Below are 144,179 nucleotides of genomic sequence, written 5' to 3' on the forward strand. Positions count from 1 at the left end.
GCACAAAAAATGCAACAGGATGCATTTTGTGCGCCCGAGCGCACACTACAAAAAAACGCATGCTCATACAAACGCGTACAAACGCATGTGTATGAGTACCCATGTAAAGTATAGGAAAAAAAATGCATGCGTCTTTTTGCGCAAAATAACAGCGCAAAAAACGCAAGTGTGAAACCAGCCTTAGACATGAGTCAATAAGTTTTCCCAGTTTTTTTGTGGCAAAACTAGGGGGGTTGGCTTATACGTGGGTCAGCTTATACACAAGTATATACGGTATATTTGTTTCAATACAATATTGTAATCTACTACTTTGGACTTGCCTGAATCTCATTTTTAAGCGCTTCAGATGGAGGCCTGTTGGCAGTGGATTACTCACAATACTCTCCAAGCCTGTGACAACAGAGCTTCTTTATTCAGGAATAATTAGGAACAATATATGATAAGCATAATAGATCAGGAATAAATCATTTGTGTGTCTCTATCTGTGCAGCATCTACAGCAGGCTGCTTCTCTCATACACAGACATAGGAGAAACAGGAAATACAGTCACATGCTCTCCCTGTGTGAGCCTATGGGAGTTTTTTTTGTTGTTCTAATTTTATAAACAGTATACAAATCTAGCAACTAAACACTCATAGACAGGAATGGAGCTATAGAATGCTCGAAAAAGTCCTACCTGTGTGACTGCATTTTATCACTTTATATAAATGACCTCTTCCTGGCTCTGGGGAGGACGCAGCCTGGAAGATAACTCTGCCTCCAGAGCATATTTTACACAAAGGAAGAGTTACCAGTGTGAAGTGTAATGGCCATTCTCTACTCTCCTGACCTAATTGCAGAGCTGTGTATCATTATAACTGAGAGGTTCCTCTCAGCTTCAGCTTCCAGCTCACAGGCAGACAGAGTTGCAATATTGTTGTTTAACTGTAATGGTAAAATTTACCTGTAATGTTAAAATGTTAAAATGTACCTGTAATGTTAAATTTTTCCTGTAATGTTTGCTAACTTTAATAATAAAAAACATATAGTGAAACACCTGCTCCAATTTCCCTCAACAATACAATACATATAAGTGTGTGTTTGCGGCGACAGCGCATAAGTGTGGCGACGGCGCATACAGAGATAAAGAATACTGAATGCGCAAACAAAAACAATTTTTTTTAACAATAAATCATTTTCTTTGAGGAATAAAAAATTAGCTTAGGGGCATGTGGGAGGGTGAAATATTATGTACATAAGGGGTGTAGAGCTGGGATGATAGGCTAACGTGTGGATCACAAAGGGGTTCCAGGGGAAGGGCCTACAAAATGCGTGGGGTCTGGGAGGTCAAGGATGAAAATAGACAGATTAGAAGTTGAAGCGTGGGAAGGGAGAGACAAATTAGAAAACAGAGACACATTGGAAGGTGAGGGTGGAGGTGGTAGGAGAGTTTTGGGGGTACGTTTGCTGGTCCTAGTCTTCTCCTTGGTTTGCGGTGCTGAACTGGTACTGACCTTCTGTTTGCTGCTTTTTTTCTTAGGGAGTGTGGAAGTGGTGGCTTGAGACTGGTGTGCATCAGGACTCGGAATGCTGGTGGGGGTAGACTGGTATGCAGCAGGACTCAGCATGGTGTTGAAGGTAGACTGGTGTGCAGCAGGGCTCAGCATGGTGGTGGAGGTAGACAGCCATGCAGCAGGACTCAGCATGGTGATGGAGGTAGACTGGTGTGCGGCAGGACTCGGCATGGTGGTGGAGGTAGACTGGTGTTCAGTAGGACTCGTAATGGTGGTGGAGGTAGACTGGTGTTCAGTAGGAATCGTAATGGTGGTGGCTTGAGGCAGGTGTGCAGCAGGACTCGGCAAGGTAGTGAACCTGGATAGTGGTGGAACAGCCAGAAATGCCATGTGTGGCTGCTGGAAGTACTGAGTTTGCATAGAGAGGCTGCAAGCAGCATGGCAGGCCTGCATCACATTCAGCTGGAGATCAGGCGTAAGGTTGTCCAACATGTCCTACTCTATAGCATTATAAAAATGTTGTGCTGGTCTCTGAAGGTCAGCTTCCAGGTAGTCAAAGCGTAGATTGACTTCCTTGATATGTGAGTTCACATGCACGAACCCACTTTCCAGTCTGTCTCCAACGGCCTTTAGGCTATTCTGGACCAGCTTCCTGTTCTCCAGTCTGTGAAGCCTGCCCACTTTCTGCATCGCTGGTGGATGACTGGGACTGTTTGGTGGCTGTTCGATGAGTGGCCGCTCCAAAAGAGGACGATCCAGATTCAGCGGTGCTGCTCCAGGTTCTGCTTGAAAAAGAAATGAAAAACATTACTACGAAAAAAATTTTTTTAAAAGAAAAAGTCATATGTTATACCATTTATTAATTAATACAACACAAAAATACTTACGTTCGATGACCAACCGCAGGCCTAAGGAAGGAGAGACTACAATGGTACTTGTATTTTGAAATAGTTTGAGCAGCACCACTTCGAACCTGACTCTCCTCTCTCATGGTCTTATTGAAGTGATCCTTCATCGAACGCCACTGGACTTTGACTCTCTTCACTGTGAAGGGGTAAAAAAAAGAAAATTGTAAAACAATGCAGCACAGGTTCACTGCCGTGTCATACCACATTTCAATATTTGCACAAATCCTTTCTGACTTGTGGCATGGCATGGTCCCAATCATCCAACTGCAATCTAGCCACTTCATCCCATAGCCGTCGAATGACCACAGCGTCCAAGTGCAGCCGATCCCGGGTGTCCCACAACGGAACTCTCTCCTGCACCTATGCTATTAGGAGGTCATTGTCAACGGTGGCTTCACGTTGTGGAACCTAGAAATCAAAGAAACACATTAATATAGTTTTAAAGATAAAACAAAACAAAAACAGGCAAGAATACTTACACGACGTCTTTCCACCTGGACTTGGGCCTGAGTCTGCTCCTGTGTTATGATAGGGTCACCTAGGAGGATAGCAAGCCCAAGCTAAGCCACAGAAAACCAGAGAGGTTGGTAACTAAGTGGATTGCAGACCCCTGATCCTATCCACACAACTAGCAGTAGCCGTGGAAAATCATGGGAAAACCACAATGTTTAGCAAAGTCTAAATCCATCAGATTGAAAGCTGCTCCTGAATCTACAAATGCCTTAGCGGAAAATGTAGACAAGGAGCAGATCAGAGTAATTGCCAAAAGGAACTTAGGCTGTACACTCCCCATGGCAAATGTGTGAGCAAAACGTTTTTCTCGTTTAGGGCAGACAGAAATAGTATGAGAGGCGTCTCCACAGAAAAACACAGCTTATTACACCTTCTAAACTCCTGACGTTGGGCTCTAGACAAAGCCCTATCACATTACATGGGTTCAGATGTTCGATCAAAAGGCGGCAACGCCTCTCGTGTAGTTTTACGTTCACGTAAACGCCGATCAACTTGAATGGCCAATGACTTAGTATCGTCAAGACCAGAGGGAACAGGAAATCCCACCATAACATCTTTTACAGTTTCTGCCAAACCCATCGGAAAGAGAGCTGCTAGGGCATCGTCATTCCATTTAGTAAGGACCGCCCACTTTTGGAATTTTTGACAATATAACTCTGCAGAATCCTGACCCTGGTTCAATGCCAATAAGGTTTTCTCAGCTTGATCAATAGCATTAGGTTCATCATACAACAACCCCAAGGCTTGAAAAAATGCGTCATTAGTCAGAATAGGATCTTCAGGTGTCAGAGAAAAACCGTCAGAGAAAAACCTCTGCCGCACAGAGCTCCCGGATGAGTTAGGTTTCACGGCAAGAAATAGTTTACAATTATTCTTAAAATTCAAAAATTTAGACCGATCCTCAGAAAACACATCAAGAGTAGGGATTTTTGGTTCAACAGCAGATGATTGAGCGAGATAGGCAGAAATTCCCGCACTTCAGCAGCGAGCTGCTCAACACGATCAGACAATTGCTTAATCTCCATTAAAGAAAATAAATCCTCCTATGGCCCCAGAGAAAAAAGAGGAAAAAATATATTAAAAAACTCTGACACTTTTTTTTTTTTTTTTTTACAATTCTTTCCTTCTTTTGAGTACCCTAGAGTCTGTGGTTTGGCTGGTGATTCTGTTATAATTGGGTAACCGAGGAGGAGAGCAAGCCCAAGCTAAGCCACAGAAAACCAGAGAGGTTGGTAACTAAGTGGATTGCAGACCCCTGATCCTATCCACACAACTAGCAGTAGCCGTGGAGCGTGCCTACAATGATCCTAGACACCTCGGCACAGCCGGAGAGCTAACTAAGCCTAAAGCAAGAAAGGGGAAATATAAACTGCCCCAGAGCAAAACCCAAAGGAATAGATAGCCCCCAAACATATATTGTCGGTGAGACAAGATGAAAACACAAACGCAGGTAGGAAAATAGACTGAGCAAATGATGGGGCCCACACTGACTAGAGAGGACAGAAAAGGAAAGACACTGATTGCAATTACACAAAAAACCCTGCAAAAAGGTCCAACACGTCTGATGCAAAAATACTGAAGTCGCACGACTTTGCCTACTATATTAGCACTCTAGTATATTCTGAAAACAGAGCAAAAAGAGGCCAATCTAATAAGGGACAAAAACAAACTGGCACAAGCAGTGACATATGGGCGGTGATTCAGCACAGACCCAGCCGGAGCTGGCTGACCCACACAAAACTGAAATAGACAAAACCAGATCAAATGTGAACAGAACAGCAAAACAACACTTAGCTGAGCATGCAGGGACTGAGCTGGAAACTAAGACCTCAGGAGGCAGGAAAAAATCACTAGCAGGGATAGAGGGAGTCGACTGTCTTAAATCCAGTCAGAAACTCCAGATCTCCAATCGTCGTCCTCATTATCAGGTGGCAAGCCTCTGTTAATCAGATCAGCTCCATTACCTCCAGTAACCACCAGAGGGAGCCCAGAAAGAGAACTCGCAACCCCTCCGTCAACCTGACCAGCTCCACCACCTTCAGCAGTAACCAGAGGTTGGCAAGAAAGCTAATTCACAACACTCCTGTTCTGCTGCACTGGAACTGTTCTGTAAAACAATACATGATTTTACCACATGTGTCATATTGACAGTCAATACTTACCAATCAGTAGCAAATGTACTCACTTCATCAGTCTCCTGTCCTCTCTGGGAGGTATGCTCTTTACTGGAGGACATATTCGATGAGGAATGCTTCAATAGAGACAGAAGTGAGTACACACTGCAGTGAGAGAAGCAGACAGACATTTTCATAGCTTCTATACTCACATCCTGAGTGAAATCCAGAGTCTTCAGATCAGCAAAGGAGTCTTCAGAGCAGCAAAGCAGTAACAATCGCTTCCAGAGGCTTGAGAGCACTGTACTTCCAGTGCCCACACTCTCTTTTTATACAGCTTTGTTTTGGGGTAGATTAAACCAGTTCCTGGACTTGCTCATTCTGAATAACGCATGTGTATCAAACGCAAGCATACAAAAGTCCTTGCGTAAAAATGTGTGCGTTCTCATAGACAGTAATGTGGTTTATTGGCGCAGTCATCCGCATGCGCATGCCTGCGCATATTTGAAGGATTTTTGAAGTCTAAAAAAATGTAACATGCTGCATTCACAGGACCCCGTGCAGACCACGAAACGACACATGCGTACACATCCTCAAGCGAACACATGCAAACACATGTCCCTGAGTACACCATGTTAAATATATGTAAGCATGATGCATACAAATCTATGCAGATAAAAAGCTGAGCACACAGACGCAAATATGAAAACAGCCTGATACAGAAGGGAGATGACCCTGCCCTTGCGGGCTTACATTCTACAGGATGGTGGGGAAGGAGACAGTAGGTTGGGGGGTTGCAGCAGCTCCAGTGTTGGTGAGGCGGTAGCTCCGGTAGTGACTTGCATTGGCAAGTCTCGCTCAACATACGGTGCCACTCGCAGCATGCTGTGATTTTTTTTTCTCAGTCTGATTACAGCTGAGGAAAAACTCACATATCAGCCAGCATTACACTCGTCTGATTAATACGCTAATGTGAGTGAACTCTTAAAGGGAATCTTTCACCAGGTTTTTGCTACAATATTTGAGCATGATGTGGAGCCTGGGACTCTGATTCCATGTGTCATTTACTTTACTGTTTGCTGTAGCTTTGATAAATTCAGTTTTCTCTGCTGTAGATCTACTGGTTCTCTGAAGATTGAACACTGTATAACCCACTCACTCCACTGATTGGCAGCTGTCTGTGTATCCTGTGCATAGGTAGAAAGCTGCTAATCAGTGGAGTAGGAGTGGTTGGACAGAAGGTTACTAATCCTCTAATGATAATCTCCTGCTGATAAAACTGTTATTTTTTCCAAATGTAAAGTAAGCAGAACAGAAAGTGATACATCATTGAAATCAGAGCTTCTGCCCCTACATCATGCTGCTCTCAGGTTAGATGGAAAATACCTCGTGACAGATTCCCTTTAAAAGATTCCAATGTGTGAGCAGCATATACTAAAGAGTAATCCTATAGTATATTTCTTAAATAACACATTTGAAAAAAGGTATTTTTTAGGAAAACATTCATGTATTAAAAATTAATGTAACTTACTTACTTAAAATACAGTAATTGATAGAATTGCTATGCATCATTAACTCAAAACATATGAACATATTATTTTTTTTAGCATTGAAGATTTTTAATTCCCTCATATTTGCAGAACTGCTCTTTGTCATTCAGCTTAATTAAAAGTATTCTCCAAAAAGTAGTCCATTATGCCATCATCACTTATTTCAAGCTGCAACCTGTCCTTGGCACACATTAGGATAGATTGCAGCCTAAAGAAATGCTGCTTGAAAAGTGTCTTGACTGACAGGCTGAGGAGCAGCATTGTAAACTAGCATAACTTATCTGCTCAATCAGCATGACAGGTTTGCAATGGATCAAAAAGGAAAAAAAAGCAACATTTTCTTTCATTGTTTTTGCTATGAGATTTTCATCCTCAGAAAGCAATGAGAAGGTGCACAAGTGCTGCAAAAAAGGCATCATAACATTTGCGCTGAATTTTTGCAGCATTTGTTTTGCAGCATACTTGTTGAATAAAACTAAATTTATTAAAGTGTACTTTAAACAGGTCAAACACATACCGTATATACTCGTATATAAGCCAAGTTTTTCAGTACATTTTCTTGTGCTGAAAACACCCCCGTCGGCTTGTACACGAGTCATTGTCCCAGAAGACGGTGGGGGAGAGGGAGCGGCGGAGCAGTGGGTCACAGGAAGCAGGAGCCTGTGGCTGCGGCTAAAGCCCGTGCCTGCTGCTAAAGTGAAATTAATATTCACTGCACTTGCAATAAATATTCATTTCTCTTGTAGCACGCACAGTTACAGCCGCAGCCGCCGGCTTCCAGCAGCTGCCCGGCTATCACGGGTGCCTGCACATTAAAATAATGAATATTCACCTCTCTCCACTCCCATAGGCGCTGCTGACACTGGAACAAGAATAGGGATAAGGAGCCACGCATGCAAGGATAGGGATAAGGCGCCACATATACAAGGATGGGGATAAGGAGCCTTGCAGACAAAGATGGGAATAAGGATCCATGCAAACAAGGATGGGGATGAGGAACCATACATACCAGGATGGTGATGAGGGGGCAATGCATACGCGGCTTATAATCGAGTCATTAAGTTTTTCCAGATTTTTGTGGCAAAATTAGGTGCCTCGGCTTATACTCGGGTCGGCTTATACATGAATATATACTGTGATCAACTTGAAAACAAAGCAAAAAATGCAGCAAAAATGCAGCTATTTTATATATAGTGTTTTTACTGCTGTGGAAATAATGCTGCAAAAATTTTTTATGTGAACATAGGCTAAGTCCAATTTTAGGGATTATAGACAGTGTGAAAGTTGCTAATTTCTTTTTTTATCTAGATAATGAATTATAAACTTAAAAATACATTGTCCATTTTTTTAAACACATTTGACACCTGATTTAAACAATAGCCACTTTCTGATGACTCATTCTCTTTCATAGGTATGTTCTGATTATCCCAGTACCAGGTTGCATTTTTATTTTGAGCTGCCCATGAAACAGAAACAGTACAGTGCCTGTTGTATTCCTTAAGTTAAATCCTCAATATTAGACCCGTGTGGGTCTATCGGCAGTGTAAATAAAACCTAATGACGGATGATTAATGAATAGAGATGAGCGAACCTGAACTTAAAAGTTTGGGGTTCGTACTGGACAGTTAGAGCATGGTGCTAAACACTGGACATGGACTTCTCTTGGGAGTCCTCTGCAATGTTTGGAGTTCTGAGGGAAGTCTGCTGCATAGAGAGAGAGTGATTTTTTTTCCAGCTCTACAGTTTGGGTCCCCATTGTTTTCAATTAGGTAGGGTTGTGGTTCAAGGTCAGGTACTGTTCTGGTACCCAAATCGAACTATGAAATAAAGTTCTGATTGAGTTCCAGAAGCCGAACTTTCATGGGTACGCTCATCCCTACTGATTAATAGAGATGAGCGAACCTGAACTTAAAAGTTCGGAATTCCTACCAGGCAGTTAGTGTCTGGTGCTAAATGCTGAACACGGACTTCCCCTGAAAGCCCTTTGCAATGTTTAGAGATCCGGGGGAAGTCTGTTGCAGAGAAAGATTTTTTTTTCCAGATCGGGGTCTCCATTGTTATCAATGGGGTTTGAGTTCAGATCTGGTACCCGAATCCAACTTTGGACTTAAGTCTAGGGCAGGTACCACAACCTGTACTTCCACTGGTCTGCTCATCCCTTCTGATGAACCCTAAGGGAGATCAAGATCATTGATTTGAAGTCCCTTTTTGAAACCATTGACTAAAGAATTGTATCAAAGAGAGGATGACTCCCACTAGGAATATATCATTTCTAGGGCCACTCCATTGAATTTATATAGCGGAAGCCTATTGAGCTATTAAGGTAAAGAAAGAAGGACATGACCCATTACTTAATTTTGTAGCTATACTGCATGGTGGCTTGGTATCACTGGGGTCCACACAACATCTGCAAGGAGCTTGTAAGTTCTTCCTGTATTTGTGTGGGTTTCCTTCCAAACTTCAAAGACACACTGATATGGAATTTAGATTGCGAGCCCCAATGGGGACAGTGATGATAATGACCATATATTGTAACCTGAGCTTCACTGAATCAACTAAAATATGAGTTTACTGGCCACAAAGAATTATCCATACACTACCTAAAGCACATTCAATATATTCATTTCTGGACAAATAATAAGTGATTGTTGAAATGAGGAAAATGAAATCAGCAAATCATCAGATATTCTTTAGAGTTACGCATTTCAATGACATGGATGAAAACTGGAACAACAGCAGAAATAATCTAAATGTGCAGGTATTAGTTAGATCAATTGCATTATATTTGTATAACCATTGAAAGTAATGCTTTGTATTGCATTTTAAAACATCTGGCCTATCACATTTTGGTCATCTCCGAGATGGATCTGAAGGTTACACTTTATGTTTATTAGCATCATCCAGATGGCTTTTTATGTCCTTAATAACTTTGTCCCTGACTAAGCCATGAACCTCTTGTTTGACAAACAGTAGGAAATATCCATTAGATACTAAGCTATTCTGTAATCTTGAAATGAATTAACCCTTGTGATTCTATAGGGGGCAGTTATGAAGAATACAGGCACTTTATGCCCATCAGACTAGATACAGAAAGGTTAAGTCCTTTTTAATCATTAGTCTATCTTGTATCTGCCATTGAAGTTTCCAGGCACTTTTAGGGTAACCTTCCATATTCTGCCTGTCTTTCTATGACCAGCTTTCCTCCTATCAAGTCCATCCTAATGCTTTTAACTTGCCAGGTGTATGCTCCCTGTAGAGTGATTCACACTTAATCACAATATCAGCGCACTTCAGAAAAGAAAGCATTCAGCTACACGCAATTCCTTTCAGGCTTAGGAACATTTCCCTTAGGCAGCGTAAAGTTGGCATGTTGAGAATTTCCTTCTGCTAGTAATGGGGTCAATGACTGAACCTTGATACCTTGTAAACTGAATCAAACATTTAATTCATTTGAAAAATAAATATTGTCAATGTTAGTAATTTAATATAGTTGCAAGTATTTTTTACTCAAATAATAAAAGTCATGACATCCTTCTAACTAAAGAACATATCTACACATTTGCAACGACTGTCTAAAGTTATTGGGAAAAGTTAAGATGAAATTAAGTCAAATTAGTCATTCCAACAAGCAGTCATGAAGACATTCATTCAAAATATTTAAAAAATGTATATATTTTGTGTCTTTCCAAAAACGTACTAAATCAAAAATATTTAAGGAGAAATTAATTTGAAAATTTCAAGATTTGATTTGCGGTTTGCCAAAAAAATTTGCCCTGTACCACTTCCCACACTTTCTCTTGTACAGTCTAAGCTCTTATGGTCAATGGTATCTACTCTCTCTCTCTCTCTCTCTCTCTCTCTCACCTGTAAAATGTAAGCTCTTACGGATAGCGAGGATCTTTATCTCTCCACCTGTATTTTCTGAGCAATTACAAGCTTTCTAGTAGTTTGATTTTTGTGAATTTATTCACTGCACATCAAATTTTGTGGGAAAAGTTGGCAAAGTTAGAGAATTTGAATTTCAAAAGATTCACTCATCTCTATATTTAAGTGTATATTTTTCTACATATAGCCCCTGACCATACAGCATACTGAACTCATAGAGGTGCAGATTTCAACTCAGAAACATGCTTTATGAACCAAAGTGGAGAGCCACACTGGAAATGTCTGTGTAGCTGCAGCTTTTCCATCAAAGTCAACACTTTGTCAGGAGCTGAATCTGCCGTGCTGAGCTATTTTCCACAGGAACCCCAATATAAAAGTTTATTATTATAAGTGCTTTGTTAGTATTAGAAGCATTATCTACACATTTATAAGATAAAAATGATCAATGTATTGTCAGTAAGAATAAGAGTCAGTGATAAGCGGTCATAGAGGAGCGCTTAGGAAGCAACCCAGGGGCCGACAAAAATGTCAGGTCTCCACCGCAGCTCCAGCCGAAAACCTCCAATGGAGGATAGGAGCAATGAGTAAATGGAAACGGCCTTAGGAGCGCAGGAAAGAGACTCAGACAAGAGATGGGGTTAAACCACAATGCGTTTCGACGGAGGATCCGTCTTCATCCATCTTCATCCACCTGATGAAGACGGATCCTCCGTCGAAACGCGTTGTGGTTTAACCCAATCTCTTGTCTGAGTCTCTTTCCTGCGCTCCTAAGACCGTTTCCATTTTCTCAATGTATTGTCAGGGCTCATTCACATAAGTATATTGCAAAAACACAGTATACTGTACATCTATTTTATGTATGGTAACTGCTTGTAGTAAGACCATGGTGCTCAATACATCTGCATCCACTCCATGATGGAAATATTGGTCATGGAGGTGAAGGGGTTAAAAAATGGCAAACAGACTACTAAGCATATTAAAAGCATATTGCAAATATAGTATATAGCACTAAATAGATGTATGGTAACCCACCAGAGCATAACATTAGCACTAGAGCTGATCAAAAAGATTTGCAGGACCCTGATTCAGAGCCCAAGTTGATATTCTGATGCTGCTGGATTAGAGCCATGTATACCTCCTACTACCTGCTTGCAGTCAAGGTACAGTAGGGAAAATAAGTATTTGATACACTGCCAATTTTGCAAGTTTTCCCACCTACAAAGAATGGAGAGGTCTATAAGTTTTATCGTAGGTATACTTCAATTGTGAGAGACAGAATCTTAAAAAAAATTCCAAAAAATCACTGTATGATTTTTACATAATTAATTAGCATTTTATTGCATTAAATAAGTGTGACTGGCATCGTAGCCAATCAGCAAGATTTTAGACCATGGGTATTTCCGGAGCCATCACAACCATAAAAAGTATTTGCATGGCTGTGATTGGCTGGCGCACCACATGACCCAGCCTGTATAAAGGCCGGATCATGAGTGCCACCGCCATTCTGCTCTTATTAGTTTAGGGACATGACACAGCTGGTCTGAGGGACAGAATCTGACAGCGCACATTTGCTGTGTGTACTCTGCAACCTTGTCTGTGTAAGTACTGTGCCCAAAGCTGCTGGATGTACTTTGTTTCTTATGTGTAATATGCTATTCAGGAGTGTCCATTCAAGATTCCCTTTGGTAACCTCCTGTTAGGCGTCGGGTTCCTGCAGCTGCACTGCAGGAATCCAGAGCCATGCAACCAGCAGTCTCCAATTCTGATCCGACCTCTCAGGGACCTGCACAGCCATCTTGGCGATCCAGACGCCCTGCTCAAACCAGTTCTCTGGGTCTGGTTGTTGCTGCCACCTCTGGAACAGCAATAGTAGTGCAGCCTGCTCTGCAGCAAGCCACTCCAGAGGCTAAGTCCTCTTGCCGTGCTACTGGGCATGCTCACTAGACGATCTCCCAGTGGAGATCGGGAGTCACGTGCTCAGGTCCTTCTCCTGATCTGATTGGTCCATCTCAGAGATCTGGAAGGTCCCGGAAGCGCACGGCTATAAAAGGCCCACATGGCCGCTCGGCCATGCGCTAGTATAGATTCTAATTGCTATCTGTGTGAATGATGATGAATGCATGTGCCTGCGAATGACTCATTAAGATCCCCTCCCTCTGATATTACATGTGTGGATAGGGACTTAGTCATAGAGTCAGCACCAGTCAATGGAGTGCTACAGGCCACAGTTCACATCTTACAGCACTAGCGTCTGACAGTGCGCCCCCTCTTGGGCATTGTTGTGTGGTGGCTGAGTCAGTCGCCACGCTGCAGTCAGCAGCACTTATTGGCGTCCGCGGTAGCGATGCCGTACGCATGGAAGGTCTAGACGGACATTAACCCTGAGTCTTGGGCCTAGTCCTGTGACCGTATACCGTGTGTGCGCACCGCTGAGACCTGTAAGGTCATCAGGTTCGGCATTTATGTTTATAACTTAGGCTTCTCTGTGAGGTTAACAGAGCTCGCCAGCGCACATCGAGTGACGTATAACCCGCGTGTGCTATACCGCCATATAGTGCATTTGCCATTATATAGCAGCAGTTTTAACACCTCTGCACTGTGGACCCCTGTCAGCAAATGCACTTTCTGTTATTTAATATTTAGCGTGGTCCGCCATCCCTAACACCTCCCTTGTGGGAGTACTGTGCTAAAAGCCACTGAGTGTACTCTGCAACCCATATCTGTGTCAGTACTGTGCCAAAAGCCACTGACTCTACTCTGCAACTTGCCTATGAGATTACTGAGCTTTTATGCCACTTTGTGTACTCTGCAACCCAGCCTGTGAGAGCACTGTTCATTTAAGCCGCTGTGTGTACTCTGCAACCTCGCCTGTGAGAGTACTGTGCCTTTAAGCCACTGTGTGTACTCCGCAACCCCACCTATAGTGGTACTGTGACCCATTGTCTGGGGTAAAATTTGTAATCAGCCTCTGTGGGGGTACTGTGCCCCATGCTCATGGTAATGTTGTGGACAAAATGATGTGTGCACTGTGCAACACTTACGGTCTGTGTCATTTTGTAGGCCCAAGAACCACTGTACTAATGGTGAGGGGAAGAACAAGTAAGGCAGTGTGAGAATGGATGGATGAAAACTTTTTTCTTCTTGATTTTATCTCTTTTTGAATCCTCTTACATGTCCCATTACTCTCTGGTTCATGTCTTTTATACATTTTATCCTCAACCCCTTTCTGACATCTGACGTACTATCCCGTCTACGGTACCCGGGCCCCTATGACTGGGGACGGGATAGTACGTCATCGCGATCAGCGGTGCTCCGGGGGCACCGCTGATCGCGGCCTGGTGTCAGCTGATTATCACAGCTGACACCCGGCACTATGTGTCAGGGGCGGTCACAGACCAAACCTGGCATGTTAACCCCTGGCACACTGTGATCGCAGTGTACCGGGGGATTAGAGAAGCATTGGCAGGGAGGGGGCTCCCTCCGTGCTTCCCTGAGACCCCCAGCGCAGCGCGATGTGCTACAGTGCTCTGGGGGCCTCCTTCCCTGCAGGTCCCCGGATCCAATATGGCTGCAGGGGCCTTCAAGGGCCTGCAGGGAGGCAGCTTCCCTAGTGCCTGCAGAGAGCAGGCACGAGGAAGCCTCTGCAGCGCCTGTCAGATCGCTGATCTGACACAGCGCTGTGTAAAGTGTCAAGATCAGCGATCTGACATATTACAGTGATGCCCCCCCCCCCGGGACAATGTACTAAAGTAAAAAAAAAGGGTAAAAATAATTTATAAAAAATTGCTAAATAAATAAAATAAAATAAAAATTCCCTAATAAATTCATTTTTTGGAAATAAAGAAAAAACAATAAAAGTACACATATTTAGTATTGCCATGTCCATAACGACCCACCCTATAAAACTGTCCCATTAGTTAACCCCTTTAGCGAACCCCTTAAAAATAAAAATAAAAAACAAAGCAAAAAACAATGCTTTATCATCATACCGCCGAACAAAAAGTGCAATAACGCGCGATCAAAAAGACAGATATAAATAATCATGGTACCGCTGAAAACATCATCTTGTCCCGCAAAAAACGAGCTGCCCTACAGCATCATCAGTGAAAAAATGAAAAAGTTATAGCTCGCAGAATAAAGCGATAATAATTATTTTTTATATGAAATTGTTTTTATTGCATAAAAGCGCCAAAACATAAAAAAAGACATAAATGAGGTATTGCTGTAATCATACTGACCCGAAGAATAAAACCGCTTTAATAATTTTACCACACGCGGAACGGTGTAAACGCACCCCCAAAAGAAATTCATGAAATGCTGTTTTTTGTTCAATCTGCGTCCCAAAAATCAGAATAAAAAGCGTCCAAAAATGTCACGTGCCTGAAAATGGTACCAATAAAAACGTGAACTCATCCCACAAAAAATAAGACCTCACATGACTCGGTGGTTCAAAATATGTAAAAATTATAGCTCTCAAAATGTGGTGATGCAAAAACTATTTTTACAATAAAAAGCATTCTTTATTGTGTGACAGCTGCCAAACATAACCCACCATAAATAGTAAATCAAACCCCCCTTTATCACCCCCTTAGTTAGGGAAAAATAATACAATTAAAAAAATGCATTTATTTCCATTTTCCCATTAGGGTTAGGGCTAGAATTAGAGTTAGGGCTAGGGTTAGGGCTAGGGTTAGGGCTGAGATTAGGGTTAGGGATGTGTTGGGGTTAGGGTTGGAGTTAGAATTGGGGTGTTTCCACTGTTTAGGCACATAAGGTGCTCTCCAAATGCAACATGGCGTCTGATCTCATTTCCAGCCAATTCTGCGTAGAAAAAGTCAAACGGTGCTCCTTCAATTCCAAGCTCTGCCATGCGCCCAGTGTTTTATTCCCACATATGGGGTATCAGCCTCCTCAGAACAAATTGCAAAGCAACTTTTGGGGTCCAATTTCTCCTGTTACACTTAGGAAAATAAAAAATTGGAGGCAAAAATATATTTTTTGTGGAAAAAAATATGATTTTTTTTATTTTCACACCCAGGCGTTAAAAACTTCTGTGAAGCACTGGGGGGGGGGTTCAAAGTGCTCACCACACATCTAGATAAGTTCCTGGGGGGGTCTAGTTTCCAAAATGGGGTCACTTGTGGGAGTTTCCACAGTTTAGGTACATCAGGGGCTCTCCAAAGGCAATATGACACCCGTAGACCATTCCATCAGTCTGCATTCCAAAACGTCACTACTTCTCTTCTGATCCCCGACGTGTGCCCATACAGTAGTTTTCTCCCACATATGGGATATCAGCGTACTCAAGATAAATTGGATAACAACTATTGGGGTCCAATTTCTCCTGTTACCCTTGGCAAAATAAAAAAATTGGGGACTAAAAGATCATGTTTGTGGAAAAAATATGATTTTTTTATTTTCACGCCCGGGCGTTATAAACTTCTGTGAAGACCTTGAGGGTTCAAGGTGCTCACCACACATCTAGATAAGTTCCTTGGGGGGTCTAGTTTCCAAAATGGTGTCATTTGTGGGGGGTTTCCACTTTTTAGGCACATCAGAGGCTTTCCAAATGAGGCATGGTGTCCGATCCCAATTCCCACCAAAAAAGTCAAATGGCGCTGCTTCCCTTCCGAGCTCTGCCATGCGCCCAAATAGTGGTTTACCCCCACATATGGGTTATCAGCATACTCAGGACAAATTGTACAATAAGATTTGGGTTCATGTTACTCTTGGAAAAATAAAAATTGAGGGTGAAAAGATCATTTTTGTGGGAAAAATATGATTATTTAATTGTACGGCTGTACGTTATAAACTTCTGTGAAGCCCTTGGGGGTTCAAAGTTCTCACCACACTTCTAGATAAGTTCCTTGGGAGGTCTAGTTTCTAAAATGTTGTCATTTGTGGGGGGTTTCCACTGTTTTGGCACATCAGGGGCTTTCCAAACGCGACATGGCGTCCGATCTCAATTCCAGCCAAAAAGTCAAATGGCGCTGCTTCCCTTTTGAGCTCTAGAATGCGCCGAAGTAGTCATTTACACCCACGTATGGGGTATCAGCATACTCAGGACAAATTGCGCAATAACTTTTGGGGTCCTGTTACCCTTGGGAAAATAAAAATTGGGGGTGAAAAGATCATTTTTGTGGAAAAAATATGATTTTTTTAATTGTATGGCTGTATGTTATAAACTTCTGTGAAGGCTTTGGGGGTTGAAAGTTCTCACCACATATATAGATAAGTTCCTTGGGGGGTCTAGTTTACAAAATGGGGTCACTTGTTGGAGGTTTCCACTGTTTAGGCACATCATGGGCTCTCCAAACGTGACATGGCGTCCGATCTGAATTTCAGCCAATTTTGCACTGAAAAAGTCAAACGGCACTCCTTCCATTCTGAGCTCTGCCATGTGCCGAAACAGTGGTTCCCCCCACATATCAGGTATCAGCGTACTCAGGACAAATTGCACAATAACTTCTGCAGTCCAATTTCTCCTGTTACCCTGGGTAAAATAAAAAAATTTGGACCTGAATTTATTTTTTTTGTGAAAAAAAGTTAAATTTTCATTTTTTTTTAAACATTCAAAGAATTCCTGTAAAGCACCTGAAGGGTTAATAAATTTCTTGAATGTGGTTTTGAGCACCTTGAGGGATGCAGTTTTTAGAATGGTATCACTTTTGCATATTTTCTATCATATAGACCCCTCAAAGTGACTTCAAATGTGATGTGGTCCGTAAAAATAAAATGGTGTTGCAAAAATGAGAAATCGCTGGTCAACTTTTAACCCTTATAACTTCTTAACAAAAAAAAAAATTGGTTCCAAAGTTGTGCTGATGTAAAGTAAACATGTGGGAAATATTATTTATTAAGTTTTTTGTTTGCTATATCTCTGTTATTTAAGGACATAAAAGTTCAAAGTTGGAAAATTGCAAAATTTTCAAAATTTTCCCCAAATTTCTGTTTTTTCACAAATAAACGCAAGTTATATCAATGAAATTTTACCACTAACATGAAGTACAATATGTCACAAGAAAACTTTGTCAGAATTACGGGGCTCCATGGAAGCGTTCCAGAGTTATTTCCTCATAAAGGGACAGTGGTTAGAATTGTAAAAATTGGCCCGGTCATGAACGTGCAAACCACCCTTGGGGGTAAAGGGGTTAATAATATGTTTACATTTTATACTCTTTTGAGTGGGGTGTTTCTGGATACTTTGTACCCTGACTTTGCTTATATATATTAGTAGAACCCACCAGTTATTGATCTTTATATGATGTGAAAATCCCTATAACCATGTTTATTTGTCTTTTGGATATTTGTATGAGCTTTTTATCTGTGGCTACTCTACTGTACGCTGCTGTATGTAAAAGTTTGGCTCTGTGAGGGAAATGTAAATACATGCTCTATTGATGAAATTTGTTATCAGTTTCTTTGGGAGAAATGAGGAAACATGCTCTGTGGGTAAAAATTTTTATTAGCTTCTATAGGGGTACTGTGCCAAATGCTCTGTGAGTGATATTTGTAAGCTGCTTCTGTAAGGGTAACTCTGCCCATGGTAATGTTGTGGATAGAATCATGTGCACACTGTGCAATGTTTATGTTTTGGGTAATTTTGTAGGCCCAAGTACCGCTGTACTAATGGTGAGGATCAGGACAAGTATAGGCAGTTTGAGATTGAATGGCTGAAAGTTAGTGTTGAGCGATACCACCCAATACTGAAAAATATTGAATCGGAATGGATCGGCCGATCTAAAAATAGTATCGGGTATCACCAATTCCGATCCCGGAAGTCCCATTCAAGTCAATGGAACAGAAATATCGGAATTAAAAAAAAAACCTTTCTTTCCCTGTTGGTTAATTCTACATGGAGAAAAACAACTAATAATAATGTAGAATGTATTGTGGGAGGTGTAGGAGACAATAAAGCCCTAGAGCTTTAGCCCAATCAAATGGAATAGCAGGATTTTGTTTTTTTTAAAGACGTTCGTAGTTACAAAGATATTGACTATGTTAAAGTCTTTAATTTTTTGTCAGATATGTATGTTTCACTACTTCCATGCTCTTCACCTTCTTTTTTACTTCTCCCACACTTTCTCCTTCATCATCTTCAGCAGCAGCAGCAGCAGCATCTTCTTCTTCTTCTTTTATTCTTCTTCATATTCTACTTCTTCATCTTCTTCCTATTCTTCTTCATCATATTCTTATTTGTGTCAGGCATTCCTGTAGTTGTTATCTATAAAAGTTTGAAGAGTACACCTTCCGTTAAGCCTGTCACAAAAGATTTACAACAGGATTTGTCCACGTTCAGTTTGGCCTGCAGCCGCAGGCCTTTTCCAGGGGCACCACGAGGAGGAACGGACTCACCCCCATACACTGCTTAGTCTTCTTCTGCTTATAAATTAGATAATATCATTTGCTCTGATTTTTAGTCTTATGCTTCATGTTCTTCAGCTTTTGGTTTTTATGCTTCTTGGTCTTCTGTCTCTTGTTGTTCTGCATCTTGGTGGTTGTCTTCCTGTTCTTTGTACTCTTGGTCATCTTCTTCAGGGTCATCTTTTAGGTATTCTTCTGTGTGGTCTTCAGGGTCGTCGTCTTCAGGGTCATTGTCAGGGAGATCCAGATTGAGAATCAAAAACCATTTCCACAAGCTTGAACTTGGAAAAGTAGCAGAAGGTACAAGAAGGCTGAGGAACTGCCGAGAACCAGCTGACGGTACTGGAACCCGGAGGGGCAGCAGAATGAACAAGAGCCAATGGCACAACCGTGGACCAGCTGACGTTGCTGGAACACAGTTACTAAGCAGGAGGTACCTGTGCTCCAAAGCACTACCAAGGACCAGCAGACGTTGCTGGAACTCGAATACCAAGAAGGAGGCACCTAGGCCAAAGGCACTGCCGAGAACCAGCTGACGGTGCTGGAACCTGGATGGGTAGCAGAAGCTGCAAGAGCAAATTACACTAGCGAGGACCAACTGACGGTGCTGGAACCCGGTGGGGCAGCAGAAGGAACAAGAGCCAATGAGAGAACCGTGGACCAGCTGACGGTGCTGTAACACGCTTTCTAAGCAGGAGGTACCTGTGCTCCAAAGCACTACCAAGGACCAGGAGACGTTGCTGGAACTCGGATACCAAGAAGGAGGCACCTAGGCCAAAGGCTCTGTCGAGAAACAGCTGACGGTGCTGGAACCCGGATGGGTAGCAGAAGGTACCCAGGAAAAAAATAAAGTTGCAAGGCCGTGAGCCGGCCGCAGTTACCGAAACCCACAGTCCTACAGGGGGTGCTTGTTGCTTGTCCTATTGGCACTACGGAACCAGCCTTTATTACCAGAACCCGCAGCCCACATAGGAAGCACCGAAAGTGCAGGCACCATAGACTCGGCTAACCCGACCGCAACATGACAGGACAACGTATTGGTGGCAAAGTGACGTTGACACTACCCGGAAACAGCAGGCGTGCTGAAACCAGGCTGGGCAGGAGGGAGTGCCCGTGCCAAAGACACTTCCGAGAACCAGCTGACGGTGCTGGAACCCGGATGGGTAGCATTAGCTACAAGAGTCAATGGAACTATCGAGAACCAGCTGACGGTGCTGTAACCCGGAGGGGCAGCAGAAGGAACAAGAGCCAATTGCACAACCGTGGACCAGCTGACGGTGCTGGAACACGGTTACTAAGCAGGAGGTACCTGTGCTCCAAAGCACTACCAAGGACCAGCAGACGTTGGTGGAACTCGGATACCGACAAGGAGGCACCTAGGCCAAAGGCTCTGCCGGGAACCAGCTGACGTTGCTGGAACCCGGATGGGTAGCAGAAGGTACCCATGATTAACAAAGTGTCGCGTCCGCGAGCAGGCCGCAGTTACCGAAACCCACAGTCCTACAGGGGGTGCTTTTCCTATTGGCACTATGGAACCAGCCTTTGTTACCAGAACCCGCAGTCCACATAGGAAGCACTGAAACTGCAGGCACCATAGACTCGGCTAACCCGACCGCAACACGACAGGACAACGTATCAGTGGCAAAGTGACGTTGACACTACCCGGAAAGAGCAGGCGTGCTGCAACCTGGCTGGGCAGGAGGGAATAACCATGCCAAAGACACTGCCGAGAACCAGCTGACGGTGCTGGAACCCGGAGGGGCAGCAAAAGGAACAAGAGCCAATTGCACAACCGTGGACCAGCTGACGGTGCTGGAACACGGTTTCTAAGCAGGAGGTACCCGTGCTAAAAAGCACTACCAAGGACCAGCAGACGTTGCTTGAACTCGGATTCCGACAAGGAGGCCCCTAGGCCAAAGGCACTGCCGAGAACCAGCTGACGGTGCTGGAACCCAGATGGGTAGCAGAAGGTAACCATGAAAAACAAAGTTGCAAGGCCGTGAGCCGGCCGCAGTTACCGAAACCCACAGTCCTACAGTGAGTGCTTGTCCTATTGGCACTATGGAACCAGCCTTTGTTACCAGAACCCGTAGCCCACATAGGAAGCACTGAAACTGCAGGCACCATAGACTCGGCTAACCCGACCGCAACACGACAGGACAACGTATCAGTGGCAAAGTGACGTTGACACTACCCGGAAACAGCAGGCGTGCTGTAACCAGGCTGGGCAGGAGGGAGTACCCGTGCCAAAGACACTGCCGAGAACCAGCTGACGGTCCTGGAACCCGGAGGGGCAGCAAAAGGAACAAGAGCCAATGACACAACCGTGGACCAGCTGACGGTGCTGGAACACGGCTTCTAAGCAGGAGGTACCTGTGCTAAAAAGCACTACCAAGGACCAGAAGACGTTGCTGGAACTCGGATACCAAGGAGGAGGCCCCTAGGCCAAAGGCTCTGCCGAGAAGCAGCTGACGGTGCGGGAACCCGGCTGGGCAGGAGGGAGTACCCGTGGCAAACACACTTCTGAGCAGCAACATGCGATGTTGAAGCCCAGGGGTCAATCATGCAGCAGGCTGAGGCCAACTTGGAGCGAGTTTTATATTGGTTGTACACAACTACTGATTGTAACCGTGCTCCACTTTGGCCTCTGGCTCTACTGTCTCTAGTATTTCCCCTGGCCTCCAACCACGGCAGTTGCTGCTCTGCAGAGTTGTCTGCACAATCCACACTTGTTCCAGAGTTACTGGGGCTCAGTCACGTCAGTTGATCCCCTGATGTGTGTCCGGCAAGGTGTCCTGCTCTGTCCACATTCCCACAACTATTAATGGGAATGGGGACAGAGCAGGAGACATTGCCAGACACACATCAGGGGATCAACTGACGTGACTGAGCCCCAGTAACACAGGAACAAGTGTGGATTGTGCAGACGGCACATCAGAGCAGCGACTGGCGGGGTTGGAGGCCGGGGGAAATACTAGAGACAGTACAGCCAGAGGCCTAAGTGGACCACGGTTAAAAGTCAGTAGTAGTGTGATGTTGGAGGCAGCAGGAGACTTTGCCATTCGCACATCAGGGGAACAGCTGGCGTTACTGAACCCCACAGACACAGGAGCGAGTGTTTCTATCTGTGCGGACGGCACTTCCAAGCTACAACTGGCTGTGTTTAAGCCCAGGATCAATGCTCCGAGCAGGCTGAGGCCTACTTGGAGCAAGTGGAAAATAACATGTAGTGTGATGTTGGAAGCAGCAGGAGACTTTGCCATCCGCACAGCAGGGGAACAGCTGGCGTTACTGAACCCCACAGACACAGGAGCTAGTGTGTGTTTCTCTGTTAAGACGGCACTTCTGAACACCAACTGGCATTGTTGGAGCCCAGGATGAGGCATGGAGTTGGCTGAGGCCAACTTGAAGCACGTTTTATAGAGGTTGTAGACTACTACTGATTGTAACCGTGCTCCACTTAGGCCTCTGGCTCCACTGTCTCTAGTATTTCCCCTGGCCTCCAACCCCGCCAGTGACAGCTCTGAAGTGGCGTCAGCACAATCCACACTTGTTCCTGAGTTACTTGGCCTCAGTCCCTTCAGTTGATCCCCCGATGTGTGTCCGGCAAGGTCTCCTGCTCTGTCCTCATTCACACTACTAGTAATGGGAATGTGGACAGAGCAGGAGACCTTTTACGGACACACATCAGGGGATCAACTGACGTGACTGAGGCCAAGTAACACAGGAACAAGTGTGGAATGTGCAGACGCCACTTCAGAGCTGTCACTGGCGGGGTTGGACGGCAGGGGAAATACTAGAGACAGTGGAGCCAGAGGCCTAAGTGGAGCAGGGTTAAAAAGTAGTAGTTTGAATGTGGATGGAGCAGGAGACTTTGCCGTCCACACAGCAGGGGAGCAGCTGGCATTACTCAACCCCACTAACACAGGAGCGAGTGTTTCTATCTGTGCGGACGGCACTTCCAGGCTACAACTGGCTGTGTTGTAGCCCAGGATGAAGCATGCAGCACGCGGAGGACAACTTGCAGCTGGTTTTATAGAGGTTGTAGACTACTACTGATTGTCACCGTGCTCCACTATGGCCTCCGGCTCCACTGTCTCTAGTATTTCCCCTGGCCAACAACCCCGCCAGTTACAGCTGTGAAGTGGCGTCTGCACAATCCACACTTGTTCCTGTGTAACTGTGGCACAGTCCCGTCTGTTGATCCCCTGATGTGTGTCTGGCAAGCTCTCCTGCTCAGTCCTCGTTCACACTACTAATAATGTGAATGTGGACAGAGCAGGAGACCTTGCCGAACACACATCAGGGGATCAACTGACGGGACTGAGCCACAGTAACTCAGGAGCAAGTGTGGATTGTGCAGATGCCACTTCACAGCTGTAACTGGCGTGGTTGTTGACCAGGGGAAATACTAGAGACAGTGGAGCCAGAGGCCTAAGTTGACCAAAGTTACAAATCTGTAGTAGTTTGCATGTGGATGGAGCAGGAGACATTGCCGTCTACACAGCAGGGGAACAGCTGGCATTACTGAACCCCACTGACACAGTAGCGAGTGTGTTTTTCTCTGTGAAGACGGCACTTCTGAACACCAACTGGCGTTGTTGGAGCCCAGGATGAGGCATGGAGCAGGCTGAGGCCTGATGGTGTTGGCATGTGGAGGCTGCAGGAGACTTTGCCGTTTACACAGCAGGGGAACAGCTGGCATTACTGAACCCCACTGACACAGGAGCTAGTGTGTTTTTCTCTGTGAAGACAGCACTTCTGAACACCAACTGGCGTTGTTGGAGCCCAGGATGAGGCATGGAGCAGGCTGAGGCCTGATGGTGTTGGCATGTGAAGGCAGCAGGAGACTTTGCCGTCTACACAGCAGGGGAACAGCTGGCATTACTGAACCCCACTGACACAGGATCTAGTGTGTTTTTCTCTGTGAAGACGGCACTTCTGAACACCAACTGGCATTGTTGGAGCCCAGGATGAGGTATGGAGCTGGCTGAGGCCAACTTACAGTACGTTTTATAGAGGTAGTAGACTACAACTGATTGTAACCGTGCTCCACTATGGCCTCCGGCTCCACTGTCTCTAGTATTTCCCCTGGCTTCCAACCCCGCCAGTGACAGCTCAGAAGTGGCGTCAGCACAATCCACACTTATTCCTGTGTTACTTGGGCGCAGTCCCGTCTGTTGATCCCTTGATGTGTGTCCAGCAAGGTCTCCTGCTCTGTCCTCATTCACACTACTAATAATGGGAATGTGGACAGAGCAGGAGACCTTGCCGGACACACATCAGGGGATCAACTGACGTGACTGAGGCCAAGTAACACAGGAACAAGTGTGGATTATGCAGATGCCACTTAAGAGCTGTCACTGGTGGGGTTGGAGGCCAGGGGAAATACTAGAGACAGTGGAGCCAGAGGCCTAAGTGGAGCAGGGTTAAAAATCAGTAGGAGCTTGAATGTGGATGGAGCAGGAGACTTTGCCGTCCACACAGCAGGGGAGCAGCTGGCGTTACTGAACCCCACTAACACAGGAGCTAGTGTTTTTCTCTGAGCAGACGACACATCTGAGCGACAACTGGCTGTGTTGAAGCCCAGGGATTATAGTTCAGGTGGTAGAAACATGAACACAACAGGAGACCTGGATACAGTTGCCAACCAATTATTTAGTCGGGAAGAGGACTGGCAAATTCTGGGGAGATCCAGGCGTTGTTCATTTTCAGAAAAGTAAGCCGGTCGACGTTATCGGAAGAAAGCCGCTTGCGACGGTCTGTTAGTACACCACCTGCGGCACTAAAGACGCGTTCCGATAATACACTGGCAGCAGGGCAAGCCAGCACCTCCAATGCATACTCTCTAAGCTCTGGCCATGTATCCAGCTTAGAGACCCAAAACTTGAAGGGGGAAGAGCCATCTGGGAGTACAGTCACAGGGCAAGACATGTAGTCAGGGGTGGATTAAGGGTAGCCAGGGCCCGGGGCAGTTCAGACTCTGTGGGCCCCCCTCGTCACGTGACGGGGGTCACGAATCGTAGAGCCACACTCTACATAGAGAATAATGGGGCCTCCAGCACCGACATCCACCCGCAGAGCCACACTCTACATAGAGAATAATGGGGCCTCCAGCACCGACCTCCACCCGCAGAGCCGCACTCCACATAGAGAATAATGGAGGCTCCAGCACCGACCTCCACCCGCAGAGCCGCACTCCACATAGAGAATAATGGAGCCTCCAGCACCGACCTCCACCCGCAGAGCCGCACTCCACATAGAGAATAATGGGGCCTCCAGCACCGACCTCCACCCGCAGAGCCGCACTCCACATAGAGAATAATGGAGCCTCCAGCACTGACCTCCACCCGCAGAGCCGCACTCCACATAGAGGATAATGGGGCCTCCAGCACCGACCTCCACCCGCAGAGCCGCACTCCACATAGAGGATAATGGGGCCTCCAGCACCGACCTCCACCCGCAGAGCCGCACTCCACATAGAGGATAATGGGGCCTCCAGCACCTACCTCCACCCGCAGAGCTGCACTCCACATAGAGGATAATGGGGCCTCCAGCACCGACCTCCACCCGCAGAGCCACACTCCACATAGAGAATAATGGAGCCTCCAGCACCGACCTCCACCCGCAGAGCCGCACTCCACATAGAGAATAATGGAGGCGCCAGCACCGACCTCCACCCGCAGAGCCGCACTCCACAAAGAGGATAATGGGGCCTCCAGCACCGACCTCCACCCGCAGAGCCACACTCCACATAGAGAATAATGGAGCCTCCAGCACCGACCTCCACCCGCAGAGCCGCACTCCACATAGAGAATAATGGAGGCGCCAGCACCGACCTCCACCCGCAGAGCCACACTCCACATAGAGAATAATGGAGCCTCCAGCACCGACCTCCACCCGCAGAGCCCCACTCCACAGAGCGAATAATGGAGCCTCCAGCACCGACCTCCACCCGCAGAGCCGCACTCCACATAGAGAATAATGGAGCCTCCAGCACCGACCTCCACCCGCAGAGCCGCACTCCACATAGAGGATAATGGGGCCTCCAGCACCGACCTCCACCCGCAGAGCCGCACTCCACATAGAGAATAATGGAGCCTCCAGCACCGACCTCCACCCGCAGAGCCGCACTCCACATAGAGAATAATGGAGCCTCCAGCACCGACCTCCACCCGCAGAGCCGCACTCCACATAGAGAATAATGGAGCCTCCAGCACCGACCTCCACCCGCAGAGCCGCACTCCACATAGAGAATAATGGGGCCTCCAGCACCTACCTCCACCCGCAGAGCCGCACTCCACATATAGACTAATGGAGCCTCCGGCACCGACCTCCACCCGCAGAGCTGCACTCCACATAGAGAATAATGGAGCCTCCAGCACTGACCTCCACCCGCAGAGCCGCACTCCACATAGAGAATAATGGAGCCTCCAGCACCGACCTCCACCCGCAGAGCCGCACTCCACATAGAGAATAATGGAGCCTCCAGCACCGACCTCCACCTGCAGAGCCGCACTCCACATAGAGAATAATGGAGCCTCCAGCACCTACCTCCACCCGCAGAGCCGCACTCCACATAGAGAATAATGGAGCCTCCGGCACCGACCTCCACCCGCAGAGCCACACTCCACATAGAGAATAATGGGGCCTCCAGCACTGACCTCCACCCGCAGAGCCGCACTCCACATAGAGAATATTGGAGCCTCTGGCACCGACCTCCACCCGCAGAGCCGCACTCCACATAGAGAATAATGGGGCCTCCAGCACCGACCTCCACCCGCAGAGCCGCACTCCACATAGAGAATAATGGGGCCTCCAGCACTGACCTCCACCCGCAGAGCCGCACTCCACATAGAGAATATTGGAGCCTCCGGCACCGACCTCCACCCGCAGAGCCGCACTCCACATACATGGCTGCTCTCAGTGCTGTGCGCACAGGACCTGTGATGAGGTCACAGGAGGGGAGGAGACAGGGGTCACATGATCGGGGGCCCTGACACCTTACCTCCTGTGATCTCATCACAAGCCTTTGCACGCTACCAGCAGCATCAGCGTTCACGCTACTTGTAGATGCTGCTGGTAGCAGAGCACATAATGCCGCCCCCACGGTCACTCACTTTTAGGTGGGGAGAAGATGGAGTGCCATTGCAGCAGCCAGCAGGAATGTGGTGGGGGCCCCCTTAGAAACTCTTGTGGTGGGGGCCCCGGGGCTGAAGCCCCTCCTGCCCTGCCTATAATCCGGCCCTGCGCGGTGGCGGATTATAATGGGGCAATTTACTGGCCTGGGCTGTGGGCCCCTTAACCCCACTGGGCCCGGGGCAACTGCCCAAATTGACCTCATTATAATCCGCCACTGCATGTAGTCTGTCACCATCTGACGGAAACGTTGCCTCCTGCTGACTGGAGCCGTCAGTGATGGTGTAGACAATTGTGGCGGACACACAAAACTTTGCCACATTTGGGCCAGAGTGGTCTTGCTTTGTGCCGAGGCGCTGCCTCTGCTCCCTCTTTGTGCCAAGTTTCTTCCACTGGCTCGACGCACAGAGGTGCTTTGTAAAGCACTAGCACCACTGCTGTCGGGTGGAATGGAAAACATGATGGACTGCACCAGTGTGTCTTGGTACTCCCGCAGTTTACGCTCCCGGTTCAACGTTGGTATGAGGGTTTGCAAGTTGTCCCGGTAGCGAGGATCTAGGAGGGTGTACACCCAATAATCAGCCGTGTGGAGAATGTGGGCGATGCGGCGGTCGTTTCTCAGGCGCTGCAGCATGAAGTCAACCATGTGCTGCAGACTCCCAACTGCCAAAGAACCGCTGTCCCCTGCTTGAGGCGTGATCTCTGCCTGCTCTGCATCACGCCACCCTCGCTGTACATACTGACTAGAGCTTTGTGTACCTCCCTCCTGTGGAGAGATGTCTTCCTCCTCCATCGACTCCTCCTCATCCTCCTCACAAAGTGTCCCCTGCCTAGGCCTTTGTGAGGAAGCACGTAGCGCAGACTGTCCAGAAGCAGATGGCATTTGGGACTCCTCATTACCACCTCTTCAAAAACCTCATCCCTTAGTGCTTGCAGTGTTTTTTGAAGCATGCAGATAAGTGGGACAGTCATGCTGACTAGTGCATCATCTGCACTCGCCATCCGCGTGGAATCATCGAAGGCACGCAAAACGAAGCAGATGTGCTTCATAGAGGCCCACTCAGTGGTGCTGAAGTGTGACCGGCGCACATTGCGACTTGTTTGCGCCTGATGCAGCTGGTACTCCATGACTGCTGCCTGCTGCTCACACAACCGCTCCAACATATGTAACGTTGAATTCCACCTGGTGGGTAGGTCACATATGATGCGATGTTCCGGAAGGCATAATCGGCGCTGCAGAGCAGCAAGGTGCGATCTTGTCGTGCTGGAACGACGCAAGTGAGCGCACTCTATGCGGACCTTGTGCAGCAGTGCATCAAGATCCGGATAGTCCCTCAGAAAGCTCTGCACGACCAAGTTGAGCACATGTGCCAGACATGGGATGTGAGTGAGGTTGCCTAGGCCAAGAGTTGCCACCAGATTTCGGCCATTGTCACACACTACCAAGCCCAGCTGGAGATTCGCTGGCACAAACGACACGTCGCTCTCCTGCTTGATGGCATTCCAGAGCTTCTGCGCTGTGTGGCTTCGATTCCCCAATTAAATTAATTTCAGTACGGCCTGTTGATGTTTGGCCACGGCTGTGCTCATATCGGTCGTAACAGGCTCCTGCTGCGCTGTTTCAGAGGAACTGGAGTAGGAGGAGGAGTCAATATGTACAGGCTGGATTCCTGCAATCCGTGGAGTTGGCAGAACACGTAGAGCGCCACTCTCCAGATCTGTACCCGGCTCCACAACATTGACCCAATGGGCAGTGAGGGAAAGGTATCGTCCCTGTCCATGGTTACTGGTCCACGCATCAGTGGTCAGGTGGACCTTGCTACTGACGGCGTTTAGTAGCGCATGTTTTATGTTTGCCTCCACATGTTTCTGTAGGGCAGGGACGGCTCGCCTGCTGAAATAAAAGCAGCTGGGCACGGTGTATTGTGGGACTGCCAATGCCATGAAGTCCCGGAAGGTGTCAGTCTCCACCAGCCTGAATGACAGCATTTCAAGGGCCAGTAGTTTGGCAATGCCAGCATTCAGAGCCTGTGCTCGGGGATGGTTTGCCGAGTATGGCCGCCTTTTCTCCCATGCCTGTGCTACCGATGGCTGCCGAGTGGCCTGGGAGTGTGAGGATGACTTGGAACGTGGTGCTGTGGGTGGAATGTCACAGGGTCTCTGGACAACAGTGCCAGAGGTTCTTCCTTGGCGATCCTGTGAGGAAGCCAAACCAGCTGTGTGTGAGCTGGAGGAAGAGGCCCCAACACGAGCTGAAGAGGTGGTAGGTGGTGCTGTACGTTGGCCTACGTCTTCAGTGTGTCTGTGTAACTCCAGCTCGTGCTTGGTCCGCACATGTTTCCACATATTAGTGGTATTGAGGTTGCTGACATTTTTCCCTCTTTTGACTCTCTGATGACACAGCTTGCATTTGACAAAGCAAATGTCATCTGCAACTGTGTCAAAAAAGGACCACGCACTGCAAGTCTTGGGAGCCCCCTTTTTGCCTTTTGAAAGTGGAATGCTCCTAACGGGTGCCGAAGTGGAGACTACAGGCAACCAAGTCTGCCCCCTCCCTCTCCCTCCGGTTTTGGCCGTTCGGGGAATCTCTTCCTCAGAGCTGCTCCCACCACCTTCCTGTTCCTCACGCCTTGATGGGTCAAGGACCTCATCATCTACACTCCCCTCTTCAAACACCTGCTTCTCCTGGGTTGTCTCGCCAGTAGAGTTGAGCGATACCGTCCGATACTTCAAAGTATCGGATCGGAATGGATCGGCCGATCTTAAAAAAAAGTATCGGTAACGCCGATTCCGATACCAGAAGTCCCATTCAAGTCTATGGGACTTCCGGTATCGGAATAAGAAAAATCCTGTTTTTCCCTTGTACAGCCTCTCTGGGGTCTGTACGGGCCTTTCGGGGGGCTGTGCCGGCCTGCCAGGGGGTCTGTGCAGGCTCCGGTGGTCTGTGCCGGCCTGCCGGGGGGCTGTGCCGGCCTGCCAGGGGAGCAGTGCAGGCTCCGGTGGGCTGTGCCGGCCTGCCGGGGGGCTGTGCCGGCCTGCCGGGGGGGCTGTGCAGGCTCCGGGGGGCTGTGCCGGCCTGCCGGGGGGCTGTGCAGGCTTCGGGGGTCTGTGCAGGCATCGTCCGATGGGACTACAAGTCCCATCAGGCGATGCCTGCTACCATGACAGTGATTGACACATTAGCCAATGATGGGACAGTAGTAGTCCCATCATCCGGCTAATGTGTTGAATGTAAAAAAAAAAAATAAAAAAAAATTACATGCTACATACATACAACATGCATACTACATACATGCTACATTCATACTACATACTACATACATGCTACATTCATACTACATATATACTACATGCAACATACATACTACATACATACTACATGCAACATACATACTACATATATACTACATGCATGCAACATGCATACTACATATATACTACATGCTACATACATACTACATATATGCTACATACATACTACATATATACTACATACATACTACATATATGCTACATACATACTACATGCTACATACATACTACATATATACTACATGCATGCTACATACATACTACATGCTACATACATACTACATATATACTACATACATACCACATACATACTACATACATACTACATGCTACATACATACTACATATATACTACATGCATGCTACATACATACTACATGCTACATACATACTACATATATACTACATACATACTACATACATACTACATGCATGCTACATACATACTACATGCTACATACATACTACATATAGTACATGCATGCTACATACATACTACATGCTACATACATACTACATATATACTACATACATACTACATACATACTACATGCATGCTACATACATACTACATGCTACATACATACTACATATATACTACATGCATGCTACATACATACTACATGCTACATACATACTACATATATACTACATACATACTACATACATACTACATGCATGCTACATACATACTACATGCTACATACATACTACATATATACTACATGCATGCTACATACATACTACATGCTACATACATACTACATATATACTACATGCATGCTACATACATACTGCATGCTACATGCATGCTACATACATACTACATACATACTACATGCTACATACATACCACATATATACTACATACATACTACATACAATACATTCATACAATACATACATAGACATACAGTACATATAACATAGAGTAACATACTTACCAATACTTGTCACATTGTTCCCCGAAGCCATTGTCTTTTACGGAATAAATATTAACATAACAAACCACAAAAATACTCACCCACGATCTGAAGCAGTCCACGAGTGTGTCCCACGATGATCTTGGGTAGAGAACTGCAGCATCAGCTGTTGCTGCCGTTCTCTACGGACTGCAGGAATCCAATGACGGAAGGTAGGTATCCTTCCGCACTGTATTCCTCCGCCACTTAAAAAAAAAAAAAGTCCCTAGTCTCACTTTATGCCATTGCTGTGTGGGAAATTCCCACGCAGCAATGGCATAAAGTGAGACTAGGGACTTTTTTTTTTTTTAAGTGGCGGAGGAATACAGTGCGGAAGGATACCTACCTTCCGTCATTGGATTCCTGCAGCCTGTAGAGAACGGCAGCAACAGCTGATGCTGCAGTTCTCTACCCAAGATCGTCGTGGGACACACTTGTGGACTGCTTCGGATCGTGGGTGAGTATTTTTGTGGTTTGTTATGTTAATATTTATTCCGTAAAAGACAATGGCTTCGGGGAACAATGTGACAAGTATTGGTAAGTATGTTACTCTATGTTATATGTACTGTATGTCTATGTATGTATTGTATGTAGTATATATGTAGTATATATGTGGTATGTATGTAGCATGTAGTATGTATGTAGTATGTATGTAGCATGCATGTAGCATGCAGTATGTATGTAGCATGCATGTAGTATATATGTAGTATGTATGTAGCATGTAGTATGTATGTAGCATGCATGTAGTATATATGTAGTATGTATGTAGCATGTAGTATGTATGTAGCATGCATGTAGTATGTATGTAGTATGTATGTAGTATATATGTAGTATGTATGTAGCATGCAGTATGTATGTAGCATGCATGTAGTATATATGTAGTATGTATGTAGCATGTAGTATGTATGTAGCATGCATGTAGTATATATGTAGTATGTATGTAGTATGTAGTATGTATGTAGAATGCATGTAGTATGTATGTAGTATGTATGTAGTATATATGTAGTATGTATGTAGCATGTAGTATGTATGTAGCATGCATGTAGTATATATGTAGTATGTATGTAGCATGTAGTATGTATGTAGCATGCATGTAGTATGTATGTAGTATGTATGTAGTATATATGTAGTATGTATGTAGCATGTAGTATGTATGTAGCATGCATGTAGTATATATGTAGTATGTATGTAGCATGTAGTATGTATGTAGCATGCATGTAGTATATATGTAGTATGTATGTAGCATGTAGTATGTATGTAGCATGCATGTAGTATGTATGTAGTATGCATTTAGCATGTAGTATGTATGTAGCATGCATGTAGTATATATGTAGTATGTATGTAGTATGTATGTAGTATATATGTAGTATGTATGTAGTATATATGTGGTATGTATGTAGTATGTATGTAGTATATATGTGGTATGTATGTAGCATGTAGTATGTATGTAGCATGCATGTAGTATGTATGTAGTATTTTTTTTTTTTTTTTAACATTTAACACATTAGCCGGATGATGGGACTACTACTGTCCCATCATTAGCTAATGTGTCAATCACTGTCATGGTAGCAGGCATCGCCAGATGGGACTTGTAGTCCCATCGGACGATGCTTGCACAGACCCCCGGACATCAGCACAGCCCCCCGACAGGCCGGCACAGCCCCCCGGCAGGCCGGTACAGACCCCCACAGGGTGCACAGACCACCGGCAGGCCGGCACAGCCCCCCGGCAGGCCGGTACAGACCCCGGGCAGTCCACACAGCCCCCCGGCAGGCCGGCACAGCCCCCCGGCAGGCCGGCAGAGACCCCCGGAAGGCCCGAAATGACGGCGCATCATGATGCGCACACACCGCGCATCATGATGACGTCATGCTGTCAATCAACTTTGAACTTTCGATTCCGATGCCGACTTCCGATATTGAAAAAATATCGGAAGTCGGTATCGGAATTCCGATACAGCAAGCATCGGCCGATACCCGATACTTGCGGTATCGGAATGCTCAACACTACTCACCAGCACTGTACGCACCAGAAAGTGGTAACTGAGTCTCGTCATCATCTGATGCGTACTGAGGTGTGCTGACCATAGGCACTGGATCACCCGCCTCTTCAGATTCAGAGGGACAAAGAAGTAGCGCATCACTGCATACTCCCTCTTCTTCACATTCTGGAATGCTGCTTGGCTGGCCCCCTCTTTCCAAACCAACAGATTCCGAGAACAGAAGTAGAGACTGTGATAGCTCCTGTCCAGGGCTCTCTGACTGCCTGGGCACTTTGGCAGGTGGTGAAGAGACAGATGGTTGCTCTTCGGTGCTCTGGCCCTGAGAGGATGTGGAAGTAATTGAAGTCGATGCGTTAGCTGCCATCCATCCGACAACGGCTTCAATTTATTCCTCCCGCAGCAGTGGGGTACGGTGAGGTCCTACAAAGCTGCACATAAAGGACTGTTGCCTGCTAAAACTGGGGGATGCTGACTCACTGGTGCCAACAGCAGGCACAGAATCCCCACGATCTCTCCCTGCAGAATCCCCATGTCCTCTCCCTGCAGAATCCCCACGTCCTCTCCCTGCTGAAACTCCACGCCCACGGCCACGTGCCTTACTCCCTGCCTTCTTCATCTTGCTAGACTGAGAAAGATAGGCAGAAAAGTACAAAGGGGGGCCTTAGTGTGCTTATTCCTGAACAGCTGGTTACAGGTATAAGAAACACTAATTTTATGAACTGTGTGTGTCGACTACACTTTAATGGGAGCTAATGTGGCGTACACAACTTTCAAATGTAGTGTTTGGTGAACTTTGTTGTTTTTTTTTTGGGGGGGGAAACTAAAAGGATGTGACCAAAGATTTAAAAGTCAGAGTATCACCAACTTTCTGGAGCTATTACAATGCAGGCAGGTAATCTACAATGCAAAAGATGAGGCTCCAAAAAAATTGGGTAATACTAATCTGGCTGCAGCTGAAGGGCACAAGCCAGAAAAAAGGCTCCTCTATCTACTCCTATATAGTGTTTGCAACCAACCAATGTAGATGGATATGGATGGATGCACACTAATTGGAGAAGAAAAAATGAGCTGCAATTAAAGAAAAATATGTGTGAGGCAGTGACGCACGCTGAGCAGCCTACAACCAGACGTAGCTGCAGGACACACTACTCAGCATGAGCTGCACTCACACACAGTCAGAGACCTCTCAGACAGCCATGAAGAGTGCAGCTAAGTGGGCACTAGCACTGAAAGGCTGCAGAAAGGCTCCGCTGTCTACTACTAGTGTTTGCAACCAACGTATATGGATACGGATGGATGCACACTAATAGGAGAAAAAATGAGCTGCAATAAAAGAAAAATGTGTGAGGCAGTGACACGCTGAGCGGCCTACAACCAGACGTAGCTGCAGGACACACTACTCAGCATGAGCTGCACTCACACACAGTCAGAGACCTCTCAGACAGCTGTGAACAGTGCAGCTAAGTGGGCACTAGCACTGAAAGGCTGCAGAAAGGCTCCGCTGTCTACTACTAGTGTTTGCAACCAACGTATATGGATACGGATGGAAGCACACTAGATAGAATTTTTTAAAAATAAGCAGCTAGAAAAGAAAAATATGTATGAGGCAGCAGTGAGGCACGCTGGGCGGCCTACAACCAGACGTGGCTGCAGGACCCACTCCACAGCGTGAGCTGCACTCACACAGCCCTTGCAGACAGCTGTAAACACTGCTGCTAGGGAAAAGCAAGCTACAGTGGTGGTTTATGTAGCCTGGGTAAAGCACAATATTGTTTTGAGAATCGCTATTTCTAACTGTCCCTCACAGTCTTCAACAGCAGCCTGTCCCTAACTGAATTCACAGCAGAGTGACCAGAAATGGCGGCGGCAGTGGCTTTTATAGTGCATCATGACATCATTTCAGCAACCAATCACAGCCATGCCAATAGTTAACATGCCTACATGCCTAACAGGATGTGCCCACACTTCTGAGCATTCCCATTGCCTGAATCAAAGCGAGCGGGCTGATAGCATTATGGGAACTTCCGATTCCGGTATCCGATATGAAAAAAGTATCGGAAGTCAGTATCGGAATTCCGATACAGCTAATATCGGTCGATACCCGATACTTGCAGTATCGGAAAGCTCAACACTACTGAGAGTGCCTCCAGTTTTCGTTCGCTTTGTTTTCCAACAGGTCCCCTCTTAATCATGGCCCCAGTTCCGACATAAACAAAAATGGAAATGAAGTACAATTCCATTATCTATGGCAGGAGTATTCAGGCAAGGTTGACTGCTTTGAACAATATTTTTTTCAAGGTGAACACAGTTATGGCAAATTGGATTGATGGAAAATTTGAATGGAATTCAATGCCTCTTAAATATATCCACTCATCTCTTCATGCTATACTATTAATAGCCCCCAAATTGCATAATATTGTGCATAATTGCTATTATAATTGCACTCTTGCATATTGGAAAGCGGCCACCTGGTTTGTTTTAGTAGTATCACTATAATTCCCAGAATTAAGTTAACAAAACATGCTATCATTCGTAGTTCCACCTCAGAAGAAGAAAAGGGTGAACTGTGCAGTCCTGACCATATACAGTTGTGTGAAAGTAACAAATGTACACTGGCGCTTCCTAGTGTGGAAAAAATTGGATATATATAAGATAACCGCTGCTGGTATATATATTGGGTCTGTGCTAGAGTTGAGCGATACCATCCGATACTTCAAAGTATCGTATCGGATGGTATCGGCCGATCTTTAAAAAAAGTATCGGTATCGCCGATTCCGATACCGGAAGTCCCATTCAAGTCTATGGGACTTCCGGTATCGGAATAAGAAAAACCCTTTCCTGCCCTTGTACAGCCTCTCTGGGGTCTGTACGGGCCTTTCGGGGGGCTGTGCCGGCCTGCCAGGGGGTCTGTGCAGGCTCCGGTGGTCTGTGCCGGCCTGCCGGTGGTCTGTGCAGGCTCCGGGGGGCTGTGCCGGCCTGCCGGGGGGCTGTGCCGGCCTGCCGGGGGGCTGTGCCGGCCTGCCAGGGGGTCTGTGCAGGCTCCGGTGGTCTGTGCCGGCCTGCCGGTGGTCTGTGCAGGCTCCGGGGGGCTGTGCCGGCCTGCCGGGGGGCTGTGCAGGCTCCGGGGGTCTGTGCAGGCATCGTCCGATGGGACTACAAGTCCCATCGGGCGATGCCTGCTACCATGACAGTGATTGACACATTAGCCAATGATGGGACAGTAGTAGTCCCATCATCCGGTTAATGTGTTAAATGTAAAAAAAAAAAAAAAAAAAAAAAAAAAATTACATGCTACATTCATACTACATACTACATACATGCTACATTCATACTACATGCAACATACATACTACATATATACTACATGCATGCTACATACATACTACATATATACTACATGCATGCTACATACATACTACATATATACTACATGCATGCTACATACATACTACATGCTACATGCATGCTACATACATACTACATACATGCTACATATATACTACATACATACTACATATATACTACATGCATGCTACATATATACTACATGCATGCTACATACATACTACATATATACTACATGCATGCTACATACATACTACATGCTACATGCATGCTACATACATACTACATACATGCTACATATATACTACATACATACTACATATATACTACATGCATGCTACATATATACTACATGCATGCTACATACATACTACATATATACTACATGCATGCTACATACATACTACATGCTACATGCATGCTACATACATACTACATACATACTACATGCTACATACATACCACATATATACTACATACATACAATACATTCATACAATACATACATAGACATACAGTACATATAACATAGAGTAACATACTTACCAATACTTGTCACATTGTTCCCCGAAGCCATTGTCGTCTACGGAATAAATATTAACATAACAAACCACAAAAATACTCACCCACGATCCGAAGCAGTCCACGAGTGTGTCCCACGACGATCTTGGGTAGAGAACTGCAGCATCAGCTGATGCTGCCGTTCTCTACGGGCTGCAGGAATCCAATGACGGAAGGTAGGTATCCTTCCGCACTGTATTCCTCCGCCACTTAAAAAAAAAAAGTCCCTAGTCTCACTTTATGCCATTGCTGTGTGGGAAATTCCCACGCAGCAATGGCATAAAGTGAGACTAGGGACTTTTTTTTTTTAAGTGGCGGAGGAATACAGTGCGGAAGGATACCTACCTTCCGTCATTGGATTCCTGCAGCCCGTAGAGAACGGCAGCATCATCTGATGCTGCAGTTCTCTACCCAAGATCGTCGTGGGACACACTCGTGGACTGCTTCGGATCGTGGGTGAGTATTTTTGTGGTTTGTTATGTTAATATTTATTCCGGAAAGACAATGGCTTCGGGGAACAATGTGACAAGTATTGGTAAGTATGTTACTCTATGTTATATGTACTGTATGTCTATGTATGTATTGTATGAATGTATTGTATGTATGTAGTATATATGTGGTATGTATGTAGCATGTAGTATGTATGTAGTATGTATGTAGCATGCATGTAGCATGTAGTATGTATGTAGCATGCATGTAGTATATATGTAGTATGTATGTAGCATGCATGTAGTATATATGTAGCATGTATGTAGTATGTATGTGGTATGTATGTAGCATGTAGTATATATGTAGCATGCATGTAGTATATATGTAGTATGTATGTAGTATGTATGTAGCATGTATGTAGTATATATGTAGCATGCATGTAGTATATATGTAGCATGCATGTAGTATATATGTAGCATGCATGTAGTATATATGTAGCATGCATGTAGTATATATGTAGTATGTATGTAGTATATATGTAGCATGTATGTAGTATGTATGTAGCATGCATGTAGCATGTAGTATGTATGTAGCATGCATGTAGTATATATGTAGTATGTATGTAGCATGCATGTAGTATATATGTAGCATGCATGTGGTATGTATGTAGCATGTAGTATATATGTAGCATGCATGTAGTATGTATGTAGTATGTATGTAGTATGTATGTAGCATGCAGTATGTATGTAGTATGTATGTAGTATATATGTAGTATGTATGTAGCATGCATGTAGTATGTATGTAGCATGCATGTAGTATGTATGTAGCATGCATGTAGTATGTATGTAGCATGTATGTAGTATGTATGTAGTATATATGTAGTATGTATGTAGCATGTAGTATGTATGTAGTATTTTTTTTTTTTTTTAACATTTAACACATTAGCCGGATGATGGGACTACTACTGTCCCATCATTGGCTAATGTGTCAATCACTGTCATGGTAGCAGGCATCGCCCGATGGGACTTGTAGTCCCATCGGACGATGCTTGCACAGACCCCCGGACATCAGCACAGCCCCCCGGCAGGCCGGCACAGCCCCCCGGCAGGCCGGTACAGACCCCCACAGGGTGCACAGCCCCCCGGCAGGCCGGCACAGCCCCCCGGCAGGCCGGCAGAGACCCCGGGCAGTCCACACAGCCCCCCGGCAGGCCGGCACAGCCCCCCGGCAGGCCGGCAGAGACCCCCGGAAGGCCCGAAATGACGGCGCATCATGATGCGCACACACCGCGCATCATGATGACGTCAGGCCGTCAATCAACTGAACTTCCGATTCCGATGCCGAATTCCGATATTGAAAAAATATCGGAAGTCGGTATCGGAATTCCGATACAGCAAGTATCGGCCGATACCCGATACTTGCGGTATCGGAATGCTCAACACTAGTCTGTGCGCACCCAAAGAAGAAAACAATATGCAATTGAAGGAAATACCTGCGCTGGTTAACTATGTCCAAATATAATATTACTTGACTAATCCCCTTAGGGAACAAAGGTTATAAGAAACAAGAAAATGACCAAACTTTAGGTGAAAAATCGAATAAAGCATGTAATAACCTTGATAGGTATGTGTGATAAGAGCCACCAATTAAACTGAGTGTGGGTTGATGTACCACTTCCTTCATATTAGTTGTGGAGCTGCAAATGGGTCCAGTGTGTACCACATGGAATGATGGCTATACCACAGTAGTGGAAGCAGAGTCGCAGCACCAAGGAGGCGTCCCTTCTGTAAACAGTGGTGTGATAGCATCTCTAGAGCTGACAGCCGCTGGATGTGAAAAACAATGGCGGCGCACTCCGGCCGAGAGGCGCCGCCGGCGAGCAGCAGCTGGAGCGAAGGAGAGGAGATCAGGTGACGTCACCGGAGGGAAAGGAAGGGAGCGCGTGCAGGCCAAAATTCCCAGAATTAAGTTAACAAAACATGCTATCATTCGTAGTTCCACCTCAGAAGAAGAAAAGGGTGAACTGTGTAGTCCTGACCATATACAGTTGTGTGAAAGTGTTTTGCCCATTTCTGATTTTCTATTTTTTGCATGTTTGTCACACTTGAATGTTTAAAATCTCCAAACAAATTAAATATTAGACAACTATAACACAAATGAACACAAAATGCAGTTTTAAAAATAAGGTCTTTTTTATTAAGGTAAAAAGAAATCCAAACATACAGTGTCCTGTGTGAAAAAGTGATTTCCCCCTAAACCTATTAACTGGTTGTGCCACCCTTTGCAACAACAACTGCAATGAGTCTTTCACAATTTTGACCCATTCATCTTTGCAGAATTGTTATAATTCAGCTACATTTGAGGGTATTTGTGCATCATCCACCTTTATAAGATCATGCCACAGCATCTCAATCAGATTAAGGTTAACTCCAAAGTCTACATTTTATTTTTCTTAAGTCATTCAGACATGGACTTGCTGTTGTGTTTTGGTCATTGTCCTGCTGCATAACCCAAGTGCACTTCAGCTTCAGGTCATGACCAGATAGCCAGACATTCTCCTTCAGGATTTTGCGGTAGACAGCAGAATTCATGGTTCCATTTACCATGGCAAGTCTTCAGGCCCTGAAGCAGAAAAACAGCCCCAGACTATCACAGTATCACTATCATATTTTGCTCTTGGTATGATGTTCCTTTTCTGAAATACTGTGTTACTTCTACCTTAGATGTAATGGGACATACACCTTCCAAAAAGTTCAACTTTTGTCTTGTCAGTCCACCGAGTATTCTCCCAAAAGTCTTGGGATCATCAAGTTGATTTCTGGCAAAACTGAGATTAGCCTTTATGTTCTTATTGCTCTCCAGTGGTTTTCATCTTGGAACTCTGCCATGCAGGCTGTTTTTGCCCAGTCTCTTTCTCATGGTAGACTCATGAACACTGACTTTAACTGAGGCAAGTTAAGCCTGCAGTTCTTTGGATGTAGTTGAGAGATCTTTTGTGACCTATTGGATGAGTCGTCGCTGTGCTCCTGGGATAATTTTGGTCGGCTGGACACTGCTGGGAAGATTCATCAGTGTTCCATGTTTTCGCCATTTCTTGATAATAGCTCTCACTGTGGTTCACTGGAGTCCCAAAGCTTTGTAAATGGCTTTACAGCCTTTTCCAGACAAATAGATCTCAGTGACATTGTTTCTCATTTGCTCTAGAATTTCTTTGGATTGCAGCAGAATGCCTAGCTTATGACAATCTTTTGGTATACTTTACTTTGTCAGGCAGGTACTGATTAAGTGATTATTTTGATTGCGAACAGGTGTGGCAGTAATCAGACCTGGGTGTGGCTAGGGAAATTGAACTTAGCTTCACAAAGATGTGATAAACCACTGTTAATTTATGTTTTAAGAAGGGAAGGGAGAAAATCACTTTTTTACACAGGACCGTGTAGGATTGGATTTCTTTTTACCTTACTAATAAAGACTAGAGATGATCGAATGTTTCAATGTTCAGATTACAATTGTCAAATTTGCAATATTAACTAATTTATTCATCGAATAATCATCAAACATAGCCGAACGCCATTCAAGTCAATGGGAGGCAAAAACAAACGCATGCACAACACCTTCAAATGGGCCCAAAAGCTGCCAAAACACATAAAATGAGGGACAGACACCAGTAAAGTGGCCTCAATTTTTCATAGTATAAATTGTATCATGGCACGGCAGCAATCAGCCATGTATGAGGTGCCAGAGTCTGGGCCAGCATTTACAGCTTTGAATTGAACGTCAAATTAAGACGAGGTGGGTGAGGGATCGGTGTAGGCCTGCTTTGCTGGGAGCCCTGATACCTCATGCAACAGCTCAACCTGCTTTCATTCTCAGCCACACTTAGGTGGCACAAATATCAGTTTCGTAGACTACTAATGTCAGAAAAATCTAAGGATAGTAACACAGGTAGTTGACTCAAAGGCAGTGGAGGCCTGACTGTCTCTGAGGCCTACTGCTAACTGCAACATACATGAAGGAGACCCAACAAGGAGTCTACACATTTACAAAAATTAGTGGCAGACATCAACAAAATGGCATCAATTTCACAAGAGTAAAAATAGTTTAATAGGGATCGACATCTCTTCCACTACAACCAAACCAGCAGGTGGAAAGACTAAATCAAGAGTGCTCACATTTCAAGTAATTAGTGGCAGACACAACCAAAGTGGCATCAATTTCACAATAGTAGAAAAAGTATAAAAGGGATCGACATCTCTTCCACTACAGCCAACCCATCACATGGACACCCAAGAGGTGTGTTGACATTTCAAAAAATTAGGGCTTGACACCACTGAAGTGGCATCAATTTCACCAAAGTAGAAATAGTATAATGGAGAACAATATCTCCTTCACTACAACCAACCGAGCAGATGGAGAGACCCAACCAGGACTAGCCACATTTCCAAAAATTATTGGCAGACACCACCAAGTGGCACCAATTTTACAAGAGTAGAAATAGTATAATAGAGATATCGACATCTCTTTGTGGGCAGCACGGTGGCTCAGTGGGTAGCACTGCAGCCTTTTAGTGCTGGAGTCCTGGGTTCAAGTCCCACCAAAGACAACATCTGCCAGGAGTTTGTATGTTCTCCCCATGTTTGCATTTGTTTTTTCCCACATTCCAAAGACATATTTATAGGAAATTTAGATTGTGAGTCCGTCGGGGACAGTGATGATAATGTATGCAAACTGTAAAGCGCTGCGGACTATGTTAGCGCTATATAAAAATAATTATTATTATTACAGCTGACCCATCAGTAATGCTGACATTTCCAAAAATTAGGGCCTGAAACCTCTGAAGTGTCATCAATTTCACCAGAGTAGAAATAGTACATGGTGGGCCATTTATATGGATACTCCTAAATAAAATGGGCATGGTTGGTGATATCAACTTCCTGTTTGTGGCACATTAGTATATGGGAAGGGGGAAACATTTCAAGATGGGTGGTGAGACAGCTCAAATCACAGAACAATGTCATCACGCCACTAAATGACAAGGTGACATATGCCTTGCTGTATCACATTTAGCAAGTGAAAAAATAAGCTTTAGAATGGTTTACTTGTGCATGGAACACAATAGAAGCAGTGCACAACACACTTGTATGAAATGTGCTCTGCTGTCTTTGCCTGTGGAACTCAGTAACGGCAAACAAAAAATCTGCTGGAAGGTCGATTTCACAGCCTCACAGGACACTAGTTAGCTAAACTATCAATAAACCACCGCCTGGCTAACTAGCTAAAATCAAGCTGCTAACAGTTCCAGCGCCAGGAGAATCCTCTCTGCACTGTTTACAGTGTCAAAATGGCGCTAAAACAATATGTCCACTATATGGAGAGGGACATGTGATTTCAGCAGCCAATGACACAAACCGTTGTGTCAGGACATTGTGCATGTTTCCTGTGCCCTGATTGGCTGGCCGTAATGTGCACACGTAAAGCCAGAAGAAAAATAAATACTGTTTACAAGAACACCGCTTCTCTTGAGCTCTTCAAACCCCCTACCCACATCAAACACATGCCAAACGCTCATGATACACCACCATTATTGTAGCCAAAGTGCTGAAAATACTTTAGTGGCAACACAAATATTTTCCGGCACTTTTAACCGAATGTTTCCAATTTTTTCCGATTTTAAAAAATTTTGCTCGTGTTTCTGATCACGAATCCGAATGTGTCAAATTCGTGCTGAATTTATGTTTGGCGATCATTTTTTTAACAAATTCGCTCATCACTAATAAAGATCTTACACACTTCATAAAACCATTGCAATTTTTGCTATGCCCTACTGCATGTGTATCACCCAGTGAAGAGCATTCTCAGGTAACATATCTGGCACTGAGATTTTTTTGTATCTGAAATCAACATGAGATCCCTACAAAAAATGCCATCTAGACCGGCATGCATGATACTTATGCAGGACGGCCGATAATACTACTTTTGGCCATGGCTATAATTAAACAGCAGCCTAAATGCTGAGCTTACACTGATTTTGACTAGAGCGGTTGAACACTGATAGCTCTAGTAACACTCCCCTATTTAGCAGTGTATATCTTTTTGACCAGCATCACACCAGTCAATTTTTAGCAATTTGTATAAACTTACAAAGTGTTTTGTGAGTAAGTGTTTAGTAACTTCCATATTGTTTTTGTTTGATGCATCACATGTCCTCAAATTATCAAGGAACTGTAAGAGAAATCAGCACAAATAGGGTCTTACTCGATATATACAGTAAGGTATTACTTTAGATTACACTAACCTGATGTATCCATAGAATAAGCATGGAATCTGAGTATCAGCTTCAGTGGATCCACGGGTCAGTCACTGACCATTAGACATCAAATAAAGAGATATTTGTGAATGGTTTCTTCGCTGCTAGAAGAACTTGAGACGTATACTCCGGTAAAAAGTAAAAAGGTAGTGGTTTATTCCTCGCGTTTCGTAGTACAAAATGACTTCTTCCTCAGGATTGACCAAATGTATGGATATACAGTGGGTACAGAAAGTGTATAGATTAGAATATACACTGGCGCTCCTGAAATAAAATGCTGAAAGCTGCTGGTGTCGAGCTACAATCAGTGCCACTTTTGACAGTGTTAAACTGAAGAAATAGGGTATAAAAAGACACCTGCGCTAGAAATAGAATAAAATAATAACCACATAGGCTATTGTGGCAACCAAGTGTGCCTGACACGTCTCAGTAACCGTGCGAAGATCACCTGCAAAAAGTATCTCCACGTGCAATGAATGCAGCTATAAATGAACCAAAGATACACATCCAGGGATACTGGTAAGCAATGAGAATAACTTACTTGTGCCAGGTAGATGCAGGGTAGTTGATCACAAATCCAGTTGGCTGGGGATGATGCAGAGTGCACTCGCAAAGTCAGCCAACAAGCAGTCCGGCAGGGATTGCAGCAAAGTTAGAATGAGGGTATGGCGTGCCACCGAGGGAGCATCCTCTCTGAGCGGTGGGGAAGCCTCCAATGCTGCTATGTGGCTGAACAGATGTGCGGCGGCATGCTTCGGCTGAGAGACACCGCCGTGAGGTAGTGCTGTGTGTGGGGGGCGTGGTCAGGGTGATGTCACCGGAGGAAAGGTGCATGAGAGGGTCAGACTTTCCGCCGCATTTCAAAGGTGCTCGAACCTGCTTTGTCAGGGATCCCGTCGCTCATCTGTTCAGCCACATTGCCGACTTTGCGAGTGCACTCTGCATCATCCCCAGCCAACTGGATATGTGATCAACTACCCTGCACCTACTAGGCACAAGTAAGTTTTTCTCACTGCTTTCCAGTATCCCTGAATGTGTATCTTTGGCTCATTTATAGCTGCATTCATTGCACGTGGAGATACATTTTTGCAGGTGATCTTCGCACCATTACTGAGACCTGTCAGGCACACTCGGTTACCGCAATAGCCATGTGGTTATTATTATTTTATTCTATTTCTAGCGTGGGTACAGAAACTATTCAGACCCCTTTAAATTTTTCACTCTTTGTTTCATTGCAGCCATTTGGTAAATTCAAAAAAGCTGATTTTTTTTGTCATTAATGTACTCTCTGCAGCCCATCTAGAATGAAGAAAATCAGAAATGTAGACATTTTTGCAAATTTATTAAAAAAGAAAAACTGAAATGTCACATGGTCATAAGTATTCAGACCCTTTGCTCAGACTCTCATATTTAAGTCACATGCTGTCCCTTTCCTTGTGATCCTCCTTGAGATGGTTCTACTCCTTCATTGGAGTCCAGCTATGTTTAATTAAAATGAGACTACTTGATTTGTAAAGGCCCACATCTGTCTATATAAATTCTCACAGCTCACAATGCATGTCAGACCAAATGAGAATCATGAGGTCAAAGGAATTGGCCAGAATTGTGGTAAGGCACAGATCTGGCCAAGGTTACAAAAGAATTTCTGCAGTACTCAAGGTTCGTAAGAGCACAGAGGCCTCCATAATCCTTAAATGGAAGAAGTTTGGGACCACCAGAAATCTTCCTAGACCTGGCCGACCAGCCAAACTGAGCAATCGTGGAAGAAGAGCCTTGATAAGAGAGATAAAGAAGAACCCCAAGATCACTGTGGCTGAGCTCCACAGATGCAGTAGGGAGATGGGAGAAAGTTCCACAAAGTCAACTATCACTGCAGCCCTCCACCAGTCTGGCCTTTATGGCAGAGTGGCCCAACGGAAGCCTCTTCTCAGTGCCAGACATATGAAAGCCCACATAGAGTTTGCTAAAAAAACATATGAAGGACTCCCAGACTATGAGAAATAATATTCTCTGGTCTGATGAAACAAAGATAGGACTTTTTGGTGATAATGCTAAGCAGTATGTGTGGAGAAAACCAGACACTGCTCTCACCTTCCCAATACAATCCCAACAGTGAAACATGGTGGTGGTAGCATCATGTTATGGGGGTGTTTTTCAGCTGCAGGGACAGGACGGCTGGTTGTAACTGAAGGAAACATGAATGCGGAAAAGTACAGAGATATCCTGGATGAAAATCTCTTCCAAAGTGTTCTGGACCTAAGACTTGCCGAAGGTTCATCTTCCAACAAGACAATGACCCTAGGCACACAGCTAAAATAAGAAAGGAGTGGCTTCACAACAACTCTGTCACCTTTCGTGACTGGCCCAGCCAGAGCCCTGACCTAAACCCAATTGAGCATCTCTGGATAGACCTGAAAATGGCTGTCCACCAATGTTCACCATCCAACCTGACGGAACTGGAGAGGATCTGCAAGGAAGAATGGCAGAGGATTTCCAAATCCAAGTGTGAAAAAGTTGTTGCATCATTCCCAAGAAGACTCATGGCTGAACTAACTCAAAAGGGTGCTTCTACACAATACTGAGCAAAGGGTCTGAATACTTATAAATAGAGATGAGCGACTTTGCCTTTTTTAGGGTCGAATCGACATTCTCAAAAGTCGAGTCGAACGAAATCGGATGACTATTGGGAAAAGTCAGAGGTCCGACTGAAACACGAAACCCAATGCAAGTAAATGGGGAAGCAAAGCCAACAGGGAGTGGAGGACAGTAAACTCACCTACAGTGCCCATTTCAATGCCAACAACATCAATTCTTATTACTTAAGCTTGTCAACCTTAATTTACTTTATAATAATAGTTACGCATTGAAAACTGGGGGTTATTTGGCTAAATTTGTGGGGGGAGTAGGGCTGGCTCCAGGTTTTCGAGTGCCCCGAGTGAAAGAGTGTCAGTAGGCCCCTTTAACACATACCACAATTCATGATGCTCCGGTACGGCAGTGAAATATTGGTATAGTACAATGAAAAATACTTCACTTCTTACATGACATGACTGATATCTATCTTAAATTCTACAATAGCTCAAAAAACGGACAGTATATTACTCCATACAGTATTATGGCCACCACATAGTGCGCCATGCAGAATAATGAGCCCCATATATTTCTCAATACAGAATAATTGGTCCCATATAAAGTTCCATACACTGTATATGATGAGCTCCACATAATGCTACAGCATATGTTGGTCCCCATGGATCATGCTCCAGTGTCTTATGGGCCCAAATAATGCTCCATATACAATGGGCCCCATTTCTAATGCTCCAGTGTATAATGGGCCCCGTAAATGCTGCTCCAGTGTCTGATGTCCCCCATTTGGAATGCTCCAGTATATGATGGGCCTCATGGATGATGCTTCAGTATATGATGGGCCCAAATAATGTTCCATATATAATCTGCCCCATTTAGAATGCTCCAGTATATGATGGGCCCCATGGATGATGCTCCAGTGTCTTATGGGCCCAAATAATGCTCCATATATAATGGGCCCCATTTCTATTGCTCCAGTGTATAATGGGCCCTGTAAATGCTGCTCCAGTGTCTGATGTCCACCATTTGGAATGCTCCAGTATTAGATGGGCCTCATGGAAGATACTCCAGTGTATGATGGGCCCCATATATCATTCTCCAGTGTATAGTGCTCCCCAAAAATTGCTCCCAACTTTAAAAAAAATTAAATACCTCTCCTCGCTGGGCACTGCTCTTCTCTGGACTCCTCAGCGTCGCCATCTTCTACCTCTCTGCACTTGGACTGTTTAGGCAGAGGGCATACAGATGTGATGTCATCCCGCTCTCTGACCTGAATGCCACTGTCAGGAAACGCGGAAGACGTCACGGCGGTGGAGCAGGGAGAAGTAAGTATTGCAAGTGCTGTGGCCCTGAGAAAGCGGGGGGGCCCACTCGTGGGCAATGGCACTGGCACAGGGCCCCTCATAGTACGCCGGTGTTTCTGACGGCGAGTGGGCCCTCCCACCGGCAGAGGCACTTTTGCATACTATGAGGGGCCCTGTGTCAGTGCCATCGCCCACGAGTATGCCCCCCACCTGCTCAGGGAACCAGCACTTTCATCTGCATCTTCCTCTGTGTCACCGTGTAAGGTGGTATAGTATGCGGGAAGGGGCACTTTAGTTTCATAAGGGTCAGATTCTGGCTCTGTAGAGTGCAAGGGGAATGTAGTGCTGTGGATGAATGTGTTAGGAATGGCGGAACGCACTAAATGAACAAATAATAAAGTGCGTTCACCGCTCAGGGTCCACCGTGCAGAAGGTGTTAGCAATGCTGCTGAGTAATGGCAGATGCACTATATGGTGGAATAACGCGCACGGGTTAAACGCCACCCAATGTGCGCTGAGCGGACTCTGTTAGATCACAGAGGCGCTGTAACATATACATAAACGCCAAGCCTGTTAGACTCACAGGTTTCAGCTAAATTGCACACACGGTATACGGTCACAGGACACGGGCCCAAGGCTGAGGTCGGTGTCCGTCTAGACCTACCGTGCATGCGGCGTCGCTACCGCGGATGCCGGTAAGTGCTGCTGACTGCAGCGGCAAACACAGCCGCTATACGATAGTGCCGTGAGGTGTGGCATGATCGGTCGTTAGTGTAGAGCTGTGGTGTGCACAGTGGCCTAAGGCTTGCCACTGACTGGCGCTGACTCTTTCTCTAGTTCCCTATCCAAATGCGTAATATCAGAGGGAGGGGAATCTTAATAAGTCAGTCACCAGAATCATACATCCATCACATTCACACACCTTGCAAGTAAAGTCTATACTAGCGCATGACTGAGCGGCCATGCGGGCCTTTTATAGCTGTGTGCTGCCGGGACCTTCCAGATCTCTGAGATGGACCAATCAAATCTGGAGAAGGACCTGAGCACATGACTCTTGACCTCCAATGGGAGATCATCTCATGAGCATGCTCAGTGGAGCAGCAGAGGGACTTAGCCTCAGGAATGGCTTGCTGCAGAGCAGCATGTGAGGCTCTGGATTCCTGTTGTGTCACTGCAGGAATCCGACGCCTAACGGAATGTACCAGCAGAATTGTCTAGCAGTGGCTGTGCACCAGTGCACTCCATCTCTGATTCATGTTGGACTGGGGAATTCAGGATTTGACTTGATAACCCAGGCATGGTATTTGAAAAGAGCTCCATGGAGTAATCTGAAGTGTGGTCTGCCGCATCCTTCACTTTTGGTGGGGGTGAAGGACAGAAGGAAAGGGGTTGTTCCTGACCAGAAGCCTGCACTGACGACTCAGTGCTTGCATTTTTTGCAACTTCAGAAGAGGAGGCGATAGAGCTGGAGGCTGTTTCGGCAATGTAAGCCAAAACCAGTTCCTGATGCTCGGCTTTAAAAGCGGTTTACCTACTCCCAGAAAAGGGAACCTTACAGGCCTTCTTGTGCCAGACGATGCCGCACCCTCAACACCTCCTGCCTTAGCTGCTATTGTGCTTTTGGCATAACCAGCAGATGCACCACCACCACCATCAGTACCAGCTGCGACCCTGCCCACTTACGTGGCCTCTTACACCATACTTTCTCATGTTTGTGAAAATGTACCAAAAATACCAGCAGATATATGGTACTGTATGAGGAGCGTACAGCTGAATAAAGTGTAGGGAAAAATTTAAATCTCTGTATATATATCCTTAGTCACAGACGCTCTCCTAGTATGTATTTGACCGTAAATCAACCAGCAGATATATGGTACTGTATCAGAAGCGGACAGCTCTATACGGTGTATGTATGGAGAAATGAAAATCTACGTCTACTTTTTTCCGACAGATGCTGTCTGAGTATGGATTTTACCATAATCTAAACAGCAGATATACGGTACTGTATCAGAAGCGGACAGCTCTATATGGTGTATGTAAGGAAAAAAGAAAATCTCCGTCTATTTTTTTACAGATTCACACACAGATAGCATGTATTTGTCCGTGAAACCAGCCGGTACACGGTAGTGTGTGAGGAGCGTACAGCTCTATACGGTGTATGTATGGAAAAATGAAAATCTACGTCTATTTTTTTCCGTAGTCACACACAGACACTGTCTCAGTATGGATTTTACCGTAATCTAAACAACAAATATACGGTACTGTATCAAAGCGGACAGCTCTATACGGTGTATGTATGGAAAAATGGAAATGTCCGTATATGTATTTACGGACTCACACACACACGCTGTCTCTGCATAGATTTGACCATTATCCAAACAGCAGATATGCGATACTGTTTGAGAAGCGGACAGCTCTATGCGGTGTATGGAAATGTCCGTATATGTATTTCCGGAGTCTCACACACACAAGCTGTCTCTGTATAGATTTGACCGTAATTCAAACAGCAGATATACAATACTGTTTGAGAAGCAGACAGCTCTATACGGTGTATGTATGGAAAATTTTAAATCTCTGTCTTTTTTTTTCCGGAGTCACACACACACGCTGTCTCTGTATAGATTTGACCGTAATCCAAATGGCAGATATACGATACTGTTTGAGAAGCGGACAACTCTTTTCGGTGTATGGAAAAATGAAAATTCCGTATATGTATTTCTGGAGTCTCACACACACACGCTGTCTCTGTATAGATGTGACCGTAATCCAAACAGCAGATATACAATACTGTTTGAGAAGCGGACAGCTCTATATGGTGTATGGAAAAATGGAAATGTCCGTATATATATTTCCGGAGTCTCACACACACACACGCTGTCTCTGTATAGATGTGATCGTAATCCAAACAGAAGATATATGATACTGCTTGAGAAGCGGACTGCTCTATACCGTGTATGGAAAAATGGAAATGTCTGTATATGTATTTCCGGAGTCTCACACACACACGCTGTTTCTGTATAGATTTGACCATAATCCAAACAGCAGATATACAATACTGTTTGAGAAGTGGACAGCTCTGTACGGCGTAATGAAAAATGGAAATATCTGTATATGTATTTCCGGAGTCTCACACACACACGCTGTCTCTGTATAGATATGACCATAATCCAAACAGCAGATATACAATACTGTTTGAGAAGCTGACAGCTCTATATGGTGTATGGAAAAATGGAAATGTCCGTATATGTATTTCCGGAGTCTCACGCATACATGCTGTCTCTGTATAGATTTGACCGTTATCCAAACAGCAGATACACAATACTGTTTGAGAAGCGGACAGCTCTATATGGTGTATGTATGGAAAATTTTAAATCTTCGTCTATTTTTTTCCGGAGTCAACAGCAGATATACGATGTATGGAAAAATGGAAATGTAGGTATATGTATTTCCGGAGTCTCACACACACATGCTGTCTCTGTATAGATTTGACCGTGATTCAAACAGCAGATATATACGATACTGTTTGAGAAGCGAACAGCTCTATACGGTGTATGGAAAAATGGAAATGTCCTTATATGTATTTCCGGAGTCTCACACACACACACACTGTCACTGTATAGATGTGACCGTAATCCAAACAGCAGATATACGATACTGTTTGAGAAGCGGACAGCTCTATATGGTGTATGTATGGAATAATGTAAATCTCCGTCTATTTTTTTCCAGAGTCACACACAGATAGCATGTATTTGTCCATGATACCAGCCGGTACACGGTAGTGTGTGAGGAGAGTACACCTCTACACGGTGTGTGAAAAAATTAACGCTGGTAGCTGTGCAGAAAAAAAGAATAAAAGTAGGAGTGCTTTGAAAAAAGCAGTCTGCACAGCAGTGTGCACACAGCAATGCAGCTATAAGGTAGCCTAATAAGGCAGCCTAATATCCACCAGCGCTGCTGCACACAAAAAAATCCTCCCCTGTCACTGCACACTAACTGTACAGTGAAAATCACAATCAGCAGAAGCACAGATTTTTTTTTCTTTCCTGCCTAACACTCTCCCTATTGAGAACGAGCAGCAGCAACCTTTCCCTATGCTAAGATCGGCAGAAGTAAAATGGCGGTCGGCGGTCAGGGCTTTTATAGCCACTGTGACACCAAACAAAGCAAACCAATCACTTGAATGCCCTTCTCTAAGATGGTGGTGGCTGCTGCCCATGTCATCGCGTTGCCCACAGTGTGCGTCCTTGATTATTGGCTGAGAAAAGTCGCTGGAAGCATTATGGGAAACATGACTTTGGCGCTCGGGTCGGCGACCGCATGGCCAACCTCACGCTACGATCGGGTTTCGATCGGCGAAACCGACTTTAGCGAAAGTCGGTGACTTTTGAATTTGACCGACCCGTTTCGCTCAACTCTACTTATGAATATGTGATATTTCAGTTTTTCTTTTTTAATAAATTTGCAAAAATTTCTACACTTCTGGGTTTTTTTTCAGTCAAAATGGGGTGCAGTGTAGAGATGAGCGACTTTGCCTTTTTTCGGGTCGAGTCGGGTTTCGTGAAACCCGACTTTCGCAAAAGTCGGGTCGAACGAAATCGGCCGATTATCGTGAAAAGTCGAAGGACGACTGAAACACGAAACCCAATGCAAGTCAAAGGGGAAGAAAAGTCGGCAGTGAGTGGAGGACAGGAAACACACCTACAGTGCCCATTTTAATGCCGAAAACATCAATTCTTATTACTTAAGCTTCTCAACCTTAATTTACTTTATAATAATAGTTAGGCACTGAAAATTGCGGGGTTATTTGGCTAAACTTGGGGGGGGGGGAGGGCTGGCTCCAGATTTTCATGGGCCCAGGGCCAAAGAGTGTCAATGGGCTCCTTTAACACATGCCACAATTCATGATCCTCTGATACGGCAGAGAAATAGCGGTATAGTACAATGAAAAATACTTCATTTCTTACATCACATGACTGATATCCATTTTAAATTCTCCAATAGCTCCAAAAACTGACAGTATATTACTCCATACAGTATTATGGCCACCGCATAGTGCGCTATACAGAGTAATGAGGCCCATTTATTTCTCCATACAGAATTATTGGTCCCATATAATGTTCAATACAGTATATGCTGAGCTCCACATAATTCTACAGTATATGTTGGTCCCCATGGATGAAGCTCCACTGTCTTATGGGCCCAAATAATGCTCCATATATAATGGGCCCCATTCCTAATGCTCCAGTGTATAGTGGGCCCTGTAAATGCTGCTCCACTGTCTGATGTCCACCTTTGGAATGATCCAGTGTATGGTGGGCCCCATATATCATTCTCCAGAGTATAGTGCTCACCAAAAATTGCTCCCAACCTTTAAACAATTAAATAAGTCTCCTCGCTAGGGAATCCCTGTACTAGTCTGAACTCCTCCTCGTCCCCATCTTCCATCTCTCTGCACTTGGGCTGTTTAGGCAGACGGCGTACAGACATGAGGTCATCGCGCTCTCTGACCAGAATGTCACTGTCAGGAAACGCGGAAGCCGTCACGGCGGTGGAGCAGGGAGAGGTAAGTATTTCAACTTTGCAAGTGCTGTGATCCTGAACAAGCAGGGGGGGCCCACTCATTGGCAACGGCACTGGCACAGGGCCCCTCATAGTACGGCGGTGTGTCTGACGGCGGCAGAGACACTTTTGTGTACTATGAGGGGCCCTGTGCCAGTGCCGACACCCCTGAGTATGCCCCCCCACCTGCTCAAGCAACCTGCACTTTCATCTGCATCTTCCTCTTTGTCACCGTGTAAGGTGGTATAGTATGCGGGAAGGGGAACCTGAGTTTCATCAGGGTCAGATTCTGCCTGTGTGGAGTGCGAGGGGAATGTAGTGGTCTGGGTCAATGTACCAGCAGAATCATCTAGCAGTGGCTGGGCATCAGTGCACTTGTGGCGCCCCCAGGAGTACGGTCGCAACAGTGGCATTACCTTCCTCCTAGGGAGTGTGATGTCATGCTTGGAAGCAGCGAAGGATCTCTGTAGAAGTTAAACCAACACACAACACTGTTCCAACTCCAGGCCAGCAGGGAGACCTCTGAACCTGACTGCTGAGGAGCAGCTCTCTGTGGTCGGGAGGAGGGAAGTTAGGGCAGTCTATGAAATGAAGGGGAAGTGTGTGGATGTGAGAAGGGGAGCTGGAGGATGAGCAGAATTAAGGCTCACTCCTAGCTGGAGCGCATGGTCGGGATTCCGGTCTCCGAGTTTGTAGGGACACTGATGGTCCTGCAGCAGAAACCGGAGGAGGAAGCAGCTGTAAATGCTCTGTTCCCAACTAAGGCTCGGAGGCCCCAGCAGTGACTTGTGTGAGCCAGAAGGAAAATGCTACAGCTGCCTGCCATACGAGAAAGTTTCAAAAGAGAGTCAACAGGGGGAACTTCAGTGAACTCAGTACTGCGAGTACCTCAGATAAGCGCTAGAACGGAGGCCACACTACCTATCTGCAGAGACAGAATTCCTAATTTGCTTCCAGGCTGACCAACTCCTTCTCCATCTGTACTCTGGGTCCTGTACGGCACTTACCAAGTACAGGTAAAGGAACTGCACAACTGTGTCTGTCATCTTTCTCCTGCGCCTGGTGCACGGCTCTGCTACGTTCTGCACTGCACACCATCTACCAACTCTTTCATCTGCCCTGCGACTACGGCCCTACCTGTGCAGGGCTTCTACATCTTAGCTGCACCACAACATCTGTCCCAGAGAAGCGACACTGCAGCGCTGGTCAATCTGATCAGAAACCACAGATGGAATCACATATCATTCACCTATAAACATTATTCACCCCTTTGCATGGATGCCCATGCCCATGGATCGGGTCACCACCAGCGCAACACATCCCTCTGAGACACTGGCCCGGTACCGATTAACCCCACTGCCCTGGCTGGCCACCCACACTCAATGTCAGATTCATCTTGGACTGGGGAATTCACGATTTGACTTGATAACCCAGGCATGGTATGTGGGAAAGAGCTACATAGACTAATGCGAAGTGTGGCCTGCTGCATCATTCACTTTGGGTGGGGGTGAAGGACACAAGGAAAGGGGTTCTTCCTGAGCAGGAGCCAGCACTTGATGACTCAGTGCTTGCATTTTTTGAAACTTCAGAAGAGGAGGGCATATTTGCTGGAGTCTGTTTTGGCAATGTAAGCCAAAACCAGTTCCTGATGCTCCGGCTTTAAAAGAGGTTAACCTACTCCCAGAAAAAGTAGCCTTCCAGGCCTTCCAGAGCCAGACCATGACGCAGGCTCAACACCTCCTGCCTTAGCTGCTATTGTGCTTTTGCCATTACCAGCAGATGCACCATCACCATCAGTACCAGCTGCCCCCCCACACCCACGTCTGCGGCCTCTTCCACCATACTTCCAAATTTTGGAGAAAATGTACCCAAAATAACATCAGATATATGGTACTGTATCAGAAGCGTACAGCTCTATACAGTCAAAGGATAATTGTCAATCTCCCTAAATATTTCATGAGTCACACAAAGATGCTCAAGGTCTCAGTATGGATTAGACAAGAATATAAAAAGTAGAAAAAGGGTGCAGTATCATCAGATACCAGGTATATATAGTATAGTTTAAACATTCTAAATTTCAGTATATATTTCAGGAGGCAGACACAGATGCTCTCAGGCTCAGTATGGATTACAACACAATATAAAAAGCCGTAAGACGGTAATGGATCTGAAGCGTTCAGCTGTACACTTTGTAGGGGTCATTGTCAATCTCAGTATTTATTTCCACAGTCAGAAACAGACTCTCACTTGGTCAGTTTGGATTAGACCAGAATATAAAAAGCAGTAAATGGGTAATGTATCACAAGCGTAGAGCTGTATACAGTGTTGGGGTAATTTTTTAATCTACATATAAATTGCAGGAGTAAGGCCTCTTTCACACTTCAGTTTTTTACAATCAGTCACAATCCGCCAGGTTTTGAAAAAAAACGGATCCTCAATTTTTTTTTGAGGATCCGTTTTTTTCCCCATTGACTTGCATTAATGGCGGATTGTGACGGATTGCTGTCCGTTGCATCCATTTTTTTTGAGGATCCACCAAAAGTTGCTGTCCGTCACCATCCTCAAAGATTTCTAAACGGAGCTTGTAACGTTTTTTTCTCTGGCGGATCCTCCAGACACTCATTTAACCCGAAATTCTTTCTGGGTGCCGGACAAAAAATTCTCTCTCTCTCTCTCTCTCTCTCCCCCCGACCAGCGTTTCCTTTAAATTTCCTCATTTTCAGGATCCGTCTAAAAACGGATCCTGTGACGTCCGTTCACATCAGTTAAGAATGGATCCGCTTGTCTGACTTTTTGGCGGATTTGAACTGATGCAAAAAACTGAAGTGTGAAAGAGGCCTAACCCACAGACTCTCACACGCTCAGGATGGATCACACCACAATATAAAAAGAAGATCAGCAATAAATAATCACACATGTGGGCCAATGTTCCAGGTGTCAATGATACACTTAGAGTGGTGGGTGGAGGAGGACTTCCTGGCAGAAAGGGTACTGTATCACCAGATACCAGGTATATATAGCATAGTTTAAACATTAAAAATGTACGTCTATATATCAGGAGTACTGTTGAGCCACCCCGCTAGGGTTCGGTTCATCGAACAGGAGGCAAGTTCGTTGAATGTTCATCGAACGTTCGACGACACCGTCGCGTCCCATTGAAAACAATAGCAGGCAAACACAAACACATACAAACACATAGAAAAAAATTGCAAAACACCTTAAAAGGTGTCCCAAAGCAGACACAATGCTCAGAAGACAAAAATAACATATGGAAAAGGGCAACTACATATAGAAAAGAAGTGGAGGAGTAAAAGTAGGAGGAGGAGACACAGATATAGGCATGTCATGCCCTTATAAAGTCAAGAAAGGCTGGACTAAAAATCTAAAATAAAAAAAAAATCTAAAATTCTAAAATCGAAGACGATCATATACCGTTGGACTTACCACCATAAATTATGCCAACTGCCGACCGGGCGGCGTTATTCCCACGACCCTCCGAACAGCATCCATGAAGGCAAAGTGTTTGGTTTCCGGGGGCAGTATGGTTGCAAAGCTGAACCTTAAAAGGAATGTTCAGAAGGGCACCACCAGGAGTGGAGCCTGCGGCTTAATTGGACTCCACATGGGCAACCTCAACCATGCCAGCTATGGAAAAATGGACAGATTGCAAGCTTTGTCGATTCTCTGGATGGCGGTGCATGGCCATTTTTAGTTGTGCTAGCGATTTGTCAGCTTAATTCCATTAGCGAACGAGACTCCGGCATGACCCCGCGGTCCACGTCCAGCTTACTAGAGGGACAAGCAAGGCTCTGGCACGCGAGATCGAGCAATAACAGGTCTGTCATGCCCTTACATGTCCGGGGCTGCATGCGCGCTACACTGAAAGGACCAGCATGTGTCGCTTACAGGTGCAGATAACCCGCTGAACCCTGTTAGTGATGGTGATCTGGAATTCCAATTCTTCCCCGCGAACGAGGATTTTCCAGTAGGTGCAGGTCAACCAGAATTCCGGAATTAGGCCTAACCGACATTCCAGGAAGAATGTTAAAAAATTAATTGTCCAAACCACAGGTGCTGTAGCTTGCTTAACACCTGGGCTCCTCTGCTGAGTAGCACGCAGTTCTTACATAAACAGGCAGCATAGCTTGGTTCATGGGTGGCCAACTCTGCTGAGTAGCAGACAGTACTTACATAAACAGGCGGCATAGCTAGGTTCACGGGTGGGCTCCTCTGCTGAGCAGTAGACACAGGTACTAAGCCCAAAGTATTGACTGGGCTAAATGGAGTTAAAAAATGGTTCTTACATAAACAGGCGGCACAGCTTGGTTCATGGGTGGGCTCCTCTGCTGAGTAGCAGACACAGTTACTAGGCCCAAAGTATTAACTGGGCTAAATGCAGTCATAAATTGGTTCTTTCATAAACAGGTGGCATAGCTAGGTTCACGGGTGGGCTCCTCTGCTGAGTAGCAGACAGTGTTACAAGGCCCAAAAGGATTTTCTGGACAAGATGAGGTAAAAAATTATTAGAAACACACACGGTGTAGCTCCTTGACAGGTGCACTACACCGCTGGCTACCAGACACCGCTACTATGCCATGAAACTGTCTATTAACATTTAAAATCACTATTAATGTGAAAATAAAGTTACGCTTTTGGTGAACGAACCGTTCTCGAATGGAACCTCGAACAGCCGAATTTTAAGCCAAGTGTTCGAGTTCAATGAACGGCTCGAACACCGCCCAAAACAGCTCGAATTTGAACTTGGCGAACAGGTCGACTCGAACACCGCTCATCTCTAATCAGGAGGCAGACTCAGACGGTCTCAGGCCCAGTATGGATTCGACAAGATTGTAGAAAGTTGAGAAAGGGTACAGTATCACCGGATTACAGGTATATATAGCATAGTTTACACATTAAAAATCTATGTCTACATATCAGGAGGCAGACTCAGATGGTCTTAGGCCCAGTATGGATTCGACAAGATTGTAGAAAGTTGAGAAAGGGTACAGTATCACCGGATAACAGGTATATATAGCATAGTTTACACATTAAAAATCTATGTCTATATATCAGGAGGCAGACTCAGACGGTCTCAGGCCCAGTATGGATTCGACAAGATTGTAGAAAGTTGAGAAAGGGTACAGTATCACTGGATACCAGGTATATATAGCATAGTTTAAACATTAAAAATCTCCGTGTATATTTCTGTAGTCTGACAAAGACACTCACAGCCTCAGTATGGATTAGACAAGAATCTAAAAAGTAGAAAAAGGGTTATGTATTCGAAGCGTACACCAGTATACACCGTTGGGGTATTTTTCAATCTTCATATATATTTCAGTCTCAGTAAGACAGTCCAGACTCTCCGCAAGAGGAAACGAGATGGATACAAGTACAGACGGAAAGTCGAGTGATTGCAGAAATTTTGGAATTACTAATCACGGGAAAAACTCGCAGGAGAATTCTCAGAGGCGATGCTGACCCTCAATTACTTTGTCTGTGGAGACAGTGAAAACAGTTCTTTGTGAAGAAAGGTTTGCTATATCGCAGTACCGTGGATCCCATCACCGTTACTCATCTCCATCAAATTGTGATCACAGGGAGAGATGTAGACATTGTCCTCACTACCTATCATGATCTGTCAGGTAACTTTGGAGTGCAAAAGACAGAAGCCACAGGCTGTAGGCGATTCTATTGGATTGGCATGAGAGGACACATTTAAAAATGTGGGCAGGAATGTCACACTTCTGTGAGTAGGAAAACCGTGAAAGCTAATGATAAACCACCACTGCATCTCATTGTGAGTCGACGTCCATAACAAATGGAAGCCATTGATCATCTGAAGATAGAGACCAGCAAGACAGGGCATAGCTACGTCTTAACTATCATCTATCAGTTCATTAAATTTGTAGTGGCAGTTCCAGTGAAGGATTTAACAGCCCAGACTACACAGCAGTGGAGCAGGGAGAGGTAAGTATTGCAAGTGCTAGGGCCCTGAGCAAGCAAGGGGGGCCCACTCATGGGCAGCAGTACTGGCACAGGGCCCCTCATAGTACGCCGGGGTGTTTGACGGCGGGTGTGCACCCCCGCCATCAGAGACATTTGATTGTACTATGAGGGACGCTATGCCAGTGCCATCGCCCAAGAGTGGGCCCACCCACCTGTCCAGGGCAACGGTACTCGCATGGGTGCGTGCGCCAGGTGGTGACCCCGGCCCTGGGGGGGAGGCAACCCACTTTGGGAGGTTGAAAAAATGGCACATGTTGATGTTGGACATTCAGCAGCTGCAAATGGAGGAATTGGAGAAGTCTGAGGAAGAGGAGGACAAAAGCGAGCCATTTTTCTGGCAACCTATGTGTCAGCAGTTGAAGGTGGGACAAAATCCTTTGAAACCCATGCATGGTTCATTTTAATGAAGGTTAGATTACCAACATTTTGGGTCAACAGATGGGTCCTTTTTTCTGTCAGGATTGATCCAGCAGCACTGAAGACTCTTTCGGATAGCACACTAGCAGCAGGCCAAGCGAGCTCCTGTAAGGCATATTGTACCAATTCAGGTCAGGTGTCCAGTTTACAGGCCCAATAGTCAAAGAGGAATGACCTGTTAGGGAGAACATCGATATGGGAGGAGAAGTAGTTTGTAACCATAGTTGACAACTGCTGTCTCCTGTCACTTTCCATCGATGCAGTATTACCAGTCGTGTGAGCGGTACTTGAAAAATCAGTCCACAACATGGTCATGAAACGCCTGTATCCAACGCCACTTCGGCTGTGTGCACCACGAACACCTCTTCCATGTTGCCCCCTACGGCTCATGGGAAAACTATCACCGCCGCTGTGTGCTGGGAATGCCTCAAACAAACGGTTAACCAGAGTTGCTTGTTTGTTAGCCAATATTGCAATTCTAGGATGTATTAACAGAAGCATACAGTCTAGATCACGTGAAGTCATTATTTCCCTCTACTCCTCTTTGGTCAGACCTCATCTGGAATATTGTGTCCAGTTTTGGGCACCACATTTTAAAAAAGACATCAACAAACTGGAGCAAGTTCAGAAAAGAGCAACCAGAATAGTGACCGGTCTGCAAATCCTGTCTTATGAGGAAAGGTTGCAGGATTTGGGATTGTTTAGTTTGCAAAAGAAAAGACTGAGAGGAGACTTAATAGCTGTCTACAAATATCTAAAGGGCTGTCACATTGTAGAAGGATCAACTTTATTCTCATTTGCACAAGGAAAGACTAGAAGCAATGGGATGAAACTAAATGGGAGGAGACACAGATTAGATATTAGAAAAAACTTTTTGACAGTTAGAGTGATCAATGAGTGGAACAAGCTGCCACGAGAAGTGGTGAGTTCTCCTTCAATGGAAGTCTTCAAACAGAGGCTGGACAGACATCTGACTGGGATGATTTAGTGAATCCTGCTTTGAGCAGGGGGTCGGACCAGATGGCCCAGGAGGTCCCTTCCAACTCTATGATTCTATGATTCTATGATTCTACATTAGGTCTATGTTCTCCTGTGGCATGATACTTTGGAATTTGCCTTTATAGCGTGGATCCAGGATGCTGGCCAACCAGTAGTCGTCATCGTTCATCATTTTGGCAATGCGGGGGTCTCTTTTTAGGATCTGCAAGGCATAATCACACATGTGGGCCAATGTTCCAGGTATCAATGATGCACTGCGAGTCCTGGGTGGAGGAGCACTTTCTGGCAAACCAACATCCCTCCAGTCATGCACAAACCCTGTACCTGACCTTGCCACACCAACATTTTCTCTTGCCCCCTGAGAAGCATCCTCCTCCCCTAAATAATCATCCCCATCATCCTCCTCCTCCTCCTCTTCCTCGTCATCCTCCACCTCGTCCCGGAGAGTTCCCTGAGCAGACAATGGCTGACTGTCATCAAGGCTTCCCTCCTCTTCCTCCTCGGCTGCAGATGCCTGCTCCTTAATGTGCGTCAAAGTTTGCATGAGCAGACGCATAAGTGGGATGCTCATGCTTATGATGACGTCATCTGTGCTTACCAGCTGTGTGCATTCCTCAAAACACTGAAGGACTTTACAGAGGTCTTTCAGCTTCGACCACTGCACACCACACAACTCCATGTCTGCCCTCAAACTGCCTGCCCGTGTATCCTCCCACAAATGCATTACAGCCTGCCTCTGTTCGCACAGCCTCTCAACCATGTGCAGGGTGGAGTTCCACCTTGTTGCAATGTCGATAATTAGGCGGTGCTTGGGAGGGTGGAGCAATCGCTGCAGCTTCGGCATACGACTGGAGTGTACAGGTGACCAGCGGATGTGTGAGCACAGTCTTCACACCTTATGGAGTAGGGCTGTTAACTCTGGATAATTATTGAGGAAGCACTGCACCACCAGGTTCAAGGTGTGAGCCAGGCAAGGTATGTGTCGGAGTTTTGAAAGGGCTATGGCTGCCACAAAATTCCGGCCGTTATCACTAACTCCCTTGCCTGACTCAAGATGTAGACTGCCCAGCCATGACTCAGTTTGTTGCTGCAAGTAGTCGGCCAGTACCTCCGCGGTGTGCCTGTTGTCACCCAAACACATCATCTTCAACACAGCCTGCTGACGCTTACCACTAGCTGTTCGATAGTGGGACACCTCGTGTGCAACACTGGCAGCTGCGGATGGAGTGCTCGTGCGACTGCGCTCTGTGGACGAGCTTTCGCTTCTGGAGGAGGAGGAGGGTCGAACGCCTACAGCCCGAACGCTCACAACCAACTGTTTCCTATACCGTGGGCAAGGCAGCACTGTCCCACCGCCGCTGTCCCCTGTTGACCCTGCATCCACCACATTAACCCAGTGCGCTGTGATGGACACGTAATGGCCCTGGCCATGCCTACTGGACCATGCATCTGTTGTGAGGTGCACCTTTCCACTCACTGATTGCTTGAGTGCATGGACAATGCTGTCTTACACATGCAGGTGGAGGGCTGGGATGGCTTTTCAAGAAAAGAACTGCTGACTTGGGTAGGTCATAGCGTGGTACTGCGTAGGCCATGAGCTCGCGGAAAGCTTCGTTTTCAACCAACCAGTAAGGCATCATCTCTAACGAGATTAGTTTGGCAATGTGGGCGCTCAAACACTGTGTACGCGGATGAGAGATGAGTACTTTTTTGTCCTACTGAGAGTCTTTGGTAGGGTGAGCTGGACTTGAGAGCTGCATATGGTGGAACTAGTGGTGACATGGAGGACTGAGAGAGGGTTGGTGATGGTGATGGTGTTGGTGGTCTTGCTGATGGCCTACATTCAGTCTTTCGAAGCAATAACATTGTGACTCCCTGACTTCTTTGGCCTTGTGACGACTCCTGAACATTTGCTGCTGGTGGCGTGCTAACCGGTGGGCTTACAGTGGGGGAAGCGATGTAGCGTTGCTGACTACCTTCATTCGAAGCAGGTGGACATGTGGTATGTGAGGTTTGGTAGTCCGTTCACGCTTGCAAGTGCATGGTGGTTAAATGTCTAAGCATGCAACTGGTATTCAAATTTCTCAGATTTTTCCCTCGGCTAAAGGTCGTTGCGCACTTCTTACTGATAACCTTTGCCTGATGATTAGGATTTTGTTCAAAAAAGTGCCACACTGCACTCTTTCTACTATGGAAGACATTTTGAGGCTTTGCACGCTGTCCTAATTTGACCGTCTAGCCTAGCTGTCCTGCAACTCTTTGGGTTTTTGTAAACCGTTTTTGGACTGCTATGGGCCTGCCAGATAACAGCTGTTGCGATGTCAATGCCTGCTGCGGATCTTCCTCCTCCTCTTCTGAGCTATTGGCAGCGGCACCCTCTTCCCCCATTGGATGCCAATCTGGGTCAACAACTGGGTCATCCATCACCTCCTCTTCAATTTCATGTGCACCTTCCTCTGTGTCACCGTGTAAGGTGGTATAGTATGCGGGAAGGGGCACCTGAGTTTCATCAGGGTCAGATTCTGGCTCAGTACACTGCGAGGACCATGTAGTGCTCTGAGTGAATGTACCAGCAGAAAAATCTAGCAGTGGCTGTGCATCAGTGCACTTTAAGTCCGATTCAACTTGGACTGGGGAATTCTCGATTTGACTTGATAACCCAGGCATGGTATGTGAAAAGAGCTCCATGAAGTAATCTGTAGTGTGGCCTGCCGCATCCTTCAATTTTGGTAGCGGTGAAGGACACAAGGAAAGGTGTTGTCCTGACCAGGAGCCTCCACTGATGACTCAATGCTTTTATTTTTTGAAACTTCAGAAGAGGAGGCGATAGAGCTGGAGGCTGTGTCAGCTATGTAAGCCAAAACTTGTTCCTGAAGTTCCGGCTTTAAAAGCGGTTTATCTACTTCCAGAAAAGGGAGCCTTCGAGTCCTTGTGGAGCCAGATGATGACGCAGACTCAACACCTCCTGCCTTAGATGCTATTGTGCTTTTGCCACTAGCAGTAGATGCACCACCACCCCCACTACCATCAGTACCACCTGGCAATCCCCGCTCACTTCCACTGCCTCTTCCACCATACTTCCTCATTTTTGGAAAAATGTACCCAAAATACCACCAGCTATATGGTACTGTAAAACAAGGTACAAGGTGTATATAGTATTGTGGAGAGTTTGAATCTCCCTAGAGATTTTAGGAGGCTGAACTATTATCTCCGGCCCACTATAGATTACACATCAATTGAACAGGCTGAAATAGGCAGGTGTATGACCATGCACAAGGTGTGTATATAGTATTGGGGAGAATTGGAAGCTCCCTAGAGATTTTAGGAGGCTGAACTATTATCTCAGGGCCACTATAGATTACACCTCAATTGAACAGGCTGAAATAGGTAGGTGTATGACCATGCACAAGGTGTGTATATAGTATTGGTGAGAATTGGAAGCTCCCTAGAGATTTTAGGACGCTGAACTATTATCTCAGGCCCACTACAGATTACACCTCAATTGAACAGGCTGAAATAGGCAGGTGCCATAACAAGAGAAACTGGAGTACGCGGTGACAGCAAGAAAAATACTTTTTTATGTATAAATATAAATGTTTATTATGCATACAAAATATATAAATAATCATACATGGTAAGATAGTGCACCAAGGAGCATACAAGCAAAACACAAGGGCCGCCCCTCTGGCAAAGCAATCCTGTTGTAAGCAAATACTCAGGTCAAGTGACCGAAAGAGGAAATGTATAAAAGGCTGGTCAGGGAGTTCCCATCGCGGATCGCAATAGTACCGTGATATATCCTGAGCAGCCAAGTTTAACAGATGAACAATGCAGCTTACCGGGATCTGAGAAGCCAGAGAGGGAGCCCCAGGGCCAGATGTCCACCCCCGACGCGCGTTTCGCGGGCTCTGAAGCCTGCTTTCTCAAGGGGATAGTGAGTGGTGAGGAATAGGACCTTAAAATAGCTCATGTAATGGGTCACGTGATGCAGAAGAGCCAATGGCAGTGGTTTGTAACGGCGCATGCGCGGTGTGCGCGCCAGGTCCTCCACACAGCCCGGGCGTCATGCCATCTCATGCACAGACGGGACAGAAAATATCCCGGTGTGCATGGAGGCATAAAGACGCCCTGCAGCCAGAGAACACAGGCGCCCACCACCGCGGACGCGCCCAGCCACCTTGGCTCAGCAAAATCTGCCACCATAGAATATAATAATAAATATGGGTGAACCCAAAGGTACATAATGCGTATAAGGGCAGATAATCCACCCCAATAATAATATAACAAAATAAACACCCAAAAAATAAGAAAAAGCTACAAAAAAGACAAGGCAGAATAGACAATAAAGACAAAGACAAATGCGAATAAATGCACCAATCATGACAACAATACAATATAGACAATAGACAAATAATACAAAGTGATATAAAGCTCGATACAAAAATATGTAAATAGATAAAGCAAGCTGCAGAGGAGATAAGGAAGAAATCATCACAGTATATCCATCTGTTTTGGTATTTTTCAAAATTTCTGCAGCCGTTTCAGGTTTGAGAGTTCTAAATATATCACAAGAAGGGAGGGAAGGAATCCTATAATCACACAAAAAATTCAAAAAGTCTAAAAACAATAATAATAAAAACAAAATAAAATAAAAAAAAAAATAAATAAAAACAGGGACATATGGCAGTGATAGAACCAGCAGATGACAAACATAAGCCATTTTTACAGAAACTAGAACTCATAGGAAAGGTGCAAAACTGAGATGTTCATTTAGGCCCTTAGGGGCCATAGTGTCCAACAAAACAATCCAACGAGTCTCCATCTGGGCCAAAATCTTTTTATAATTACCCCCTCTAATCCCCAGATGGAGAATGTCAATGCCACGTATTCTAAGAGACACCGCATCACAATTGTGGTGGGTTTTAAAGTGGCGCGGGATTGTTTTGAGTTCCGAGGGGTCCGTAGCTGCTTTTGCAGCGCCAATATCACGGACGTGTTCGCGCACCCGTACACGCAATTCCCTTGTTGTCAAACCAACGTATATTCTGGGGCAGCCACAAGTGGCATAATAGACCACATTAGTGCTGCCGCAGGAAATACGATGGCGAATATCAAAGGTGCGCAGACCATCCGAAGCGGTGAAATTTGTACTCCGTTGGACATTGGCGCATGCGAGGCAGTGACCACAGGGAAAAAAACCCGGAGTTGGACCACGAGAACCAAAAACATTGCGAATTGCCGGAACATAATGGCTTTTGACCAATAGATCGCCCAGATTTTTGGAACGTCGAGATGTCATAGCGGGGAGGTCACCCAAAATGGACTCAAGGACCGGATCAGCTTTTAAAACATCCCAATGTTTAATGAGAATCTGACGCATGTTTGTCCATTGATGATTGAAAGTAGTGATAAATCGAATGGGACCATCAGATCCAACTTTATCTTGGCCCTTCTTGGAGTGCAATAAAGTATTACGTGGAGTTTTCCTGGCCCGATCATATCCTTGTTTAATGGATCTACCACTGTAACCCCGGGCCCGAAAGCGTTGTTTAAGGTCGGCAGCATGGGCCTCAAAGAGGTCATCAGAGGAGCAAATGCGCCTCACTCTTAGGAACTGTCCGACTGGGACGGCCCTAATGGTAGCTGGATGATGTGCAGATTCTGCATGAATCAGAGAGTTAACCGAGGTGGGCTTCCTGAACACATCTGTCCTGACCCAACGTGAGGGGTCAACCTCCAAGGATATGTCCAGGAAGTCCACTCTAGTACTGCTATGATGGTAGGTTAACCTAATATTAAGAGAATTTTGATTAAGTTGATTCATGAAGTCTCCGAGCTGCTGCACCGTCCCGTCCCACAACATCAAGATGTCATCGATATAGCGAAGCCAGCACAGCACATGGGAAGCGGCCGGCACGCCCGCGTCGCCAAAAATATGTCTCTCCCAGGAACCCAGGAAGAGATTTGCATACGCGGGTGCACAGGCCGCGCCCATGGCTGTGCCCCGCCTCTGGAGGTAAAAAACATCTTTGAATACAAAAAAGTTGTGGGATAAGACATAGTGCAGCAGCTCGAGAACGAGATCGCACAGAGGGCCATCCAGATCGGAGGCCCCCAAGAAGAGGCGCACCACATCCAAGCCGTGAGTATGGTCGATGCAGGTGTAAAGTGACTCCACGTCAGCAACCACAAAAATGGCCTCATGTTCCACAAGGATGCCGTCAACCCGTGCCAGAACGTCCGTTGTGTCGCGAACAAAAGATGGCAGGGTCTCTACAATAGGTTTCAAGTAGAAGTCAATAAATTTACAGACCACATCACATAAGCCATCAATTCCCGACACAATAGGACGCCCTGGAGGGTTGAGGGCATCCTTGTGGATCTTAGGTAACAAGTAAAACGTCGGCACCTTTGGATTGGAAACAACCAAACCATCAAGAACCCTCTTGGAGATAATATTGGATTCATAAGCTTCAAATAAAATCTTTTGAAGCTCAATTGAGAAGGAAGCCATGGGATTTGATGTTAATTTAGTATAAGTACTTGGATCCCTAAGTTGCCGAAAGGCTTCACGTTCATACTTATCACAAGGCCAGACGACAATGTTCCCTCCCTTGTCTGCAGATTTAAAAACAACGTCAGGAAGAGCCTGCAACTGTTGGATTGCCTGACGCTGTTTAAAAGTTAAGTTATCAAATCTCTTTCTAGTGGATAATTTCTTAAAATCATCCATGACGAGTTTTGTAAAAATCTCAATAGCTGGACTCAGAGACAAGGGAGGGAACTTAGCCGATCTGGGCAATAATGCAACAGGGAACCTACTTGTCTGGGGTGCTGCCTGTTCCTCAAGTAGATCTTCAAGATTGCGTAAGGCTTCCATCTCAAGAGTATTCAAAGGTGCCGACGTTTGACCACGATGATGTAATTTTCTCAATAATAATTTACGAGAAAATAATTGTAAATCTTTCAAAGCTGTAAAAAAATTAAATTGGTTAGTAGGTGAAAACGAAAGACCTCTGCTGAGTACATCAATCTGTGCCTCAGTCAGAACATGTTGAGAAAGATTCAATACCTGTGGTTTATTATGAGATCCATTTTGAGTAGACCTCCCACTCGACGTCTTGCTCTTTGTAAATTGGCGTGTGGCTATGCGTTGACTCAAAGAATCACTGGGTGACAATCCCTGATTGGGAGTAAATTTACCAGAAGATTCACCCACAAATGACTTATTTGAACGTATCGAAGTAGACCTTGATCTAGAGAAAGATGTATTTCTATATCTTGATCTTGAACGTTCATAACCATGACGCCAATGATATACACGGGACTGCTGTTTATCCAAAATGTCCCGTGTAAACTTTTTAGATTTAATTACTTGTATGTCATGGGCCCATTTTTGTAATTCAATATCAGTTTCTTCATTAAATTTTTTTAGGGAATCACTTGTCATATTTTTACGCAAGCCAGCCTGTAATTGATCAATCTCTGCTTCCAAGGTTCCCAATGTATTGTGGTTCATTTCTTTTAATAAGATCATGAACCCTTTAGAACATATATTTGTTAATTCTTCCCACCTGTTTTTGAAATTTTCGTCAGATATAGGGAAGGAGGGGAATACCTGGACACGTAGTCCCCTTGGAATGAGATCAGACTGAATATATCTATCTAAAAACTCGTGGTTCCACCAGACCTTTGTCCGTTTTTTAAGGAGATCCTTAAATTGAGAAATAGATTCCTGTATGGCTAGGTTGGAACCATCACTAGAATTGCCCGTACTATCCTGGAGCACTTCATTAATTTGAGCACGCCATGTATTATCACGTGCGCGGAAGTCCATATTGACACTGAAAGAAACTGTGAAAAACACAGAAAACAGCATTAAAAACAAAACCAGTGTGCATAAAAATGCACAGGATGACATCACCACCTGGTGAGCCTCCCAGCAAACAAATACACCAACTCCAATAGATTATGCCATAACAAGAGAAACTGGAGTACGCGGTGACAGCAAGAAAAATACTTTTTTATGTATAAATATAAATGTTTATTATGCATACAAAATATATAAATAATCATACATGGTAAGATAGTGCACCAAGGAGCATACAAGCAAAACACAAGGGCCGCCCCTCTGGCAAAGCAATCCTGTTGTAAGCAAATACTTAGGTCAAGTGACCAAAAGAGGAAATGTATAAAAGGCTGGTCAGGGAGTTCCCATCGCGGATCGCAATAGTACCGTGATATATCCTGAACAGCCAAGTTTAACAGATGAACAATGCAGCTTACCGGGATCTGAGAAGCCAGAGAGGGAGCCCCAGGGCCAGATGTCCACCCCCGACGCGCGTTTCGCGGGCTCTGAAGCCTGCTTTCTCAAGGGGATAGTGAGTGGTGAGGAATAGGACCTTAAAATAGCTCATGTAATGGGTCACGTGATGCAGAAGAGCCAATGGCAGTGGTTTGTAACGGCGCATGCGCGGTGTGCGCGCCAGGACCTCCACACAGCCCGGGCGTCATGCCATCTCATGCACAGACGGGACAGAAAATATCCCGGTGTGCATGGAGGCATAAAGACGCCCTGCAGCCAGAGAACACAGGCGCCCACCACCGCGGACGCGCACAGCCACCTTGGCTCAGCAAAATCTGCCACCATATGATATAATAATAAATATGGGTGAACCCAAAGGTACATAATGCGTATAAGGGCAGATAATCCACCCCAATAATAATATAATAATAATAATTAGTGTTGAGCATTCCGATACCGCAAGTATCGGGTATCGGCCGATACTTGCTATATCGGAATTCCGATACCGACTTCCGATATTTTTTCAATATCGGAACTTGGCATCTGAATCGGAAGTTCAAAGTTGATTGACAGCCGAAATGACGTCATCATGATGCGCGGTGTGTGCGCATCATGATGCGCCGTCATTTCGGGCCTTCCGGGGGTCTCTGCCGGCCTGCTGGGGGGCTGTGTGGACTGCCCGGGGTCTGTACCGGCCTGCCGGGGGGCTGTGCCGGCCTGCCGGTGGTCTGTGCACCCTGTGGGGGTCTGTACCGGCCTGCCGGGGGGCTGTGCCGGCCTGCCGGTGGTCTGTGCACCCTGTGGGGGTCTGTATCGGCCTGCCGGGGGGCTGTGCCGGCCTGCCGGGGGGCTGTGCTGATGTCCGGGGGTCTGTGCAAGCATTGTCCGATGGGACTATAAGTCCCATCTGGCGATGCCTGCTACCATGACAGTGATTGACACATTAGCCAATGATGGGACAGTAGTAGTCCCATCATCCGGCTAATGTGTTAAATGTAAAAAAAAAAAAAAAAAATACTACATACATACTACATACATACTACATGCATGCTACATACATACTACATGCTACATACATACTACATATATACTACATGCATGCTACATACATACTACATGCTACATACATACTACATATATACTACATGCATGCTACATACATACTACATACATACTACATACATACTACATACATACTACATGCATGCTACATACATACTACATACATACTACATACATACTACATGCATGCTACATACATAACACATATATACTACATGCATGCTACATACATACTACATGCTACATACATACCACATACATACTACATACATACTACATACATACTACATGCATGCTACATACATACTACATGCTACATACATACTACATATATACTACATGCATGCTACATACATACTACATGCTACATACATACCACATATATACTACATACATACTACATACATACTAAATGCATGCTACATACATACTACATACATACTACATACATACTACATGCATGCTACATACATAACACATATATACTACATGCATGCTACATACATACTACATGCTACATACATACCACATACATACTACATACATACTACATACATACTACATGCATGCTACATACATACTACATGCTACATACATACTACATATATACTACATGAATGCTACATACATACTGCATGCTACATGCATGCTACATACATACTACATACATACTACATGCTACATACATACCACATATATACTACATACATACTACATACAATACATTCATACAATACATACATAGACATACAGTACATATAACACAGAGTAACATACTTACCAATACTTGTCACATTGTTCCCCGAAGCCATTGTCTTTTACGGAATAAATATTAACATAACAAACCACAAAAATACTCACCCACGATCCGAAGCAGTCCACGAGTGTGTCCCACGACGATCTTGGGTAGAGAACTGCAGCATCAGCTGTTGCTGCCGTTCTCTACGGGCTGCAGGAATCCAATGACGGAAGGTAGGTATCCTTCCGCACTGTATTCCTCTGCCACTTAAAAAAAAAAAAGTCCCTAGTCTCACTTTATGCCATTGCTGTGTGGGAGCAATGGCATAAAGTGAGACTAGGGACTTTTTTTTTTTTTAAGGATCTCCTTAAAAAACGGACAAAGGTCTGGTGGAACCACGAGTTTTTAGATAGATATATTCAGTCTGATCTCATTCCAAGGGGACTACGTGTCCAGGTATTCCCCTCCTTCCCTATATCTGACGAAAATTTCAAAAGCAGGTGGGAAGAATTAACAAATATATGTTCTAAAGGGTTCATGATCTTATTAAAAGAAATGAACCACAATACATTGGGAACCTTGGAAGCAGAGATTGATCAATTACAGGCTGGCTTGCGTAAAAATATGACAAGTGATTCCCTAAAAAAATTTAATGAAGAAACTGATATTGAATTACAAAAATGGGCCCATGACATACAAGTAATTAAATCTAAAAAGTTTAAATGGGACATTTTGGATAAACAGCAGTCCCGTGTATATCATTGGCGTCATGGTTATGAACGTTCAAGATCGAGATATAGAAATACATCTTTCTCTAGATCAAGGTCTACTTCGATACGTTCAAATAAGTCATTTGTGGGTGAATCTTCTGGTAAATTTACTCCCAATCAGGGAGTGTCGCCCAGTGATTCTTTGAGTCAACGCATAGCCACACGCCAATTTACAAAGAGCAAGACGTCGAGTGGGAGGTCTACTCAAAATGGATCTCATAATAAACCACAGGTATTGAATCTTTCTCAACATGTTCTGACTGAGGCACAGATTGATGTACTCAGCAGAGGTCTTTCGTTTTCACCTACTAACCAATTTAATTTTTTTACAGCTTTGAAAGATTTACAATTATTTTCTCGTAAATTATTATTGAGAAAATTACATCATCGTGGTCAAACGTCGGCACCTTTGAATACTCTTGAGATGGAAGCCTTACGCAATCTTGAAGATCTACTTGAGGAACAGGCAGCACCCCAGACAAGTAGGTTCCCTGTTGCATTATTGCCCAGATCGGCTAAGTTCCCTCCCTTGTCTCTGAGTCCAGCTATTGAGATTTTTACATAACTCGTCATGGATGATTTTAAGAAATTATCCACTAGAAAGAGATTTGATAACTTAACTTTTAAACAGCGTCAGGCAATCCAACAGTTGCAGGCTCTTCCTGACGTTGTTTTTAAATCTGCAGACAAGGGAGGGAACATTGTCGTCTGGCCTTGTGATAAGTATGAACGTGAAGCCTTTCGGCAACTTAGGGATCCAAGTACTTATACTAAATTAACATCAAATCCCATGGCTTCCTTCTCAATTGAGCTTCAAAAGATTTTATTTGAAGCTTATGAATCCAATATTATCTCCAAGAGGGTTCTTGATGGTTTGGTTGTTTCCAATCCAAAGGTGCCGACGTTTTACTTGTTACCTAAGATCCACAAGGATGCCCTCAACCCTCCAGGGCGTCCTATTGTGTCGGGAATTGATGGCTTATGTGATGTGGTCTGTAAATTTATTGACTTCTACTTGAAACCTATTGTAGAGACACTGCCATCTTTTGTTCGCGACACAACGGACGTTCTGGCACGGGTTGACGGCATCCTTGTGGAACATGAGGCCATTTTTGTGGTTGCTAACGTGGAGTCACTTTACACCTGCATCGACCATACTCACGGCTTGGATGCGGTGCGCCTCTTCTTGGAGGCCTCAGATCTGGATGGCCCTCTGTGCGATCTCGTTCTCGAGCTGCTGCACTATGTCTTGTCCCACAACTTTTTTGTATTCAAAGATGTTTTTTACCTCCAGAGGCGGGGCACAGCCATGGGCGCGGCCTGTGCGCCCGCTAATGCAAGTCTCTTCCTGGGTTCCTGGGAGAGACATATTTTTGGCGACGCGGGCGTGCCGGCCGCTTCCCATGTGCTGTGCTGGCTTCGCTATATCGATGACATCTTGATGTTGTGGGACGGGACGGTGCAGCAGCTCGGAGACTTCATGAATCAACTTAATCAAAATTCTCTTAATATTAGGTTAACCTACCATCATAGTAGTACTAGAGTGGACTTCCTGGACATATCCTTGGAGGTTGACCCCTCACGTCGGGTCAGGACAGATGTGTTCAGGAAGCCCACCTCGGTTAACTCTCTGATTCATGCAGAATCTGCACATCATCCAGCTACCATTAGGGCCGTCCCAGTCGGACAGTTCCTAAGAGTGAGGCGCATTTGCTCCTCTGATGTCCTCTTTGAGGCCCAGGCTGCCGACCTTAAACAACGCTTTCGGGCCCGGGGTTACAGTGGTAGATCCATTAAACAAGGATATGATCGGGCCAGGAAAACTCCACGTAATACTTTATTGCACTCCAAGAAGGGCCAAGATAAAGTTGGATCTGATGGTCCCATTCGATTTATCACTACTTTCAATCATCAATGGACAAACATGCGTCAGATTCTCATTAAACATTGGGATGTTTTAAAAGCTGATCCGGTCCTTGAGTCCATTTTGGGTGACCTCCCCGCTATGACATCTCGACGTTCCAAAAATCTGGGCGATCTATTGGTCAAAAGCCATTATGTTCCGGCAATTCGCAATGTTTTTGGTTCTCGTGGTCCAACTCCGGGTTTTTTTCCCTGTGGTCACTGCCTCGCATGCGCCAATGTCCAACGGAGTACAAATTTCACCGCTTCGGATGGTCTGCGCACCTTTGATATTCGCCATCGTATTTCCTGCGGCAGCACTAATGTGGTCTATTATGCCACTTGTGGCTGCCCCAGAATATACGTTGGTTTGACAACAAGGGAATTGCGTGTACGGGTGCGCGAACACGTCCGTGATATTGGCGCTGCAAAAGCAGCTACGGACCCCTCGGAACTCAAAACAATCCCGCGCCACTTTAAAACCCACCACAATTGTGATGCGGTGTCTCTTAGAATACGTGGCATTGACATTCTCCATCTGGGGATTAGAGGGGGTAATTATAAAAAGATTTTGGCCCAGATGGAGACTCGTTGGATTGTTTTGTTGGACAATATGGCCCCTAAGGGCCTAAATGAACATCTCAGTTTTGCACCTTTCCTATGAGTTCTAGTTTCTGTAAAAATGGCTTATGTTTGTCATCTGCTGGTTCTATCACTGCCATATGTCCCTGTTTTTATTTTTTTTTTATTTTTTTTTTTTTTATTTTATTTTGTTTTTATTATTATTGTTTTTAGACTTTTTGAATTTTTTGTGTGATTATAGGATTCCTTCCCTCCCTTCTTGTGATATATTTAGAACTCTCAAACCTGAAACGGCTGCAGAAATTTTGAAAAATACCAAAACAGATGGATATACTGTGATGATTTCTTCCTTATCTCCTCTGCAGCTTGCTTTATCTATTTACATATTTTTGTATCGAGCTTTATATCACTTTGTATTATTTGTCTATTGTCTATATTGTATTGTTGTCATGATTGGTGCATTTATTCGCATTTGTCTTTGTCTTTATTGTCTATTCTGCCTTGTCTTTTTTGTAGCTTTTTCTTATTTTTTGGGTGTTTATTTTGTTATATTATTATTGGGGTGGATTATCTGCCCTTATACGCATTATGTACCTTTGGGTTCACCCATATTTATTATTATATTCTATGGTGGCAGATTTTGCTGAGCCAAGGTGGCTGTGCGCGTCCGTGGTGGTGGGCGCCTGTGTTCTCTGGCTGCAGGGCGTCTTTATGCCTCCATGCACACCGGGATATTTTCTGTCCCGTCTGTGCATGAGATGGCATGACGCCCGGGCTGTGTGGAGGACCTGGCGCGCACACCGCGCATGCGCCGTTACAAACCACTGCCATTGGCTCTTCTGCATCACGTGACCCATTACATGAGCTATTTTAAGGTCCTATTCCTCACCACTCACTATCCCCTTGAGAAAGCAGGCTTCAGAGCCCGCGAAACGCGCGTCGGGGGTGGACATCTGGCCCTGGGGCTCCCTCTCTGGCTTCTCAGATCCCGGTAAGCTGCATTGTTCATCTGTTAAACTTGGCTGTTCAGGATATATCACGGTACTATTGCGATCCGCGATGGGAACTCCCTGACCAGCCTTTTATACATTTCCTCTTTCAGTCACTTGACCTGAGTATTTGCTTACAACAGGATTGCTTTGCCAGAGGGGTGGCCCTTGTGTTTTGCTTGTATGCTCCTTGGTGCACTATCTTACCATGTATGATTATTTATATATTTTGTATGCATAATAAACATTTATATTTATACATAAAAAAGTATTTTTCTTGCTGTCACCGCGTACTCCAGTTTCTCTTGTTATGGCATAATCTATTGGAGTTGGTGTATTTGTTTGCTGGGAGGCTCACCAGGTGGTGATGTCATCCTGTGCATTTTTATGCACACTGGTTTTGTTTGAAATAGGCAGGTGTATGACCATGCACAAGGTGTGTATATAGTATTGGGGAGAATTGGAAGCTCCCTAGAGATTTTAGGAGGCTGAACTATTATTTCAGGCCCACTATAGATTACACCTCAATTGAACAGGCTGAAATAGGCAGGTGTATGACCAGGTACAAGGTGTATATAGTATTGGTGAGAATTGGAAGCTCCCTAGAGATTTTAGGAGGCTGAACTATTATTTCAGGCCCACTATAGATTACATCTCAATTGAACAGGCTGAAATAGGCAGGTGTATGACCAGGTACAAGGTGTTTATAGTATTGGTGAGAATTGGAAGCTCCCTAGAGATTTTAGGATGCTGAACTATTATCTCAGGCCCACTATAGATTACACCTCAATTGAACAGGCTGAAATAGGCAGGTGTATGACCAGGTACAAGGTGTATATAGTATTGGTGAGAATTGGAAGCTCCCTAGAGATTTTAGGAGGCTGAACTATTATCTCAGGCCCACTATAGATTACACCTCAATTGAACAGGCTGAAATAGGCAGGTGTATGACCAGGTACAAGGTGTATATAGTATTGGTGAGAATTGGAAGCTCCCTAGAGATTTTAGGAGGCTGAAATATTATTTCAGGCCCACTATAGATTACATCTCAATTGAACAGGCTGAAATAGGCAGGTGTATGACCAGGTACAAGGTGTTTATAGTATTGGTGAGAATTGGAAGCTCCCTAGAGATTTTAGGACGCTGAACTATTATCTCAGGCCCACTATAGATTACACCTCAATTGAACAGGCTGAAATAGGCAGGTGTATGACCATGCACAAGGTGTGTATATAGTATTGGTGAGAATTGGAAGCTCCCTAGAGATTTTAGGAGGCTGAACTATTATCTCAGGCCCACTATAGATTACACCTCAATTGAACAGGCTGAAATAGGCAGGTGTATGACCATGCACAAGATGTGTATATAGTATTGGGTAGAATTGGAATCTCCTTAGAGATTTTATGAGGCTGAACTATTATTTCAGGCCCACTATAGATTACACCTCAATTGAAAAGGCTGAAATAGGCATGTGTATGACCAGGTACAAGGTGTATATAGTATTGGTGAGAATTGGAAGCTCCCTAGAGATTTTAGGAGGCTGAACTATTATCTCAGGCCCACTATAGATTACACCTCAATTGAACAGGCTGAAATAGGCATGTGTATGACCAGGTACAAGGTGTATATAGTATTGGTGAGAATTGGAAGCTCCCTAGAGATTTTAGGAGGCTGAACTATTATCTCAGGCCCACTATAGATTACACCTCAATTGAACAGGCTGAAATAGGCTGGTGTATGACAAAGTACAAGGTGTATATAGTATTGGTGAGAATTGGAAGCTCCCTAGAGATTTTAGGAGGCTGAACTATTATTTCAGGCCCACTATAGATTACATCTCAATTGAACAGGCTGAAATAGGCAGGTGTATGACCAGGTACAAGGTGTTTATAGTATTGGTGATAATTGGAAGCTCCCTAGAGATTTTAGGAGGCTGAACTATTATCTCAGGCCCACTATAGATTACACCTCAATTGAACAGGCTGAAATAGGCATGTGTATGACCATGCACAAGATGTGTATATAGTATTGGGGAGAATTGGAAGCTCCCTAGAGATTTTAGGAGGCTGAAATATTATTTCAGGCCCACTATAGATTACACCTCAATTGAACAGGCTGAAATAGGCAGGTGTATGACCAGGTACAAGGTGTATATAGTATTGGGGAGAATTGGAATCTCCCTAGAGATTTTAGGAGGCTGAACTATTATCTCAGGCCCACTATAGATTACACCTCAATTGAACAGGCTGAAATAGGCATGTGTATGACCATGCACAAGATGTGTATATAGTATTGGGGAGAATTGGAAGCTCCCTAGAGATTTTAGGAGGCTGAAATATTATTTCAGGCCCACTATAGATTACACCTCAATTGAACAGGCTGAAATAGGCATGTGTATGACCATGCACAAGATGTGTATATAGTATTGGGGAGAATTGGAAGCTCCCTAGAGATTTTAGGAGGCTGAAATATTATTTCAGGCCCACTATAGATTACACCTCAATTGAACAGGCTGAAATAGGCAGGTGTATGACCAGGTACAAGGTGTATATAGTATTGGGGAGAATTGGAAGCTCCCTAGAGATTTTAGGAGGCTGAACTATTATCTCAGGCCCACTATAGATTACACCTCAATTGAACAGGCTGAAATAGGCAGGTGTATGACCATGCACAAGATGTGTATATAGTATTGGGGAGAATTGGAAGCTCCCTAGAGATTTTAGGAGGCTGAAATATTATTTCAGGCCCACTATAGATTACACCTCAATTGAACAGGCTGAAATAGGCAGGTGTATGACCAGGTACAAGGTGTATATAGTATTGGGGAGAATTGGAATCTCCCTAGAGATTTTAGGAGGCTGAACTATTATCACAGGCCCACTATAGATTACACCTCAATTGAACAGGCTGAAATAGGCAGGTGTATAACAAAGTACAAGGTGTATATAGTATTGGGGAGAATTGGAATCTCCCTAGAGATTTTAGGAGGCTGAACTATTATCTCAGGCCCACTATAGATTACATCTCAATTGAACAGGCTGAAATAGGCAGGTGTATGACCATGCACAAGGTGTGTATATAGTATTGGTGAGAATTGGAAGCTCCCTAGAGATTTTAGGACGCTGAACTATTATCTCAGGGCCACTATAGATTACACCTCAATTGAACAGGCTGAAATAGGCAGGTGTATGACCATGCACAAGGTGTGTATATAGTATTGGTGAGAATTGGAAGCTCCCTAGAGATTTTAGGAGGCTGAACTATTATCTCAGGCCCACTATAGATTACACCTCAATTGAACAGGCTGAAATAGGCAGGTGTATGACCAGGCACAAGGTGTGTATATAGTATTGGGGAGAATTGGAAGCTCCCTAGAGATTTTAGGAGGCTGAACTGTTATCTCAGGCCCACTATAGATTACACCTCAATTGAACAGGCTGAAATAGGCAGGTGTATGACCATGCACAAGATGTGTATATAGTATTGGTGAGAAGTGGAAGCTCCCTAGAGATTTTAGGAGGCTGAAATATTATTTCAGGCCCACTATAGATTACACCTCAATTGAACAGGCCGAAATAGGCAGGTGTATGACCAGGTACAAGGTGTGTATATAGTATTGGTGAGAAGTGGAAGCTCCCTAGAGATTTTAGGAGGCTGAAATATTATTTCAGGCCCACTATAGATTACACCTCAATTGAACAGGCTGAAATAGGCAGGTGTATGACCATGCACAAGATGTGTATATAGTATTGGTGAGAAGTGGAAGCTCCCTAGAGATTTTAGGAGGCTGAAATATTATTTCAGGCCCACTATAGATTACACCTCAATTGAACAGGCCGAAATAGGCAGGTGTATGACCAGGTACAAGGTGTGTATATAGTATTGGTGAGAAGTGGAAGCTCCCTAGAGATTTTAGGAGGCTGAACTATTATCTCAGGCCCACTATAGATTACACCTCAATTGAACAGGCTGAAATAGGCATGTGTATGACCAGGTACAAGGTGTATATAGTATTGGGGAGAATTGGAATCTCCCTAGAGATTTTAGGAGGCTGAAATATTATCTCGGGCCCACTATAGATTACACCTCAATTGAACAGGCTGAAATAGGCAGGTGTATGACCAGGTACAAGGTGTATATAGTATTGGGGAAAATTGGAATCTCCCTAGAGATTTTAGGAGGCTGAACTATTATCTCAGGCCCACTATAGATTACACCTCAATTGAACAGGCTGAAATAGGCATGTGTATGACCAGGTACAAGGTGTATATAGTATTGGGGAGAATTGGAAGCTCCCTAGAGATTTTAGGAGGCTGAACTATTATCTCAGGCCCACTATAGATTACACCTCAATTGAACAGGCTGAAATAGGCAGGTGTATGACCATGCACAAGGTGTGTATATAGTATTGGGTAGAATTGGAAGCTCCATAGAGATTTTATGAGGCTGAACTATTATTTCAGGCCCACTATAGATTACACCTCAATTGAACAGGCTGAAATAGGCAGGTGTATGACCATGCACAAGGTGTGTATATAGTATTGGTGAGAATTGAAAGCTCCCTAGAGATTTTAGGAGGCTGAACTATTATCTCAGGCCCACTACAGATTACACCTCAATTGAACAGGCTGAAATAGGCATGTGTATGACCATGCACAAGGTGTGTATATAGTATTGGGGAGAATTGGAAGCATCCTAGAGATTTTATGAGGCTGAACTATTATTTCAGGCCCACTATAGATTACACCTCAATTGAACAGGCTGAAATAGGCAGGTGTATGACCAGGTACAAGGTGTATATAGTATTGGGGAGAATTGGAATCTCCCTAGAGATTTTAGGGGCTGAATTATTATCTGAGGCCCACTATAGATTACACCTCAATTGAACAGGCTGAAATAGGCAGGTGTATGACAAAGTACAAGGTGTATATAGAATTGGGGAGAATTGGAAGGTCCCTAGAGATTTTAGGAGGCTGAACTATTATCTCAGGCCCACTATAGATTACACCTCAATTGAACAGGCTGAAATAGGCAGGTGTATGACCAGGCACAAGGTGTGTATATAGTATTGGGTATAGTATTGGGGAGAATTGGAAGCTCCCTAGAGATTTTAGGAGGCTGAACTATTATCTCAGGCACACTACAGATTACACCTCAATTGAACAGGCTGAAATAGGCAGGTGTATGACCATGCACAAGGTGTGTATATAGTATTGGGTAGAATTGGAAGCTCCCTAGAGATTTTATGAGGCTGAACTATTATTTCAGGCCCACTATAGATTACACCTCAATTGAACAGGCTGAAATAGGCATGTGTATGACCATGCACACGATGTGTATATAGTATTGGGGAGAATTGGAAGCTCCCTAGAGATTTTAGGAGGCTGAACTATTATTTCAGGCACACTACAGATTACACCTCAATTGAACAGGCTGAAATAGGCATGTGTATGACCAGGTACAAGGTGTATATAGTATTGGGGAGAATTGGAATCTCCCTAGAGATTTTAGGAGGCTGAACTATTATCTCAGGCCCACTACAGATTACACCTCAATTGAACAGGCTGAAATAGGCAGGTGTATGACCATGCACAAGGTGTGTATATAGTATTGGGTAGAATTGGAAGCTCCCTAGAGATTTTATGAGGCTGAACTATTATTTCAGGCCCACTATAGATTACACCTCAATTGAACAGGCTGAAATAGGCAGGTGTATGACCAGGCACAAGGTGTGTATATAGTATTGGGTATAGTATTGGGGAGAATTGGAAGCTCCCTAGAGATTTTAGGAGGCTGAACTATTATCTCAGGCACACTACAGATTACACCTCAATTGAACAGGCTGAAATAGGCAGGTGTATGACCATGCACAAGGTGTGTATATAGTATTGGGTAGAATTGGAAGCTCCCTAGAGATTTTATGAGGCTGAACTATTATTTCAGGCCCACTATAGATTACACCTCAATTGAACAGGCTGAAATAGGCATGTGTATGACCATGCACACGATGTGTATATAGTATTGGGGAGAATTGGAAGCTCCCTAGAGATTTTAGGAGGCTGAACTATTATTTCAGGCCCACTATAGATTACACCTCAATTGAACAGGCTGAAATAGGCATGTGTATGACCAGGTACAAGGTGTATATAGTTGTAGGGTCGTTGGGGGGAGCTGGGGGGGTGGTCCCTCTTCTTACTGCGCAGAGATGAAACAGAGACAAGATGGAGGCAGGTACTGGGTACAACAGGTCCAAGTTTATTTCTGCGCGCCGTCCGTCTGACGGCCCTCGCAACACATCGCCATATCGCTCTCTCTCGGCCCTCCGCATCCAGAGCCGCTTCATGACACAGCACAGTACCTCACTCATGGCCCTCTATTTCTAGAGCTGCTTCACACCGTGTTCCTCGCCGGGGACGTATATATACGTCCTGTCCTTTCTCCTTTCTTGACATAGTTACAGCTTCCGACACTGTGGCTGCCCTAAGCCAAATCACCAACAGTCCGTTCACTGGTCAGACGTCGTATTTTACACGATGTGCCTATTCCCTTTATCTCGTCTCTGTTGCGGTCTATCCGTCAGGACCACCCCCCTGACGTTCTCTCTCCTCAGTCCCCCTGGTCTGGATTCTCCTCAGAGCGCACAGACTGTCGCAGTCTTCCTGTCACCTGAGCTCCCCCTGGGGACTGGAACTTTCTGGAACCCTCCCTCAGAATTTATAGCTCACCCGGTTCCTTGAAACTGTCACTCCAACTGTTACCACGCCCCCCATGACCAACGGTTTCTAAAGCCCTAAGCTGCTGTCAAGTCCTTTGCTCACACTCCTCCCTGCCATCTAATGTCCACCCAAGGTACTGCACGTCCACTACACTTTCCTAGCTGTTTCCCCACTGTACACCTACCTACACTGTGCATCCCTTTCTTTCTTCACTCAGACTAGTCTGTCCGTCCGGTCACCTTCCCTACACTCTCCCTTTCTTTGTCCATTGTCGTCCTCGACAGTCGTCATCCCTGCCTTCGTCATTCTGAATCTACACCTACATTCTGTTATCAGACAAGCTGTTGAGCCAAACCCATTGTCTGCGGGGGCCGAACCATACTGTTAGCACTATGCTCTGAGCAGCCTACTGCTACTCACCAGCGCGCACGCCACATGACAACATCTTTCAAATTGGGCTAGGTACACCCATATTCTCTCTATGGCGTGTACCTTCCCCTACTCTCCCCTACTGTCACCTTCCACTATTCGGTACGCCATGATCGAGGTCTCTTACCTTCCAGATCATTACCAGCGCCCGCCTTCCTCCTTCAGGGGTGTCCGTGGTGTTGGGGACCTGACCTAGGACGGCTGTCTTTCTCACGTCTTCCAACTCATTCTCCCTTCTTTCAATTACATGTCATGGTCGGCGTCCCGGTCTCCTAGACCTCCTCAACTCTTAGATCCCTACCGGATCTCACACTTTCCTTTGGTCCCGCAGACCTTCCCTTACCCGGACCTGTTGCATTTTACTTGTGCATATTGTACACCAAAACAACTTTACAATATCACAAGTACCCATTTTTATAATTTTTTTTTTCATTTTCTCTTGCTTTTAAAACCAAAATATAACATAACATTGCATGTCTTCTATCCTCCTCCCCCCTTCCTTGGACCTGGACACTCCTCCGCTTTCCGTATCCCCGTTCTGTCAGGTAAACAAATTTTCGTATATAAAGAACATAGAAAGAAGAAAGAAAGAGAGAGAAAATAGTTGCATCAGTTAAACAACAACAAAACTTCTTTTTTTTTAAATGCAACTGCCCTTATAATCTGCACAACGGTGCATCGAACTCCTGACAGTCTATACCACTCTCAATGGACAGAGGTGAGGGCTCCACAGCCGTGGAACTCCTGCGGGAACCGAGAGTGTCCATATCAGTCCTTTTTCACGGGGGTCCGCTTTGCTCAGGCTCCGCCAGTACTGCCACCGCATAATACCCGCGGGGGCAGTATTCTTTATAGTAGGAGATGAAGTCCCCTTCTTTCAGGGCCCGGCCATGACGTATGGATGCTACATTCACGTACACTTTCTGGCCAGACTGGTCAGGAATGAAACCGTACCCCCTGTCCGTGTTAGTGTACACCAGCCGTCCCCGGGATCTTTCCACCGCCATGCCAGCCTCCCCTTTTGAGTGAAGCAGGCTCCATACCTCCTGCTCCCGGATCTTCTTTTGTTTTATCACCTCCGCCACCCAGACAGAGGGGGTCGCACCAGTCCCAGAATCCGGTGGGTGGGACCTTGCCGAGAAAGGGCGTGGATCCGAGGCGGCCGATGATTTCTGCGGCTCAGCAGCCGTTGGGGCCGGGTGGCGGATAGGAGCAACCGTGTTTCCGGGGGGCTGGTCCACAAGGCCTGTCACACAGGCCACAGACGGTTCCAATGCAGGCATCACCGCGGCCGCAGGGTAGGCCGCATCCAATACTTCCAGCAGAGCCGGAATGACAGCCGGTACTGGTGATGGCGGTTTTTCCGGCCGAGAGGGCACAGACGCATCTTCTGTCGGCAAACTCCGCCCTGGTGACTCCGGGCGGGATGGCTCAGGAACGGGGGCAGGGGCCTCACTCAACTCTGCGTATATCATAGGGTCCTCTGTAGCCCGACCTTCCGGTATGCTGGAGACCGCGTGCTGTGGCAGAATGGTGGGGGCCGCTTGCGGAGGCACTGGTAGGGCCGGGGGTACTCTCACCTTCCCCGGTGCTGCGGCCTCCATTCCATCATCACGCAGTTTCCCCCGCAACCTCCGTCCCCCGCTCCACTGTCCCGCGGGCCTCTCCCCCAGACTCGGGGGCTCCGCTGGGAAGTCCTCTGCCGGTATTGGTGGTGGCCGCTCTTGCTGACTCCGCTCAGGCTCCGCTCCCTAACCTAGCGTCCCTCTACCTGCCCGTGGTCCTGAGGGCGACTCCTGGCACAGCTCCATCCCCTGCCGCCACTGCCACTCTAGGCGGCCGGGGCCCCGACACCCACAGCGTCTCATACCGTCCGTGGGGCAGCAATCGAATGGCGCCAAACAGCCACAGCCAAGTCCTTCTTCTGTGCCACTCCTCCTGCTGGGTGGGGCGTCGGCGGGCCTTTCTACCAATCTGCCAGGGTCCAGTACATGGGAGCGTCGGCCTCCGGGCACATACTGCTGTCCACGGGGGTATGTTGGAGGGGGTCCCAGTCCATTCAACACGACTGCAAACACCCGGACCTCTCCCCTGTGCTGTAGTAATGCCTCCATCTTGCGCAGCTCCTGATACCGCCCCGGATCTTCGGTCAGCACCACGGAGTCACCACAGCGCTTCCCATTTGTATTCCACAGGTAGGTCACTTGTAATCCACAGGTAATTGTAATCCAAACAGAGTAGTCCAAGTCCTTTTCCATTACTTGAGGCAGGCCTGCCGCAGAAGATGATGTATTAGCGGCGGCGATCCTACCGACTACGCCAAATGTAGGGTCGGTGGGGGTGGTCCCTCTTCTTACCGCGCAGAGACGAAACAGAGACAAGATGGAGGCAGGTACTGGGTACAACAGGTCCAAGTTTATTTCTGCGCGCCGTCCGTCTGACGGCCCTCGCAACACATCGCCATATCGCTCTCTCTCGGCCCTCCGCATCCAGAGCCGCTTCACGACACAGCACAGTACCTCACTCATGGCCCTCTATTTCTAGAGCCGCTTCACACCGTGTTCCTCGCCGGGGATGTATATATACGTCCTGTCCTTTCTCCTTTCTTGACGTAGTTACAGCTTCCGACACTGTGGCTGCCCTAAGCCAAATCACCAACAGTCCGTTCACTGGTCAGACGTCGTACTTTACACGATGTGCCTATTCCCTTTATCTCGTCTCTGTTGCGGTCTATCCGTCAGGACCACCCCCCTGACGTTCTCTCTCCTCAGTCCCCCTGGTCTGGATTCTCCTCAGAGCGCACAGACTGTCGCAGACTTCCTGTCACCTGAGCTCCCCCTGGGGACTGGAACTTTCTGGAACCCTCCCTCAGAATTTATAGCTCACCCGGTTCCTTGAAACTGTCACTCCAACTGTCACCACGCCCCCCATGACCAACGGTTTCTAAAGCCCTAAGCTGCTGTCAAGTCCTTTGCTCACACTCCTCCCTGCCATCTAATGTCCACCCAAGGTACTGCACGTCCACTACACTTTCCTAGCTGTTTCCCCACTGTACACCTACCTACACTGTGCATCCCTTTCCTTCTTCACTCAGACTAGTCCGTCCGTCAGGTCACCTTCCCTACATAGTATTGGGGAGAATTGGAATCTCCCTAGAGATTTTAGGAGGCTGAACTATTATCTCAGGCCCACTACAGATTACACCTCAATTGAACAGGCTGAAATAGGCAGGTGTATGACCATGCACAAGGTGTGTATATAGTATTGGGGAGAATTGGAAGCTCTCTAGAGATTTTAGGAGGCTGAACTATTATTTCAGGCCCACTATAGATTACACCTCAATTGAACAGGCTGAAATAGGCAGGTGTACGACCAGGTACAAGGTCTATATAGTATTGGGGAGAATTGGAATCTCCCTAGAGATTTTAGGAGGCTGAACTATTATCTCAGGCCCACTATAGATTACACCTCAATTGAACAGGCTGAAATAGGCAGGTGTATGACAAACTACAAGGTGTATATAGTATTGGGGAGAATTGGAAGGTCCCTAGAGATTTTAGGAGGCTGAACTATTATCTCAGGCCCATTATAGATTACACCTCAATTGAACAGGCTGAAATAGGCATGTGTATGACCATGCACAAGGTGTGTATATAGTATTGGGGAGAATTGGAAGCTCCCTAGAGATTTTAGGAGGCTGAACTATTATCTCAGGGCCACTATAGATTACACCTCAATTTACCAGGCTGAAATAGGCAGGTGTATGACCAGGCACAAGGTGTGTATATAGTATTGGGGAGAATTGGAAGCTCCCTAGAGATTTTAGGAGGCTGAACTATTATTTCAGGCCCACTATAGATTACACCTCAATTGAACAGGCTGAAATAGGCATGTGTATGACCAGGTACAAGGTGTATATAGTATTGGGGAGAATTGGAATCTCCCTAGAGATTTTAGGAGGCTGAACTATTATCTCAGGCCCACTATAGAGTGCACCTCAATTGAACAGGCTGAAATAGGCATGTGTATGACCAGGTACAAGGTGTATATAGTATTGGGGAGAATTGGAATCTCCCTAGAGATTTTAGGAGGCTGAACTATTATCTCAGGCCCACTATAGATTACACCTCAATTGAACAGGCTGAAATAGGCAGGTGTATGACCAGGTACAAGGTGTATATAGTATTGGGGAGAATTGGAAGCTCCCTAGAGATTTTAGGAGGCTGAACTATTATCTCAGGCCCACTATAGATTACACCTCAATTGAACAGGCTGAAATAGGCAGGTGTATGACAAAGTACAAGGTGTGTATATAGTATTGGGGAGAATTGGAATCTGAACACCACAGAAAGAGGAAAAAAACCTCCAAAAAATTGGTTGAAAACCAGACAGGCCCAAATGCATCTGCACTAATCCAGGGTGCAGTGGACCCAAGTAAAAATGGCAGCTGCACAGGTGCATAAATACCAAATGAAACAGCCAGCCTACAATGAGGGATTGGCCGTGTGGTACACCAGTGCAGAAAAAATAATCCGCATGTGGCAGTGTTCACACAGGGAATGCAGGGCTTCTGGCTAACAACCTCTTAGTAACACCATATAGGGGGGCTGCCCAGTGCCAACTAAAATGCATCCCGTGTGAACAGAGGCCACAAGTTTGCAGAACCATTTGGGCCCAACTGCACCCTGGAAAAAATATAAAAAGTGCACAACAAACATAGCAATATATGTAAGGTATTAGTTGATATCAAGGCCTTAATATGGAAGCTGACAAACTGTGTCAAAGTTCCTTACACTTGTCAGTCCCTACTCTAACATGAACACCACAGAAAGAGGAAAAAAACCTCCAAAAAATTGGTTGAAAACCAGACAGGCCCAAATGCATCTGCACTAATCCAGGGTGCAGTGGACCCAAGTAAAAATGGCAGCTGCACAGGTGCATAAATACCAAATGAAACAGCCAGCCTACAATGAGGGATTGGCCGTGTGGTACACCAGTGCAGAAAAAATAATCCGCATGTGGCAGTGTTCACACAGGGAATGCAGGGCTTCTGGCTAACAACCTCTTAGTAACACCATATAGGGGGGCTGCCCAGTGCCAACTAAAATGCATCCCGTGTGAACAGAGGCCACAAGTTTGCAGAACCATTTGGGCCCAACTGCACCCTGGAAAAAATATAAAAAGTGCACAACAAACATAGCAATATATGTAAGGTATTAGTTGATATCAAGGCCTTAATATGGAAGCTGACAAACTGTGTCAAAGTTCCTTACACTTGTCAGTCCCTACTCTAACATGAACACCACAGAAAGAGGAAAAAAACCTCCAAAAAATTGGTTGAAAACCAGACAGGCCCAAATGCATCTGCACTAATCCAGGGTGCAGTGGACCCAAGTAAAAATGGCAGCTGCACAGGTGCATAAATACCAAATGAAACAGCCAGCCTACAATGAGGGATTGGCCGTGTGGTACACCAGTGCAGAAAAAATAATCCGCATGTGGCAGTGTTCACACAGGGATTATTTTTTCTGCACTGGTGTACCACACGGCCAATCCCTCATTGTAGGCTGGCTGTTTCATTTGGTATTTATGCACCTGTGCAGCTGCCATTTTTACTTGGGTCCACTGCACCCTGGATTAGTGCAGATGCATTTGGGTCTGTCTGGTTTTCAACGGAGAATTGGAATCTCCCTAGAGATTTTAGGATACAAAACTATAGGAAAAAGAGAGCGCAATAGGGTCTTATCCGAGTTGATGTTTGAAAGAAATAAAGGAATACACTCACCTTTTCCAGGAGAGATTTAGCACATAAGATCATTTGTCAGCTTGCTGCACGTCCAAAGGTCCACTCCGTGACTGCCATAACATTAAACTAAATGGAACAAAAAATTCATGGACTTAAGTGCGCTGCTGAACAAATAACGAATCCAGAGGAAAGGATTAACCATTTATTTCCAACGCGTTTCCAACACTAAACCAGAAACTAGCAACAGGAAACGCGTTGGGAAATAAATGGTTAATCCTTTCCTCTGGATTCGTTATTTGTTCATCAGTGCACTTAAGTCCATGAATTTTTTGTTCCATTTTTAGAGATTTTAGGAGGATGAGCTATTATCTCAGGCCCACTATAAATTACACCTCAATTGAACAGGCTGAAATAGGCAGGTGTATGACCATGCACAAGGTGTGTATATAGTATTGGTGAGAATTGGAAGCTCCCTAGAGATTTTAGGAGGCTGACAATGATGCTCTCAGTCCCAAGCATGGCAGCAGGCAGCCTAATAAGCAGGACTGCTGCAAACAAAAGTGTGTAAAAATGAATGCTTGGTAACTGTGGAGAAAAGAGGAAGAAAAGTATTTTTGCTTTTAAAAAGCAGTTTGCACAGCAGTGTGCAAACAGCAGTGTAGCTATCAGGGAACCTTATAAGGCAGCCTAATAACCAACAGAGCTGATGCACAAAAAATATAGGCTCCCCTGTCACTGCACACAAACTGTTGTGTTGTACACTGGAAATCGCTAGCAGCAGATGCAGTCTTTTTGTTCTTCTTCCCTGCCTAACGCTCTCCCTTATTCAGAATCAGCAGCTACAACCTCTCCCTAATGCTAATATCGGCAGAAGTAAGATGGCGGTCGGCGTGCACGCCCTTTTATGGCCCCTGTGACGCCACACAAAGCAAGCCAATCACTTGCATGCCCTTCTCAAAGATGGTGGTGACCGATGCCCATGTCATCGCGTTGCCCACAGTGTGCGTCCTCCATCATTGGCTGAAAAAGGGCGCTGGATGCATCATTTGAAACGCGACTTTGGCACTCTGGTCGCCGACCTCATGGCCGACCTCACGCTATGGTCGGGTTTCGTTTCATGAAACCCGACTTCAGCGAAAGTCGTCGACTTATGAAATTGACCGACCCGTTTCACTTAACTCTAGTGCAGAATGTACATTAATGAGAAAAAAAATGAACTTTTTTTGAATTTACCAAATGGCTGCAATGAAAGAAAGAGCGAACATTTTGAAGGGGTCTGAATACTTTACGTACCTACTGGATTTGATACATGTAGTCAATCCTGAGGAAGAAGAAATTTTGTACTTTGAAATGCGATGAATAAACCACTACCTTTTCACTTATTATATTGGAGTATACGTCTCAAGTTCATCTAGCAGCACAGAACCACCCAAAATATCCCTTTATTATATGTCCTGAAATGAGATTTCTAATTTATAATAATAAGAAGAATCTTTATTTATATAGTGTCAACATATTCCACAGCGCTTTACAGTTTAACAGTTCCAAAACACAAGTCATGACTCATAAGTAACAACTTTAACAATACAATAATTAAAGGAAAATTTGACCACCCTGCTCATGAGAGCTTACCATCTACAATGAGGTAAGGGAGATACAAAGTACAGGTGTGTATTTACAATGTGTAACAAATGAAAGTGAAGGCACAGATGTTGAAGTGCACGTTCGTTTATTGCTAATTTTTGGAACCGGGGGGCTCCGAAGGGGGCGTGACTATGCAAACCCGACACCCGTAGTAAGACCCCTCAAAAAGGATCAGAATGGAATGTCCGAGGGACACAGGTGCTACCTCCAGTTAGACCCTGAACACGTGGAAGCTGGCCCAGCGGAACAGGTGCACAGACAGGGATAACAAGTAGCGTAGAACTTTGACAGGCGGGAAGCGGCTGGACGGGATGGAGCTGGCTCTGGCAGTGCTGATGTCATTGTGGGTAACTGAGTGACGGATGGCTGAGTAGGATGGAACTTGCACAAGCAGCACTGGTATCGTCCCGGGGATGGAATAGCAAGCCGCTGATAGTCTGAGAAGACAAACAATATTAGCTGAGTACTGGAAAAGTACAACAGATCACAGGCCCGTCAGAACACTAAACCAGAAACTAGCAACAGGAAACAGTTGCTGCTCCGGCGCCCTCTCTATGGCAGAGGGGCCAGAAATAGCACACACAAGGACACCATTGGTTAACAGCATATTTTTGAAAATGCGCGCTGTCTCTTTAAGAGACTGGGAGCGCGCGCACGACCTCAGCATCCTACCCGGGGATCTGCTGGCTGCGCGCCAGTAAGCAGGGGCAGGGGAGAGACCAGAAGCAGAGGCAGAGCGGCACGGAGCAGGCTGAGAGTGGAGGCACCAACGGGCACAGGCATGAGTGTTACACAATGGTGTATTTACAGTGATGGTCCAGCCATCTTGAAGGAGTGAGAGATAGATGGAGATAGTGAATGGGCTACACACGCAAACTTACACATAAAATGACTTTAATTAGTGAACGTGATAGGCCGCTCTGAACAAATGTGTTTTGAGGGAGCGCCTAAAACTATGCAAATTGTGGATAGTCCTAATTTCTTGGGGTAGAGCATGCCAGAGGATTGGCGAAGCGCGGGAGAAGTCTTGAAGTCGGGAGTGGGAGGTATGGATTAGTGCAGAGGTTAGTTGAAAGTCGGTTGCAGAGCACAGCGGTCAGTTAGGCCGATAGACAGAAATGAGGGAGGAGATATAGGGGGGTGCTGCACTGTGGAGAGCTTTGTAGCTTTGTGGGTGAGAACAAGTACTTTGGATTTGATCCTATAATGATTGGGCAGCCAATGTAAGGAATGGCGAAGAGGGGACACATCCGAGTACCGATTAGCCGGATGGATGACCCTGGCTGCTGCATTAAGTATGGACTGGAGAGGGAAATGTCAAGTAACAGGGAGGCCAATTAATAAAGCGTTGCAGTAGTCTGGGCGGGAGTTGATCAGGACGAAAATGAGGGTTTTTGTTGCTTCCATTGTGAGAAAAGGACGGCTTTTAGAGATGTTAATTTGCTATTGTTACTTGATATTTGTTTTTTCCCCAAACCCTTTCACCATTTAGATTTCACTTCAAATCTCAAAATAGAAAAATTGCTTTCTTGCATCAATTGACGTCACATTTGTCATCACAGAAAAGAAACAAAGGCAATTCAAACAAAAATGTCTCAAGTGATGGGGGCACAGAGCCCACACTACAAAAATCCCAGAACTAGTGTGTCAGGGATATATATTGTTCTTGGCATACACCAGGTTAGTTAATTTAGAGATCTTTATGGCTCTTCCCACAATACTCCATCTATAAGTGATTTTAATTTGGATGCCGGGTGCAGAATATAGTCTTCAACAGTCAGGTTCTAAAAGCTGTAAGGCTATGTGCCCATGTTAGTGTTTAAAACCTGACACAAATCCGGACTCCTTCCCAGAAAACATGCGTTTTATTTCTGTGAGTTTTTGCGCATTTTTTGCACAAAAACCACGCGTTTTTGATGCGGTTTTTTTCCACGCGTCTTCTGGACTCATAGGAAATAGGTAAAAACGCGGACATATGCGGAAAATAATGAACATGCTGTGTTTTTAGCCGCTAAGCGTTTCCTATGCGGGAAAAAACGCATCAATTGGCACAAAAAGGCCAAAATGCATTAAAATGAATGGGATGCTTAAGCGCTTGTGAAGCATCTCATCTGGCACAAACGCTTCAAAAACGCTTAAAAAAACGCAACGTGGGCACACAGCCTAAATCGGGAATTCTACTATACCTTGATTAAACCTTTCTGGACATCTCATAAAAACCCTTGTAAATTATTTCTCATAACAAACCATATCGATAATGTTTTTTAGCTCTTCTTTTTCAATATTTTGCATTTAATGTGATTATAAGTCATCACAGGCAAGTGTTTAATCTTATAAGCAAATTATATCTATTTAAAATAATTTTGTTTCAGTATAGAACAATGTAGGAATAGATTGGAAAAATGAGGTTGATTGAGATAAGCTTACTCAGATAAGTAAACATTTAGGAAAATAAATTTAGGAAGATAAATTATTGGATTTAATTGACAGATGATTACTATGAGAATATAAAAGTTATGATGATTTGTGAATGAACATAAAGCATAAATGACATATTGATGGAGATGACCGGATCAGGCAAAATTCTAATTTGCCTGTACGCATGTTTTTCCTAGGAAATTCATATTAATGACCCTACTTAATGTTCATTATTATGCTCTGGAGTCTCTCCAGGCAGCTGAGCATAATAAACTTAATATGTAAGAAAAACTCTTATACTCACCTTACTACTCACCTTTCTGGCCCCTCTACTTCTCACCATCATGTCTGGTCTTTGCCACATCTTCAGATCACTACAGTTGGCATGGAAATCCATTGGTTTCTCTTACTGGGCCAGGACTTTTGGCTTTTGTGGTGCCCGGGAGGATTATGTGGAGCACCCCCAGGGCAACTGGGGGGTTTCTCATTTACTTGGTAATGGGCTGTTGTCTTAAAGGGGAAGTGTCGCGGTGGCAGTGCCCCGGTCCATGGCCCTGCGTGTCCATGTAAAATAGGTGGATGAATACGCCACCTGTGGTATCTGGTCAGAGGTGACCAGTGCTGCAGTGCTGATCCTCTGGGACAGATGGTGGGATGCAGCAGAGGTGTAATAGTTCTCCACAGGCATAGCTGTAGTCCCAGGGCAGTGGTAATAGATGTTGAGGTAGATGGTGTAGTGTTAGGCACAGAGATGTAGCAGTGCTGAAGGGGTTGACACAGGAAGAAGGCAATGACAAAGCTGAATGTAGTTCCAATGCTTTACTCACGTTTCTGGCATAGACAGGTACCCGCTTCAGTGCTGTGTCCTCCAGGTCAGGGGCTCAGCCAACTCCCAGGCAGATGGAATACATCCTTCCAGCACTCCCTTTCGTGTGCCTTTTCTGAATGTCCCCTTACTAGCGCTAATCTGAAGTCCTTGTAGTTAAAAATTACACTCTAGTTCCACTCTAGTTCTAACTCCACTTGCATGACTGGCAGCTGTAGCCTACTTTGGGGGACTCCTTACAATCATGTCCCGGCTCACACACATTGCTGCTGTGTCGTCGAGTCTTAGGTGGGAACAAATTTGTCTCAACTTCTATTCCTCCGGTTTCTGCTTTGGATCATTAGTATCACACACAGCCTTGGATACTGGTGCCTGGCCTTTGGCACATTAAACTTAGGAAAGGGCTCTGCTCTAGCTCCGATCCCTGTTCTCTCCTCTTCACATTCCATACTTTTCTATCTTCCTTCTGAAGAACTGATCTTTATCTTTCTCTTTCCTTGCCAGCAGCTCCAGCCCACAGGAGGCTGCTGCATCTACGTCCTTTCACTCCATCCCTCTCTGAGGATTCTGACCTAACTTTCTGTCAACTTTCCCCTCTTAGTGCAATCTAAGCTCCACCCACCTCCCATCACCCTTCGTGAACCAAAGCAGCTGCCATAAAGGGGGCTCTGCTGTTCTAATGTGTCTGTGCTGGGTGCAGGTGCTGGAGTCTGGTCAGGTGTTACCATCTTACCTGAAGAATGGGATACTACACCTCAGGAGGAGGTGCAGTACCTCTGTGGTGACTGAACTCTCAGGGGCACCACATATGCACACATGCATACAAAGCCACGCTGCACGTTATGACATTACTGACAACACGTCCTCACCAGTCCTTGACTAGCACGAGAGGCCCAGGGATTTCAGCATGAGTGGAAGCAATCTGAAGATGTTGGAGAGACTGTATGTGTGACATAGAGGAGTCAGAGAGGTGAGTATAAGGGCATAATATTTTTACATTTTGAAGGCCTTTTATGTCACTTTGCTGAATCCATGCAATGGCGTATTACAGAAAAAAAATCTGCATTTTGATAAATGTGTTTTTTTGTAAAATTTCAGATGAGTTCAATTCCACTCAAATTTATTTCCTCATCTCAGCACATTGAAGAAGATGAAATGCAGAGTAACCAGTAACGTCTAAGAAAACAACAAATAGCGTAACCAATCTGGTCTCATCTGTCATCTGTTCTGTTTCCATTTCCATCATTGTGGACAGTACAAAACGAAGCAATTTTATCTTATTCTGTCATTTGTATTCGGTCCTATTTTAGGTTCTTTTGTTGTTACTCTCATTCTTTGGTTCATAACACTTGGTATTATAGAGAATAAACACCCTGATTTAGAGCTAACTTCTAATGGTTCCTGTGGTCATTCATCCATATCCTTATGAGCATGGCAGGCAAAAGCATTGGTCTTTAATTTGCTCCCACCTTATTTAGCAGGCAAAGCAGCTATAATTGACTATTGTAAAAGTATGTGGTTTTATGGAAAGACACAGCAGTTGGGGTTTGGTGAGAATATTTCAGCTCTAGTCAAAAAAATAATACCATATATTAACTTAAATCCAGTTTTATAGTGCTCTGCAGTTTTTCCAGAGAAATTGTCTTTTTTACTTATTAATTAGTTAGCCTTTGTTTTTTTGTTTTTTTTTTGCTGTTTTAGGTTTGATCCTTTTTATATGAACCTTGAAAAGTATCTTGATCTTTTGTAATGGCTACAATTTTAGTCATATATCATTTCTATTTTTACATAGGTGACATGTAACAGTGCTGCTATTTATGCATGACTGCTTATTGCACAATACTTTATGTATATAAATGTTTTTTCTCCAACTGTTTTTTAAGGAATTTCAAGGTTCCAACAACATCAAACTTTTTCTTGGTTCTTCAACATAGAAATCTGTAGTGGCAGACCAAAAGTAGAGGCATTTATGCTGTTAGAAAAGATGAGTGGATTCTTTAATCTTTCCACTGAGGATCGACTTTAAGTAAAATTTCCTCAAGTTTATAGATCTCTGAGAATTGAAACACTTTTTGATTCATTTTGCGATGATGGCAAAAAGAAAAAAAATACCTGGCATCAATTCACACATTACTGAAGACTGAGAGATCGGGCTTGAGACATCAGGCGCAACAGCACAGATTTGCCCTTAATACTTTGCAGCTATCACATCACATGTTCTTGTGGCACCCCTGAGGGTTCAGTCACCACAGAGGTACTGCACCTCAACCAGAGGTGTGGTATCCCACTTCCCAGGTAAGGTGGAGGCACCTGACAGTACTCTAACACCTGCACCCAACACACACCCTATAGCAGCAGGGCCCCTGGATGTACCCTACAGGAGGAGGATCTCAACCCTGCCTGGGTAGGTAAGGGTGTTGGGAGGTGGATGGAGCTTGTAGGTTGAGAGCGGGAGAGTAGGGTTTTTAGTTAGGACAGTCTTCCCATAGGGGAGAAAGTGGACAGACGTGAGTGTGGAGCAGGTCCTGGCCAAAGGAGCTGCTGGGAAGAAAAGGACAGAAAGAAGCTCACTGAAGAGGGAAGGGATCCTAGAGGCATGGCGCAGCGACCATACTGCCTGTGGGGCTCGTTCCACGCCGTTTAACATCTGGTAGAGGGATCAGGTCGCAGTAGGGTACCGGCCCCCTAGCCTAGTGGAGATATCATCAGACTCCAATAGCAAGCCGGAGGTAGAGGCATCTATAGGTACCTTAGCCACAAGCCACAGTTATCTCCTCTGAAAAGGCAGCCATAAGGGAGCAAGGGAACGCAAAGAGGATGTTACCCGACAAGGTCCGCGACTGCTGGCCTGGGACACTGACTGTGAAGTGTTGGGAAGGAAGAGGAATGGAAAAGCCAGCACAGTGACATGGCCAGGAAAGGCACACATTGAAGGGAGTTCTGGAAAGGTGTTCTCCATCTGCCTGGAAGTTTGCTGGACCCCTCACCTGGAGGACGCAGCATCAAGCAGGCATATGCGCATCAGAACTGTGAGTAAAGCTTTGGAACTGCACTCAGCTTTGTCCTCCGAATTCTTTCTGCAACACCTACTCAGCACTGCTACATCTACCACCACCAAATATACATCTTTACTACAACAACTGCCCTGGGCCAAAGCTCTGCCTGCATCACCATCAGACCCAGAGGATCTGCCCTGCAGCGCTGGTCACCTCTGGCCAGAAACCACAGGTGGCGTCATGAATAGAGTTGAGCAAAACAGGTCGGTCAATTTCAAAAGTCGCCAACTTTCGCAAAAGTTGGGTTTCATGAAACAAAACCCGACCATAGCGTGAGGTCGGTGACCATGGCGCCAAACTCGCGTTTCAAAAGATGCTTCCAGCGCCCTTTTTCAGCCAATGATGGAGGACGCACACTGTGGGCAACGCGATGACATAGGCAGCGGTCATCACCATCTTTGAGAAGGGCATGCAAGTGATTGGCTTGCTTTGTGTGGTGTCACAAGGGCTATAAAAGGGCATGCACGCCGAACGCCATCTTAAGCATCTCAGAATAGGGAGAACTGCTGCTGATCTGTAGGGAGAGCGTTAGGCAGGGAAGAAGATACAAAAAACTGCTTCTGCGGCTAGCGATTTTGCCTGTACAACACACCAGTTAGTGTGCAGTGCAAGGGGAGGCTATATTTTGGTGCATTCAGCTCTGTTGGTTATTAGGCTGCCTTATAAGGCTCCCTGATAGCTACATTGCTGTTTTCACACTGCTGTGCAAACTGCTTTTTTAAAAGCAAAAATACATTTCATCCTCTTTTCTGCCATGGTTACCAAGCGTTCATTTTTCCACACTTTTGTGTGCAGCAGTCCTGCTAATTAGGCTGCCTGCTGCCATACTTGGGACTGAGAGCATCATTGTCAGCTTGCTAAAATCTCTAGGGAGATTCAAATTCTCCCCAGTCCTATATAGACATTTTATACACCTTCCAATTTCAGCCTGTTATATTGAGGTGTAATCTACACTGGGCCTGAGATAATAGATCAGTGTCCTCAAGTCTGTAGGGAGTTTCAAATTCTCCCCAGTCCTATATAGACATTTTATACACCATCCAATTTCAACCTGTTACATTGAGGTGTAATCTACACTGGGCCTGAGGTAATAGTTCAGTGTCCTCAAGTCTTGTAAACAAAAAAGGAAAAATAAGGAGCATCTAATACCATATATAAATAGTATTTTATTGAATATATTCATAAATATTGATTATGAATTGCAAAAAAAGATTTTTATTTATTATTATTTATATAAAAAATTCTTAAAAATGTGAAGGACACAAGACATAAGGTCCGACACAGTTACTATAGTTACAGATCAGGGAGACAGCCTTCTAATATCTTCTCATATATACCAGTAGTACCAGACATATAAAATCATTAATGCCACTTTAGATATACATATATATACATATAGCATATGCCAAACTAGTATCCACAAAAATGTATTAAAACAATCTAAGTAGTATAAAAGGTCTCACCCGAATATATCTGTGTAACCGGTCACACCAAGCAGCCCCAACGCACATTTCGTTTAAGAGGGGATATTTGAGAGCTAAAAACACAGATAGGGGATCACTTCTGTCATATAACCAGTCTAGGAGGGATGATAAGAAAAAGAAAGGACAGACAGTCACCAGATTTATCTATACATATAATCATCAATGGGAGAGAATGAGGGACATCATGACTAAACATTGGTCGGTATTAAAGACTGATCCTTTTTTAGGAAGTTATCTACCGGAGAGACCAATGATGATGGCCAGGAGATCTAGAAATTTGAAGGATTTGCTTGTCAATAGTCATTATGTGGCGAAGCCCCCAGATTATTTTGGGGCTGGTACATCTAGGATTGGCTTTTATCCCTGTGGTGACTGTCTGGCATGTAATAATTTTGTAAGGACTACATCATTCACATCTAGCGATGGTTCCCGGACTCTTAAGATTAAGGACTACATTACGTGTAGTACTACCAATGTGGTGTACTATGCGACATGTACATGCTCACTGATATATGTGGGTTTGACTACAAGGGAACTATGTGTAAGGGCACGTGAACACGTCAGAGATATAATAGCTGCTAATAATGTGGATGATGTTAGTACCCTAAAAACCCTCCCAAGACACTTTAGGGAGAAACATAAGTGTGACCCTAAAGAATTAAGTATCTGTGGGATAGACAGGATTCTATTAGGAATAAGAGGGGGTGACTATAAACGGATATTGACCCAGAGAGAGTGCAAGTGGATTGCAACTCTGGGAACTATGGTCCCCCACGGCCTAAATGAGCAACTTTGTTTTGCCTCATATCTATGAGATAGATTTGTTTTTTTGCTTGTGTGTTCTGCTTTTAACATTTTATTTATTGTCTTTTATTTAGTTTTTGTTTATTTGATGTTACCCCATTGAAATACCCATATTTCATATATGGAATCCTTTGGCTGAACATGGGAGCAAGTAAAACAACAAGTAGAAAGAATAATGGCTAGACTATGGATCAAGATTTGTCTTATATTTTCACGTTGTTTTTCACTTTTGTTGTTATTATTGGTCACTTTATGATATTGTATTGTTACTGTATACATTATACAGTATATAATGTATTATATGCCACATATTATTGTTATTATTTGCACTTTTTTATGATTATATTATCTTTATGATATTTTCAATTATTCTTCTTCTATTGCAATTGGTCACTTTATTTATATATATATATCCTTTATATATTTGTTTTATATATATAGTGGTGGATTCTTGATATTTATAAATAAGTCTCTCATTATTAGCTTATAAATTAAATTATGAATGTACTCTTGTTGAAAGGTGCTGTATGTTGCTGGAACTGGGATCACTTGGTAATTCTGATGTCTTTCCAGCGATTCCCAGAGGTGTCCTTGCAGGCTGCGCTATATTGGGAGATATAAAAGCCATGTTGCTATGTGCCTGCTTTCCTATGAACATGTGCGCATGTCTATGATGCATATGGGCGGGGACGTTGCTCTTGGCGTCTGTGGTGTGACGTGTGAGACTCAGGTTGCCATGGGGCGATCTGTGTACTCGCACTTCGCACTGGAGGCCGGGGGGGACGTCCTTTCCGGCCCTGCATTTGTCATCCACATGCGCCGTTTAGTATGTTCATGATGATGTGGGTGTCTACAAGCTGACTTATATCTACGATATGTGAGGTTGTGGTTGTTATGGTAATAGTGTGGTCATGTGATTCTCCTATAAACCGGAACCTTTTAGATATTGACCTTATGTGACTCATCCATGTGCGCCGCTCATTATACCGTGACTTGGTACAGCTGTATGGGGTATATATATATGACTGAACACATAGATTTATGCACAGCCCCCTGAGGAAGCCCAAGCGAAACGCGCGTTAGGGCTGCTTGGTGTGACCGGTTACACAGATATATTCGGGTGAGACCTTTTATACTACTTAGATTGTTTTAATAGATTTTTTGTGGATACTAGCTTGGCATATGCTATATGTATATATATGTATATCTAAAGTGGCATTAATGATTTTATATGTCTGGTACTACTGGTATATATGAGAAGATATTAGAAGGCTGTCTCCCTGATCTGTAACTATAGTAACTGTGTCAGACCTTATGTCTTGTTCCTTCACATTTTTAAGAATTTTTCATATAAATAATAATAATTAAAAATCTTTTTTTGTAATTGATAATCAACATTTATGAATATATTCAATAAAATTCTATTTATATATGGTATTAGATGCTCCTCATTTTTCCTTTTTTGTTTACAAGTTTTATTGGAGTATACCTTTTAGTGTATTTTTATCACTTAGTTTTAACTCCTTTGTACAACTGGATAAAGTTTTTTGTGAAGGCCCAGACAGTGCTATTAATTCCAAATCTAGAGATATGCTTGAAATAACAAAAAAATTCAAGGATTTATTAAACTTAAGAACACGGATATGGTGGAACAAAGCTTTTCTCGAAAAATATGTTGTGTGGGCCTGATCCCTAGAGGATTGAGAATACAAATATTTCCCTCTTTTCAAGCTGAGGAGGATGAATTTAAAAGTAAATGGGAGGTGTTAGCATCAACTTGCTCCAAGGGATTTATGAATTTATTAATTAAGTCAAATGAAGCTAAACTGAATGAGCTTGACATGGAACTATGTTCGATTTAGGAAGAAATTAGTAAAAATTTAACTGCCGATATGGCGAGTAAATTTAAAGAAGAGATTTATGCTGAAGTAGCAAAATGGGAAAGTGATGTGGTAACACGGAAGACCAAAAATAGCAACGTGATTTTTCTGATTTTAAAAGCAATAAGGTTTACAAATGGCGAAAGAATAATTATAATATGAATCGGACTCAGTCACGTGGCCAATCAGTCTCTTTCTCATCAGTGTCCTCAATAGATGAAAAAAGCCTTAATGGAGAAGGTGTCAAATTTACACCGAACCGAAGAGAACCAAATAGGGAAAACTGGCTCAGGAGTGGTAGATTTAATAATAAGCGGAAAAAAAACATGTCCCCCTCAAGAGATAAGAAAGAAAAAATGAGTACTCTAGAGGTAATTAATCTCTCTACACATATTTTATCAGAGGAACAGATTGAGGTGTTGGGGTTAGGACTGTCATTCTCGCCAGCTAACAATTTTGATTATTTTTTTGCCCTAAAGGATCTTCATCTCTTCTCCAGAAAGTTGATTTTGAAAAGGCTGCATTCAAAAGGTGATCCTATAGCCAACTTTTACAATTCACAAGAATTGGAGGCTATTCATATTTTGGAGGAATTAGAATCTGAATCTTGTCCTGACCTCTCAGGTATCTCTCCACCTCCTATAGCTCCCAAGTCTACCACTTTCCCTCTCTTGACATTATGTTCCCAGGTGGACATTTTTACTAAATTGGTTGCCGATGAGTTTAAAACAATCAGTAATAAGGGAAGGAAAGGTAATTTATCTCTCTATCAAAGACAGGCACTTGAACAACTAAAAAACTTGGATGATGTAGTTATTAAACCTGCGGACAAGGGAGGGAATATGGTAGTCTGGCCGGTGGAGAAGTACGAAAGGGAAGTTTTTAGACAGTTACGTGATAAGAATACTTATATTCTATTGTCTGAAAATCCCCTAAAAGCTTTTCAAAATAAAATTGATAATATACTTGGGATAGCTTTTGAGAGGGGTATTATTACTAAGAAGATCAAAGATGGACTCTTTACCCTTTATCCAAGGGTGCCCACGTTCTATCTCCTCCCCAAGGTCCATAAAGATATGGTAAGTCCACCTGGGCGTCCGATAGTCTCTGGCATAAGAGGGCTATGTGGTCCGATCTGTAAATATATCGACTACTATTTAAGATCACAGGTTGAGACTTTGCCCTCATATGTCAGGGATACTACGGACGTCCTTAGAAGGCTGGAAGGGATTTATCTTGAACCCGACATGTTGCTTGTGACAGCTGATGTCGAGTCACTATATACATGCATTGACCATGAGGAGGGATTGGCGGCGTCACAATTCTTCCTGGAAGCTAGTAATCTTGATCCTAACGTGAGGAGCCTTGTGCTTGAGTTATTGCGATTCGTTCTTACACATAATTTTTTTACGTTTAAGGATCGTTTTTATTTACAGAAACGCGGGACCGCCACGGGAGCGGCATGTGCGCCTGCATATGCAAACTTGTTTTTAGGCTTCTGGGAGAGGACCATCTTTCCAGATGACACACATGCCGCTTCCAAGATTATTTGGTGGTTCCGCTATATTGATGATATTTTGTTTATATGGCAAGGTACAGTTGAGGAATTACAATTTTTTTTGATGGATCTGAATCGCAATGACTCAAACATTAGGCTCACTTATACTTATCATCATCGGGAGATCTCGCTCTTGGATATTAAGTTACAAGTCCAAGATGATGGCTCTATCTGTACAGACGTTTTTAGGAAGGACACATCCGTCAATGCCCTGCTTCATGCGTCATCAGCACATGTCGGGTCCACTATCAGAGCTGTACCTACTGGCCAATTCCTTCGTATGTGAAGGATTTATACTATGTCAGAAGCCTTCGAAAGACAGGCAGCGGATCTGGAGGGAGATTTTTAGAGCATGGGTACAGTAAGAGGAATATTAAGAGGGGATATTTGAGAACTAAAAAAACAGATAGGGGATCACTTCTGTCATATAACCAGTCTAGGAGGGATGATAAGAAAAAGAAAGGACAGACAGTCACCAGATTTATCTCTACATATAATCATCAATGGGAGAGAATGAGGGACATCATGGCTAAACATTGGTCAGTATTAAAGACTGATCCTTTTTTAGCAAGTTATCTACCAGAGAGACCAATGATGATGGCCAGGAGATCTAGAAATTTGAAGGATTTGCTTGTCAATAGTCATTATGTGGCGAAGTCCCCGGATTATTTTGGGGCTGGTACATCTAGGATTGGCTTTTATCCCTGTGGTGACTGTCTGGCATGTAATAATTTTGTAAGGACTACATCATTCACATCTAGCGATGGTTCCCGGACTCTTAAGATTAAGGACTACATTACGTGTAGTACTACCAATGTGGTGTACTATGCGAAATGTACATGCTCACTGATATATGTGGGTATGACTTCAAGGGAACTACGTGTAAGGGCACGTGAACACGTCAGAGATATAATAGCTGCTAATAATGTGGATGATGTTAGTACCCTAAAAACCCTCCCAAGACTCTTTAGGGAGAAACATAAGTGTGACCCTAAAGAATTAAGTATCTGTGGGATAGACAGGATTCTATTAGGAATAAGAGGGGGTGACTATAAACGGATATTGACCCAGAGAGAGTGCAAGTGGATTGCAACTCTGGGAACTATGGTCCCCCACGGCCTAAATGAGCAACTTTGTTTTGCCTCATATCTATGAGATAGATTTGGTTTTTTGTTTGTGTGATCTGTTTTTAACATTTTATTTATTGTCTTTTATTTAGTTTTTGTCTATTTGATGCTACCCCATTGAAATACCCATATTTCATATATGGAATCCTCTGGCTGAACATGGGAGCAAGTAAAACAACAAGTAGAAAGAATAATGGCTAGACTACGGATCAAGATTTGTCTTATGTTTTCACGTTGTTTTTCACTTTTTTACTTTTGTTGTTATTATTGGTCACTTTATGATATTGTATTGTTACTGTATACATTATATATAATGTTGTATTATATGCCACGTATGATTGTTAATATTTGCACTTTTTTATGAATATATTATCTCTATGATATTTTCAATTATTCTTCTTCTATTGCAATTGGTCACTTTATTTATATATATATATATATATATATATATATATATCCTTTATATATGTGTTTTTTATATATAGTGGTGGATTCTTGATATTTATAAATAAGTCTCTCATTATTAGCTTATAATTTAAATTATGAATGTACTCTTGTTGAAAGGTGCTGTATGTTGCTGGAACTGGGATCACTTGGTAATTCTGATGTCTTTCCAGCAATTCCCGACGGTGTCCTTGCAGGCTGCGCTATATTGGGAGATATAAAAGCCATGTTTCTATGTACCTGGTTTCCTATGAACATGTGCGCATGTCTATGACACGTATGAGCGAGGACGTTGCTCTTGGCATCCGTGGTGTGACGTGTGAGACTCAGGTTGCCATGGGGCGATCTGTGTACTCGCACTTCGCACTGGAGGCCGGGGGGGACGTCCTTTCCGGCCCTGCGTTTGTCATCCACATGCGCCGTTTAGTATGTTCATGATGATGTGGGTGTCTACAAGCTGACTTATGTCTACGATATGTGAGGTTGTGGTTGTTATGGTAATAGTGTGGTCATGTGATTCTCCTAGAAACCGGAACCTTTTAGATATTGACCTTATGTGACTCATCCATGTGCGCCGCTCATTATACCGTGACTTGGTACAGCTGTATCGGGTATATATATATGACTGAACACAGACTTATGCACAGCCCCCTGAGGAAACCCTAGTGAAACGCGCGTTGGGGGTGCTTGGTGTGACCGGTTACACAGATATATTCGAGTGAGACCTTTTATACTACTTAGATTGTTTTAATAGATTTTTGTGGATACTAGTTTGGCATATGCTATATGTATATATATATATGTATATCTAAAGTGGCATTTGATTTTATATGTCTGGTTCTACTGGTATATATGAGAAGATATTGAAAGGCTGTCTCCCTGATCTGTAACTATAGTAACTGTGTCAGACCTTATATCTTGTGTCCTTCACATTTTTAAGAATTTTTTATATAAATAATAATAATAAATAAGAATCTTTTTTTGTAATTGATAATCAATATTTATGAATATATTCAATAAAATACTATTTATATATGGTATTAGATGCTCCTTATTTTTCCTTTTTTGTTTACAAGTTTTATTGGAGTATACCTTTTAGTGTATTTTTATCACTTTGTTTTAACTCCTTTTTCTGGGATTTTTTTAAGTGTCCTCAAGTCTGTAGGGAGATTCAAATTTTCCCCAATACTATATACACCTTGACCCTTGTTTTACAGTACCATATTGCTGGTGGTATTTTGGGTACATTTTCCCAAAAATGAAGAAGTGTGTTGGAAGAAGCCATGGAAGTTGGCAGGGGTTGCCAGCTGGTAATGATGGTGTTGGTGGTGGTAGTGGATCTGCTGGTAGTGGCAAAAGCACAATAGCACCTAATGCAGGAGGTGTTCAGCCTGCGTCATCATCTGGCTCCACAAGGCCTTGAAGGCTCCCTTTTCTGGGAGTAGGTAAAATGCTTTTAAAGCCAGAGCTTCAGGAACAAGTTTTGGCTTACATCGCTGACACAGCCTCAGGCTCTATCGCCTCCTCTTCTGAACTTTCAAAAAATAAAAGCACTGAGTCATCATTGGAGGCTCATGGTCAGGAACCACACCTTTCCTTGTGTCCTTCACCCCTACCAAAAGTAAAGAATGCGGCAGGCCACATTACAGATTACTCCATGGAGCTCTTTTCATATACCATGCCTGGGTTATCAAGTAAAATCGTGAATTACCCAGTCAAAGAAGAATCTGACATGGAGTGCACTGATGCACAGCCACTGCTAGATTTATCTGCTGGTACATTCACTCAGAGCACTACATTGTCCTCGCAGTGTACTGAGCCAGAATCTGACCCTGATGAAACTCAGGTGCCCTTTCCCGCATACTATACCACCTTACATGGTGACACTGAGGAAGGTGCACATGACATTGAAGAGGAGGTGATGGATGACCCAGTTGTTGACCCAGATTGGCATCCATTGGGGGAAGAGGGTGCTGCTGCCTATAGCTCAGAAGAGGAGGAGGAGCATCCGCAGCAGGCATCGACATCGCAACAGCTGTTATCTGGCAGGCGCGGAGCAGTCCAAAAATGGGTTACAAAAACCCAAAGAGTTGCAGGACAGCTAGGCTAGACGGTCAAATTAGCACAGCGTGCAAGGCCTCAAAACGTCTTCCATAGTAGGAAGAGTGCAGTGTGGCACTTTTTTGAACAAAATCCTAATGATCAGGCAAAGGTTATCAGTGAGAAGTGCACAAAGACCTTTAGCCAAGGGAAAAATCTGAGAAATTTGAATACCAGTTGCATGCTTAGACATTTAACCACCATGCACTTGCAAACCTCACGTACCACATGTGCAACTGCTCCCAGTGAAGGTTGTCAGCAACGCTAAATCGTTTCCCCCCACTGTAAGCCCACTGGTCAGCACACCACCAGCAGCAAATATTGAGGTGTCGTCGCAAGGCCAAAGCAGTCAGGAAATCACAATGTTATTGCTACGAAATCCTGACTCTAGGCCATCATAAAGAACACCAACTCCATCACCACCATCAACCCTCTCTCAGTCCGCCATGTCCACCGCTAGTTCCACCATATGCAGCTCTCAAGTCCAGCTCACCCTACCAGAGACTATGAGTAGGACAAGGAAGTACTCATCCTCTCATCCGCGTACACTGGCTTTGAACGCCCCCGTTGCCAAGCTAATCTCGTTAGAGATGATGCCCTACCTGTTGGTTGAAAGCGAAGCTTTCTGCAATCTCATGGCCTATGCAGTACCACGCTATGACCTACCCAGTCGGCACTTCTTTTCTCGCAAAGCCATCCCAGCCCTCCACCTTCATGTGAAAGACCGCATTGTCCATGCACTCAAGCAATCAGTGAGTGGAAAGGTGCACCTCACAACAGATGCATGGTCCAGTAGGCATGTCCAGGGCCGTTACGTGTCCATCACTGCACACTGGGTTAATGTGGTGGATGCAGGGTCAACAGGGGACAGCGGCGGTGGGACAGTGCTGCCTAGCCCACGGTATAGGAAACAGTTGGTTGTAGGCGTTCGACCCTCCTCCTCCTCCAGCAGCGAAAGCTCGTCCACAGAGCGCAGTCGCACGAGCACTCCATCCGCAGCTGCCAGTGTTGCACACTCGGTGTCCCACTATCGAACAGCTAGTTGTAAGCGTCAGCAGGCTGTGTTGAAGATGATGTGTTTGGGCGACAACAGACACACCGCGGAGGTACTGGCCAACTACTTGCAGCGACAAACTGAGTCATGGCAGAGCAGTCTACATCTTGAGGCAGGCAAGGTAGTTAGTGATAACGGCCGGAATTTTGTGGCAGCCATAGCCCTTTCAAAACTCCGACACATGCCTTGCCTGGCTAACACCTTGAACCTGGTGGTGCAGCGCTTACTCAATAATTATCCAGAGTTAACACGCCTGCTCCAGAAGGTCTGAAGACTGTGCTCGTACATCCGCCGGTCGCCCGTACACTCCAGTCGTATGCAGAAGCTGCAGCGATTGCTCCAACTTCCCAAGCACCGCCTAATTATCGACGCTGCAACAAGGTGGAACTCCACCCTGCACATGGTTGAGAGGCTGTGTGAACAGAGGCAGGCTGTAATACATTTGTGGGAGGATACACGGCCAGGCACTTTGAGGGCAGACATGGAGTTGTCAGGTGTGCAGTGGTTGAAGCTGAAAGACCTCTGTAAAGTCCTTCAGTGTTTTGAGGAATGCACACAACTGGTAAGTGCAGACGACGCCATCATAAGCATGAGCATCCCACTTATGCGTCTGCTCATGCAAACTTTGACGCACATTATGGAGCAGGCATCTGCAGCCGAGGATGATGAGGAAGAGGAGGAGGGAAGCCTTGATGACAGTCAGCCATTGTTTGCTCCATGACCTCTCCTGGACGAGGTGGAGGAAGAAGAGGAAGAGGAGGATGAGGATGATGATGGGGATGATTATTTAGGGGAGGAGGATGCTTCTTGTGGGGCAAGAGAAAATGTTGGCATGGCAAGGTCAGGTACAAGGTTTGTGCATGACTGGAGGGATGTGAATTTGCCAGAAAATGCTCCTCCACCAAGCACTCGCAGTGCATCATTGACACCTGGAACATTGGCCCACATGTCAGATTATGCCTTGCAGATCCTAAACAGGGACCCCCGCATTGCCAAAATGATGAACAATGATGACTACTGGTTGGCCAGCATCCTAGATCCACGCTATAAAGGCAAATTCCAAAACGTAATGCCACAGGAGAACCTTGACCTAATATTGGCTAACAAACAAGCAACTCTGGTAAACCATTTGTTTGAGGCATTCCCAGCACACAGCAGCGGTGGTGGTTCTCCAATGAGCCGTAGGGAGCAACATGGAAGAGGTGTTCGTGGTGCACACATCAGAAGTGGCGTTGGAGACAGGGGTTTCATGACCATGTTGTGGACTGATTTTTCAAGTCCCGCTCACACGACTGGTAATACTGCATCGATTGAAAGTGACAGGAGACAGCAGTTGTCAACTATGGTTACAAACTACTTCTCGCCCCATATCGATGTTCTCCCTCACAGGTCATTCCCCTTTGACTATTGGGCCTCTAAACTGGATGCCTGGCCTGAATTGGCATAATACGCTTAACAGGAGCTCGCTTGCCCTGCTGCTAGTGTGCTATCGGAAAGAGTCTTCAGTGCTGCTGGCTCAATCCTGACAGAAAAAAGGACCTGTCTGTCGACCCAAAATGTTGATGATCTAACCTTCATTAAAATGAACCATGCATGGGTTTCAAAGGATTTTGTCCCACCTTCCCCTGATGACACATAAGTTGCCAGAAAAATGGCCCGCTTTTGTCCTCCTCTTCCCCGGACTTCTCCAATTCCTCCATTTTGCAGCTGCTGAATGTCCAACATCAACATATGCCATTTTTTAAACCTCCCTAACTTGGCTGCCTCCCCCCCATGGCCGGGGTCACCACCTAGCGAACGCAACCGTGAGAGTGCCATTGCCCTGGACAGGTGGGTGGGCCGACTCTTGGGCGCCGGCACTGGCACAGGGTCCCTCATAGTGCAATCAAGTGTCTCTGATAGTGGGGGTGCACACCCACCGTCAGACACACCAGCGTACTATGAGGGGCCCAGTGCCAGTACCGACGCCCACGAGTGGGCCCCCCTTGCTTGGACAGGGCCCCAGCATTTTCAATATTTACCTCTCCCTGCTCCTCCGCTGTGTAGTCTGGGCTGTCAAATCCTTCCCTGGGACTGCCACTACAAATTTGGTGAACTGATAGATGATGGTTAAGACATAGCTATGCCCTTTCCTGCTGGCCGGGCTCTAGCTTCAGATGATCAATGGCTTCCATTTCTTATGGACGTTGACTCACAATGAGATGCAGTGGTGGTTTATCATCAGCTTTCACAGTTTTCCTACTCACAGACGTGTGACATTCCTGCCCACATTTTTAAATGTGCCCTCTCATGCCAATCCAATAGAATCGCCTACAGCCTGTGGCTTCTGTCTTTTGCACTCCAAAGTTACCTGACAGATCATGATAGGCAGTGAGGACCATGTCTACATCTCTCCCTGTGATCAAAATTTGATGGAGATGAGTAAAGGTGATGGGATCAATGGTACTGCGATACAGCAACCCTTTCTTCACAAAGAACTGTTTTTGCTGTCTCCACACACAAAGTAATTGAGGGTCAGCATCGCCTCTGAGAATTCTCCTGGGAATTTTTCCCGTGATTAGTAATTCCTAAATTTCTGCAATCACTCGATTTTGTGTCTGTACTTTTATCCATCTCGTTTCCTCTTGCGGAGAGTCTGGGCTGTCTTACTGAGACAGAAATATACAGTGGGGCAAAAAAGTATTTAGTCAGTCAGCAATAGTGCAAGTTCCACCACTTAAAAAGATGAGAGGCGTCTGTAATTTACATCATAGGTAGACCTCAACTATGGGAGACAAACTGAGAAAAAAAAATCCAGAAAATCACATTGTCTGTTTTTTTTTCATTTTATTTGCATATTATGGTGGAAAATAAGTATTTGGTCAGAAACAAAATTTCATCTCAATACTTTGTGATATATCCTTTGTTGGCAATGACAGAGGTCAAACGTTTTCTGTAAGTCTTCACAAGGTTGCCACACACTGTTGTTGGTATGTTGACCCATTCCTCCATGCAGATCTCCTCTAGAGCAGTGATGTTTTTGGCTTTTCGCTTGGCAACACGGACTTTCAACTCCCTCCAAAGGTTTTCTATAGGGTTGAGATCTGGAGACTGGCTAGGTCACTCCAGGACCTTGAAATGCTTCTTACGAAGCCACTCCTTCGTTGCCCTGGCGGTGTGCTTTGGATCATTGTCATGTTGAAAGACCCAGCCACGTTTCATCTTCAATGCCCTTGCTGATGGAAGGAGGTTTGCACTCAAAATCTCACGATACATGGCCCCATTCATTCTTTCATGTACCCGGATCAGTCGTCCTGGCCCCTTTGCAGAGAAACAGCCCCAAAGCATGATGTTTCCACCACCATGCTTTACAGTAGGTATGGTGTTTGATGGATGCAACTCAGTATTCTTTTTCCTCCAAACACGACAAGTTGTGTTTCTACCAAACAGTTCCAGTTTGGTTTCATCAGACCATAGGACATTCTCCCAAAACTCCTCTGGATCATCCAAATGCTCTCTAGCAAACTTCAGACGGGCCCGGACATGTACAGGCTTAAGCAGTGGGACACGTCTGGCACTGCAGGATCTGAGTCCATGGTGGCGTAGTGTGTTACTTATGGTAGGCCTTGTTACATTGGTCCCAGCTCTCTGCAGTTCATTCACTAGGTCCCCCCGCGTGGTTCTGGGATTTTTGCTCACCGTTCTTGTGATCATTCTGACCCCACGGGGTGGGATTTTGCGTGGAGCACCAGATCGAGGGAGATTATCAGTGGTCTTGTATGTCTTCCATTTTCTAATTATTGCTCCCACAGTTGATTTCTTCACTCCAAGCTGGTTGGCTATTGCAGATTCAGTCTTCCCAGCCTGGTGCAGGGCTACAATTTTGTTTCTGGTGTCCTTTGACAGCTCTTTGGTCTTCACCATAGTGGAGTTTGGAGTCAGACTGTTTGAGGGTGTGCACAGGTGTCTTTTTAGACTGATAACAAGTTTAAACAGGTGCCATTACTACAGGTAATGAGTGGAGGAAAGAAGAGACTCTTAAAGAAGAAGTTACAGGTCTGTGAGAGCCAGAAATCTTGATTGCTTGTTTCTGACCAAATACTTATTTTCCACCATAATATGCAAATAAAATGAAAAAAAAACAGACAATGTGATTTTCTGGATTTTTTTTTCTCAGTTTGTCTCCCATAGTTGAGGTCTACCTATGATGTAAATTACAGACGCCTCTCATCTTTTTAAGTGGTGGAACTTGCACTATTGCTGACTGACTAAATACTTTTTTTCCCCACTGTATATGAAGATTTAAAAATACCCCAACAGTGTATACTGGTGTACGCTTCAAAAACATTTCCTTTTTTCAACTTTTTAGATTGTTGTCTAATCCATACTGAGGCTGTGAGTGTCTATGTCGGACTCCGGAAATAAACACGGAGATTTTAAATGTTTAAACTATGCTATATATACCTGTTATCCGGTGATACTGTATCCTTTCTTAACCTTCTGCAATATTGTCGAATCCATACTGTGCCTGAGACCGTCTGAGTCTGCCTCCTGATTACAGATGAGTGGTGTTTGAGTGGAACTGTTGGCCAAGTTCAAATTCTAGCTGTTTTGGGCGGTGTTAGATCCGTTCATCGAACTACAACACTTTGATTAAAGTTCGGCTGTACAAGTTTCCATTCGAGAACGTTTTGTTAAACAAAAGCATATCTTTTTTTCACATTAATAATGGTTTTCAATGATAATAGACAGTTTTAGGGCATAGTAGTGGTGTCTGGTAGCCAACAGTGTAGTACACCTGTGAAGGAGCTACACTATGTGTGTTTCTAATAATTTTTTACCGCATATTGTCCTGAAAATCCTTTTGGGCCTAGTAACTGTGTCTGCTACTCAGAAGAGGAGCCCACCTGTGAACCGAGCTATGCCGCCTGTTTATGAAAGAACCAGTTTTTGACTGCATTTACACAACTTAAGACTTTGGGCCTAGTAACTGTGTATGCTACTCAGCAGAGTTGGCCACCCATGAACCAAGCTATGCCGCCTGTTTTTGTAAGAACTGTGTGCTACTCAGCAGAGGAGCCCAGCTGTTAAGCAAGCTACAGCACCTGTGGTTTGGACACTTAATTTTTTACATTCTTTCTGGAATGCCGTTTAGGCCTAATTCCAGAATTACGGTTGACCTGCACTTACTGGGAAATGCTTGTTCGTGGGGAAAAATTGTAATCCCAGATCCCCATCACTAACGGGGTTCAGCGTGTTATCCGCACCTGTAAGCGATACACGCTGGTCCTTTCATTGTAGCACGCGTGCAGACCCGGACATGTAAGGGCATGACAGACCTGTTATTGACCGATCTCGTGTGCCAGAGCCTCGCGTGTCCCTCTAGTAAGCTGGACGCGGACCGCGGGGGCATGCCTGAGTCTCGTTCGTTGACGGAATTAAGCTTGCAATCTGTGCAGCTTTTTTGTGGATGGCATGGTTGAGGTTGCCAGTGTTGAGTCCAATTAAGCCGCAGGCTCTAGTCCTGGTGGTGCCATTCTGGACATTCCTTTAAGGTTCAGCCTTGCAACCATACTGCCCCCGGAAACGAAACACTTTTCCTGACAGTGACATTCTGGTCAAAGAGCGCGATGACATCACGTCTGTGCGCCCTCTGCCTAAACAGTCCAAGTGCAGAGAGATGGAAGATAGGAACGACGAGGAGTCCAGAATACAGGGATTCCTTAGCGAGGAGACTTATTTAATTGTTTTAAAGGTTGGGAGCAATTTTTGGGGAGCACGATACTCTGGAGAATGATATCTGGGGCCCACCATACACTGGAGCATTCCAAAGGTGGACATCAGTCACTGGAGCAGCATTTACAGGGCCCATTATACACTGGAGCATTAGAAATGGGGCCCATTATATATGGAGCATTATTTGGGCCCATAAGACACTGGAGCTTCATCCATGGTGAACAACATATACTGTAGGATAGCATAACATGTACCAGACTCATAATAAATTAGCACCGGATGTGCACACACTCTTTAAGTGCATTGAATAACTCCACTGTAGAATAGCAGAGAAACCAGAGAACAACAGGAGTTTTACATAAAATGTATAAACTTTATTACCACATACAAAAAGGATAAAATGCATAACACATATGTGGACAATGTATTCAAGTAGACACCAGAACCGGGAAACGTGTAGCGCTCATACCATCATAGCTAGTGTGACTTTCCCTATATAATAAACCCCCATGGAATTAAATGTCAAACAATAGCGTCCCATAGTAGAAAAAATCCCATGCACTTATATCCATAGCCTGAGTTATCCCACCGTTAATAACCGCATGGGAATAATAGTAAAACAAAAGTGAGACCGGGGGAAACAGGAAGAGAGAATGAATGAATACTCACAAAGTGGAGCACCACCGCCACATCCCAGGACACCCTGACGCACGTTTCGCTAATACCAGTTAGCTGTCTTCCCCTTGAGTTGGGTTTCGTGTTTCAGTCGGACTTCGACTTTTCACAATAAACGGCCGATTTCGTTCAACCCAACTTTTGCGAAAGTCGGGTTTCGTGAAACCCGACTCGACCCGAAAAAAGGCAAAGTCGCTCATCTCTAGTCATGAATACTTTACAAACTCTTTATTTTTCCCCTGTAAATATCCCCTTTTATTGGATGCCCAGGGCCACGGACCGGGTCACTGCTGCCACTGTGACTCGTCCTCTTTAAGAACCAGCCTGGTACCGAGTAGCCCCACTGCTCTGGCGGGAGCTCCAGTCTGCGATATCAAGCAGAATCAAGCACTATTATTTCCAAGGAATCATATGGTACGCTCTCCTCACTTACACCATCGTAACGTTCCGCACCCCCTGTGGACACGTAAGGTCAGCTTTGCACAGTTTTACACAGACCCCACCTGTCCACATAGGCCCATGGAGGTGCTGAGAGTATGAGGATGTGGCCCCTGAAGTCGCTAATGTGTCACCACACTCGCTCACAACCCTGTGAAACAGCGCCTGGTTAGCCCCGTAGGACTGCTACCAGTTCTTCGATAGATATAAGCCCAGTTATTGATGGTATTACATCGGGACATAAACAAGCACTAGTAGCATGGAAAGTTGAGCCAAGGACACAAACAAAAGCGTAGCCAAAAGTTAAATTAAATATTTAATCACCTTAAGAGCACACTAGAAAAAACACTATATACACAATAGTTATTCATATACTATGGTCAAATATGCAATTACAATAGTGGTAGGACAAAGTATGCACAATATAAGAGTCATTTACCAGTCAGATGAAAGGTCTGGCTTGTGGGGGACGGGCATGCCAGATGGGAGGCTGCTGGTCCTCTCTGTTCCGTGACTTCTCTCCACACAATATGTTGTCATGACCACCCTGGAAAAAAGCAAGCTGCCATACTTTACACAAGCATTTGACCCCTTGAGATCACTCCCCTCTGCCCCTGGACCTAAATCCCTCCCCTTGCATCTTGCAGGTAAAAACTTCAAAATCTAAGATGGGTCAAACTCTTTAATTGGCGGTCCTACGAAGGCAGTTTTGGTGCCATCGGATCCTGCCAGGCCCTTGCTACGTGTTGATACCAAAACACAGCTTTGCTACTTGACTCCTACTAGCCATTTTATATTTCTCACCACACTGGGGTGCTAGAATGGATTGCGACTCAAGAAGGCTTTTGGCCAGTTCCAAAGATATAGAAAATGTTACCAGTGTGTGGCTAGGACATACAATAAGTCAATATTCTCCTTAGGAAGAGCTCCAATCCTCGTGCTGACAAGAACTCCAGATGAGTGGAGATGTGTGGCTCCGCCTTCTTTCTCAGCCGCATGGGTTTGCCTAACGAGTCATGAACAACCATGAGTGTACCTCTGTTTTTAATCCCTTTATTTTATATCTGTACTGTACATAATTAATGTCTCAATTTTAAAGCAACTTTTATCTGTAACCACTGCCCTACTTTTTCGGGGAATAAATGATAAAATTATTTAGTTCTGTCTCTATGCTCTAAGAATCGAACTATACGCCTTTGATAGATAATCGCTACTAATTCAAGGGGTTTGCCACGGACCCTCTTAATTTAACACTGTGAATTAAGTAACCGTGACTGGTGGCAGAGCGTTGTGTACGGCTATTGCGGCTTGCTGGCAGTACAGAAGGGTCTTATATTGCTGAATGAGGGGCTGCGGCCACAGCACTGATAATTCCCTTACTGCAGAAGCCTAATTGCCGGTTCACAACAGGCAGCCCGTCCGGCGACTAATTATCCTAGGTGCAGTTCCCTGACTGACCTGAGGGTAAGGGGGGCGCCGGAGAGCTGCGAGTTCCAAAGTGGAACTGAGAAAGTGGGATATACATAAATCCCTGCAGTACTTGGAAGATTGATAGCAGTGGCGGGGCATCCAAATCAAACTCCCCCTGCGGCAAATTGTAGAGCGAGAGTAGCTTGCTGGATATTTTTGTCACATGGTGCCAGTGGTGGGATAACTAAGATAAGCCCCAACTGTGCCTGTGATAGCCGTGTGCCGGCATTGTGTCTCGTCCCTCCGTCCGCTGATACACCCGTGTCAGTGGTGGGACTGTGACATAGTGGTGACACAGGGTCCGCTGTCCGTCGCGTTTTGGTGGCAGCGGGACCCCCGTTAGTCGCCCCCGTAAGTGGCGAATGGCGGTTCGTGCTGTTCGTCACATATTGGACATATTGGACATATTCGACTGAAACTGCACTCATCAAAGTGACCAATGACCTTCTGACAGCAAAACGTAACGGTGACCACTCTCTGCTCATTCTTCTTGACCTATCTGCAGCTTTCGATACTGTTGACCACCATCTCCTACTCTCTAGGCTCCAGTCACTAGGCATTAAGGACACTGCACTCTCCTGGTTCTCTTCCTATCTCTCTGACCGCTCCTTCAGTGTTTTGTTCTCTGGCTCCACGTCATCTCCTCTTCCTCTTGCTGTCGGGGTACCTCAGGGCTCAGTCCTTGGCCCCCTTCTTTTCTCTCTCTACACGGCCCCAATTGGACAGACCATCAGCAGATTTGGCTTTCAGTACCATCTTTATGCTGATGACACACAACTATACACGTCTTCCCCCGACCTTACCCCCGCTGTACTACAGAACGACAGTGACTGTCTGTCCGCAGTCTCCAATATCATGTCCGCTCTCTATCTGAAACTCAACCTCTCCAAAACTGAACTTCTTCTGCTCCCGCCGTCTACTAACCTCCCTAAATCTGACTTTTCCCTCTCCGTGGGTGGTACCACAATAACACCCCGGCAGCAGGCGCGCTGTCTGGGTGTTATGTTTGACACCAATCTCTCCTTCACATCCCATATACAATCCCTTGCCCGCTCTTGCCGCTTACACCTAAAGAACATCTCTAGAATCCGCCCTTTCCTCACTATGGAAACAACAAAAACCCTCACTGTTGCATTGATCCACTCTCGCCTGGATTACTGCAACACTCTATTAATTGGCCTCCCCGTCATTCGACTATCCCCTCTCCAGTCCATACTTAATGCAGCGGCCAGGATCTTCCATCTGGGTAATCGGTACTCGGACGCGTCCGCTCTTCGCCAGTCCTTACATTGGCTGCCCATTCATTATAGGATCCAATTCAAAGTACTTGTTCTCACCCACAAAACTCTCCACAGTGCGGCACCCCCTTACATCTCTTCTCTCATTTCTGTCTATCGGCCTAGCCGATCGCTGCGCTCTGCAAACGACTTTCGACTAACCTCCGCACTAATCCGTACCTCCCACTCCCGACTCCAAGACTTCTCCCGTGCTGCTCCTATCCTCTGGAATGCTCTACCCCAAGAAATCAGGACTATCCACAATTTGCATAGATTTAGGCGCTCCCTCAAAACACACCTGTTCAGAGTGGCCTATCACATTCACTAATCAAAGTCATTCTCTGTGTAAGTGTGCGTGTATAGCCCATTCACTATCTCCATCCATCCTTCACTCCCGCAAGATGGCTGGACCTTCATTGTAAATACACCATTGTAAATACACACCTGTACTCTGTATCTCCCTCACCTCATTGTAGATTGTAAGCTCTCACGAGCAGGGTCGTCTTATTTTGTCTTATTTTGCTTTAATTATTGTATTGTTAGCGTTGTTACTTATGACTTGTGTTTTGAAACTGTTAAACTGTAAAGCGCTGCGGAATATGTTGGCGCTATATAAATAAAGATTATTATTATTATTAGGAAGTATGGTTCTAAATTGTTCCAGAAGCTTTCCTTGGCAGGTTCAATTCAGCATGACTCTATATTACAAGCAAACTCTTGTCCTGGCTTAACTGGCTCAAGGTGAGATCTGTCACTCACAGCCTTTTGAGGCTTGCCAGCTTTCTTCTTTGAAGCTGAGAAGGCTGAGCCACCTGCTAAGCTAGGTGTCCTGTTACAGCTACACATGTTGAAGCAGGACTGTAGCATGATATGATACAGTTGATGGGCGTTACTTACTGTATATCCTCCCATATTCTTCACAGCGTTATCTAGCTCATTGACAATGGTCTCTCGGCAAAATAAATTGCCAAAGTTTATCATGTCAGTTCCAAGACAGTTCAATGGATACAATATTAAGTCTGTCCATCCATTCAAAAGCCAAGAGCTGGATATCCAGGCAAAATATCAGAGAAAGCATGTGGGCTCATCACAAGGTCTATCATTTCTGGCTCTACAAACATGGCAGTGGAGGTGGCTCATATGCTTCGTAATAGTGAGATCATAGACATCCTTGCAAGTGTGAGCAGGTTGCGGGATGCAGTGATGTAAGGGAGGCAGACCAAGGGTTAACAATTTAATTGAACTTTAAAATACTCCTCGCAGGGAGATAAATGGATAATTTGTAAAAATGCAAGATTAAGGAACAATGACAAAAAAAATAACAGCAGTTCTTTCATCAACCTATAATGTCAAAGATTTCCCAGGCCGCAGACTATGCTTTGAGGGCTGTAGCGCTGACCACTTCTGGCGCGGTGTTCACCAATGAGGTCCTGCAACCAATGGTCGATCTTCTGGCGGCAGTGGATGGTCTCCGGTTTTACCTGCTGAGCCCCTAGTCCATAAACTTCTGCAGCCAAAATCAGTGTAGCAGCATGCAACCTATGATCCAGGGAGGGCGGTGGTATGCTGTCTGGCAAGGAGGGCTGCCACAACCAGTCCTCTACCCGGCCCTGGGTTCTATGCCTGCGTATGGCGCTGAGCTGGATGGAGCCCTCAGCCTTTTCTCTATTCCTGGCCCCGGTGGAGTACTCATGTTGAGTCGTCCACATTTCGCTGCGCCACTGCTGCACACCCAGTGGAGCACACTGTGCACACGCCTCTGCTCTGTCACCGCCGGCGGGAAACTGCCCCATCGCTGCACGTGCTTTTCCATTTAACCATGCCCCCATCTTCCGGGTCAGGAGATCTGTCCGGGCACTTATGCCTTTCCCCAGACAACAGGGGACGCAGCCTCAACAGTTCTTGATCCGGTGAAGAAGCTTCGACTTCAATATTTTTATAAGAAGAGTCGGCTAGAATTTGCAAAAAAGTATGAAAAGCGGACAGTAGAAGATTGGAAATGGGTGATTTGGAGAGATGAGACAAAAATCAAAAGACTAGGCTCTGATCTGTTCAAATGAGTCTGGAAGAAACAAGGGGAAAAAGGGGTAAGGCCAGGGTCACACTGCAATATGGCAGTCCGTTAGATGGACGGGGTTACACCGCGGCATAACGCGGTGTAACGCAGTCCATTAATGCTGCCATTAACCCCTATTATCGGGCGCATCGTCAACACATGCCATAATCGGTCATTCAGTGACGGAGCCTCGGACGCGGGCTGCAGCATCTTAGGCCCCATCACCGCTAGCGCAGATAAAGCATCTGCACTAGCAGTATAGCATAACGCGATCGCGTTATTCTGTAGTTTTAACACAGTGTGACCCTAGCCTAACAGATCGAGAAATTATAGGAACTGTCAAGTTCAGTGGAAGAAGCCTGATCATTTGGGGTTGTTTCACAACCACAGGCATTGGATACTTGACCAAGATCAATGGTAGTCTCAATGTTGAGCTGTATGTGAATATCCTACAAAATGAGTTACTTCGTACACTCAAGTCCTCTGGATAAGAAAAAAGAACAACATAGTTTTCAAGCAGGACAATGACCCCAAGCATACGTCGAGATTTGCAAAGATATGGTTCAATGACAATGAGGTTCTGGATTGGCCTCCACAATCCCCAGACCTCAACCCAGTTAATTGAAAACATGTGGGTAGAGTTTAAGAAAAAGCGGTATACAATATATACTCAAGCGAATCAACTAGTATGCACCAACTTTAGAAATGTGTAGAAGAGTCATTGGATCAGATTTTGGTTGAGATATGCTTGAATCTGATAGATAGCATGCCCAGAAGGATTCAGGCAGACTTGAAAGCCAAAGTTAGATTTACCAGATTCTAACAAAATAATAAAAATTAAAATTTAGATTTGTAGAAGCAAAACAATAACAAAGCAGTGACATGATAAGAATCTACATAACTAGCCATGTGCAAACTAGATGCAAGTCAAATTTATGTGTGAGATAGCCAACATGATTGTCTATAAAATTATTGTAGTCTCACGATCAAAGCATTAGTGGATGGTGAGATATGAAATTGAAAAGATCAAAACATTGTTAAAATTGTTAACCTTTTGCTCATCAATGTATTCCATCAGTGCTAATACAGTATTTTTATGACTCTATACACATATACACCTTGTGCAAACTATTTTTCTTCATTTTAGTACATAATGTATAACCTGGCTACCCACCGTATTTTATAATGCTATTCTGAACTGCTGCTGGTAAACGTACTTTCTTGTTATCAGAGTACACAAACATGAAACAGATCCCAAAATAAGGCATATTTTTAAGGCTTTTTGAAAAGCCATTGCTTTTTTTACTTTGAAAACAGCTAGCTTGATCTTGCTCCATAAGAAAGGGATAATTTTTGGATGGCTTGATAAAAAGCCTTAGTAATTATTTAATTATTTTGACAATTGCAAACATGTTGCACATCTCCAAAAAAGTGATACTTTTTTCACTACTGATGGAGAAACCAGTATTTCCTCACTTTTAAAAAGCACACCTGTTTTGCTCTCTAAATAAAGGAATAATTTTGGACAGCTTGTGAAAAGCTAGCTGCCATATAAAATATTAAAATCTCTGGATTTTCACTCCCCTCCCTTATTCCCTCTCTCACAGGCCCTTGCAGTGAAAAAGGGGATATCAATTGTGTGTTGACAAGGAGTTACAGATTGGACAACTAATTAAAACAGGAAAAGGTCTTTTCAGAGAGTTGGAACAAAGATACTTGTGTTTACATATAGATAGCAAAATGGAAGGGGCTTTGAACATAGTGACACTGCTGTTTCCTATGTTATGCATTGACCCAGATGTATGTTAGAAATATTGGAGTCCATATAGATCTGATGTGATGGGACTTACATTTTCAGTTTCAGTTCAAATCAGAGAAAAAGATGTATATTTTTTCATACCTGTAAAAACTGCCTATAAGCCATAACTCAATAGTGGGCAGACTGCTCATAACATCCATGTCATGTGTAGTCTCTGGGTAATGGTGAAAATCCTGCCAAAACATGGCGGCAATCTTGAATGTCAGTGATCATCAGGAGTGTAGTTATAGCATAAGTTGAGAATTTAATAAAATCCTTAAGGGCTGAGGACATTCCACAACCTGTCCCATGTGAGGTCAAAATGGGGGTTTATGTGGGTATAACTCAGGTACTGATAAAAGGTCAAGACAAATTATGATCTGTGTTCAATGCTGAAGAAGATGCATACCTGTTATGATTGGTCACTGAGGAGGAAAACAAGACTAAGCTAAGCCACAGAAAACCAGAGAGGTTGGTAACTAAGCGGATTGCAGACCCCTGATCCTATCCACACAACTAGCAGTAGCCGTGGAGCGTACATACGATGATTCTAGATGCCTCAACACAGCCGGAGAACTAAATAAGCCTAAAGCAAGAAAAGGAGAAATCTAAACTGCCCCAGAGCAAACCCCAAAGGAAAAGATAGCCCCCAAACAGATATTGTCAGTGAGACAAGATAAAAACACAAACACAGGTAGGAAAATAGGTTGAGCAAACGATGGGGCCCCACTAATTAGAAAGGACAGGAAAGGAAAGACCCTGTCTGCAATCACGCAAAAAACCCTGCAAAAATGTCCAACACTTCTGATAGCAAAAAACTCTGAAGTCACTAGACTTCACCCACTATATGAGAACTCTGGCATATTCTGAAAGCAGAGCAAAAAGAGGCCAATCTAATAAGGGACAAAAAACAAACTGGCACAATCAGAAACATAAGGATGGAAATTCAGCACAGCCCCAGCCGGGGCTGGCTGACCACACAAAACTGAATAGACAAAACCAAATCAAATGTGAACAATAGCAAAGAACACTTAGCTTGAGCATGCAGGGACTGAACTGGAAACTAAGACCTCAGGAGGCAGGAAAAATCACCAACAGGGATAGAGGGAGTCGGCTGTCTTAAATCCAGTCAGAGACTCCAGATGTCCAATCGTCATCCTCATTATCAGGTGGCAGGACTCTGTCAATTAGATCAGCTCCATTATCACCTGTAACCACCAGAGGGAGCCCGGAAAGAGAACTCACGACTCCTCTGTCAATACAACCAGCTCCACTACCTTCACTAGCAACCAGAGGTAGGCCAGAAAGTGAATTCACAACACATATCAGTGAAGGCTTGATGCTGTTAACCAGACGCTTCAAACAGATTGCTTCCATCCACTAAGCTGAATCATCTCTGTGATCGGCGTATTAATTTTTTTCTAATCCTTTTTACTTGCTGTAATTATATATGTCAAATTGGTATCAGAAGTGGGATATTACAGAACATCAGTGATCTAGTTTGAGAAATTATTCCTGTCACTGAAAACTTGCACGGTTCTTGTGAGAATTATGTGCAGAGTTTTGAGGAATCAGACTCAACATTTTTGTTTTCTGAGACTACTGTACATGTAGCAGTTACACCCCTCCCCTTCTTTTGCTTTTCTATTCTATCTTTTGTTTGGCAATGATAGTTATGCTTGGAGATCCCTGGTATAACCAGCAGACCAAGGATACTGTTTTTATCCTCTGTACAATGAGATGGATTGAGCCTATGGCAAAACCAAGCACCAAATGATTGCTGAACTGTTGCAAGGTAACACAGACCCAGTCCATCCCACAAGCATGGATGAAATGGAGGCCAGCCAAGGTGCAGGTGGCACTGCTGCAGAGGTTCCATCTGTGAATTCCAGCCATACACGCAACCAGGGTAGATGGCTGGAATGATAGACCTGTAGATGGCCTTGGAGCAACTCAGCACAGACTCATCGTGAGGGACGTCTGAAACTGATTCATCAATACAGAGAGGCTGAGAGAGCCAAATGATAGGCCCAAGCCAACCAAGAGACTGCTGAGCAAGAGTGATAAGACGAATCCAGAAGAAGACATCCACCCCACAGAACTGTTAGTCCAGTAATGCCAACAGCTTTAAACCCCATCGTGAACATTTTCCTGTAATGGACAAGGACAGGGACTTGGACATATTTCTGAAGTGGGTTTGAAAAAGACTGCAGGGAGTTCCAGCTGCCTGAGGACCAGTTGGCCCGATATTTAACCACGGGCTGCAAGGAAAAGCTTTGGAGGTATATGCTTCTCTGTGAATAAATATAAAATGTAGTCAGCTTACTGGTCTGCGATGAAATCCCCAAACCTGCCAATGCCCAGCACGGATTGTGGTGAGCACCCACGACAAATAAGAACAAGAGGAAACTGATCCAGCTCGAGACGGAGGCGGCTGCAACTCTGCAAAGTTTTATGGGACAACTTTAAAAATATAAATTGTTCTTAAATAATATGAATAGCAAACACCGGGCACACCAGTGAGAACGATCAATGCGTTTCAACTAAAAAGTCTTACTCATGATACTAGATCATGACATGAGTAAGACTTTTTAGTTGAAACGCGTTGATCATTCTCACTGGTGTGCCCGGTGTTTGCTAAGCATATTTTTTAAGAACAATTTATATTTTTAAAGTTGCCCAATAAAGCTTTGCAGAGTTGCAGCCGACTCCGTCTCGAGCTGGATTATTTTCCTCTTGTTCTTATATGCTTCTCTCTCTCAAGACAAAGAGGGGGACTATGAGATCATCATGCAGGCCCTAATTAAAAAGTACCAGATGACTCTAAAAGTGTACCACAAACGTTCCAGGCCTTCCAATGTGAACCACATGACAGCTATAGTAATGTGGTGCTTCGACTCAGAACCAACTTTCAGCATTGGGTCCAAAAACTGTCAGTCACCCCCAGTCTCTTCAGATTTACTCTTTGGAGGTGTGTTCTTGCTGCACCAGGAGCCAAAGAAGGTAGCTAAAGTAGCATAGATTTCCCACGCCTATGAGGTTAGCCATACACCTGAGGTGCAGAAGTAAGCCATCGCCAGCTGGAAAGGACTTAAGCTGACAACCAACCCCAATGTCTCTGCCATCCAGCCCTTAGGGAGTCCAGCCCCATCTTTAATCACCTTGCCTTCATCTGACTTCCCGCAGTGCTATACCTGCTATCAAACTGGTCATATCAGCCCCGTCTGAAGGCAGAAGATGAACCCCACACCTAAGGCCCAGGGGCCGAGTGCAGCTAATCTTTTAGTGGGAGGGATGGTCCGTGAGAATTTGCAACTGGTTACTCTGGACCGTTACTGTTGGGTTTAAGGACACCGGCACAGAATGTACCCTTATCTGTTAGGCGTCAGGTTTCTGCATCTTCTCTGCAGGAATCCAGAGCCTCACATTCTGCGGTCTCCTGCTGTCAATCTACCGCAGAGGAGATTGCTTTGCAGCAGATCGCTCCAGAGACTAAGTCCCTCTGTTCTCCTACTGGGCATGCTCACGAGATGATCTCCGATTGGAGATCGGGAGTCATGTGCCCAGGTCCTGCTCCAGATCTCATTGGTCCATCTCGGAGATCTGGAAGCTTCCGGAAGGTCCCGGCTATAAAAAGCGCGCATGACCGTTCGGCCATACGTTAGTATAGTCCCTAGTTGCTACTGTGTGAATGATGATGGATGTATGAACCTGCGAATGACTCATTAAGATCCCCTTCTTCTGATATTACGAATGTGTACAGGGACTTAGATTAGAGTCAGCGCCAGCACGTGGCAAGCTTCAAGCCACTACAGCATCATCGACAGTGCTAGCGTCCGACATTGTGCCTGCTTCCTTGCTTAGTCGACTAGCGGCAGTGTTCTACTCCACGCAGAAGTTGCAGCCCTCTTTGGCGTCCACAGTAGTGACGCCACACGCACGGTAGGTCTAGATGGACACAGTTCCTCTGTCTTGGGCCCTGCTCCTGTGACAAGATACCGTGTGTGCATTTACCTGAGACCTGTGACACTAACAGGCTCAGCCTTTTGTGTTTACCTCTGCTGACATCTCTGTGAGCAAACAGAGATTGCTTACCGCACTTGGGTGACTTTCAATCCGCGTGCGCATTTCCGCCATATTGCTCGTCTGTCACTACTTAGCAGCAGTGTTCACACCTACTGCACGGTGGACCCCGAGCGCCGAATTAACTTTATTATTTATTTTTATTTAGTGTGTTCCGCCGTTCCTAACACTTATCCACCGTGAGTTTGTGCTAGTTGAAGAACTCATCCCTGGGAAGACACTGACTGTCATTGAGTTTGGAGGTGTTCGCCGCCCCTTACCGATGGCCCCGGTTTTCCTGGATTGGGGTACAGGAAGGAAGATAAAGGAAGTGGGGATGTCCAAGAATCTCCTCACCAATGTGTTTTTGGGAACTGATCTGGGATGGTTAGTTGCCCAATACCTTTCTGACCACTCTCCCATACCTGATATACAGTAAATTGCATTGCAAAAGCTAATACTGTGAATGTGAATCTTATGCATAAGGAAAATGTGTTCTATTGTAAAGGAGAACTCAGCCATGTCAATCTGTGGGGTGAGGTTGCTGAGGATCCCTTAGGAGGAGCCAGCATAAGTGCTAAGGGTAATGGGGATAGGCACGGGGATATCGACGCATGTAATCCCATGCTGCTGACTCGTGTAATGATGGACGGAGACATGGCTGGTAGTAGCTTCCCCCCATGATTAGCACAGCTCCTGAGGTAACGGAATGATGGGGAGAAACACGGGAATCTTAAGTAGGGTGGTCCCATGCAGCTGACAAGGAGGACACTGAAGGTCTTATCCTCAGCTAGTCCGGGTGGAGGGAAAGTATGTCCCACAACCGGTCAGGGTGAGGGACAGGAGTGTCCCACCATCTGTCAGGACAATGGGAAAGAGGATCCCATAGCCTGTCAGTGGTGTTCTAAAATTGTACCACTAGTTTGTCAGGGTTGTGGGAAGTAGTGTCTCACAACCAGTCAGGGTAATCGAAATGCAGGATCCCCAGTTGGTCAGGGTGGTGGGTAGGTGTGCCCTACAACCTGTCAAAGTGGCAGGAACATAAAATTCACAGTCGGTCAGGGTGGTGGGAGAGTTGGGTCCGCAGCCTGTCACTCCAAAAGGAAAATGCCATTTTTCCCCAGAGAGACAGCCTACCAAGGAGCTGTCAACCGTGGCCTGAGAGCCCAGAATACAGGCAACACATTGCCTTCTGGATCCTCATCATCCAGCAGGATAATAGGGCCAGTGAATGGCACAGAAGGTCCCAGAGGATTTCTGTGGGGATGGGGCCTTAGCGTCACTTCTGGTTACCATTAGTAAGGAATCTCAGACCTGTCTGGTAGCGCTGAGTAATCCTGCGGAGAACCCATCTCCAAATCCCCAAAGGAGAGGGTATTGTGGGAATCCAGGAAGGGTGGGCCATAAGGTAGGCTTGTGTGGTGATGTGTAAATCAGCCTCCCATGCTACCTCAAGAGGGGAGGAAGTGTCATAGAAAATATTAAAACCTCTGTGCTTTCAGCCTTCTCCCTCCTTCCCTCTCACACAGATTTCCAGTGAGAAAATAAATAGCTGACAGTCTAAACATCTTTGAATCGGCTGTACAATGGACATAAGGACGTAGGAATTTACGTGTTTTTGTGAAGTAAACCAGCCAAAACCAATTAAAATGCAGGCAGTCTCTTTTAGGACAAAAGGCCTCTGCAGGGAAAAAAAGGGATGACTATGGTGCACGGACAAAGTGTTACATATTGGACAAATAATTAAGACAGGAAAAGAGAGTTGAAACAAAGGCACTTGAGTTAACATATAGATAGCAAAATGGAAGGGGCTTTGTCCACATGGACACTGCAGTTTCCTGGGAGGCAAACGTTATATATGGATGCAGACACATGCCTCCGAAAGAACGTTAAATATATTGAAGTCTGTATAGATGGGATAGTTCATAACTGTAACACCTGCCTATAAGTCACAAAGCAATAGTGGCCAGATATGGCAGAGATCTCGAATTTCTGCAATCATCAGGAGTGGAGTTATCACGCAAGTTGTGAATTTCAAAAAATTCTAAAGGGCTGAGGAGGACATCTCACAACCTCTACCACATGAGGTCATCATGGAGGAGTGTGTGAATGTAACTCAGGTGCTGATAACAGGGCAAGACAAATTATGATCTGTTTTCATTGCTGAGAAATTTACATAATAATCTAGGCATGATCCTGTTAATCTGACGTTTCAATTGGATTGCTTCCATCCGTTAAGCTGAATCATCTCTGTGATCGGCATAATAAGTATTTTGTAATTGTATATGCCGTATTGTTTTTGCTCCCTTTGTAAAATCTCTTGTAAAAGTTTATTTTAAACACTGCCTGTTGTTTTTGGATCAAATATAAAATTGAATAAGTCATATGCTACCAGAATCAGGCCTGCAGTCAACCAGTAAAATACGACTGGTTGTGCCAGCGAGTAGTCTGGGTATATAGTGAACCTTGCATAGACTGTATCGGGGGGTACATACATATATTGGACAGCACGGTGGCTGTAGTTTGTATGTTCCTCCCATGTTTCCGTGGGTTTCCGTGGGTTTCCTCCGGGTATTCCGCTTTCCTCCCAGACTCCAAAGAAATACTGATAGGGAAATTAGATTGTGAACCCCATTGGAGACAGTGATGATTATGTATATAAAGTGCTGCGGAATATGATGGCGCTATATAAGCAAAGCATAATAAATAATAAATAATTTATTCTTTGTTTTGGAATCGGAGGTGTATATACCATACACTCAATGTTAGTTTCCTGATAATCGGCCTATTAGTGGAAACAGCCTGCGACCTCCTCTGTTGATTATTGTTCAATCACATAATTGTCCAGACAATAGAGGGCAGCAGAGAGCTGTTCGTGCCAAAGATAACAGCGGGTGGATCTGAGATATGACCCCCCCCCGGCTGCGATCTTTGACAAAATGGTGGCAGCGGTGGGATTCTAAAGGTACTGTCACACTTAGCGATGCACCAGCGATCCCGAAAACTATATGGATCGCTGGTGCATCACTAAGTGGTCGCTAGTGAGCTGCCACACAGGCAGATCTCACCAGCGACATAGCAGCGGTCGGGGGTCGCTACTTACCTGTCAGACAAGGTGATCCTGACGTCCTCACGCCGGCTTCCACGCGTCGCTCATCGGCGCCACAGGAAGCTGACGGCGAGAAATGGTCCAGGCCGTTCTCGCGCGATCAGCGATAATCAGCGGGGGAGCCGGTCGGAGGTAAGTATCACACATAGCAATATCGCTGCTGCGCCACAAAACCAGTGACATTACAGCGATATTGCTAGCGATATCGCTTAGTGTGACGGGGCCTTAAGTGTCCGCTCCTTGACACTATCATATGTTATTTTTAGCAAAGAATAACCTATTCAAACTTTCCAGAGAGTAAATTTTGCTTGTACTTCCTCATTTGAAAAAGCAGTGGTTTCTTTTGTTTGCAGTACCAGTGTACAAATATAAACACCGGCAATGCAGACATTTACTCTAATTTGCTTAGTCTAAAAATTCTGATATTGCAATGTATTTTTAAATAGGCTGCTAGTCATTACCAGTTATCATTCCCCTAAGCCAGTTAGGTTGAGGTTACTAGACATTATTAAGGTCATGGATGGATTAACCCCTTAGTGACTGAGCCAATTTTGACCTTAATGACCAAGCCACATTTTACAATTCTGAGCAGTGTTATTTTATGTGGTAATAAGTCTGGAAGGCTTCAACAAATCCCACTGACTCTGACATTGTTTTTTCGTGACATATTGTACTTCATTATAGTGGTAAGATTTCTTCAATATAACTTGCGTTTATTTGTTAAAAACAGAAATTTGTCAAAAATTTAGAAAATTTAGCACTTTCAAACTTTTAATTTTTGTGCCCTTAAATTAGAGAGTTATATCATGCAAAGTAGTTAATAAATAACATTTCCAACATGTCTTCTTTACATCAGAAAATTTTTGGAAAAGAAACATAATTTTTGTTTGTTAGGAAGTTAAAAGGATTAAAATTTGTCATTAATTTCTTATTTTTCTAACAAAATTTGCAAAACCATTTTTTAGGGACCACCTCACATCTAAAGTGATTTTGAAGGGTCTATATGACAGAAAATACCCAAAAATGACACAATTCTAAAAACAGCACCCTTCCAGGTGTTCAAGTCCATATTCAAGAACTTTATTAACCTTTAAGTTGCTTCAGGAAAACTGGAGCAATGTGAAATGAAAAAACGAACATTTAACTTTTTCACAAAAAATTTACTTTAGACACAAACGTTTTTATTTCCACAAGGGTAACAAGAGAAAATGAACCACAAAATTTGTTGTGCAATTTCTTCTGAGTATGCCGATACCTCAAATGTGGGGGGAATCTACTTTTTGGGCACACAGAAGGCCTCGGATGGGAAGGAGCACCGTTTAATTTTTTGAATGCAAAATTGGCTAGTATCGTATTTGGAGAGCCCTTGATGTGCCTAAACAGTGAAAAAAACCCCACAAATGACCGGATTTTGGAAACCACATCCTTCAAGAATTTTATCCAGGGGTATAGTGAGGATTTTTAACTCAAAGGTACTACACAGAATTTGATAACTTTAGGTTGTCATATTGAATATGTCATCATTAGTGTTAAGCTAAAGTGCTCGCTACTCCAGTTTCCATTAGATGCTCCGGTATGCACAAAATATTACGCGTGCTCAATAACATGCTCAAGCCCCTGCCTTACATGTTTTGCAGCTGTTAAACACCCCCCAAAAAAGCATGCAGGGATCTGCAATACTTCGTGCATACCCAAGTTCCTGATTAGAGATGAGCGAAACCGGTCGAAAAAATGTAAAAGTCGCCGACTTTTGCCAAAGTCGGGTTTCATGAAACGAAACCCGACCCTAGGGTGAGGTCGGCCACGAGGTCGGCGACTTTAGCGCCAAAGTCACGCTTCAAAAATGCTTTAGTGCCCTTTTCCAGCCAATAAGGAACAACGGACACTGTGGGCAACGTGATGACATAGGCAGCGGTCCCCACCATCTTTGAGAAGGGCATGCAAGTGATTGGCTTGCTTTGGGGGGCGTCACAGGGGGTATAAAATGGCGTGCACGCTGACCGACATCTTACTTATGCTGATCTCAGAATAGGGAGAGCTGCTGCTGCTGCTGCTGATTCTGTAGGGAGAGCGTTAGGCAGGGAAGAAGAAAAAAAAACTGCTTCTGCTGCTAGCGATTTTGCCTGTACAACACACCAGTCATTGTGCAGTGCAAGGGAAGGCTATATTTTGTTGGATCAGCTCTGTTGGTTATTAGGCTGCCTTCTAAGGCTACCTGATAGCTGCATTGCTGTGTGCACACTGGTGTTCAAACTGCTTTTTTAAAAGCAATCCAAATTTAATTGTTTTGTCCTGGTGAGGTACTGAGTGTGCATTTTTTCACACACCGTACAGCGGTGTACACTCCTCACACAGTACCGTGTACCAGCTGTTATCACGGCCACAGGGAAGCTATCTGTGTGTAACTCTGTAAGGAAAAGCCAAGGAGTTTGTCCGTTCTTACAGACCTACACTCTAGGGAGATTCCAATTCTGACCAATTCTACATACACCTTGTAGTTTGTCATACACTAGCCAATTTCTGCCTGTGACAGCGGTATAAAATACACTGGGCCTGAGAGAATCCTTCAGTGTCCTCAAGTCTGTACAGAGATTCCAATTCTCCTCAGTCCTCTATAGACATTTTTTACACCAGCAAAATTCAGCCTGTGATATAGCGGTGTAATATACACTGGGCCTGACACAATACAACAGTGTCCAGAAGTGTGTAAGGAGATTCCAATTCTCCCCTGTCATCTATAGACATTTTTTACACCAGCAAAATTCAGCCTGTGATATAGCGGTGTAATATACACTGGGCCTGACACTATACAACAGTGTCAAGAAGTGTGTAAGGAGATTCCAATTCTCCCCTGTCCTATATAGACATTTTTTACACCAGCAAAATTCAGCCTGTGATATAGCGGTGTAATATACACTGGGCCTGACACAATAGAACAGTGTCCAGAAGTGTGTAAGGAGATTCCAATTCTCCCCTGTCCTCTATAGACATTTTTTACACCAGCAAAATTCAGCCTGTGATATAGCGGTGTAATATACACTGGGCCTGACACAATCCAACAGTGTCCAGAAGTGTGTAAGGAGATTCCAATTCTCCCCTGTCCAATATAGACATTTTTTACACCAGCAAAATTCAGCCTGTGATATAGCGGTGTAATATACACTGGGCCTGAGACAATACAGCAGTGTCCAGAAGTGTGTAAGGAGATTCCAATTCTCCCCAGGCCTATATACACATTCTTTACACCATCAAAATTCGGCCTGTGATATAGAGGTGTAATATACACTTGGCCTGAGACAATCCAACAGTGTCCAGAAGTGTGTAAGGAGATTCAAATTCTCCACCGGCCTAGATACACATTTTTTACACCATCCAAAATCAGCCTGTTATATAGAGGTGCAATATGCACTGGGCCTGAGACAATACAGCAGTGTCCAGAAGTGTGTAAGGAGATTCAAATTCTCCCCACTACTATATACACCTTGTACCTGTTTTACAGTACCATATAGTTGGTCGAATTTTGGGTACATTTTCCAAAAAAATGAGGAAGTGTGGTGGAAGAGGCCTTGGAAGTGGGCGGGGGTTGCCAGCTGGTAATGATGGTGTTGGTGGTGGATCTGCTGGTAGTGGCAAAAGCAAAATAGCACCTAATGCAGGAGGTGTTGAGCCTGCGTCGTCGTCTGGCTCCACAAAGCCTCAAAGGTTTCCTTTTCTGGGAGTAGGTAAAACGCTTTTAAAGTCGGAGCTTCAGCAACAAGTTTTGGCTTACATTGCTGACAGCCTCCAGCTCCATCGCCTCCTCTTCTGAAGTTTTAAAAAATAAAAGCAGTGATTCCTCATTGGAGGCTCCTGGTCATGAACCACACCTTTCCTTGTGTCCTTCACCCCAACCAAAATTGAAGGATGCGGCAGGCCACACTACAGATTACTCCATGGAGCTGTTTTCACATACCATGCCTGGGTTAACAAGTCAAATGGTGAATTACCCAGGCCAAGATGAATCTGACATGGAGTGCACTGATGCACAGCCACTGCTAGATGATTCTGCAGGTACATTCACTCAGAGCACTACATTGTCCTCACAGTGTACTGAGCCAGATTCTGACCCTGATGAAACTCAGATGCCCATTCTCGCATACTATACCACCATACTCGGTGTCACAGAGGAAGGTACACATGACATTGAAGAGGAGGTGATGGATGACCCAGTTGTTGACCAAGATTGGCATCCATTGGGGGAAGAGGGTGCCGCTGGCAATAGCTCAGAAGAGGAGGAGGAGCATCCGCAGCAGGCATCAACATCGCAACAGCTGTTATCTGGCAGGCCTGGAGCAGTCCAAAAACGGGTTACAAAAACCAACAGAGTTGCAGGACAGCTTGGCCACACGGTCAAAATAGCACAGCGTGCAAGGCCGCAAAATGTCTTCCATAGTAGGAAGAGTGCAGTGTGGCACTTTTTTGAACAAAATCCTAATGATCAGGCAAAGGTTATCTGTAAGAAGTGCGCAAAGACCTTTAGCCGAGGGAAAAATCTGAGAAATTTGAATACCAGTTGCATGCTTAGACATTTAACCACCATGCACTTGCAAGCGTGGACGGACTACCAAACCTCAAGTACCACATGTGCAACTGCTCCCAAAGAAGGTAGTCAGCAACGCTACATTGTTTCCCCCACTGTATGCCCACAGGTTAGCACACCACCAGCAACAAATGTGGAGGTGTCGTCGCAAGGCCAAAGCAGTCAGGGAATCAGAATGTTATATCAACGAAAGACTGAATCTAGGCAATCAGAAAGAACACCAACTCCATCATCATCATAAACCCTCTCTCAGTCCGCCCTGTCCACCGCTAGTTCCACCATATGCAGCTCTCAAGTCCAGCTCACCCTACCAGAGACTATGAGTAGGACAAGAAAGTACTCATCCTCTCATCCGCGTACACAGGATTTGAACGCCCACATTGCCAAACTAATCTCGTTAGAGATGATGCCCTAACGGTTGGTTGAAAGCGCAGCTTTCCGCAAACTCATGGCCTATGCAGTACCACGCTATGACCTACCCAGTTGCCACTTCTTTTCTCGCAAAGCCATCCCAGCCCTCCACCTTCATGTAAAAGACCGCATTGTCCATGCACTGACTCAATCAGTGAGTGGAAAGGTGCACCTCACAACTGATGCATGGTCCAGTAGGCATGGCCAGGGCCGTTACGCGTCCATCACAGCGCACTGGGGTAATGTGGTGGATGCAGGGTCCACAGGGGACAGCGGTGGTGGGACAGTGCTGCCTAGCCCACAGTATAGGAAACAGTTGGCTGTAGGCGTTCGACCCTCCTCCAGAAGCGAAAGCTCGTCCACAGAGCGCAGTCGCACGAGCACTCCATCCGCAGCTGCCAGTGTGGCACACGAGGTGTCCCCCTATCGATCAGCTAGTGGAAAGCATCAGCAGGCTGTGCTGCAGATGATGTGTTTGGGTAACAGACACACCGCGGAGGTACTGGCCGACTACTTTCAGCGACAAACTGAGTCATGGCTGGGCAGTCTACATCTTGAGGCAGGCAAGGTAGTTAGTGATAACGGCCGGAATTTTGTGGCAGCCATAGCCCTTTCAAAACTCAAACACATACCTTGCTTGGCTCACACCTTGAACCTGGTGGTGCAGTGCTTCCTCAATAATTATCCGGAGTTAACAGCCCTGCTCCAGAAGGTGCGAAGACTGGGCTCGCACATCCGCCGGTCGCCTGTACACTCCAGTCATATGCATAAGCTGCAGCGATTGCTCCACCTTCCCAAGCACCGCCTAATTATCGACATTGCAACAAGGTGGAACTTCACCCTGCAGATGGTTGAGCGGCTGTGTGAACAGAGGCAGGCCGTAATGCATTTGTGGGAGGATACACGGGCAGGCACTTTGAGGGCAGACATGGAGTTGGCAGGTGTGCAGTGGTCGAAGCTGAAAGACCTCTGTAAAGTCCTTCAGGGTTTTGAGGAATGCACACGGCTGGTAAGAGCAGACGACGCCATCATAAGCATGAGCATCCCACTTATGCGTCTGCTCATGCAAACTTTGACGCACATTAAGGAGCAGGCGTCTGCAGCCGAGGATGATGAGGAAGAGGAGGAGGGAAGCCTTGATGACATTCAGCCATTGTCTGCTCCGGGACCTCTCATGGATTAGGTGGAGGAAGAAGAGGAAGAGGAGGAGGATGATGATCGGGATGATTATTTAGGGGAGGAGGATGCTTCTCGTGGGGCAAGAGAAAATGTTGGCGTGACAAGGTCTGGTACAGGCTTTCTGCGTGACTGGAGGGATGTGGATTTGCCAGAAAGTGCTCCTCAACCCAGCACTCGCAGTGCATCATTGACACCGGGAACATTGGCCCACATGTCAGATTATGCCTTGCAGATCCTAAAAAGGGACCCCCGCATTGCCAAAATGATGACGACTACTGGTTGGCCAGCATCCTGGATCCACGCTATAAAGGCAAATTCCAAAACATCATGCCACTGGAGAACCTTGGCCTAATATTGGCTAACAAACAAGCAACTCTGGTAAACCGGTTGGTTGAGGCATTCCCAGCACACAGCAGCAGTGATGGTTCTCACACGAGCCGTACGGGCCGGGGGCAGCTTGGAAGAGGTGTTCCTGGTGCACACATCAGAAGCGGCGTTGGAGACAGGAGTTTCATGACAATGTTGTGGACTGATTTTTCAAGTCCCTCTCACACGACTGGTAATACTGCATCGATGGAAAGTGACAGGAGACAGCAGTTGTCAACTATGGTTACAAACTACTTTTCCTCCCATATTGATGTTCTCCCTCACAGGTCATTCCCCTTTGACTATTGGGCCGCTAAACTGGACACCTGGCCTGAATTGGCACAATATGCCTTACAGGAGCTCGCTTGCCCAGCTGCAAGTGTGCTATCGGAAAGAGTCTTCAGTGCAGCTGGATCAATCCTGACAGAAAAAAGGACCCGTCTGTCAACCCAAAATGTGGATGATCTAACCTTCATTAAAATGAACCATGCATGGGTTTCCAAGGATTTTGTCCCACCTTACCCTGATGACACATAGGTTGCCAGAAAAATGGCTTGTTTTGGTCCTCCTCTTCCTCGGACTTGACCAATTTTGCCTTTAGCTTCAGCTGAATGTCCCAAATCAACATATACCATTTTGTAAAATTCCCTAACTGGGCTGCCCCCCCCATGACCGGGGTCACCACCTAGCGCACGCAACCGTGCGAGTGCCGTTGCACTGGACAGGTGGGTAGGCCGACTCTTGGGCGCGGGCACTGGCACAGGGTCCCTCATAGTGCAATCAAGTGTCTCTGATGGTGGGGGTGCACACCCTCAGTCAGACACACCGCCGTACTATGAGGGGCCCAGTGCCAGTACCGAGACGCCCACGAGTGTGCCCCCCTTGCTTGGGCAGGACCCCAGCATTTGCAATGTTTACCTCTCCCTGCTCCTCTGCTGTGTAGTCTGGGCTGTCAAATCCTTCACTGGGACTGCCACTACAAATTGGTTGAACTGATAGATTATGGTTAAGACGTAGCTATGCCCTGTCCCGCTGGCCGGGCTCTAGCTTCAGATGATCAATGGCTTGCATTTCTTATGGACGTCGACTCACAATGACATGCAATGGTGGTTTATCATCAGCTTTCACAGTTTTCCTACTCACAGACGTGTGACATTCCGGCGCACATTTTTAAATGCGCCCTCTCATGTCAATCAAATAGAATCGCCTACGGCCTGTGGCTTCTGTCTTTTGCACTCCAAAGTTACGTGACACATCATGATAGGCAGTGAGCACCAGGTTTACATCTCTCTCTGTGATCAAAATTTGATGGAGATGAGTAACGGGGGTGGGATCAACGGTACTGCGATACAGCAGCACTTTATTCACAAATAAATGTTTTCGCTTTCTCAACACACAAATTAATTGAGGGTCATCATCGCCTATCAGAATTGTGACGGAAGTTTTTCCCGTAATTAGTAAATCCTAGATTTCTGCAATCACTAGACTTTATGTCAGTAATTGAATGCATCTCATTTCCTATTGCAGAGAGGCTGGACTGTCTTACTGAGACAGAAATAAATATGAAGATTTAAAAATACCACCAAAAGTGTATACGGGTGTAGGCTTCAAATACATTTCCTTTTTTCTATTTTTTAGATTGTAGTCTAATCCATACTGAGAACACGGAGATTTTAAATGTTTAAACTATGCTATATATACCTGCTATCCAGTGATAATGTACCCTTTCTCAACTTTGTACCATCTGGTCAAATCCATACTGGGCCTGAGAACGTCTGAGTCTGCCTCCTGATCTATAGACATATATTTTTAATGTGTAATCTATGCTATACATACCTGTTATCCAGTGATACGTTACCCTTTCTCACCTTTGTCCAGTGATGTCTAATCCATACTAGGTCTGAGACCGTCTAACCCTTTCTCACCTTTGTCCAATCATGTATAATATATACTGGGCCTGAGACCGTCTAAGCCTGCCTCCTGTAATATAGACATAGGTTTTTAATGTGTAAACTATGCTACATATATACGTGTTATCTGGTGAAACTGTACCCTTTATCAACTTTCTACAATGTTGTCTAATCCATACTGGGCCTGAGAACGGCTGCCGAGCTGTTAAGCAAGCTACAGCACCTGATGTTTGGACACGTAAGTTTTTCATTTTTTCAGGAATGAGACGGTTAGGCCTAATTCCGGAATTGCGGTTGACCTGCACTTACTGGGAAATCATCGTTCGCGGGGAATATTTGGAATCCCAGATCCCCATCACTAACGGTGTTCAGCGGGTTATCTGCACCTGTAAGCGACAAAAGCTGGTCCTTTCAGTGTAGTGCGCATGCAGCCTCGGACATGTAAGGGCATGATAGACCTGTTATTGCTCGATCTCACGTGCCAGAGCCTCGCGTATCCCTCTAGTAAGCTTGACGCGTACCGCGGGGGCATGCCGCAGTTTCGGTCATTAACGGAATAAAGCTAAGAAATCACTAGCACATCTACAAACAGACATACCACACCACACACAGAATCGACAAAGCTTTCAATGTGTGCATCTTTTCTTTAGGTGGCATGGTTGTGGTTTCCCGGGTGGAGTCCAATTAAGCCACAGGCTCCACTCCTGGTGGTGCCCTTTTGGACATTCCTTTAAGGTTCAGTTTTGCAATCAAACTGCCCCTGGAAACCAAACACTTTGCCTTCATGGACGCTGTTTGGAGGTTGAAGGGAATAACGCCGCCCGATCAGCAGTTGGCATGATTTATTGGTGGGAAGTACGACGGTATATGATCGTGTTCGATTTCAGAATTTTTTTTTTGTGTTTGTATTTTACATTTTTAGGCCTGTTTCACACTTGCTTTTTTTTGCAGCGCGTTTTTCCCGCAAAAAAACGCATTGAAAAACGCATACAAAAGCATACAACTGCTGCGTTTTTTTCAAGCATTTTTATGAGCATGCATGAAAAAAACGCAGCGTTTTTAAGCGTTTGTATGCGTTTTTAGTGCGTTTTTACCGCGTTTGCGTTTTTTTCCAACATTAGGTGGCCACTCACACTAACCCAAACCATGACTTTACTAACCCTAACCCTGACCCTAACCCTAACCCTAACCCTAACCCTGACCCTAACCCTAACCCTAACCCTTAACCAAACCATACTTAACCCTAACCCTGACCCTAACCCTAACCCTTAACCAAACCATACTTAACCCTGACCCTAACCCTGACCGTAACCCTAACCCTAACCCTAACCCTGACCCTAACCCTAACCCTGACCCTAACCCTAACCCTTAACCAAACCATACTTAACCCTAACCCTGACCCTAACCCTGACCCTAACCCTGACCCTAACCCAAACCCTAACCCTGACCCTAACCCTAACCCTAACCCTTAACCAAACCATACTTAACCCTAACCCTGACCCTAACCCTGACCCTAACCCTAACCCTAACCCTAACCCTGACCCTAACCCTAACCCTAACCCTAACCCTGACCCTGACCCTAACCCTAACCCTAACCCTAACCCTGACCCTAACCCTAACCCTAACCCTAACCCTGACCCTAACCCTAACCCTAACCCTAACCCTGACCCTAACCCTAACCCTAACCCTTAACCAAACCATACTTAACCCTAACACTGACCCTAACCCTGAACCTAACCCTTAACCAAACCATACTTAACCCTAACCCTGACCCTAACCCTGGCCCTAACCCTAACCCTAACCCTAACCCTGACCCTAACCCTAACCCTAACCCTTAACCAAACCATACTTAACCCTAACCCTGACCCTAACCCTTAACCAAACCATACTTAACCTTAACCCTAACCCTAACCCTGACCCTAACCCTAACCCTAACCCTAACCCTGACCCTAACCCTTAACCAAACCATACTTAACCCTAACCCTGACCCTAACCCTGACCCTAACCCTAACCCTAACCCTAACCCTGACCCTAACCAAACCATACTTAACCCTAACCCTGACCCTAACCCTTAACCAAACCATACTTAACCTTAACCCTAACCCTAACCCTGACCCTAACCCTAACCCTAACCCTAACCCTAACCCTGACCCTAACCCTTAACCAAACCATACTTAACCCTAACCCTGACCCTAACCCTGACCCTAACCCTAACCCTAACCCTAACCCTGACCCTAACCCTTAACCAAACCATACTTAACCCTAACCCTGACCCTAACCCTAACCCTAACCCTGACCCTAACCCTAACCCTAACCCTAACCCTAAACCCCCTTAACTAACCCTAACTTTACCCAAACCCCTAAATTCCATTGTCTAAACTAATGGTAAAAAAAAAAACGCATGTGCAAAAAAACGCATACATAAGCATGCCAATGCGCACATATGCTCACCACAGACTTATAATGGGTGTCTTGCTGTAAAAAAACGCATTGCGCGCGCATGCATTTTTTTGAGGCAAATCGGACGCACAAAAAATGCAACAAGTTGCATTTTGTGCGCCCGAGCGCATACCGCAAAAAAACGCATGCGCGGTAAAACACGTACAAACGCATGTGTATGCACACATAAGCGCATCCCATGCAAAGTATAGGAAAAAAAACGCATGCGCTATTTAGCGCTAAATTACCGCGAAAAAAAACGCAAATGTGAAACCAGCCTTATTCCAGCCTTTCTTGACTTCATAAGGGCAAGCCTATATCTGTGTCTCCTCCACCTCCTCCTTTTACTCCTCCACCTCTTTTCAAAATGTAGTTGCCCTTTTCCATACGATATTTTTGTCTTCTGAGCATTTTGTGTGCTTTGGGACACCTTTTAAGGTGTTTTGTTATTGTTTTCTATGTGTTTGTATGTGTTTGCCTGCCATTGTTTTCAATGGGGTTCAACGGTGTTTGTCGAACATTCTACGAACTTGCCTCCTGTGCGACGAACCAAAACACTAGCGGGGTGGCTCAACACTACTCCTGATATATAGATGTACATTGTTAATGTTTAAACTGTGCTATATATACCTGGTATCTGGTGATACTTTACCCTTTCTGCAAGGAAGTCCTCCTCCAACCAACACTCTAAGAGTATCATTGACACCTGGAACATTGTCCCACAAGTACGCAAAAGTGTCTCTGCCGATGGGAGGGACACACCGCCACACACCGCCGTACTATGAGGAGCCCTGTGCCAGTGCCGTTGCCAATGAGTGGGCCCCCCTGCTTGCTCATGATCACAGCACTTGCAAAGTTGAAATACTTACCTCTCCCTGCTCCACCGCCATGACGTCTTCCGCGTGTCCTGACAGTGATATTCTGATCAGAGAGCGCAATGACATCATGTCAGTGTGCCCTCTGCTTAACAGCCAAGTGCAGTGAGATGGAAGATGGGGACGACAAGGAGTCCAGACTAGTACAGGGATGCCCTAGCAAGGAGACTTATTTAATTGTTTTCATTGTTGGGACAGCAATTTTTGGGGAGCACTATACTCTGGAAAATGATATATGGGGCCCACCATACACTGGAGCATTCCAAAGGTGGACATCAGACACTGGAGCAGCATTTACAGGGCCCATTATACACTATAGCATTAGAAATGGGGCCCATTATACATGGAGCATTATTTGGGCCCATAAGAAAGTGGAGCTTCATCCATGGAGACCAACATATACTGTAGCATTATGTGGAGCTCATCATATACTATTTCAAACATTATATGGGACCAATGATTCTGTATGGAGAAATATATGGGCCTCATTACTCTGTATAGCGCACTATGCGCTGGCCATAATACTGTATGGAGTAATATACTGTCCGTTTTTGTAGCTATTGGAGAATTTAAAATGGATATCAGTCATGAGATGTAAAAAGTGAAGTATTTTTCATTGTACTATACAGCTATTTCTCTGCCGTATCGGAGCATCATGAGTTGTCGTATGTGTTAAAGGGGAGCTCTTTGGCCCAGGGCCCTGCAAACCTGGAGCCAGCCCTACCCCCCCACAACTTTAGCCAAATAACCCCCAGTTTTCAGTGCGTAACTAGTATTATGAAGTAAATTAAGGTTGACCAGCTTCAGTAATAAGAATTTATGCTTTTGGCATTCAAATGGGCACTGTAGGTATGTTTCCTGTCCTCCTCTCACTGCCGACTTTTATTCCCCATTGACTTACATTGGGTTTCGTGTTTCAGTCGGACCCCTCGACTTTTCCCTATAGTCGGCAGATTTCGTTTGACCCGACTTTTGCGAAAGTCGGGTTTCGCAAAACCCGACTCGACCCGAAAAAAGGCAAAGTCGCTCATCTCTACTCCTGATGCAAACTGAAGTAGCGAACACTTATGCTCAATACTAGCCGTCATATCGCCATCATTTTTTTAAAAACTTTTATAAAAAAAACAATTTTAACTCCAGCCCTAACACAACTCTAACTCCAATCCTAATACCACCTAATCCCAGCCCTAGCACAACCCTAACCCTAACCCCCAACCCTAACCCTAACACCAGCCCTAACTGCAAGAAATGGAACAAAACATTTTTTTAAATTTTATAATTTTTTTCTAACAAAGGGAGTGGCAAAGGGGGATTTGATTTACCTATTTTCTTTATTTTTATGATTGTGATAGGGCCTATCATAGTGATCAAAAGTAAGTAACCAATAGGAAAAATTCCCATTTGTTGCTGGGTACTTGCCGACAGATCTCGACTGGCGCACTGCACATGTGACCCCCACATTTAGTTTCAGGAAGATGACGAGGAGGGCCCGGGGTACAGAGAAAGGAGAGCCCAGGGGATGATGGAAGCTTTGGGAGGGCTCAGGAGACTCCATTTCTCTCTTCTCTATTATGTTAGATCATATCACAGGAGAGAGAAATTAATTTTAAATCTGACTTTTTTTAGTGATCACCATTTTTTTGTGAATAACAGAGATCACGTGACAGGAATCCGTAAAAATTAGTCAATGTGCAGTATTTAAATTTGCAGCGCATTTATTCTCTCTGAGTCTAACTTTTGGGAAGATTCACAAATCTGCTTATCAATAGTTGTCAGTTGTTCAAGAAGGAAGGTCAATATATACAGCTAGCTAGTGCTTTGTCACATTACTTTATTAACCTAGTAAATTCTAAATGCTAGTTATGGTATCACCCAGTGTTCTTTTAGTTATTTCTCATAATCCACATCCACTGAAACTGATTCCATTCTTAGGACAACTTAAGGTAGTAACAGAGACCCTAATTCCAAACCCTGACTGTAATATTCTATCTCAAAAGGCTAAAAATGTTATGGAGGGTTTTAGGCGTCGGGATTCTCTCGCTGCATGGGATAGATCCCAAGCCTTGTCTGGTGCTGTGGTTTCCCATTCAGGCTTCGGTCCCAGCACCCTACTCAGGCTCGTGCTGCATGTGCAGTTGCTGCTGGCTCTCCAGCTAAGCCTATGGTGACTACTGGTATACACGTGCAGAATTGTACTCTGGAGCCTAAGTCCAGATTTCACCCTACTGAGCATGTCCGTGAGGTGGCATCTTTCATTGGTGCTCGTACGTCAGCTGCTTTGGTGATGTGGCAGCTTCAGATTGGTCCACAGGTAAGGTCCTGTCTGTCTGGACTTGAGCTTCATGTATAAAAGGTTCTCAATGGCGCACCAGTGTGCGCTAGTATCATTTGAGTTGTGTGTGAGAGGATACGCTTCCACTCTGTGTGCACGTGTGCCGCTTCTAGTATGTCGATTGAGTGTCTAGGCAGGCAGTGTAGGGTAGGAACTCCTGCTTGGCTCAGCATCTGACACCAGGCGTCCTAAATAAGTTGCATGTGCCGTATGTACAGCCATGTGTCAGAGTGAGCACAACCACCTGCCTAGACTTCCCTGGGGGGTAGCCATAGGGACCTCCTCTAGCAACATATTTGCTGTATCCCTGTGTCGTTTAACTGGGTACAGTCCTAAGTGTTCTGCTGTACATTACCGCTCTGTGGAGTAGCAGAGCTTGCTACTTTGTTTTCAGTTTACACAGTGTGATGGTTAACACTGTGCGTTTAGGTTGCTGCTTCACTGCCTTTAGTTTGCCATTGTTCACATTAGCTCCAGTTTTACATCTCTGCACGGTGGACCCCGGGTTGTGAACGCACTTTATTATTATATTTTATTTAGTGCATTCTGCCAACCCTAACAGAGGGTTTACATGGTGATATGTATTCCATATGGGAATTCCATCTGTACAGCGAGGAAAAAGGGAGGAGAGCGCAGAAGGAAGGCCTCCGTATCTACCTGGCCAGGTGTATCCAAAATTGCTTCCAGGCTGCCCGGCTCTCCATTATGATCTGTTACCAGTGCCCCGGTCTGTACTATCAACCATCAAATAAAGGAAAAGAAAACTACAGCCCTTGTGTCCTCCAGTGATCTCTTGTGCCCTGAGTCCTGCACCACAAGGTACATGAACCTTGACATAAACGGAACCGGTAGCCATGGGGCCCAGTTCCACCTGTGGGGAGCAGAACCATCCCAGCTACGTCACCATCAGCCCTAACAGTCACCTTCAACAGCATTGGCCATCCTTTGCCGAACACCACAGGTGGCGTCACGTTAAATCCCATATACATATCCCCATTTTATGGCACAGCCAGGGCCACGGAGTAAGGTCACGGCCCCGTGACTTCCCCAAAGAACTGTCTGACCCGGTTCCGAGTACCCCACGGCCCTGGTGGGCGTGTCATTTTGGCATCACAAACAGGATTTCGTAGCCCGGTATTACCAGGTACTGTGTGCCATAGACTTTATTGAACTGTATAATAGCTGCGATTACTGCGCCACACGGCACACATAAAGCAAGAGGCCCGACTTGGAAACCCCTGGGAGCTCAATCCATCCCGCCTGCGGAGCAGCCGCTTACTATGGTAACGATACTCAGAGCCTGGCTGAGGTTCACTAGGAGGGAAGGAGATGCCCAATCTAGGAGAGGATCCAGTGGCAGGCATGGCCGCAGCCACAGTCAGGGCTGGCTCCAGATTTTTGAGGGCCCCGGGCGAAAGAGTCTCAGAAGCCCCCCCCCTTTAACACATACCATGATTCATGATGCACAGATACAGCAGAGAAATATAGGTATAGTACAATGCCAGATTTCACTTCTTACATGAGTGATAGCTATTGTAAATTCTACAATACTATACAGCAGAGGGGCTTTATATAAGTCAACCCCTTCTATGCCAATTTTTGTGACCTACTTCCTCTTCCTCAGTTACCAATAGGCATCACTGTGCAGGGCGAGCATGTGCAGGGCGAGCATGTGCCTGTCCTGTAGCTCCACCGCTTCTCCCTGCCATCAGTGCCACTCAGTTACACTGGACATACTATGGAGAGCAGTGTTTAAAGGAAAATGTAATTTTTAGAAGGATGTCAGATGGTCACTTGATCTGAAGTGCTGGCCATCTGACAATATAAAGGGGTACAAAAATGCTAGGGTTCCCATCTACAAAAGGAAATATGATAGTAAAAGGGTGAATTTTTAATATATGCTTGCATGTGTGACTTTAAATAATACTGGGCTATTTGGACAACCCCTTTAAATATTTACTGAACTTAAAGTCTTTAGATACGTACCTATTTATGGTATACACGTCAGATATACCCCATAAGGGAACACCCCTTTAATTTAGTGGGGCCCCTGGATTTGTTCAGTGTGACCCTTGGACAAAAAAAATAAAGTCAGCGCCCCCTGCTGCAGATGGCTAGCTATAGAGACACTGATAGACTCCTATACCCTAGAGATGTGGCCAGTGACCTCAACCTGCCCCCACCCCCGGGTCACCTCCCGGCAGGGGTCACGCGTCGGGGACAAGTCCTTGCCATTTCCCACTATTCCCAGGAGTGCTATCACGTTCTGGCACAGGCCGTACACGGGAGCAGCACACAGCCTCATAGGCAGGCAGCACTCTGGGCTTCAGCCACCAATACCAGCAGGACACACACGTGAGCCCAAACCTGGACGTGCCTCTACCCTGGGGTCAACGCGCTGACTAGGGCCAGTACCGCAGACATACAGAGCCGCACACCACAGGCCGGGTACTCACAGGCGAGCTGTTGATTGAAGTTCGGCTATCAGTCAGGCCGCTAGAGCTCCAATATCCCACTCCTCGTCTGACAATTCCGGCCACTATGACACCTCTGAGTCAGGCGGACGGTCACCGCATAGTCTGCGCTGTGCAGCACGCGTGCTGTATCCCAGACAGCGTGAGTGGGCCTGTGGATGAGGGCAGGCAGGAATGATGTGGCTGAGGGCAGGCAGGCAGGCAAGATGTGGCTGAGGGCAGGCAGGATGTGGCTGAGGGCAGGCAGGCAGGATGTGGCTGAGGGCAGGCAGGCAGGATGAGGTTGAGGGCAGGCAGGATGTGGCTGAGGGCAGGCAGGCTGTGGCTGAGGGCAGGCAGGCAGGATGAGGGCAGGCAGGCTGTGGCTGAGGGCAGGCAGGATCAGGTTGAGGGCAGGCAGTATGTGGCTGAATGCAGGCAGGACCTTCAGTGCTTTTACTTAACACAGTCCCATCTGCTGTGCAGATCACTGCTGGGGATGTTGCAGTTTAAAGAGCCCAGTGCAACAGATCTCAGAAAGCAGTGGCAACAACAATGCAAATCAATGTGAGCCAAGGCCCCTGTCCTGCCTGTCCACTGCTGACAGCCACGGCCCATCATGTGTGGGGAAGGTGACTTGTT

The sequence above is a fragment of the Dendrobates tinctorius genome, unplaced genomic scaffold (assembly GCF_039654945.1).
Source record: "Dendrobates tinctorius isolate UK_male_01 unplaced genomic scaffold, ASM3965494v1 ptg000177l, whole genome shotgun sequence".
Taxonomy (NCBI): Eukaryota; Metazoa; Chordata; class Amphibia; order Anura; family Dendrobatidae; genus Dendrobates; species Dendrobates tinctorius.